This window comes from Rissa tridactyla, chromosome 17 (genome assembly GCF_028500815.1).
Source record: "Rissa tridactyla isolate bRisTri1 chromosome 17, bRisTri1.patW.cur.20221130, whole genome shotgun sequence".
Taxonomy (NCBI): domain Eukaryota; kingdom Metazoa; phylum Chordata; class Aves; order Charadriiformes; family Laridae; genus Rissa; species Rissa tridactyla.
The window spans coordinates 4,285,972-4,406,422 of record NC_071482.1 but is presented as its reverse complement, the minus strand read 5'-3'; the positions used below and the strand labels follow the sequence as shown (position 1 = coordinate 4,406,422).

At 42.5% G+C, this 120,451-nt stretch overlaps 2 protein-coding genes and 3 non-coding genes across 5 annotated transcripts; all 5 read left to right on the top strand.

Annotated features, from left to right (window-relative positions):
* Positions 1 to 55,811: 55,811 nt before the first annotated feature.
* Positions 55,812 to 100,210, top strand: CLMP (CXADR like membrane protein). Its single transcript, XM_054222875.1, has 7 exons — positions 55,812 to 56,195; positions 90,828 to 90,985; positions 91,680 to 91,881; positions 92,724 to 92,888; positions 93,264 to 93,386; positions 94,992 to 95,133; positions 96,552 to 100,210. Exons 1-7 carry the CDS (start codon positions 56,051 to 56,053, stop codon positions 96,844 to 96,846), a joined length of 1,230 nt encoding a protein of 409 aa, XP_054078850.1. The 5' UTR covers positions 55,812 to 56,050; the 3' UTR covers positions 96,847 to 100,210.
* A 3,659-nt stretch (positions 100,211 to 103,869) lies between these two features.
* On the top strand, positions 103,870 to 112,640 carry HSPA8 (heat shock protein family A (Hsp70) member 8). The gene is made up of 9 exons (XM_054222874.1): positions 103,870 to 104,026; positions 104,816 to 105,025; positions 105,528 to 105,733; positions 105,830 to 105,982; positions 106,082 to 106,637; positions 106,959 to 107,161; positions 107,492 to 107,690; positions 108,008 to 108,240; positions 108,660 to 112,640. Exons 2-9 carry the CDS (start codon positions 104,821 to 104,823, stop codon positions 108,843 to 108,845), a joined length of 1,941 nt encoding a protein of 646 aa, XP_054078849.1. The 5' UTR covers positions 103,870 to 104,026; positions 104,816 to 104,820; the 3' UTR covers positions 108,846 to 112,640.
* Positions 106,798 to 106,888, top strand: LOC128918759 (small nucleolar RNA SNORD14). Its single transcript, XR_008469702.1, has one exon. It is a non-coding gene; the product is annotated as a small nucleolar RNA SNORD14 (small nucleolar RNA).
* LOC128918758 (small nucleolar RNA SNORD14) lies at positions 107,310 to 107,406 on the top strand. The gene has a single exon (XR_008469701.1). It is a non-coding gene; the product is annotated as a small nucleolar RNA SNORD14 (small nucleolar RNA).
* On the top strand, positions 108,310 to 108,406 carry LOC128918756 (small nucleolar RNA SNORD14). Its single transcript, XR_008469699.1, has one exon. It is a non-coding gene; the product is annotated as a small nucleolar RNA SNORD14 (small nucleolar RNA).
* Positions 112,641 to 120,451: the final 7,811 nt, after the last annotated feature.

The window sequence follows — 120,451 nt, the reverse complement described above, 5'->3', positions numbered from 1 at the left end:
ACGGAGAGATTTCGGTAAATTTTCATCCTGCTTGTCTGCAAGTACCACCAGATTAGCATCTTTTGAAGAAGATGGTATTTATTCTGAGGTGATGTTAGGAATGGAGACTCTGGAACAGGCACCATCTAATACAAGAAGCCTTCTGGAAAATCCCATTTTCTTCACTAGACAGAAGACTAAACCATAGCAACCCATATTACTGTTGGATGGTGGTCTAGTCACTGAGGCCAAGAGTTAACTGACCTAAACTAAGTCTGATGCAGTTACACTGAGCTCCCCCTACAGTAGTCCCAGGTAAACATACGCTGTTATCTCATGGTGAAATAAGCATTTAAACAGATCAGAAGCCTAGAGCAAATGAGTCAAATCTGATCCTTAATCAGCACATGCTAGTCCATGATAACGTCAGCCAAAATATTTAATACTATTTATTTGAAACCATCTAAGCAGCTGCTTATCTGCATCTCCATTTCCTAGCTGCAAACCAGGAACATTATCTCAGCCACTACCCGATTTATTCATTAAGCATTGAGGAGGGTAAAGCATAGGAGCAAACATTCAAACAAATATGGTAGTGTCTCAAGTTCTTACAGAAAAAAACACACACAGCTTTTCCAGGATCTGGCTGCTTTGTCACTGATTTGAGAAGATATTTTGTGCAGTTATAGAAGGTACAGTTAGATATACAGAGTCATAGTCTCCTTTTACTCAAGTTTTTTCCATTGTATATTTCTCTTCCCCATTCTCTCTCAGACTATATTTACCTGAAGAGAACTTTGTATTCAAACACTGTTTTGGAAATTCACATTAATCCATTCAGCTGCAGTTTACAACCCTGAACTTGTGAAATATTGTGAAAGCACACACAATCACCGTTCATCACCAGACAGGCTACACACAGCCCTGACAGAAGCTACTTCTAGTTTTCATTAAGCTAATGTGAGGCAAGACTTTTCTCTAATAAGACCGGAATTCCAAGGCAAACACAACATCCTGCCCTGCCCCCAGCTTTCCAAACCCTACTATTTCATGCATTTGCAACCCTACACCACAACTCTCTTGCTTCTTCCTGCCCTGCTTGATTTCACATTCCCCCCCATTGCTTGCCAAAACCTTACTCACAGAAGGTTTTCCTTATAAAATTCCCCTCTCTTGAAGGCTCAGGAATAGTCTTACTTGTCTACTTTTTAGCAATTCCAGTTTTCTAAACCATCTCTCTGGCCCTTATAACAGGTCTGCTATTTACGCTATTTACAGCTGGAAAATTCCGCTTTCTCCACTGCAGAACATTAACTCAAACCCATGGGAGAAAAGGCATCACGAACTCAAAAGGCAAATTCACTGCAGAGCCATCAAATCTTCAAGCATTATATGAATTGGGTCTCTTTGGAGTTAGCAGGACTCATTGAAAGGGTTTAAAGCCTAGGTTTGACGGGGGATGGGGATGTAACCAGAGTGACTAAAGAGGTGCCTGGGAGCAGCATGCCAGTGCTGGTGGATAAAAGCACTAGCAAGGTCTTGCAGCCAGTTGTTGCAGTGGAGGTGGGAGATGATGACCCATGTGCTAGCGAAGACATGAGGAGCAACTACAGAAATGTCTGAGAGCAGACAGGTGGGAATAAGGGCTTGTCCCCCCAATAAAGTGACATGGCAATTAGCCCAGCTGAAGTGCATCTGCACAAATGCACACAGCATGGGCAACAAACAGGAAGAGTCAGAGGCCATTGTACAGCAGGGAAATTACGATATAGTTGCCATCACAGAAACATGGTGAGAAGACACACACAACTGGAGTGCAGTGATCGACAGCTACCAATTCTTCAGAAGGGACAGGCAAGGAAGGAGAGGTGGTGGGGTGGCCCTTTATGTCAGGGGCAGTTTTGAATGCCAAGAACTTAACAATGTATATGACAACACTGTTGAGCATTTACAGATAAGAATCAAGGGGAAGGCCAATAAGCTGGACATCGTGGTGGGAGTTTGTTATAGACACCCCCCCCAACCAGGATGTAGAGGCCGATGAAATATTCTATAAGCAGCCGGCAGAGGTCTCACAATCGCTTGCCCATGTTCTTTTGAGGGACTTCAACTTCCCAGATGTCTGCTGGAAATATAACACAGCAGAGAGGGAACAGTCCCGGAGGTTCCTGGAGCATGTGGAAGACAACTTCCCAACACAGCCTGTGAGGGAGCCAACTAGATAAAGTGCCCTGTTGCACCTGCTGCTTGTTAACAGAGAAGGTCTTGTAGGGGATGTAAAGATTGGAGGCCATCTTGGGCTGAGGGATCATGAAAGGAGAGAATTTTTGATTCTTGATGAAGCAAGGCAGGGAGCCAGCAGAACTCCCACCTTAGATTTCCAAAGGGCAAACTCTGGCCTGCTTAGGAGCACGGTTGAGAGTGTCCCTCGGGGGACGGTCCTGAAGGGCAAAGGTGCCCAGGAAGGCTGGTCTTATTTCAAGGAGGAACTCTTAAAAGCTCAGGAGAAGGGCATCCCCAAGTCCCAAAAAACAAGCAGACAGGGAAGATGACCAGCCTAGCTAAATAGAGAGCTTTGGCTGGACCTCAGGAAAAAAGAAAAAGAAAGTTTATGATCTTTGGAAAAGGGGATTGGCTACTTATGAAAAATACCAAGATGTAGCAAAGCTCTGCTACTGCTTCTGCAAAAATTAGAAGGGCCAAAGTTCAAGCAGAACTCATCTCAGCCACGGCGGTTAAAGATAACAAAAAGAGGTTCTTTCTGTATATCAATAGAAAAAGGAAGACTAGGGAAAAGTAGGCCCACTAACAAAGGAGATGGGTGCCCTAGCAGTGGAAGACACTGAGAAGGCAGAGCTACTGAATGCCTTCTTTGCTTCAGTCTTCACTGTTAAAGCTGTCCCTCATGAATCCCACGCCCTGGAGCTAAGAGGGAAGGTCTGGAGAGAGGAAGAGTTTTCCCCAGTAGAGGAAGATCAGGTTAGAGACCACTCAGCCAAACTGGATATCCATAAGTCCACAGGCCCTGACAAGATGCACCTGTGAGTGCTGAGAGAGCTGGCAGATGTTATTGCTTGGCCACTCTCCATCACCTTTGAAAGGTCACAGAGAACAGGAGAGGTGCCTGAGGACTGCACGAAGGCCAATATCACTCCAGCCTTCAAAAAAGGCAGGAAGCAGGACCCAGCGAACTACAGACCGGTTAGTCTCACCTCCATCCCTGGGAAGGTAATGGAGCAACTCGCTCTAGATGTCATATCCAAGCATATTCAAGAGCAGGAAGTTATCGGAAGCGGTCAACAAGGATTTACCAAGGGTAAATCATGCTTGACCAATCTCATAGCCTTCTATGATGTTATAACTGGTTGGCTAGATGAGGGCAGAGCAGCAGATGTCATCTACCTTGACTTCAGCAAGGCTTTTGACACTGTCTCTCATAACATCCTCCTTCGGAAACTGAGGAAGCATGGACTAGACGAGGGGATCAGCGAGGTGGATCGAGAACTTGCTGTGTGGCAGGACTCAGAGGGTTGTGATTAACAGAGCAGGGTAGAGTTGGAGGCCTGTAACCAGTGGTGTCCCCCAGGGGTCGATACTTGGACCGGTATCGTTTAACATATTCATCAGTGACCTGGACGAGGGGATAGAGGGTATGCTCAGCAAGTTCACTGATGATACCAAACTGGGTGAGTGGCTGACACCCCAGAGGGCCATGCTGCCATCCAGCATGACCTAGACAGGCTGGAGAGCCGGGCAGAGAAGAACCTCATAAGGTTCAACAAGGACAAGCGGAGGGTCCTGCACCTGGGGAGGAAGAATGTCAGGCACCAGGACAGGTTAGGGGTGGACCTGCTGGAAAGCAGCTCTGAAGAAAAGGATCTGGGGGTCTTGGTAGACAGTAAATTATCCATGAGCCAGCAATGCGCCCTTGTTGCCAAGAAGGCCAATGGAATTTCAGGCCACACAGGGAATAGCGCAGCCAGCAGGTCGAGGGAAGTCGTTCTCCCCCTCTACTCTGCACTGGTGAGGCCACAACCGGAATACCGTGTCCAGTTCTGGGCTCCCCAGTTCAAGAGAGACAGGGAACTACTGGATAGAGTCCAGCATATAGCAACAACGACAACTGAGGGATTGGAGCATCTCCCTTATGAAGAAAGGCTGAGAGCTGGGACTCTTTAGCCTGGAGAAGAGAAGGCTGAGGGGAGACCTTATTAATGTTTACAAGTATCTAAAGGGTGGGTTTAAGGAGGATGGAGCCAGACTCTTTTCAGTCATTCCCAGTAACAGGACAAGGGGTAACAGACATAAGCTGGAACATAGGAAGTTCCAATCAAATATGAGGGAAAAAAAAAAAACCACTTTACGGTGAGGGTGACAGAGCACTGGAAGAGGCTGCCCAAGGAGGTTGTGGAGTCCCCTCCTCTGGAGACTCAAGACCCGCCTGGATGCAGTCCTGAGTAATGTGCTATAGGCAATCCTGCTTTAGCAAGGGAGCTGGACTAGATGATCTCTAGAGGTCCCTTCCAACTCTGAAAAATTCTGTGAAATTGGTTTTCACCATATGTTTATGAAGAGAATAAAGCTGAGCTTTGGGCAAAAGGCTAGCATTATTACAGCAAGAACTAGACTTAGTTTACAGTTTGAAGTCATGAATTTCTGGAGCCTTTGGTTTCATTCAGACAAACAATTTTAATAAGTTTGTGAAATGAACAGGAACAAGTACCTAAGTCAAGAGAATCAATTTTAAGTAAACACCTTCCAAATAAAACCATGTTGTGTACAGCTTCAATAGAAACCTGTATTCCTCTAATAACCACTCTTTCACATCTCAAAGCACAAACAAGTCTTGCTTATCTTGGACTGACAATCATATGGATACACGCATTGTATAAAGAGGCATAAGAGATATCAGTCTTGTACAGCCTGAAGCTGAAAAACATTCTCAGTTTCTGGGCTATTGTGCATCACTCCTTGCCACAACTAACAGTTGTGAGCTCCTTCCAAATTCATCTCAGAGTTGTTTTTTCCCAGCACAAGCAGTTCTTCTCTAAAGTCTAAGTCAGAAACACCATGCAATTTACTAATTCATTTACCTAACAGTTTTCTTTCCAGCAAGACACTAAGGGCCATCAAAATATTAGAACTGACATTGTACACCTAGACCAACTGCATACACATAGTCATTAAAATTAATAACAGGTTGACTAATATTTGAAGTAACCAGTTCCACCCAGCATCATTACTAAGGTATGTGCCATACAAAGATTTCTGGGGGGAAGGACTCCTACTTTGAACCAATTCATTCTGTTGAATAGATGCTTATCTGCAACCTGCTGATAGTTGCACTAGGGAATGACAAAAGGAAGGAGGACTAATAGGAACCATACTGTCTAGCATACTAGTTTGAAAGCATTTCAAAAGATAGTTTGGTTATATAAAGGTATGCACTTTAGTTGTGCTGTGTGGAACACAGAGGAGTCATGTATCCAGAAACAAGCTGACAAGCATGGAAGATAAGAGCTTCTGCCTCACACAAACACATCTGTGGTGGGGAAGAGTAGGACAGCAGAAGAGCCAGGAAGAAAGTGAGGGTATGGCATAAAAAGCCTGCCTGAAAATTGAACTTCATAGTCTGTAGCATCTTGACTGCAGAATTATATGCCATTATCGCCATAAAGACAACAGTTTGGAACTACAAGTAGTGGGACACTGTCCACAGGTTTGCAGTAACTTAATCAAAATTCAAACCAAAAAAGCAGCCATCCTTCAGGGGTGCACTTCTAACAGATTTTCTACTACCACTGAACAGAATTCCCTTGACAGACTACTCGAGTGTTTATTTGTTCTATTCTTACACAATCTTCTGCAAATTGCCTACATTATGTTCTCTCCCCAAATCACTTTGTTACTTCCATTTCTGTCTGATACAATGCATTAACTTGCATCTTTTGTAGCTCAGCATATAGAAGCTAAGCTCTCCCCCTTTTAGTGGGAGCCTTTTGCTTTTTTTAATGGGATCACTCCTTACTCCAAAACACTCAAGTAGGTCTAAGAGTTCCTGACTTCATTTCCTCTTCAGATAAGAGTTCCAGTAAAGCGGAATGATCAGCTGAATTAAACCCCTAAAAAAAAAAAATACTATCTCAGGAATTCTGCTTACGATCCAAGGGTGCTAAAGAAAGGAATCACACACAGTAACGATTAGCAAGTTATTCAGAGCTTTGCTAGAAAACACACAGATGGCACACAGTCAAATGCTACACATAACATCTTATGACATTTTGGAAGCAGCACATTTGGATTTGAATACACCAAGTTGTTACTCAGAGCAGCTTATTTGCCACCACCAAAACTCTACCCCATTTATTTTCATATTTAAACACATATGCAGCACATAACTTTGAGCATACTCATAGTAAAACTATTAACATGGATTTGCTATGTTGCTGTGATTAGTTTTCTTCTCCCTCTTGAGTCTGGAGGGAGCCAGAAGCCAATGGAAAAAGAAAAGCAATATGTAAACCCATGAAAAGGATACCTAAAGGAACAGACTCCCCCCGCCCCCCTTCAGAAACTTTTCTTACTCTCAGCTTATGGAAGTCGTTGTTGAAGCAACCTTTAGATGCCTCTGCCAACTTGCCAAAGTTCTTACTAAAACAAGTCCAAGAATCTTGTACTTTATCCACCATAGAGGTTAAAGATGAGATGCTCTTTGCCATTCTCATGCTTCCCAACCCATGTAGCAGATGAAGCAGCCCAATTCCCAATTTTAAGACATATTCCAATTCTCTCAGGCAGTTTTGCAGTCAACTAAACTACTTCATCAGAATCCTGCTCCATCGCACTGATACACCATAATGTAACATTCACGAGTACTGTTACACAAGATGCTAAAATATGCTTATTAAGTGAAAGCCATTTCACAGGTTTTATAAATAGCAGAGGTTTTTTAAAAGTGAGGAAGCAGAGCTGGTAGTCTTATGGCTGCCACAGCAGCAAGGAATAGGACACAGAAATATGAATTTGTGAATTTTCTCAAGCAATCCTGTTGCAGAAAAGAAAATCCAGAAGAACCTGCTCTAAACCCGTGGTGCAGAATCATCCAGCCAGTCACCAGTGTCCATCTTCAGAAAGGCATAACCCAGGAGATGTTGACTCCCAGATTTCTGCTATAAATCCGAGACTACACTGAGCTAACCTCAGCCCTCTTTTCAGGGTTATGCCAGAGATCAGAGAGACTCAGTTACTCCTATACTCCCAATGGTCCCTTTAATCTTAAATTACATACTCTTATATAAAATTTAATCACATTGCAAAGAGGGCAAGAGAAAATGCTCTCTTGCAGACAGGGCTTACAGGTTTTGGCCTCAAGCAATCTTATCTCAATTTCTGTTCACCCTTCAGGATGAAAGGATGTCTCCAGAGGGTGAAGAACACTAGTAAGCAGATCATTTCAGCCATAATTACACTTGACATTTAAATTGTAGCCCAGAATAGTTTCATTTAGGCCTTCACTGAGTTAAAGGAGGAAAAAAAATCAACAAATATTACAGAAGAACAACAGGCTGACATCAGAGCAGCAATAAACTCAGATTCCTACACTTTGTGACAGTTTCATGAATGAGGGGGGAAGAGAGCTACCAAAAAAAAAAAGCCTAAAACCCCTGCTTGCAGAACTCAATGGGCTCCTAAAAACAAGCACATTCAAGCAGCCGCTGCAGGATCTCATAGTAGCAAGTGAATAAAAACTAAGCTGCATTTAGAAATAAACAGAGCAACAGTCACTGTGCCCCATTTGGGTTACAAGCTGTTTTCAAGGGCCTGGATTTTGAGCCACAGTACTTAATAACATCAACTTTAGCAAAAAGGTCTTTACAACACGTTTGAAACATCCGAAAGATTTCTTTTGTTGCTGAAGTAGTGCTGAGATTCACAGCCACCCTAAGCTCCTCTGTTCCATATTGTTTAAACAGAGTACTCAGTGTTTAACTGGAGAAATCTCAAACCATGTCCCTTTTCACACCCAAATTTAAGAAGCTTTGTTTGGTATTGACATTTCAACAAGTCAATGAAAACAAACATACAGCTGGCCTGATCTGCTTACTCCATCCATAAGATTGCAAGGGCTTGCAAAGGGAGCACAAACATCCCTCATCTCTCTAAGGCCTTATTAGCTCCAGGCAGCACTTGCTGCAGATGGAGGTAAGAGTATTTCCAGATCTGAAATGCCCATATAGCACTGCACAGACGGCTGAAGAGCAGCCAAAAAACACAAGTACCAAGTGACCTTCTAGCAGGGCAGAGGCTGAAACATTCCTAGTCCAGGGGAGCAGACTGCCTCGCAGAAGTTTAAAGTTAAAACGTTAGGGACACTGTCCCATTTTGCTCTCTTCCAGCTTTGCTGAGTGACAGAGATACAGTTGCCTTTGTACCCCAAGGCCTCATTAAAATAAAATTAGGAGCTTTTTAGACTACAAAGGTAGCCCAGAGCCTCTGTACACACTAATCACATTTTTTTTTCCCCTTTCTCTCCTTTGTGACACGAGGGGGAAGTAGTAAGTCTTTTGACAGTCAGACTGCTCCAATACAAAATAATTAGATTTTCCCCATCTCCATCTAGCCTAGATTCCCAAAGCTTACTCTGGCAAGGAAGAGCAGATGTTCAGTTCAGATGAGATTAAAGACTAATGTTAGACACTGGTTTCTCTATCCTGTAAAAGAAAGGATGGAGATTAAAATGAAAGCAAAGGAAAAATATCTCACAGATTTGGTAACTGAATCTACAGTTTAAAAATAGTTACAGGAAACTGACCAACTTTGCCACCGAGTGGAAAAATGTGGCAGAACCAAGTAATTTGGCCACAAAAATTCCATTAGCCTGAGGAACTTGAGTTTCCAGTCTACTGATTTCATCTTGCCAACCACTTATAAGACTTCAAAACCAAAGTGAGAAATACTGCTTATTACATACCCCAGAACCAGGAAAAGCTAAATATTAGAATGGAGAAGAAAACTGGTAGAAGAAAAAAAAATCAGGAAGAGGAGAAATTGATACATTAGGCTAGAATAAAAAAATTGATATGTGTACATCTTGGCTAGATGACAGCTGCAGTGACTCATATGATAAAACATCACACAGCCAACAGTTGTTTAAAGAGGTCTCCAGAGTGTGAAGCAAGGAATAACTGGATAACACTGAATCAAGACAATCACGTGGATGTTTCTTTCAATCACAACACAGTTAGTTGACCTTGAGGATGAAAAAGTAGGTGAGGAGTGAGGCACAAATAGAGATGAAGGGCATTTTGCAAAACTTGTATCCAAGATACAGTTTGAGATTTCCAGCCTGGTGATCAGAAAAAGATTATTTTGTAACCATTTCCCAGCACAAAGGGTGGAACCGATTACAGGAAGAAGCCATCTTTCTCATGCCTTTCATTAGGCCTGGACTAGTCACAACCATGGAAAACACAGCAAACAATCACATCAGCATAATGAACAAGCCACTGATTTTTCTCCATTCTGCAGACCATTTTTCCAGGTGTCCTGTTTCAAGAGCATTTTCTAGCACAGTGTCTCTAAACCCTAAGCATGACCACTGACCTGGCATCGTCAGGAAACCAACTCTTAAAACCTTCTCTACAGCAAGACTGCTGGTAAACCTGCCTGGGTTGGCCAGGGATTTTCACCATGCTATTCTCACCAAGCTATTCATTTTTTAGTCTCTACTAATCCAATTAACCTCTTGTTCTTTAGTGAGGAAGTTAGGCCCTTCCAGTATTTATGCTCTAAAGACTCAAGATGGTGTTACAGCAAGTCCAAGTTGTGTTCCCACTTTACTGAAATTTCAGAATTCACAATAAGGCTGACTTTTGTGAGCAAATCACAGCAAGTTCAGGAAAACCACCTATAGGCATTTTTAAGAACCCTACAAGGGACATAGCCCAATAAAGTCCACAAACAGAAGTGCACATACTGCAAAGAAAACATAGCTCTGGACACCTTAATGTGAAGACTAAAAAGAGTTACAAGTCATTTACAAGCAACAGCAACAAAGTCATATCAACAAAAGGAGAATCCCCAAATTGTTTTCATAACCTGACATTTAAACATGACTGACATTACACAAACGACTTTCTCTACACCAATTTCCTCATTTGTGAAAGGGGGAAAGCATAAAAAGCATTGAGGCCCTAAGATATAAGAAGAGCCAGGGCAAAGCATCATCACGAAAAGGCAATAGCTAATCCAGGCCAAGTCTAACAGAACAGCCCTCTCTCCCTGGAATTTAAGGTTGCAAGACTAAAACCAGTAGCACAAGACAGGTTTGCATTTAGTAGGCAAATACAGACCAAACAGATTCAAAGTGTGAGAACAGGTGTGGTGTGCTTGACTTCACCTGTCCTTTCTTTGAAGGGACAGAAACTAAAATTGAGCAAAAGAAGGGAAGAGGCCACAGAAAGGCATGAGTAAGGTGATAAAAACAGGTTTGGCTAGTTTCTCATTCTGTTTGACATAAATCCATTACTTAAGTCTCTCAGCACAGGAGGAGGAAACCTGTATGACACTTGCCTTCCTTGGATGAACGTGTGAGTATTTCTTATTCCTTCTGAGTTGTATTCAAAAGAAAAAATTTCAGAGCAACCTAGGACTCGAGCCCGATGGTTTCTGTGCTTGCAGTAGTTATTTACTGGGCACGGAGCTCCTATTTTTATTGTCACAGACACCCTGTGCATCTCATCATACCAAGTCTACAGCGCCAGGTCTTTGCCTGCTTAATCTCCACCAAAAACACACTAGTATCCTTTCCAGTCTCCCAGACACCACTCCAAAGCCAAAATCCCTGAAGCACGTCTTCATCACACGTAGCCTAGACACTGTGGGTTGTATCACAAAATGCTACCTAGATGCAACTTTACCAGGCTCGCACCATACAAAATGTCATGCAAGCTTGGGGTGTAAGGCACTAGTACTCAACACACACATCCACGTATATACTTACTAGTACCACACAAGTAATAACATAGATTGTGTTCTTTGATACACACACAACAGTAACAGACTTGATCAAGCTGTTTTGATAGCCAGACAACATAAACCCAACAGTGCATCCACGGATACCGTTAAGAGCAGTCCTCAGTTTGTAAGCCTTGAAACCCAAATCCTCTTTTAGAACTTGAAAACACTTGACCAACCAATCTGCCTCTGTATATTACAACATAGTAATGCCTGTATCCTGATCAGCAACTTGAAGACTTAAAAATTAATTCAGATTGGGAAGGTGAATTTAAAACAGAGGATCACCATGTCTAACTCCACAGAAACTTTTTTTTTACATTCAGGATAAAATCATGTCTTGTTCCATGTGTGACTAGACCCTTTTGCAAAGCCAGTTCTCTATTTTCTTGAAGGCAGTGGGATGTTTTAAGGAAATCTACTATATTACAAACATAACAGTAGTTAGTGGGGTTTCAAACAGGAACTGTTTTCAGTACACAATACATGTCCCTACATTTTAAAAAGCTTATGACAAATACACACATTTTTGCACACGATGTTTTGAGACACTTTTGAAGGCTATCTTCACAGCCCTTTGTCATGCTTGATGCTGTTATGCGGGCTGGTTTATATCTAATCCCTTTTTGGATTAAGCCACCTTTTTGCAAGGTCATTTATTTAAACTTGCACTCTCACTGGCAATAGTTAGTTGTACTGTGGCAGTTTCTAGCAACTGCAATCCAAGGTCACAGTTGGGTGCCTTGCATATAAGTAATTGCAGGTATATAAATGACTGTTCCAAGGAACTTAACACAGAATAAGTATACTTAGCCTATCTCCCTTTTTTTCTAGTACTTAGAAATACTCTGCCAGCAAATACTGCAAGCTGAAAGATCATGAATCATTTCAGTAAAAAAAGAACATTAACCCAACAGTGCTCTCTCCTGGGACCCAGGCCTCAGCCAACTAGTAAGTCATCAGCTGAACTCTGCAGTTTCACCTCATTCACAGCAGTGCACCAGAGCTGCTCCTTGATTAACCTTTTATTTCAACACAGATTATCTGTTAATGCTTGAGGTTATTTGTCCTCTTTCCCTGCCACAGAGTTAATTAAGAATCTGAGATCAACAGTTACAGGAGTAAGTTTTTCCTGTGGTATCATCAAATAGCCTAGCATATACATTGGGACCTGCAAGCATGCAGATTCTGTTCTTCCTGACCTCGCACTGCAGATTTTCCTAAGAACTACTTCAAATTAAAACCTTTATCCATTAAGAATTGGAATAGAGAGAAGATGTGGCTCTACTGCAGAGTCATCAGGCCTGTCAGCTAGGCATGGTTACTGTATACGACCTAGTTAGACATGGAAACATGTGAGAAAGCTGCCGAAATCTTATACTCAAATCAGCACTACAGCTTACACCAGCACACTCAGCCTTTAGTTTCATTTCACTGCCCAGCTGTGCTCTGTTCTACCAAAATCAAAAATCCATCCAAACAGCACAAACACTTTGGGGTTCTGAGCCACCTAGTTTGGCATTAGGCAAGCAAGGCACAGGGGAAGATGCATCTTCCTTCCTTGTATATACTCTGTTCCACATTTTACACAATTAACTTGAAAGCCAAGCCTGTCAGATCAGGTAAACTGTTCCTTTTTAGATGAGTTCCCTCCTTGCTTAAGGGGGCAGGAGGGTAGCAAGGTTCTACAGCTTGCGGGTCTCTGCCCTTTCCACTGCATCATGTGTCACAGTGATGAGTGTCACACCACAGGCAGAGACAACAGCTTGTTCTTTTATATCAGCTTCTCTTAGGAGACATTAGGGCTAAAGACGGTCATCATTATCTCCAAATAGCATTTCCAATCCCTCTTCCTTCCAATGTAGTATGCGTAAGACACAAGTAGCACTATATGTTCCAGTTGTCTCACAAGAAAGATGGTGGAAAAACACAGTGGAACTGTTCAGAATTTGGGTATATGTCATAGAAAAGCCTAACACCACAAAAGGTGGCAGCTATAAGGCTAGAAACATAGCACGGTCATTCTCACCGATTATTCCTGCCTCATCTGTAAATGGGGCAAGATGTTCCACAGCTAGATCTGGAACACCACCATTCCCACCCCCAAATTTTTCTTTGTCATCAACAGATACAGACACATGGCTAGAGGCATGACATTTTCTGATCCTTTACAAAAGTCACTCCATTTTACACCATTTTAAAAAGGCAAGTATCATCATGCCTATAAAAGTCCAGTTCCTTGGTGTCCATCTTGTCAAACATCCAGGGGAGGAAGGGAGGGTAGAAAAAGGATGCAGAAAGATGCAGGCATGTGTGAGAAGTGCTGGAAATAGCATAAAGCCGATAACAGAAATAAAACTGCAGATCAACAGGAACTATTGGCTGATAGGCTGCAGAACAGTACAGCTGAAAAGCATGACATCTACTCTTGGTTTACATACAGGAGATACTACACAGGACACCACATTTTGACACTCTTGTAGTGGTAGAATGCCATGTTTTAATTACACAGCATACATCTTCAGTGGCTCAAGAGACCCCACAGCAACATTTGTGTAGCAACCCATAGATGTAGCAAAATACTTACAAGTACACAGCACTGCTGTGCAAGGCCAGCAAGCAACAGACAAACAGAATAATTCTCTGAAATGGAATAACACCAGAAGGCACTGCCACAAACAACAGGGCTACCATTTTGCTTCACATCGAGCTTTCAAGCCAAATCTCAGAACCAGACATGGGAATGGTATAGCAAGCAGTCTCAAAGTATGCAAAGCTAAGCAAAGGGGTCCAGGACATGTGAGGTCTTGGAGGCAGTCATTGGTATAGCTACACCACAAGCAAGAAAAGATACTGTCTCTGAAAGAAGCAAATCTAAGCAGTCTGAAGGAGAGCAGAAGAGACAAGAAACTGTAGTGCTAGTCTAGAAGCAACAATAGCTCCAGTCTATGAATTAAGATGTTCATCTTAACAGTCCATTACAACTATAGAGCATTTTTCTGTTTGTTCTGTGTTTATCATTACAGCATCCTCTAGGAAGATGCCTGCATCCTCCTTGCCAGATGCTGAGGGCCAGCACAGCTCACACTTATTCAACAGTACTTAGACCCTCACATACCACCAAAATCAAGTCCAGCATACCCATAAAAGGGCAGACCTTAAACGACCTACTTACTGTGACTCTAGAAGTCTACAATGGAGCAGGGACAAAACTCAAGCCTTCACATGTCCCATGTTAGCTCTCTAACCAACCTGTCATTACATCTTTAAATAGAAGTTTAAAATATAGATCTTACTGTTCATATGCCATGCAAGAACAGCAGGCTTGATCCTGCCTTTCATGAAGAGCTACACTGTAGACAAACCTAAGGCCTTCAGGATCTAGAACATAGTTTCACACTTGTTAATTTGTATATATGAAATGCAATGAAATTCACCATATGTAACCAGTAAGTTGCTGACTGCACACCTGATCCAGCTGAGCTTGCATATTGTTTGACTTAATCTCCTGTAAGGAAGTAACTTATTTCAGAAACTACAGGACTGAAAAAATGTCTTTAACTTCACCCTGCACCATCCTCCCCAATAAAGACTTATCAGAGCACAGAAGCACAGAGGAGTTAGTTACTGATTTCATTAACATAGAAAATTATTGCAGTATGAGAGTCTGTTCTGAGACCCTCTGTATTACAGAGTAGATAACTAATCAACTTGTGCACCATAACACTTTGCATTAAGTAGTTTGGGAGAGACATGAAGCACACAGGGCAAGTGAGCATCAACATGTAGCATTAGGAGAATATTACACAGGTCACCAGTTCACATTACTGCAGCATGCATGACAAGTGTGACAGTGGGTGAAACGGGGGTGACATCTTGCTCTGCAACACACAGAAACAATGCATATTGAAGCATTTAAGCATAATGCACTAAGAATATGCTAAGCACAGGCATGCCAGACAAACACCTCTTGCCAAAGGCAGGGTGTTATCATCAGCAATTTTTTTTTTTTTTTTTAAATCAAACAACAACACATGCCACAAAAGTTCAAGAAAATACAATTGTATTCCTTAGGCCAAGGAAGTCTATGCTTTGTTCCCCCTCTTCTACAGTGCCTTTTACTATTGCTGTTTCACATTACTGCTCTTTCCCAAATCAATTTAAGGTTCTTCCTTAACCAAGAGCCCAGAACTCCAGCACCTCATCCTTTAGGGTATAAGTCAAATTGGGTTCAAAAGAAAAGCTTGGCTTTAAAAATCTGTTTGCAAAAATACCCCAATGAGTGTGAATAGTCATGGTTACATTAAATATTTATAAGTCATTCATGTAATTAAAGAGCAACAGATGCTTTAGAAATAGTAAACAGTAGTTCTATGTAGAATTGAGCAAGTTCTCAAACTCACTGCATAAACTGACTTCCAATATAGGCATACTACAGTCCAATTACAAGCATAGTATTTCCCAGTCAGCTATAAATTCTTTGTCTTTTATAAATAGAACCTTCATAGAAAGTTTAGCCAAACATACAATAATATTATCCTGTCAGGTTTTGCACTCCACTTGCTTCATTTTCTTCCTGGAGATGACAGTCTCCTTCAAGATTCAGGATTTTTTTGAGACACAAGGTAATCAGAACCACACATTTTCTGCCCATTGGCAGCATGCACAGCCGTTCCATAATTATCTCTTCACTCTAAAAATCACTTGCTATTTAAACATGCTACATATTCCAGCTTGTTCTGATCATCAAGGTCAAAATACTCTCCTGCTTAACTGAATAAGCAGAATCCTTTTTCCTTTATGAAATTTAAATTAAATACACTTTAAGCCAACAGTAATGCATGATGTTTCATTTCAAAGAGTGTGCAGGTGTGTGACAAAGCCTGTACATTCCTAAAAAGTTTAACATTTTTAACCTCTCTTCAAGGTGGGTCTCCCCACCACCGCCACATACACATATTTTTATGCCATTGCACAGGCCTCTCATTTCCTCAGCCCAATGATTTACAACACCATCTCTCCCAAGACTTCACTAGCACTCAGTTTCATAGCTGGTACACAGGCTAGGTCCAATGACAGATGCAATTAACTTGCTGCCCCAGGGAAACAGTGCTAATGACTAACAAAGGGATTCTCCCTTTTCCATAGCAAGGGCAATCTCAAAAGTGTAGAAACTCCATCAGACATTTCTTCAGCCTGTGTGGATTATTCAAAGGTAGCAAGGGAATGTTAAATACAAAATATTGCTGTAGTGAAGTGATGCACATTCTTACCTGCTGATGAGTAAATAAAAGCCAGATACTTCTGCTCTGTTACCTATGTGTATCTATATGTATCTAATAGATACTCCAGCCACAGGCATTTGATTTTTGCACACATCCTCCAAGGAACCTCAACAGCATGCCTCCTTGGCACACAGAGGACCCTCAAGAGCATCATTAGGTCATGCTCTAATTGTGCTCCCTCCTAACATTCTTATGTCTAGGAGTCCTTGATCAGCCAGCAGTGTGCCCAGGTGGCCAAGAGGGCCAATGGCATCCTGGATTGTATCAGGAATAGCATGGCCAGCAGGGGTAGGGAAGTCATTGTGCCTCTGTACTCGGCACTGGTGAGGCCTCACCTCGAGTACTGTGTTCAGTTTTGGGCCCCTCACTACAGGAAAGACATTGAAGTGCTGGAGCGTGTCCAGAGGAGAGCCACCAAGCTGGTGAGGGGTCTGGAGAACAAGTCCTATGAGGAGAGGCTGAGGGAGCTGGGCATGTTTAGTTTGGAGAAGAGGAGGCTGAGGGGAGACCTCATTGCCTTCTACAACTACCTGAAAGGAAACTGTAGAGAGGCAGGGGTTGGCCTCTTCTCCCAAGGGAATAACAAGAGGACCAGAGGAAATGGTATGAAGCTGCAGCAAGGGAGATTTAGATTAGATATTAGGAAGAATTACTTTACTGAAAGAGTGGTCAGGCACTGGAACAGCCTGCCCAGGGAGGTGGTGGAGTCACCATCCCTGGAAGTGTTTAAGAAACATGTAGACATGGCTCTTCAGGGCATGCTCTAGTGCCCAAGATCATTGTTTGTGGTGGGGTGTTATGTGTGGGGTTGTGGAGTTTAGTAGGTGGGTGGGTTTTTTTTTTGTGGTTGGACTCGATCTCAGAGGTCCCTTCCAACCACTAAGATTCTGTGATCTCTGACTTCCTAGCAAGGAATTGACAAATTGCCAGATAAAATTATTAACATCTACATTCACAAAAGAAAACTGATGCTATAAAGTATTGAAACACCATGTTCTTTCCAGGACAGGCCAAAGATTGAAGTATTCGCTTTCCCACTTCCATGCTTAGGGAGGAGAAAGGCAACAGGAGCTTCAAACCTTAAACTTTTGGTTTTCCAAGACCTGAGCTCCAGTCTTGTCATTAGTATTCACTGAACACAGTTTGCAAATGGGAAGAAACAGGAAGCATTCAGAGGTGATTTAATCCAGATAAAGCAAGATCCAAATTACGGTCATTCTTTAATGCATGAAAATCCATATAATCCTGTAATAAATCTTTTACTTAAGATTTACCCAATTGTTTCAGGCTTCTTATATGGGAAAGGTCACAAGAAGCCAGTGGTAACAGCACCTGATCTCTCCCTATTGACCTTAAATTTCTTTTTCCTCCTATTTGCTTAAGCATGTTTTCATGAAATAAGCACACAGGCACAATGGGTTGTATATCACACAGTGCAACATTTGGTTATTAGATAAATGAAAGACAAGCAGAATAGCTCTGGTCACGAATCACAGTACTCCCTCATTCCCATTTACATGCTTGCAATTGCTATAAGCAACAGGACACCAAGTCACTGTGGAAAAGACTAAACAAAAAACAGAGGGAATGCTTCCTAGACCTTAAATCAAGCTTTCACTTGCCTTTTTCTTTCAGAGTTTGACATTTCTATCAGAATTCTAGTGGCTTATGAAGTTTGCCATCTCTGCATTCACTCTATACATGCAAACATGCAGGGCTAATATTTTATAAGTGTTCTTGGTCAAACATACAGAGAATCACAATCAGCTAACAACCAAGATTAAGAGTGTCATCTTTTATTTAAGGCCTAATGCCTGCTTCTGAGAAGGCTCACTAGTAATAAGATTAGGTGGGTATGTTTTATAAGCCAAGTGTATTCACAGAATAATCAATGTGTGGTCAAAATCCTTGTCCAGCTCAGTCCAGACTCCAGCCAAGGATTTTTTGTCAACTATTTGTTTACTGCACTAAGTAATGCCTCCTGTCACACATATAGGTGTATATGTATGAATTATATAAGATATTCAGGAGCCTTAAGTTCATTCTAAGAGCACATAGATAACTACCTATGAAAAGTGTGGTCACATTAATATTAATTTGTTGCAATAGCTTTTCTGACAACCCAAATGAGAAGGCTAGACTAACCTGCTGCATGCAGTAGCCTGCTAACTCACATTTAGCATGCTATTTCCAAGGCAATCACTTAAACATGGCAAGCTAGGAATACACTCCTTAAAACAAACAACTAAGAGGAAAAACCCACAAAACTAAGATACAAGAACAGAGCCAAAAGCTTGTTTTTGAAATTGACACAATATATGCACATGCATTTTGCAATATCCAGGAGGTCCACAAAGTATTATGTTATTAATTAGACAGTTATTTGAACATACCATCCTTCCTGTATGAAGAGACACATGCTTTCTATTCTTACATGGTGTGTAGTATATTATTACTGTTACTCTCAAAGACATTTCCATTTTGTGAAATGAAACAAATGTGAAGAAACAGAATTTCTTATCCCTCCAAAAATACAAGCCCATCTTTCACATCACAGCCTTTTCAACAGTCCATGTTAATAGCTTTACTATTGACTTGCAGTAACTTCAATGATTCAAATAGGGAACATAGCTGGTAAGACAATGCAAGTCCCCTCAGACACCTCCAGCGGGGACAGTATGACAGTGTCCCCAAAGACCTGTACTTTTTATTCCATGCTAAGAGACCAGCACTGTCATGTATCTGCCTGGCTTCCCACAGACCACGAAAACCCACTGCCTATGGTACTGCCACTGACTCCCGGCTAGAATGGGAACAAGAGTAAGGCTGTCTTACCTTGCTCTGCTCGGAGGGGCACTCATTCATCAGCCAGCGCCTCACAGCAGCATGCCCGCGTCAGACACCACCATACAAAGACGGGAAGATCCCATTCCGGAGAGGCGGGATGCAGGGTTGGGAGGCGGGGATCCTTCAGTGCAAGCCGGACACCAGCTCAGGAGATGCAGGGTCAATCTGACAGACGGCAAACCGAACAGAGAGCTGCTCGACTCCTCTCCTACCATAGCACATCTCTCACTGCCTGCACAGGAGCTGTGCGCCTTGTTAACCCTCTTCTGGCTGTAGGGCAGGAAGCAGGAGCTCTTTTCTTAAGAGATCTTCCTTTCCCTGTGCTTTCCAATCCATCCTCAGAAACACATCTGGAGAAACCCCTCTTCCACATCGCAAAGGATTTTGCAATGTAATCTAAAAGAGATATTTAAAGCAATGACAAGAGGCTGACAAGCCAACAAAAACCCATAAGAAAAAGGAGCTGCAGATGCAGAAAGTACAAACAAAACCCATTATCAGCAGAACAGGGGTCTGCTACAGAAAGAGGGTGCCTAGACTAAAGTGAATCCCACATTGTTAACAAACACACAGCACTGGAGGTGGAAACAAAGTGGCTTGACTCTTACAGTGGAGTGGTCTGAATATTTATACTTCCTCCATTTACAGAAAGATTTAGAGAGTGTCAGAGGTTTTGCACATCTGTCCCCACCATCCACAGCAAGAACACAGTTCTTGGTGAATAAGTATTTGTTCCCAGAATCAGAGAGGTTAGGGCACTAGGATTATATATACCTGACAAAAATGACATACAGAAGACAGATACTGAGCTAGAGCAGGTTAATGGGTAATGAAGTTTGTTTTAGCATTAAACCACTTCTGAGCACACCACTCCCCTCTACCAAAACAAGCTCACAGCTTTGATGTGATGCTCTTTTCTGATCATGATCACTTTGCTTTTGCACATTGTCTTAATTCAGTAACCACTGACCAAATTTTCCTTCCTTAAAAGCACGCCCTCAGGATTTGGACACCAAGTTCTCATAGCCTGAGACTCAGATATCTGGGCCTACTTTTAAACACAGTTCAGTACAGCACCTAAGAATTCCAGTTCTGACAGAAACACTAGATTCCATTTTCCAGTTGACAAGTCTCAGGCAACAGACTGACTTGTACAACACATGTCAGAGAATGCTGGAAGACTGTTTTTCAGTAAGTTGACATACCCACCTTAATCACAGAAAAAAATGAAATATAAAAGAAGCAAATTTCCTCAAAGACATTTACTCAGAACCAAACATGTACCACAAATGGACCATGGTCAGAGGAATGAAGTGCAGCTTCAAGCATATGGTATAGACTGCAGATTACCAAAACACTCCACAAAACAAAACCTAACCAACTCCAACACCCTTTTCCCACCCCCCTCTAAGACACACTAATTCAGGGCTTCTTCTGTACTGTTAATTCTCAAAGGAAACCTCAGCCTTCCTATCATAGTTTTAAGTCGGACATTGGCAAACTTCAGTATTTGTTCTTTAATACCCATGAGGGCATGTGACTGGGTGCAATCACCTTTTCCGATGATGTGAACAGACTGTAGTCAAAGAGCAAGTAGTCTTCTAGAGAACAACCTTATCTAGCATAAACGAATATTGCAGCAGACAGACAAAACTGCAGTCAGGGACTAAAGGTTTGTCTACACTGCAGTAGCCAGGTTACCTTGGATAGCAGATGCCACCTGAACAGAGACAGAGCAGCAGGGTGCATGAGTCTACTCAGCATGACCTATACTGTGCTGCTAGAGTACTCGGCTCATGCACACAGTAGCATGCATAGAGCAAGTAAAATGAAAAACTGACATCTCCCAATTCCTTCAAGTGACAAAGACAGTCTTTCTCAAATTCCCAATATGAAAGTCCCCCTTCATAGAGGGTACAACTCATGTATTGTTCTAATCTGATACAGTATAGCAGCGTTATACATGCTAAAATGCACCACTGCTCTGATTACCACTCAGTTGTAGCAACATTTTATACAAGGTAGCAGTTAACAAGCAACACAGCCACCTCCCAACCACTTCAAGTTAACTGCTTTTCTCTAAATGTTAAGCAGGAATATTTCCTCAAAGAACTTTTACCTGCAAATTTGACCTCTCTTGGGAGCACGGCCAACATTTAAGCCCATCACAGCATAAAGTACTAGTAGTCCACAAAATATAGCTTCATCCCTTGATATTTTACTGTTTGTTTTGCCTATGCTCATTGATATATAAGCAAGCACAGAACCAAAGCCACTGCTCTTCAGCTAACTGGGGATACCCAAGGAAAGCACTCCTAACCATGCTCTGTGGGCTGACAGAACAAGTAAAACAAGCAATGGTCTGTCTGCAAGAGACCATCCAGACATACTGCAAAATTCACACCACAATCACAGTCTTGGGATAGTCTACTTAGACTTGAAAAAAAAATAATTCTCTGCCCAGAAGCCAAAATTTCAGGGGTACAGCTATTTTTCACCTACAACCCTTACTCAAAGAAGTTTGTTATGTTAAGGTTATCTCCATCTCTCTTATTTTGAGTACTCATCTATAAAAAGCAAAGCTGACCCTTTCCTGAAGCCTACTCCTTCATGCATTACCTGATGGCTCAGAAAAGCATCCTTGAAGACAGAGCTGTCAAAGCACAGCTTAAAATAGTCTTAAAATGACAAAGTTACACAGGGATTTCCATAGGAGCTGAGATGGTGACTTTTAAAGGTAAAAAAAAATACAGTGATAGCACCAAAAAGCATGCTTCCTGTGCTTACAGTAATTATGCAATTGGACATCAGGTTTCCACCTGCCTATTTTCAGATCTAAATCTGTTCTCCTGGGAAGAGGAAAAAATTGTGCCCCAATAGCCAGCTCTATCATTTTACCTCCCACAGGCTCTAATCTCTTTTCTGCAAACAGGGAGTCAACACAAAGCTAACCCAGTGCTTCTGAGAACGGAATTTGACCTCAAAGACTTATGTGGATACTGATAAACTGCAAAAGAACAGTAGTTTTACAAACAAGAAATAAGATATTTAAAGTAGCCCACCTAGGCATGGGATTAAGTCTAACTGCACAACAGGTTCTGACCTATTCTTCCCAAGTATGAAGTCTTCTGCTAAGACTTAACTCAAGGGTAATAGCAGCATTTCACTTTTGCCAACCATTCAGTTTCTGACAAAAATCAGTCAAGTGCTGCTTTATCACTACACAGTGGGTGTTTTTTCCTGAGCTGGCACACACAGTACCTCTCTCTCCTAAAGAAGTAAACCACAGAACTAGACTTAGGATTTATGTAATCTGCTCTGCTTTCCAAATGTTACAGTAGTTTCAAGGCAGAAGTACACCATCCCATAAAGAGAAAAGACGACTATCAGATGGGATTAGAATTTAGGACCAAAACCTTATCTGCACTAGAGAACTCTTTCAGTTACCCTACCACTTTGCTTTTTGCAGACATCATTAGTTTAGGACCACATGTTCATTTCTGTCCTGAACCAGGTAGAGAAAGCAGCTGGAAGCTCAGCACTGCAAGTACATCTCCTAAATCATTCAGAACACCAATTGGCTCCATCCAGCTAGGAACTGCTGCAACTAGCTTTTACTTTTTCAGCTGCCAATTAGAGAGAAAAGCCAAAAGAGACCTCATTCTTCATTTGCAAGTCCTTAGGGGACACCCTGAAGGAAACTGAAATTTGGCCCTTCTATTCCAACAGAAAATAGAGCAGTGGAATTTATTCCCCCCTCCCACCACCCATAAATCTGAATGTAAACACCCATGAACTGGAGCAGGGAGAAAGGAATGCAGACTAAAAGACAGGAAATTCACAAAGAAATTGAGCAGCTTCTGGTGTTGCATAAGGCAGCTGGAGCTTGGGATCCAAGTGACTTCATATTATTTGAGAGGTCACTAGACATCTATTCAGTCCCCTTGAGCATTCTGCATGATAGTTCCCCACCGTAGATTGATAGAATATGTAATCCAGAGTTCAGGGGAGTCTAACATGAAATGACACAACCAAAGATGGATTCACTTTCTCTTGGGGAAAAAAAATAGCACCCTCAGATACCTCTCAGAAAATATTCAGCAAAAAACTCATTGTTTGCTAGCCCACATTATGTAAGTTTAACTATTCAAACACCCTCACCCAAAAAAACCCAATTGGTCAGCTGATCACAAGATTGAATTTACAATTTGTCAGCTAATAAATACTGTACTGACATAAAAGGAGTTCCTTCAGGAAATGTGTTCTTTTTCTGAGATACAGTGCTTCTATCACAGAAGCAGGTCCTAGATTTTGACCTAATTTCCTTCCATGTTTTTTCCATAACCAAATCTAGTTTCAAGAAAAGGCATCGATTAAGATAAAAGCCACCTTAATACCTGTAAGTGCTGAGGCAGAGAAATTGAAGCACATCTGGACTACACAGAACCTGAAAATACAAATATTAAGTTACTCTCTGAAGCACTTCTATGACTAGTTCTTTGGCTATGTGCCATTTACACCAGAACTAAACATTCCTAAAGCCAGAGAGGTCAGGTCAGATTTGAAAAATACTTGTAACATGTATTTTTCTCTGATTGGATACTCTCAGTGGAAATGCTTAACTGTAGGTGTGGAACTTCTTCAGTGAACCATCACATCCTACTCAACTGTTTACTTCAGACTACACACTTAAAATAACTAAAAGGCACATATGAGTAATTGGATGCAAAAAGGTATAGTCTCAAAAGCCCTAGCACCCTAACAACAGGGGTGGGCAAAACAGACCCAGCAGCAAAGAATGTGATAGCTTTGAGCTTCCTTTTCTCAGGAAATAAACCTATTATCTAAGTCTTGCATGCTGTAAAACAACTCCCTATCTTCTATTTGGCAGACTTCTCACAGAACTACACACCTGTGAAACTTTCCAACTATCAGTTCCTGTTGCAATCCATAACAATTCAATAAGGAAAAGAAACAAAGATATTACAACAATCAAGTCCTTAACAGGCTGACATGGCCCTTCTTGAAATTTAGACAGCTAACTTACCTGCTTTCAGCCTCTGATACAATTTGTGAACAGTGAAAAATCTGAAATCGCACTCTGAAATTTCATTTAGATATGGCAATTCCGTAGATTTAGGTATGCCTACAAGTACCCTCAGCTCATTAGAGTTATCAAACCAAATCTCTTCCATCAACATGCCTCTGAAAAGATTCTTTCTAGTTACATTAATATTATTACTTAGATTTTTACATGAATTCAGGCATTACCTCATACACTCTTGAGGACCTTTTTCACTCTCTCCCCTTTCCTGAGATACTAGGCTATGCTAGACTTGAACATCAAGCACACTGTAATATGGCTAGTCTTGCAACACCTACAGCAATAAAAAGACTTGCAACTAATACATCTCAGGAAAAAAGGCCCCATCTGCCAGAACCTTAAGCCTTCTGGAACTATCCAAGCAGATGACAAAAGCCTATCCTCTAACACCACCACTTTCAAACACATATCAGAACTTTGGCAGGTTTAGAACTGCAATTCCAACCTTGCAACTTCAAGTTTTCCTTTTTGTAAAAAGGCAAATCTGCATGAAGTTCTGCATAAATAAAAGCCTTACACAAGTTCAGATACAAACTTGGTGCTCAAACTCAGAGCAAAAAGTTTGTTCCACCTTCTAGAAGCTCACTGTGCACTGAGGGGAGCATATAAATACCAGCTGTTAACCTTAGGGCAGAGTTAGGAGCTGTGCCCTCTTGGGCTAGAATCCAAGTCATTTGCCAGAGTAATGGCCACAATTAGAGACTTGTTTTAAAGGCCAGAAGCAAGTCATGACATCTTCACTACGCTCCTTTCCCCTCCCATCCCAGTGGTCATTGCCATCAAGGCCAAGACAAGCATAAAGCTGATAGATTACATTAGAGACAGACAGGAGCAGTAGACAATAAATACCAGAGATATAAAAGTTCATGAGGAAAACTGGGGCCTCAAGGCTTCTTTCAAGGACAGGCTGTTTAATAATAGATGCAAGATTAATACAGCTCTCAACGACCAGGGCAGGCCTTCAGGGAAAAAGATAATACTTGAGCCTGTTTTATTAGAGTCATTTAGCATACTCACAATGTTTGCTCCGTACCAAAACCACTGCACAAACAGATGCATTGTCCAAGTTTAGCTCTTCAATTTCCCCATCTTTCTAGCATTTCCACACACAAAACATACCTCAAGAAGATCTTTAAAGCAAAAAGAACAACAAAGCCCATCACCAGTATACCAAGGGCATCATTCCTGCTAAACAGTAAAACAGTTCCTCTTTAAAATAATCTAATGAAAAAGCTTCCAATGTGATACCAGAAAAGAAATTGCACTGAGCATATGAGAAGCACATGTGCCTTCAAAGCTCAAACCTTCCAAGTCTTTCCTGAATATAACTACAATAAACATTCTCCAGCCTGACCTTGCAAGCACAGAATACTATTGACTGTTGCAGAGATGCCAAACCCCGTGCCACCACACTTAAATTCATTACACCTTAAACTCCAAGACATGCTTCAGCAACAAGAACTATCAGCTGCCTGGAGCTTTAGCAGGACCATTCCAAAAGCCAGGCTTTTGATACCTATGCAAGCCAAAGCATTTTAACCCTACACAGGGATGTACTAAACTTTCATTTCAAACAGTGAAGTTGAAAGAATGCAGCAATAAAGTCACAGCTGCTCCTACTTCAAGTCACTAAAAGAGCTGATTATATTATTTTTCAACTCCTGGGGCCTCTGGCATGGGGTCTGTTTAAGCACGCCTACTCCAGATAGAGATTCAAAAATGTAACTTAAATTTTTGCACCTAAAAATAGCTAGAGAGCAAAAGGCTCTTTGGATTTGACGACTTTGGCATCTATATTTACTGCCCAAATTACAAACCAAGAACACCAACTAAGGTATTACAACTGAGATTCTGACAGAGTCACCCCAAGACTGATTACTTCAGCACATTTGGGATGTGCAGTGTTATAACAATGGTTCATCACTTTCATATTCCCTCTACTATATTGTTTCAGTAAAACACTTCGTAAACCTGCAAATATGTGCAGAGCATGTGATAAAGAAAAAACCTTTCTTTCAAAACTAATCCATCCATCCTTCTTTCATGAGAACCTGTTTAAGCCTCATACTGCAAGTACTTTCCCCAGAAGGACCCTGCAGCTGTGAAGCACATTCAAGTTCCAGAGATCAACACAGAAACCCAGTTATTACTATTAAATGCATTAATAATCATAAGCTTAGGAAAGGAGAAGAATAATGTAACAAACTAATACAATTCAAGATCTGGAATGAAATATTTGGCTCAAAGATTATAACATTTGTAACCAGAACACTTAAACTCAGATTTACAGCATCTGCTCTAGGTTTTGTATCAGCAACTAGACAATTTCCAGAAACCTAAGCAAAAAAAAAAAAGAGCCCACCTGAAACGTGGCAACAGGTTTGAGACAAAAACTCCCCTTAAACACTACTAAAACCAACTCTTAATCATAAGGCATAATCACAAGCAAGTCCTTTCTCTCAGTCTCTCCTCCCCATACAGAGACTCATGACCATTTATATCACCAAGCCTGAGGTGAAGGGAAGAACACACACACAGATCAGACACTCCAACAATCCCCATTTTTCAAGGGCATAACCCTTCTCACAATCCTGCAAGGTACTATTTCACACTCCTACTTTTTTGTAGAGAAAAAAGCCGGCCACCAATAACATACACTATTTATAGCAACAGAGACTACTGGGAGGTCACCAGAACACTAAGGAAGCAAGGACTGTACCAATAATAGGTTGTTTGCTGGTCAGAACCTAGAACTGGGAACTTGCACTCAGGCTTCCTGACCCCCAAAAGCAAGGATCCTGAAGTCTCCTTTATTACCTCATTTTATTTTATCTTTTTTAATCACACTGAAGCCACAGCAGACAGTCCTCCAACACCCACCACAGTCTGGGGGACTTTAACCCCCAGACGGTATCGCACACGCTCCTTGGTCCCAGCACACATGACGAATTAAGATATTAAAAAAAATAATTACCTGTTCGTAAGGTATTGCATTCCGCATAACCACCCCTGAAAGCTGAGGAGACGCGAGACCAGCAGGCACGAGGCGACCGTCAGCGGCCGTTGCACGAGACTCCTCCCTCTCGCGAGACCCCGAGGGTCACCTGACACGGGCAGAACCTTCCAGAAGCGGTGCGCGCCTGCTTCCCCGCGCCCAGGCCCCCCATTCCCGTCCTGGGGGGCCGCTGTCCCGGAGGGCTGCCGACACACCCCTGCCCTTCCCGCCTGTGTCCTATAAAGAGATATAAAGTGAGCTGGTTCCCGGAGGGGCGCTGCCGCGAGAAGAGAGGGGGCACCGGGCCGCAGGACCCTCACAGAGCCTTCATTACCTCAGCTGAGCAAGGCTGCACAGGTGAGTCCTCTCAGCTCATCACGGGGAGCAGAGGCCCCACAGCTGTGCCCTGGCTCCCTGCTGAGGCCAGGGGGAGGAAAGGCTTCAGAAACAGCTCCCCCCCCTCAGCCTTTTGTGTCCCACAGCCAGATTTTTCCTCCGGCAGTGACACTGCCTCACAAACAGGTCAGGGGAGCAGACCATTACAGTCCAGCAATGCTCTGCTTCAGGATTTCTGGCAGGCCATGTTCTTGACAGGCTGGGCAGCTGCAACCCTTGCCTTGCTATCTAGAGGAAACCCTACTGACTGTTCATATGAGGAGCATTTTGTGGGCTTTTCAAGTGCATTTTGCAAGTGCATTCATTGCAACCACTAATGCCTTTGTTCAGGAACTCTGATGGTATTTTTCAGTAGCTAAGTTTCTTTTGTTTGAATTCCCCATTGCTCTAGGTTACTATTTATCAAAGGAAGAACCTTCTTGGTTTTTTGAGGGTTTTTTGCTGCCACATTGACTTTGTAGATACTAAACTAACTTCAAGTGAGTACCAACCTAGCCTGTCCAAGATACAAGTGAGGAAAAAGCCTTGCTTTATACCAGTTTCCCTCAATGTCTGCAGTTCCACAAGTGCCTTTCCAAGGACCTCAGAGTACACAGTGTTTCAGAGCACCTGCAGAGAAGACTGGCAGCCTTGCAAGATTAGCAAACACAAGTATTCATATAGACCTGTTTCTTATTTAAGAGCTGCTATTGCCACTGGAAAGGGTCTACAGAGGAATCATTTTTAGGGAAAGGTTAATGTAAGCTAGATGTAAATTAAGTGACTTGCTGTGTGCCACCTGGGGAGCCTTGTCAGAGTCAGAAATAGAGTTCAGCTGAATTCCTAATACCTTCCTTTAACTGCTTGATCATGTTGCCATGAGCTTTTAACTTCTTGCAATTAATCTAAGAGCTATGTCCAGCCAGGGACTAGAATAGAGCTAATATGCCACTGTTCCTTTTTCTTTCCCTTTTCCTGCTTAAAAAAAAAAGTTCCTTCTCTGACTTCCTTCCACTGACACAGAGAGAATTAAGAATAACCCAGCAAACAGAAGGCTGGATAAATAGAGGTGATTCTAGTCATGGAACCCAAACCCTCACCAAGCACCTGCCAATTATCAGGGTTTCAAGGTGCAGGCAATAAACTGTCTCATGTTTGGTATGCAAATGAACTCAAGTAGAACAACATGCAATATATATGCATTTTATCCTAGCAGGAGGCTACCCTGTCATACCTTTTGTCTCCCCATGTTGTTGTGGTGACAATACAAGCTTTCTAAATATTCCAGAAAAATCAACAGTAAAATGCAGCCTGTTTCCATTTGGTAAGGGCAATTTCTTCTTTCACAGCTATATGCAGATTCAGAATGCCCCCATGTGAAGCAACAACCAGTCCCATTGATGTTTCTCAGTAGTATTGGTTAAGTTTAGGCAAGCTGAAACACAGGATGACACGTTCCTTTCTGACTCATTTTCTTATGGCTTAGCTTTTCCGTTCTTCTCTGGTAAGGGGCCCTTGTGAGGGTAACACAAGTAGTATTTTACTACAGATTCTTGGGGCCTCAGTTGTAGGAACATGGCTTGCAAAAACCTAAGGAGAACACAGTTAATGAGAATTGTGGAATAAGCTTTCCTGTCTCAGTTCTACTTTGTGTAGTCTTACACAGACACAAGCTGCCTTGGCAGAAAATTTTACACCTGTTGTCAAATGAGTGAACCTATTGCTGCTGTTGCAAACAAACATCCCTCTGAGACAAACAGTATTCTTTGACTGAACTTTTAAACTTATTAACTGAAAAAAGAGTGAGAGGCATGCTAACGTTAGTTCTATGGAAAGCCAAAAAGGTCTAGGCATTTCTTAACACAATACACCAGGAAAAAATAGTAGCAAATTTGCTTCTTCTAGGCATAAAGATTATTTCAGTAACAGTCAGAGAAAACTTCATATGAAATCTGAGAATTCTACTAATCATGTGAGAGACAAGTCCTTACACACAAGAATTCATCGATAGAGGGAAAGCTCTTGCCTGTCTGAATACAAGAGCTGGGGAAGTCTGGCAGACATACAGTTCCCTCCAGTTGTTCCAGGATGATGTGCAGAATTTGAATTTTAAGCTTTCCAATAAATGACTGTTACATACAAATTCACTACTCCATTATCTAAATCATCTGAACACCTCTGATCCAAGGCTTAGATTTACTCATTGTTCACCAAATAGAAAGCATTGATATTTCTTATTTTCCTGGAGTAACATTTTAGCCTGTTGAACAAAGTAAAATATTCATGGCAATCATTCTGTGCAAGATCTATCAGCAAACAGCCTAGGGGAGGAAAAAAAATGCTGTGGCATTTGCCAGTATTTCCCTTCAGTGCAACAAATTGATTCAGCAAAAACAAAATCTAAACCAAAAAAACCATATAAGATGTGCTAGCAACTTTTTATTTACCTGCTACTTCAATTGTATTTTTAAGCTCCATTAGAAGTACTTGTCACTTAAACACTTGGGTCACATTGGTCTTTTACCAAGACCATTTTCTAAGCTAAAAGGCTCTAAAGAACACAAGTGTGGGCTGTCCATAGAGACAGAGCATCAAGACGGAGTCCCTCTCCTAAGACATCTTGCTGTAATTCACTTTTTTTAGCATGTCCTTCCTTCAGGATTTGTGCTTTGTGAGATAGAGAGATACAGAACAGCTTCTTGGCTGAAAACAGGTTGGATAGCAATAAGGATAAAAATGTGCCTTCTAGAATTGAGAAGTAGATGTCTTCAGCCAGTCTCCAGTATGTAGAAGGAAGACTAGTAGGAGGATTGTGAGCCTTGAGGGGTCAGAACACGTGGCAGGCAAGGCCAACAGCACATTACTTTGACTACTGAGAGGTTATGGCAGTAGCAGATCTGCCAGACTAGAACAATGAAAATTATTTCCAGTACTATGGCAAATTATAGCCCTTCATGTGAAGATTTCATGCCAAACCATTTTTTCATAGCTACAGGGTTTGTGTCAAATATAGAAGGATGAATTGTTTTCGCTGGTGTTATCCAGACTTGTGTTCGTGCTGCAGTCTTTCCCTACTAGGCTTTATTATACAACCATATCCACTGCATTCCCAGAGGCTAAATTTCCCATTTTATATAAGGCAGTGGCAGATGCATTCTCCAACCTGAGTGGGGGAAGAACTGCTGTCACACCATGTGAAGTGAGAACATGCATTACCTTGACAGTTTTCTGTCATAGGCTTCAGCCCTTCTAGCCTCCTTTAGTAAATCTATGTCCAACCTAAGTTTATTTAGATGGACTGGAAAAAAGCATGAGCTTTGCTACATACGCCACAACATTGCACTGTACAAGACGGGGAGGCAAGAGAGAGGCATTGCATACAAATTGACCTCCACCAGGACATAGACTTACCACACAGGAGGTGATTTGTGTTATTTCCCAGGAAGACACACAGAATTTCCCATCCTGAACTGTCAGGTGTCATAGCCACACTGCATTCAGAAGCTGCCACCCAGAGGTGGCTGTCACAGGGCTTAAGTTTCAAGACGATTCTACAAAGTATTTTGGATGACAAGGTCAGTATAAATCCACGTTTATCATCCCTTCGCCTACAAATCCCTCCTCCATTTTCAGCTCACCTGACTATGTCAGGCCTCACTCACTGTGACCTCCACTTTGGTCAAGAAAAGCTGCTCTATAAAGGATGTATCTTCACTCAAACATCACTCCACATCTAGTGGGTGCTCTAATTCATCTCAGTTGTGCTCAAGTCTATGGTTTTCCAGCCTGAAGAGTGGTTTGTCATGTATCCTGGTCTGCAGAAATTCGTGTGCTTTTTGATGCTAACATTACAAACCACCTAGTTTCAGAGCAAGCCTTTGACTTCCTTATTTCTATTAAGAATATATGCTGCCCTCCATGTTCAATAAACATTTTCAAAGTGCAGCTTAAATTGCTAACCACTTGAAAGGCAGGCTGATTGCTACTGAGAATGCTGATTACTACAAATCATGTGCTCTCTAGGGATGCCAGCAGGACACCCCTGATGACTGAGAAGTCAGATTTCAGGACTGAATACCAGAAGCTAGTAGAACAGAAAAGGGAATATTAAAGAACAGAGGCAGCATACCACTTAACACACGAGCTTGATGCTATAAATACAAGCTTGCACCATTGTGAAGGCATGCATGCGTTCCTGCATGAAATATATGTTTAACATCTTAACTCACACTACCTAGACTATCTTCATAAATGAATACCGCTGCTCAACTAATGTGTTAAAGCCCTTTACAAGTTTTGGCTTTACTTGACAAAGCTGTGGTTTTTGTGCGACTACTTTCATCCATGCATACAGGAAAAGAGACCAGCACTGTATGCTTAGTTTCTTCAGTAAGGAGTATTACAGCACACCTTGGTTTTTAAGAAGGCTGACCACCCTTCCCACAGGTCCTTGGGGAAGATTTAAAAGCTCTAATGGGAAGCATAATTTTACTCCCTTGTAAAGGGGCAGAAACTTTCCCTTTTGAGGAAAAAAAAGCGCATTGTTCAAGAAGAGGAACTCCAGCATTGCCCCACACACACACACACTTCTGTGTGTGTCAGCCTGGAGAAGCTGCTCAGATGTCAACCACAAAATTCCAGTGAACAGGATGCGGTAGGGCCTAGCCTTTTTGCAGCACACCAGCAATTGCTAGAGTTATTTTCAGCATTCTGTAAATGACTTAATTTGCATGCAGCATACTCTGTAGGGCAGGAGCTGTATTTTGTTTAGTGTTTATAGAACAGATAGCAAAACAGACTCCTTGTCCATGCTTAAGAACCCTTAAGAACCCTTACATGGTACATAGGAGTAGATTTTTCTACCCTACTGTTGAACTATCTCTGGGGGAGAAGAGTCTGTGGTAATTAATACACCACCTGAAGAGAGTTAGAAGTGAGGTCTTTCAAGGTATTTTAAGTGACAAGAGTCAATCAGACACCATTTTCAACCATTTACCCTTGAAAGATCTTTCTTGGGGTCAAATGGAAAATTGTAATGATAGCACCCATCAGACAAGGCTTCTGTTCACATCTATTTCAGTGATGCAAAGCCTTTTGCCAGCTACCACTTTTATGAAGCTGACATTCTGGCACTTATGGTGGTGAGGAAAGCAGATTAGCAAACTCAAACACTACCATCTTATATAAAACCCCTGCCAGTGCTTCTTTAACAGTGTCACACTGCTTCCCTTAACACCCTGTACCATCAGCGTTCTCTCTCTGACATCCCTCATTTTAGACATCCCTGCTCTAATTAAGTTCTCGACTGTGTTTCTGTCATACAGGAGAATGCACAGTCCTTGTGTGCCCTCTTTGGCCTTATTATGTAGTCTAGAGCACAAAAACCATGCTGCTTGAATCCTCCTCATGTTAAGCCATTCAGAAGACATATTTGCATACATTCACTTGCATGAAATTCCTTTTCCATAGTAAAATGTCCTTTCCCCACCAGCAACGCACAACACATCCAGACTAGCTCTTAATTAGCATTGCCTAATAAGCATCTTCCAGCTTGAATTTGCTTTCCTTTTATGCTAAATAGCAGCCTTCCCAGCCAGCCTTGTACAAAGGACTTTCACCCAAAAAGCAAATGATTGCCTGAAATCTTGTTAACTGCGCAAGTCCTGGGTCCTCATTTTGCCTGTAGGGGATTTTGCCAGCATGCAGTAACAGATAAAAGCATACACAGGTATTTGCAAAGTACATTGCTAGGACATTGCCGCAACATCTGTGAACAGCTGAAGCAGCCATCTGTTTCCTATGTTCCTGTTAGTGCCCACCAAAATACCCATATATATGAAAAAGACATTCTATGAGTAGACATACCTGCAGACCATCCTGGTTTTGCCAGTGTACGTGACCCAGTAATTTGCTTCAGAGCACAAACCCTGACATTTGGCACCAAAATAACGTTGTTTCCTGGAGCATGTATCATGCAATGAAGAGCATATTTTACATATATATCAGTCCTATTAAGTTTTAAGTAGCAGTGGAAAGCAGCCACCTGAAACACTGTAGAACTGTACGAGCGATGAGGCAATATTTCCTTTTGATGGAATAACTAAGAGGACAAGATACTCTCTCTGCTTTGAAATAAAGCCAAAAATAACTTCAGACGGAAGTACCACATGCTATTTAATACCAATAAGCATATGCTGTCAGGACATGACTCTCTCACACCACAAATGCATCTCATGTAGTAAGCTTTCCAAATAATGTGGAAGAAACCCAGCATAAAAAATCTCTCCTCAGACTTCATGGATTTTATTTAAAACTCTATTCAAATGTTAACCTAGGCAAGCCTTGCGTAACTTCCATTGCTAGATAAAAATCATGACCTAGAAAAAATTTACAGTGGAAAGCAGCAAAAGAGTGTGATTGCAATTGAAGTACAAGGGAAAAAGATAAAAACGCTAGGGAAAGACATTAAGTTTCTTTGGAGGCCTGGAAAGAAACATATTTAAGCTTTAATGTGGTATGACATGAGTAGACTTAATGAACTGTTGTTAGATCGTGATCCAGTCTGCTGCATCCTCTTCCTTAAATTCCTAGCAGGGATGAAACACTAGGCTCTGGTCAAAACTGCATCAGTTTTTTTCAAGCTGTTAAGTGCAATGGGTTTACTGGGGCAATGTCTTTTATCTCTCCTTGTCCTGTGTAGCAATTTGTTTATCTTCTGGATCAGCTCGTGCAAAGAAATAAGCTTCAACTATTGCTCTTTCCTCCTTACCCCAACTAACCCTTGCCTTGCAACCATTTCCAGACTTGTTGCTTACCAGGCTGTGTTTAGCCCATGCAGCAGTAGCAGAAAATGGAAAGGTTCAGCAAGGGCTCCATCTACTGGGACACGGGGCAGGCCTCAGGCTTTGGTGGCATTTCATCCCAGTGCAGAGACAAAGAACTAGCAGGCAGTTTTGGTGCCTCCAAAAGTTACAGCATCGATGCATACATTCAGTATGTTCAAACATACATACCCGGGTAAGACAAAAACTAGATGTCCTGTACTTATTCAGGCTCTGAAGTCTATTAGAACTCATTTTTCATCTTTTTATCTACTGGACTGAAATGATCTACTCTTCCCAGAGCATTTGTGATTGAAAGCCAAGAACAACGGAAAGACATTTCACAATGCAGTCAAGTGTAGATGCCAATCCCTACTGAGAAGGGCTACATTTGAACAGAGGCTCCAGCTCTAAGCTAGAGCTAACACCTCCCAGCCAGCTAGCCTCCTCCATTTTCTTTTACTTCATAGCTTTGCATTCCCTTAGCATTTGTAGTTTCTATCCCAAGTATGTTTTCTGATGGGCCCAAATCCTTGTCAGGCACTGCTTATTCTGTGTATCAGGATAATCATTGCTAGCATGTAAAAACTGTTGGCAGTCTCCCCCAGGAATGTTTGTTATGAAATGGAAACAGAAGGGATGTTTCTGGTTTGCAGGCAACCCACAAGCTTATTTCACACACACTTGTTCCTTGTGACACAGAAATCTAGTATTTCAACAGCAGCATGAACTAAGAAGCAGGCATTTCTATTTTTTTCCTCCCAACCATCTACATTTAAACGGATTCATTGTGAGATTCTACAAGCATTTCCGTTTCAGAACCAGGTTGCTCTGCAGTGAAACAATGGAAAAAAATACAGAATTTTAACAAAAATAGCAAAATAGTGGTATGTGCACACCAGTTTTTCAGGCCACAAACTCTTTTGGTTATCTGTTAGAGCAAAAATATGCACAAAGAAATTTACAGATTACTACTGACATTTTGCAGAAGAGCCACATAGGTTCAGCTTGCAAAAACTGTATAAATGTGTCACATACCCAGCACACAAGAGGTTCATCCCTATTGAGGCACAAATGAATTCCCAACAAACAAAACATGCCATAGAGATGGAGAGATACGTTGTCTATACTGTTGCCACAGTATTGAAGCTTATCGATGCTAAGGGCCTTTGGGCACATGACAAGTGTAAGAAGTTGCCATGTGTCAGCTGCTACACAGCAGCTGAGTGGCTGGAAACCTGTAGCCCACTCCAGTTCAGGACTAAGTGCGAGTGACCAGGTTAGCCATACACATGGCTCAAACCCATGTGTCTCTGCTAGCCAAAGCCTCTTTGCTAAGCCCCCTTTTTTTAATCCACTTGCCCTTGAAAATAACAGAAAGAGTACACATTGTTCCTTTCATGAACAGCAACATCCACCGGTTTTAAGCCATTGCACATACTAACTCCCAGACTCATGGCTTGAGCCCAACAGTAAAGAGTTGTACCAGCATGCAAAACAGTGTCTTGTTAAAGCTAGACTCCCAGACAGCCATTTTATGAAGTTAAGATTTTTCAAATCTTCTATTTCTGCTCAAAAATTAAGGAGATCTAGCCACAGAGGGGAGAAGAATTTTTTTTATCTCCTGCAAATGAGTAGAATAAATCCATGCATCTGCCCTGTGCACTGCTATTAACAGAATTCTTTTCTTCTGGCCATCACTGTCACAAGATATCACAGCATGTAATAACAACTATTTTCATTGATGCTGCAGGCCAAAGAGTCCAAGTGTTCTCTCTACCAGAGAGAACATCTGCCAGATGTTTTCACTAGGAAGAAGAAAGGTCTATCAACCCTTTTCACAGGATTTTATTTTTATTTTTTTTTAGGACATGAGGACAGCAAAGGAAGTCAAGAGATCTCATTCTTCAAAGGCATCTCATCCATATTGGTAAGTGGAAGGGTTACAGGACAGCCCCAGATATTAGAAATATCAAGAACTTTCAAGAAGCTACTTCTCCAGGCTTTGTCAGGTGGATGTACCACTTTTGCCACAAGAAAATTGTTGCTAGGTAAAGCTGTATAATGGTAAGGGAAATAAGTAGAACATTGACAAAGGCAAATGCCACCAGCCTTTCCAAAGCTCTGGGAACATGCTCTGGTCCCTGATTTCCAGCCTCATCCAGTCCTATTGGCCCCACCATTTCACAGCACCCACTGTCCTTCCTACTGACCAAGCCCACTAGGTGGCAACATTACTAAAAGAATAAGAGATAGGCAATTCATTATTTCATAATCCATTAACTAACAGTCAAATACAAAAAAACCCCAGGCTTTTACTGAAGTTGGAAACCACATTTTCATCAAACAGTGGCTTTCTAATGTCAAGTTTTCCCTTAGCCCAACACTGAGAAAGAAATAAAGTCAGAAACAGTATCTGTTCTGCTGTTTTAGAGCATCTGCTGTGAACATGCACAGCTCTGAGTGAGGCTCTCCAATGCTACTGTAACTCAAACAACATTCAACTGCCCCCTCTGAGGAACAGAATGAGACATGGAGGCTTACTTCAGTGTAATTTTGAGTTTTAACAGCTACTGTCTGGACTCAAGTTTTAATAAACCTGTGTCTGTCATGCCCTAGAGGTTTTATCCTGTTGTGCATCTCCTCTCCAGTCCTAATTTTCATAACGATAACATCAACAGAAGCACTCTCATCAGTTTCATTGGTTTTGACATATGCCTCAATATTTAATGACTAGAATAGACCACTGTCTTCCCTCTTTATGTCCTTTGTTCCATTTCAAGTTACAAGTCTGAGATTTTTCCTATTCTACCTTCAAATAATAAATATGCTCTGATTTTTTGTTAAAATGCTGTGGCCAGCAATTGCTGAGAAATGTTGCATTTCCATTTAGCTCAGTGATACATGTATACTTCTCCTTAGCAAAAAAACCCCTCATGATAGCATTTTTCCCCCCCTTTCTCACAGCAGCAGTTTAACAAATGCTCCTAAGACAATGTCAATACCCACAAACTATATACCGCAGGTATCTAATGCAGGGAAAAATTGTACCCACTACAAACCATTAGATAAGGAGCAAAGTTAGAAGCATACATTCTCAGCCTAGGCTATAGAATGAAGTAGCACATGTAGTTACGATGGAAGATCCACAGGTAGACACATCCCATGTTGCCTTGGGTTAACTCCAGAGCACGGGCTAGCCATGATCACAGAATCACAGAAACTTCAGAGTTGGAAGGGACCTCTAGAGATCATCTAGTCCAACTCCCCTGCTAGAGCAGGATTGCCTAGAGCACATTACTCAGGACTGCATCCAGGCAAGTCTTGAAAATCTCCAGAGAAGGGGACTCCACAACGTCCCTGGGCAGCCTGTTCCAGTGCTCTGTCACCCTCACTGTAAAGAAGTTTTTCCGTGTATTTGAACGGAATTTCCTATGTTCTAACTTGTGCCCATTGCCCCTCGTCCTGTCACTGGGAACAAAAAGAGCACCTTTGAATCAACTCACATCTTCAAAGGTTTCAGGTGATAAAAAGCTGAAATCAAAATTTGTTAAAATCAGTCCTTGTCTTTACCTCGCTTGCCTAGGCACAGGATACAAGCTACACCTACTTAGACAATTTCTTCATCAATACTATACTAAAGGCAGAAAACAGGAATAAAGAATGTATTCTTAATAAAAAAATTGTCTTATGCTGGATAAGTAGGAGTAAAAATTGTCTTAATTTATTTCCAACTCCATTGGATATCAATAGCCAGGCTGAACAGTTTCTAGTGTTTCCTGCAGAGCATGAAAGCTGCAACAGTCATGGGTTTCTGCTGCTAAAGATCATTCTGCCCTTCTCTAAGATCATTGTAATCAATGTGACAGGAGAATCTGAAACAAGGTGATATTTTCTACTTCACTGTGCAGAACACAAAGTAGGAATAGGTTCCATTCCCAAACTACCAGCAACCACAAGCATCTTACCAACAGAAGGAAAAAGTTTATAGACAGGTATCACACATTATGTGGTGTGTGTGTGCATACATGCATTGCAGAAGCCCTCTGCAAGATGGTGGATATGCCTTCCTGCCAGATGAATGACAAGTAACATGCCCAAAATTTATTCAGATTTTTCCCACACAAGTCAGCTTCCCATTCTTCAAACACTAAAACCACAAAACACATGAAAGGCTTCCCTCATCTCATGTCCTCACCCTGAAAGCAAGGCAGACTATCAGTACCTCCAGTGCATTATACTCATTTTTCCTCTCCCATCATTTTCCAGATTGATAGTGGCATTTCCCTGAGCTCCTGTGGAAGAGAGTTCCCAGGCAGGCCAAAACTCTGTTCCAAGAGGGGCCTACCCCATATACCCATTATGAGTTGTCTGCTCTGTAAACACTAATCGTGTAAGAAACATGAAATCATAGATTTGCAGATGGATGACCTAGGCTTTGAGAGATCAAGCCAATAGCTCCACGTAACCCACAACTTCTATAGTAGACCCATGAAATGAATACTGGTTGCACAAGTCTTAAGACTACAGCCCTTCTGCTGAGAATTACCTGTCCTTTCTCATCAAGCACCTAGACATACACTCATAGCAACAACAAGCTAATGTCAAGACATAGATACACCTGGATAAAAGCGGCTTCTAGTTTTCTTTTATACCAAACTGAGCAAACACAGGGCAGTAAAACCAAATGGGAGAAGACCTTTCCCTCTGGCCTAAGTCAAAGATGATTAACCTGTAAAGACTAGGAATTTTAATTAAAACAAGGAACAGAACCTAACTATTCTCAAGTGCTACTGGTCAGCATGGAATTTATGCCACATTAATGAGTGGCTTTCACTGTAATTTTCAAATTCACGACCTCTTCAACAACTAAGCTCTGGAAGAGGAAGCAATTTCAGGTCTTTTACCTTCCACCATAACAACCCAGTTCCTTTAGAAAATGAAGGCAGCAATGTTTGGTTACAACAGTGCATCCTCATTGCAATTGAGGATGCAATTGTTCCTCCCTCTGATCCTATAACTTACAAAAATTATCATCCAGTAACCAAGATTCCAACACAGAAGCTACAGAAAACCAGTAATGTTGATCTGTATCTGCCCAGTTAGAGGCACTAATCTTAGCACAGCATGATCTGTGAATTATTCATTAAGCAACATTTTTCTTTCCTTTTTTTGGTTAGAAATTTAAAAAACCACAGTAACTGTAACATTGTCTGTAACAACTTGCATATCTGCCTGAAACATATTTTTCCTTTTAACAGGCTTCTGTTACGTTCAGTAGAGTGTGGAACACTCTGCATTCAGACATCAAGGGACAGCTCCCAAAAAGTCCATGTAGCCATGTCAGAAGCATGCAGGCCCAAAAGACTCTGCAAGCATCATGGAATCCAATTCTTGAGGTGCACATCAAGGCTTAACTTCACATGACAACGTTGACATCACACTTTTGATCAGCAGCTGAGACATTCGAGTTAGTGTCCTGTCTTCCTTCTCTATTACATAACTGCTTCAGCCCCCTTTCTTCCCTTCAGACATCCAATCATTCCACTCTAGTGATGTCACGTCAAATCTGCTGCCAAATTATTCTAAGGAATGGATAAATAGAGGGCTGTCAATTTAGACCTTTGAATGAACATCCACTTTCAAGTTAGAGCAGTCAAGAGAACAAGCAACAAATCACTTGACCTTGATAGTGCAGAGTCTACATTTGATAGCTAGTGTCTTTGATTCTCAAAGATGAGAAATATTTGCTGCTCCATCCACATCAGCCTTTCCCTCCTTCAGTGTTCCCTCCCATCCTGTCCCACACAGTCTAAAGGGGAAACAGTTTTTCACATCACAGTAATAGGACAGACTGGAAAGTAATAAGGGCTCCTTGCAAAACAGATGAAAGGAAAAATACAAACAGACTGCTGTCCTTAACACCAAGTTGATTTCATATACATTATGGGAAATCACACCCATTTCAGACACAGATGCAGCAGTTGCTCCCCAGCCTCTTAACTATTCAGCATTCCTATTTGAACTCACTGAAGTTGCAGGTAGTGAGACAAGGTCACAGCCTACACTTCACTAGGCCTACTCACAGCCTACACTTCAGTCTTAGCAAAGCTTTCACTTAGAAATGACAAAATATGTGACAGTTAAAGGAAGGGTGGTCTGCATAAACAGAGAAGATACTATCACGTTCATTATTGCTTGCATAGGAGAAAGTTGTTTCAGCAGGATCATAGGCTAGGCCCCCACCACAGGCTACACCACCTAGTACATACTAGCAGGCACTTCTCTTGGCAACCTTTCTCTGCCTGTCCAGTCCAGCAGAGTAACTGTGGGTGGAATTCAAAGTAACACCCTTGGCTCCCACTCCCCTTCCCTTCTGAAACTCAAGCAAAACCAGATGATTAATAACTACAGTTACTCATTGAAGTGATCAAAATCCTCCTGACACATGAACAGTGGTAGTGCAGGAAGAACTAAGAGTCAAAACAGCCAACTCTGTGTGATAGAAAAGTTAGTGCCAAAAGCTAATGGAAATATCCTTTTTTCTGAAAGACCAGGGTTACTTCTGTTTAAACTCCATGCCGATGTCAGGCAAGGGTTAGAACATGGCCTCTTCCATCTGTTAGCAAACCCAGAAATACCCTTCTTCAGCTAACTATAGCAATATATAGCAAGCGTCCCCTTTTCCCAGAAAATTAATTTCTCAGCGAATTATCTGTTTTCCCTTCTCACTATGAAGAATGGGATACAGCATAGGAGAAAAGCTACATCTGCATGCTTTACAATGCCAGAACTTGCTTCCCCCCGAGTGATAGACCACCCAGCATCCCCCTGTTCAAAGGCAGCAGGGCACAACTCCTACAATTCTGTTCCAAAGAGCTTTTTACTTTATCATTTCCCAGACATGTTACTTTGTCTTCAGTTTCACAAAGACACACAATGTACTAATGAAAGATATTTACATTTTGAAAGCATTTCCATTAACTGGGTTTTCTTTTTTTTTCTTCCTTTTTGAAGGTCAGTCATAAATAATTCAGAGCTACATACTGAAAGAACATGCAAAGCTCAACTTTTGATTTACACTACAGTTAGAGGACCAATTTTCCATTAATAGAGAATCATAGGTGTGGTAATCTGTGTGCTATTACATATAGTATGTAAATCTATTTAAGCACAGGAATAATGCAGCACTAAGTACAAAAACACATAAGGTACTTCAAGGAATTCAGTCGCAGTAATGCAGGCAGAAGGCATACTTCATCCTGTAACACAAGCAGATGTTGACAGGCCATCTTATCTAAATGCATAGTCACAAGCATAACTAAGTATACAGTGACTCACATTAAAGCCTAAGACTGTTTATGCTTTCTGAAATTTCACAGAAGCAATGACATGGGACGCTAGATAAAACATTGAGCCATCTACTTGTACAAAACAGTACTGAGTCACAAATAGGCTAGATGAAAACAGTAGGTTTTATCTTTTTCCAATTTTCCGATTTCCCCAGCTCAATTGAGTTAAAATAACTTATTTTTTCAGCCATCAAACATTGGGAGGCAGTCACAGCCTCTGGCTCAAGGAATCTCCAGATCACTCCTTGTAAAAACATCAGGGCAATGTAAAGGAGAAGGTCATACTGTGCTCGCCTGCTTCTTGTACTTATCTACTAAGCTTTTACTACCAACAAGCATCACACAGAATACTGCAATTTCTGAGCTTCTGTTCTGATCAAATACAGTTGTTCTATTCTTTAGATCTTATCTTCCACCGGGCAGGGAGAATACATGACCACAACTAAGACAGGACTCAAGTAATCTTGCAGTAGTGGGATAGGATTGATACAATGATGAAAGTGCTGCTGCTTAAGAAATACCATCATCCTCACCAGGACACATGCACACAACTCTTCATCTGAAGGTTTCTGTTACCCTGTGAGCTCTCAACTAGCAGCTGTCCTCTTGGGCTGAGGCTGGATAGGTATATAATTAAAAACCTTTTATGTTTGGGCTGCTGTCAAAGTAACATGTCTCACATTGCTAGCACTGTACAACCTGTTTATGGAGACTCTTGCTAATTTCATAGCAACACATTGTGACAACTTGTTTAAAAGTTCACTAAAGACATATCACAAAAGCAACGAAAAACATTTCTCCAAGAGCAAAGGACTATTTTTTTCTTCCTCCCCCAACTCCAACTTCTCATCCTCAGGTTACCAAACTTAAAGGAAATAATTATAATCTCAAGGAACAAGAATAGTAGCATGCAAGGAACAACCAGATCAAAGGGCAAGAAGCCAAACCTCTACTCTGGTCTTTTCAGAACAGCAATACTGCCTAGAAATTCTACTACCAGAACAGCCTGTGCATGCAGTTTCTAGCCAGAGAAGGGGAGTTAAAGCTCATACAGCTAGCTGCAATGTATTTGATGAAACTCTTTTCCTGTTAAAGGGGGCAATGTCATTAAAATCCGAAGGTTTCACAGGAACATTAGAAGTGTCAATTACTTAATTCCTGTCCACCACAAGATGTGAGGGATAGAGAGGTAGAAATAAAGCTATCTGAACATCTATTTCCAGAAGTCAGTGTATTCCCTCCTCACTTTTTCCAATTTTTTTTTCACTTTAAACTATCACAGTGACTTTAAGTAGCAAAACGACAAACTGCTGTCACTAAACATTACGGTAAGAAAATTTTTAATTCAGCTTGTGGTTTGCACAGGTTATTAGCCGCTTGTTTCTGTGTAGAATTTTTTTTTTCCTGTTAACATGGCTTTTAATAATGGAATGGGAATTCTAATCCTAGGCTAAGAATACCTCATTAAGAAAACCCACCTGCATAGCCAGCTGAAATTAGAAGTTGAAGCAGAAAAGTTTATTTCATTAAGTACCTCAAATTTTAGTTTTAAACCAATATAAATTGAAAGCAAAAAAGTGTGGCTGGTTATTTGATAGCTCATTTAAAGCACACAAAGCAGATTCATCTCATTTGCAGTTAGGCAGCAAAGCTTCCCTTTTTTGTTTCCTCTCTCCCACTTTTACATTACTCTACCCCATCACCTATCTGGAAAACCTTCCCAATAAAACCAACCAGGAACAGTTTGACATTCTGTGAATGCAATACATTGCCTATATTTATTAATACAAGTCCTTCATTCAGAGGTCTAATTGAGCCAGATTATGCATTTCAGGCATTCTTCTGTTTCAGTAATCTGAAGCTGAAAGTGTCTGAAAGCAAGTTGGTTCCATCTAGTTCCTGTCCAGGTGCAAGCAAGCAAATATCTCCTAAGGTATTGTACACAGATTAATTCCTCTCTCTAAACTGCACTGGTTATTATGCAAAGCAGTTTTCTCCAAGCAATCAATACACAGTAGTATTCCTACCTGTGGAGCCCAGACATATTCTATGTTGCATGTTTCAGGCTAACATATCTCTTAAGTCAAAGATTTAATATTTGGTTTTACTTTATTCTTCTAAGAAAGCACTAAGGGAGGTGGGGAGTGAAGAGTACTCTCTCCCAGGTGGGAATTTATACACTACTTCAAAGTGGCTGTGTGAAATCTGACATTAAACATTGACCTGGTTTGAACACCAGCTTAATACAGAGGGTCTCAAGCACTACAGGCTAAGCATTGAATGTCTCCCATCACAATCTGAACTGAGCTGCATAACCTCGCAATCATAGTGGCCTAAGAGTATGAATAGCTATCACAGTGCAGACACACAGTAACTGGTTAAAGCACATTATCTTCATAACATGCCTCAAGTCCTAAGACCGCATCTTATCCAAGCCATAGTCTGCAGGGTTGATTAATTCCATGAAATTTATTGCCATGACAAAAGACTCAAGTGTTGCCCAAGACAAATCTGTGATGTATCTGTTCAAAGCAGGAAATGAGTCACCTAAATTTGGGATCTACTTTCTTGTAGCATCTGTTCCTCATCTTATGGTAGACTACCAAATAGCATGATACTGAGAATTCGCTTACATACAGGATACACATATTTTAATCTAATATACAAAAGAAGGTGCAGCTGGTAACCCAGGAGGGGTTAGCCAAAGGACCTGACCAGTGAGCAGTTTTCTCCATGTGCATTTGTATGACAAATGATGGAAAATCCTGTTCCAAGTTCAGTGTTTCTGGCAAAGGCACAATATTTTGAATGAATAAACCAGCATGTAAATTAACATCTTCAGCTGACTAGCAGTGTACAAATGAGATTTCTCCCTTACACTGCTTCTTCAGGCTGAAGAATCACGGAATCACGGAATCTTCAGAGTTGGAAGGGACCTCTAGAGATCATCTAGTCCAACTCCCCTGCTAGAGCAGGGTTGCCTAAAGCACATCCCTCAGGGCTGCATCCAGGCAGGTCTTGAAAATCTCCAGAGAAGGGGACTCCACAACCTCCCTGGGCAGCCTGTTCCAGTGCTCTGTCACCCTCACTGTAAAGAAGTTTTTCCATGTATTTGAACGGAACTTCCATTTGTACCTTGAACCTCTCTGTCCTTCCCCCTTCCCTCCACCTTTTAAAAATATTTTGTATTTTAAGTTAGTTGCAGAAATTTAGTTTGGAGCTTTTCCAGGTTGGAGCCTTCAAGTCCCTGTCAGCAGAAGCCTGTGAGTTAAGAGAAAGAAATTTGCAAAAATCTGACACCTGCCACTTTCCATTGAGCTTTGGGTGGAAAATGTCCCTGGCCTCTTCCATTTTTAATGTCAGACGCAGCCTGGCGGAAAAGATTACCTCCAGGTAAAGTCATTCAGAACAGGAGTTTGCCTGCCAAGCCCCTCCTTTTTCACCAGTCTACTGATGTACCAGAACAGCCATATGTACTTAGGCTGAGCATCACTTTTTCAGTGGCAGGGGAGGTGCACACAGTCTGCAGACCGGATTGCTGCCTCTCAGGTTGCATTTCTGAGGCTAGAACTCTAATGATATCCTGATGAGATTCTTCTCTGTAGAAAAGGAGCAGGCTGTCCCCTTTGCAATTCTTTCACAATAATAACCAGCGCATTTCAGGGCCTGGAAGAGACGCCACATTAGCTGTGTGGGAACCTCCAGTTTCCCAGATATTTAGCAGCCCTCAAATGCCCTTATTAGTTTTTAAGGGGAATATCTCAGCTAGAGAAAGTCAGTTTTGTTCCAAAACCTATAGGATTTGCATATAGGATGCATTTAAGCTCTTCTCAGCCTGGGCTACATCTGTACGAAGTGAACAGCTATATATCAGCACTTGCAGGGCATTTCTGTGCTGCAAATAGGAAAGAAACAAGCATGTAGTGTTAAGAGAGTCTATTTGAACCAGGAAACAATTGAGCATATTGAACATTTGCACGGAGGGTTGTCAGCTCTAGGTTTAAATACATTTGAAATGTATCACATCAAAACACTTCAATTCCCCTCCAGCTCCCTCTCAGAGGTCAAGATCTCTAGAGCAGCAGAAGAGGTGCTGCATGGAAGAACTGACAGACCAGCATTCCTGTTTAGTGTTTGGTAACAAAATAGTCTAAAAACTGTTACTACTTGTAAAAAACCTTGATCCTTCTGAAAAAATAGGGTTGAAGTTCTGCTAGTTACCATCCCTGACAGTATACTGAAAATCCACTAGAGCTCACTCTGCTTGCTTCCTTGCCTACATATGCTTATTGGGGAACCTGCATTCCTGATATTCCTCAAGGACCTCTCCAGCCTGAAGTAAGGGCATTTAAACCTGACAGCCAGCTATCTCAGACACTGAGGTACCCCACGGAGAGGGCTTTGGGAAGTCTTATACAGCTGCTCATCTCCCAGTGAGCTTAATGGATTCCTTTAGTGCAACAGAAAGTACTTTTTTTTATCAAATCCTCAGAAACTTGCTTCAAGTGTCATTTTGAGCTGAATATTGTAACCTGAATGTTCTAAAATAGAAGGAAATAAAAGCAAGAGAGGTGTCACTCTTTCCTCACTAATGTCATGAAATACTGATGCTCTTTATTTATTAATAGAGTGCTGTCACTCCAGCCTAACAATCTCAACATCTTCATGAATATTTCCATGCACACAGGAAGGAGATCCTTCTGCTTCTCTCCTTATTACTGGGACCATGAAAATTGCTTTCCTTAGAGATACTAGGCTATTGTAATTCAACTATCAAGGAACCTGAGCAAGCCCATCTGGTCTGTCTGCTCTCCTTAAACTAGAACTCCTTGTAATCAACAGAAATCCAGTTTCAAGTAGCCAGGAATACCTTTGAGAAAGACTACTCATTTAATAACATGATTAATTCACAGCAGAGTACATGTGTGGTAAGCCTTTTCCAAATTCTTAAACCCATGCCATCTCCCAAAAATAGTCACAATAGGTAGAACAAAGTGAAGAATAGAACAGTAACTCTGTTAAGTGAAATTTATCAGATCCACATTAAAGAAGCAGAGGGAACAAGACTCCTTCAGAACTTGATTGGTCCTGGACAGAGCCAGTCCAACACACGAATCTTAACATCTATACAAAAAATTCCAATAGGAACCAGGCAATAATACCTCAGACGAGGTGAACAAAGAAATAGATAAGATGTCAGAGTAGATGTTAAATAACAGGAGACAGGAGTCTTGCTTCACTTCGGCAAGCTAAGGCAGGCGTCAAGAGAGATAACTTCTCCTGAGGTACTGCCTCCTGTGAGGCAAGTGGCTTGTAGAGAAGGCAATTGCTCCCTAATGTACTGGCCTGAGCAGTTACCAAATTACTTCTATTAGCCATGGTCCTGATTCTTCCATGCTGCCCACTGATGCCCAAACAATTTGGCTATTGCTCAGACCACCAGCCAAGAAGATGGTACTATGAGGAAAGAGTCAAGGGATTTCCTGCATTAGCCTGCAGCATTCACTGTCGTCTTTATTTCATTGCTTGAGCTATTCTGAAGAATGGGGTGGATTTCACCCAGTCACAGCTTGATAACGGAGGTATAGCTGTAAAAGGAACTTTTAAGAATGTTGTCCCCATTGGCAACATAGGTTCCCATGGCCTGTCTGCCTTGTCTGTGTTCAAGATTTCCTGTCATTTCTCAAAAGAGTCCTTTGGGCCTTTGGGTTTAAATGGCTTTGATTGGTGCAACTGGGACTGTCGGAAAAGGTTTAGCAACTCAGCAGTAAGCCTTTCTGAGTGTCTTTTAGCCATACAGACTCAGTGTCATAGCCTCAGTGACCACACTGGCATTTTAATAGAAGCTGAAAGAACAGGTCTTGGAACCTTCACTCCTTACAGCTCACATTAAATTAGTAATATACATTAAATGATTATCTTAGATGGCATTATTTAAACATAACCTCACAGGACATTTGCCTCAAGCAAACTGCAACAGAAAAGCTGAGATATTATGTAGGTTATATATGCATGAGCGTACAAGTTTGCACATGTAAGCATGCTCAGGTAAGTTCACAAGCTTCAACATTTTTTTGAAGCATATGGACACACAGGGCACAAACCCAAACCAGTAAGACTCCATATTGAAAAGCCAGCATTTTATAATTGATACGGACTTTTTGAACAGGCAATCAGCACATGGCTATTCTTAAAAACCAGAACCATCAGTTTTCTTGGGTTAGACACCCAAAAGTCTCAGGGATTTAATGAAGTCTTAAGACAAGTCCCCCATGTTACCTACACAGAGGTTTGCCTCGCTTTATTTATTAGTGCAGCAGTACACTAAATCATGGTTTGCAGTAATAAAATTTAACAGTTACATACCACATTAAGTAGCATACTGCCATACAGTCTACAGCAGCAACTTGCACAAGTTCAACTACATTAGCAACTGGTGCAATAAAGCTGTCGTCAAAGCAATCCTGGTACATCAGCTCACATATAGAACTTAGTGACATACAGAGAAACTACCCACAGTGTAGCCTCAGACACAAGAAGACCAAGTCCTCTAAAACAAGCCAAGAAACAACATTCTATGTAGAAAGGCAAAGAAAACTACGTTCAGACTCCCCAAACCTTCTTTCTGAATAATGTAGGAATCGCTTACCTGTCCTGGAAGTTGGATTAAGTCTTAGCCCTCTCTAAGTAGAAGTGGGATATCAAGGTCAAGACACCCAAGATAAAAGCAGGCTGAGAAACTCACTGACAATACATTTTCTAGTTCTAAACAGTAGCAAGCCGGTTCAATTACAGTACTGCAGCACAGAGTTAACGCAACAGTCTGATAACACTCACATTAGAATATTTAAACACCAGGACAGCAAGTCCAGAGATGAAGCTTCATGACCTAAAGTTGGTACTCATTAAACATGGGAAGTCACCTCTAATTCAGTGACAAAATTCCTTTTGATTCAAAGGGACATTTTCAGGTTTGTCATCTCTTCAGCATCCAGACCTCAGTCCACTTTTAGCCACAAGTATCAACAAACAAAAGTTGTACAAGGGCTGCTTTTAAGTCAGGATTTAACAAAAAATAGGCCAGTCATGCCCAATAAGATAGCAAGGCAGCCATGAACAGTCATTAAATCTCGATATTGAGCAATTTCAATAGAAACGTGCATACTTCAGCATTCATATTATTGTCACAAATTCCTAAAACTGACTGTGAGGAACTATATGCTTAGCATGGCATTGACAAACAAGGAATTTTTCCTAATGGCTTTGTAAATGTTTCTTGCAACACTGAATACTTAATGAAATTACCTAGTCATTCTAGCCACTGAGGTTAGAAAATCTTACTGCTAAGAAAAAACCACACAAGTCCAACAACTGTAAAGCAAAGGAAGAAACAGATCCCATCTAACCAAACTACCTGTAACATACAGGCAACCTTCACATTGCAATGTTTAAGTGATTAAAAACAGGTTCTAAGCAGCTCAAAAAACCCTTTTTAATGTATTTATGGAGCCGTAAACTGAGGCACAACTTTACAGCTTGTTACATCCCAGGGAGTAGGCAAAAGAAGCAGAACAGAATCCAGGACCACAAGTGCTCAAATGCCACACAATCACCTCCATAGCAGTCCATCATACCATTCCAGTTAATGCTTTGTAGTGGTTATCCTTTAATAAATAGGCTCTTTACTTATTCCACATGCTTTAAGTGAACTCTTTATTAGCACAGACTAAAACAAAAGCTCCAGGGACAGAAGGCTTCTGCCTGGCCCCTGCTTGCAACAGACTGGCTGCCATTCAAAACCACATTACCCCATGTCATTTTCACTTCAGTGTTTTTTGACATTGACCTAGAAAAAAATGTTTAAGAATGAGCCCACTAGTCTCCCCTAACCATTTTAACTTCAGCTTTCCCTCCCATCCTGTGCTAGGTCATTGTAACAGAGTGTGGGGTTAGCACACCTACTAAGCAGTTGGGTGAAGTTTTAAAATTTGTTTCCTGTGTCTCTGTAAACAACCACTGCACAGGAAAACCTTTTGCCTACTTCCAAGTTGAATTAGGTAATAGTCAACCGATCAGTTTTATGCATGCCATGGTCCCCAGTGACAAGGTCCTTAGATAAGAGACAGAAGTTTCTAAGATAGAAGCTGTTTCTTTGCTGTCTCTTGTTGGGTAATATACTGAATACCACAAAATAGATCAATGACAAGGCTAGCAGGAAGAATTGAGATATCTATCAATTCAAGTGTGACAAGTTACTAAGCTATTCCTATTTCAAAGGAACAACTACATGCTGGGAAGAGGTAAGTAATTTTTAGAATTAAATCTAGGAGGAATTGCATCTCTGTTTTCCCTCATTATGAGCTTCAACAGTACAAAAGCTTGTCCAACAGAAAGCTATGCCAACACAAAAAGCACCATCAAAACTAAACTATTAATGCTCAAGTCACAAGCACTTGCCAGAGAGACACTACAGTTACCCAAGCCTCCCTAAGCTAAGGTTTAGGCAGAATAACACCTAAACAATCACACTTAATCTTTCTCCAGTATCTTTTTTTTCTATGCCTTGCTATGTTTTGCTTAGAATTGAATCAAATTAATATGCTCAAACCATTGCCCAACATATAAAAATTGTACTTAATTTGTAAATATAAAACAGGAAGGAGATCCTCTCAGAGATAATCTCTAAAAGCTAACACCCAACCACCTAGAAACAGAAATTCAGGTTATCTTGATGAACTGAAAGCTTTCCTAGTTCTCTTGGTTTCACTGTATTCTACAAACTTCTATTTACTTATTCCGCTCTGTTTATAGAAAAGTCACTTAAAAAATGAACATAATATTACCATAAGATAGATCTTGCACCTTTACATGTTTAGTGTTTACTGGTTCAAGCAGATCAATAATATCAAGGGCTTTTTGTTTCTTACTTCAAATAAAAACAAACAAAAAAGCAACCTGCCTATCAAAAGCATTTTTTAATTAAAACAAACTTCTACTAAAGTATTAAAGAAACCTTGTTTTTTACTTACCTTGCAGTGAATGCAGCGAATAGCCTCTCTTCTTTTTTCTAGCCATTGCTTTCACATACATACTGCTTCCCATCTTGCTTATTCAGCTCTTCCTCTAACATTTTGTATTGCCACCTATTACATATATAGTAAAACACACATTAAAAAAGATTAAAAAACTTTCAAACTTGGAAACCATTAAATTTGCTTCTACCATAACTTTTCCACCTAAAGGATCAGCCATCCTTCTCTCCTGCTTTTTAACTTCTGTTCTCACCCTCCCATTTAATCTCATATGCTCCACACCTGTGTTCTGACCCTCCCTGTGTAATTACATATTCTTCACACCTGTGATTCACAAATAAGTTTTACTTTCCAATTATCCAATTTCACAGCTGGGAAATTAAAGCATGGTGTTTCATTGGCACGTTTTTCAGAGGATACAGAATAAAACCTAGCATTCTTATTTGATTTGTTTGTTTCTGTTAGTAGAGGATTGAATGCTGGAGGTGAGGGAGCTGGTGGTGTTTGCTTTTGGTGTTTCTGTGTTTTATTAGATTAGTTGGTAATGTTTCCATTGAAGGAATGCTTTTCTTCTCAGGAAAGTTCTGTTAGGCCTTTGCTTAAAAATGAAAGTCTTGTGTTATGAAAATATTTAAAGTTTTTGATGAAGATGAGACTTTTTATGTTTTTACCTGATTTGACTTCTATTAGAAGTTCAATAGTATAGTGTAAGTATTTCACATTATTCTTAACTATTGCAACAACAACAAAAAAGTTAATTAAGATTAAAAATACTCTTTTTGTGTGTGAGGAACTCTTTACTTTTTTATTTCTCAAAGTATAAATGTAGAGTATGGTTACAGACTTATACTGATAATAAGACTATCCAAAAAAAGTATAAGGGTGTATTCCTATAAAACAAGTATAAAAAAACTTGGAGCAACAAGCTGTGTGCATTGAGGCACTTCAAACTAGCTAGAGCTTTAAGGAGCTCTTTTTTGGCAGGCTTTTTTTTTTGCAGAGTTATATTTACTGACACTATGAGTGCTAAGGCTTGTTGAACTGAGACTTTTTACTAATACTAAATGACTAATAGTGCTTTTATGTTCAATTATTGAAGCCTATTTGAGAGATGAGAGCTTCTTCAACAACAACTGATTTATAAGTCAATATCTGTGTCCTGTTGTAGTGTGAAGCAACCTTTCCCCTAGTGGTTTGTTGTGGAAAGAAATCTGAGTGAAGGGTTTTATTTTCTATTCTGATGTTCCTTGCTGTCTGTTTTGAGTTTTCTCATTCAGACACTGGCTTGTTTGTGTGGTTTGTCTTTCCTTTGTCAGAGTATTTTGTGTCTTTTTTTCAATTGCAAAGCTAAAAGCTGAACAGAGTATGGTTTTGCTTAAGAGAATAGAAGTGTTCATCTGGCTCTCCTGATGGAGGAACCTTGTTCTTCTTCTGGCTATATTAATAAGTTGCTTAAATCATTTAAACTCTGTGAGGTAAGTTTGTATTGGGTGTCTCAGAGAACAGACTTAATAGAGAACCAACACAAGAAGGTAGCTGCGTAGTAAAAGTCTTTTTTACTGCTGTGTAATAACAGTTCTGGAGGAAAATATAGCTTAACCTTGACACAGAAACAAATTATAGTAGGGCTTAGAGAAAGGTTACCCCCTGCATGCTTCTGCTGGTTGAGGTGCAGGAACAAGATAATGAGTGCTGGGCAGTCTCTTAGGACATGCAGATTCCTGTTTTCCTGAGAGGGATTACTTGCATAAATGCAAAAGGACTTGAAACTGAGACAGCACCAGGGAAGACTACCAAAATGCTAGTCTGTGGTTTATTAGGATTTCTATAGATGTTTGTGTACAGGTATTTAATCTGAACCTACCCTAGACTGAAAAGCCTGTCAACAGCAGTACAGGAACCCTGAAAACCTAACTCGGGTTTTAAAGGTATTTTATGAAACCTTTTTCCTTAATGCTTATGATATCAAACACCAGTTTCTGTCTTTCACTGTTCTCCCTGCTGAGAAGTGCATTATGTGTATCTCCCATGCTGTGCTAGCATGGTATAGTGACAGGTGAAAGCATTCATAAGCCTACTAGAAGAATTTGCCCCTTCTGGAAAAAATAACATACTGTAGATAGGACCTGTTCCCTCAAACACAATCAGCAGAGGTTTTGAGAGGATGTGCTTGTGTGAGTGGTGTGGATGTCCTTATATGTACTTACACCAGCCCTTACTTGCCTCTCACAGGAACTGTTACGCAAACGAGATACCCTTGCTATAATAGGTATGAACACCAGAGGGAGAATCCCCGCTGAAGGCCAAAGCATAACTTGCTCTTGAGGAGCTTCCTGAAGGGGCTGAATGCAATGTGAGTACAGGCTGTGGAATGGCTTGTCTGAGATGATAAAGAGGAGATTTTGTATGCATGGCCTCCTCTTTCATTCTCCGTATCCCCCTCCTCCTCTGTGTGCATCCCTCAACCATCCCAGCTCTGTGGATTTCAGTGGAGGCTGGGCAGCGAGTGCAGGGTGACAACACTTCTCTCTGTCTTGGTTTCTGATGCATTGATTCTATTAAAGCAAAGCGGCATTCTGGGTATTTACAGCATAGCTTGGGACATCTTCTGTCAAACTCATAATGCAGAGAGACAAGCTCAGTGCTGCTTGGCTTCTGGAGAGAGGGGGAAGGGAATAAATGCACTTTTCTCCATTGGTTGATGTCCTGCACTGAAAATCAATTATGTTCTCTCAGATCCACTCAGCTGTTTGAAAACCAGCAGCCTGTTTGGTCAAGTGTGTGGGGAAAAGTTCTAAAGGAATCAGCTGTTAGGATAGGGGTGGATGTGACAGATACAGCTGCTCTGTAGGAATTGTTTTATTCACCTAATAGTGATTGCTGTCATCAGTCTATATTAGTTGAATATGCTGTTTAACATATTTTTCTCACTGTTACAGAAAGAGCAGCTGTTTTGGAGAGGAGGAGCGAAATGCTGCTTTTGTTTCCATCTGAGGCTGGGAGGGGTAAATGAAACTTATATGAAACAGGGTGCAGAAGGATCGTTTTTATCCATGTTATTTCTCTGATGGGATCTGCCTGAATCTAGGGCCTGATTTTGTCCAGGGTAGCAGTGTTCTTGTCTTCCAGTAAATGCTTGAAAAGCTTGTACTGTAATGAAGAGCTAAGGTACTGAATTCCTATAGAGCTTCGAAGCATAGTGCCCCACAGTGTAGACTTCCTAAAGATCCTGTATTTGTTTTCATCCCTGAAGAGGGAGAGGAGCATACTATCCCTGCTTTTACAAGGGAGGTATGTAGAAACTATGTGTAGATGAGGTTACACAAGGAGCTAATGAGAGAGTTTGAAGTCTGAGATCTCAAACCACAGGCTGACAGCCTTGCCTTTGGCCTGCTCTTTCTCTTAGGTCTTAGAAATAATTTTGTTAGTGTTCCTAAGGGAAAAGATTTTTGTGCTGTCTTCCAAAGCTTTCCTTTGGCCCCGAGTTGCACAAGATGGGTAAACTTGTTTCATTTGCGATCTGCTATGTGTGATAGGCACCTCTTCATAAGTATGTATTGGCCTACCAATATCTTAAGGGGGTCTACAAGAAAGTTGGTGAGGGACTTTTTAGGATGGCGGGTAATGGTAGGACTAGAGGGAATGGATTAAAACTAGAGATGGGACAATTCAGACTGGACATTAGGAAGAACTTCTTCACCATGAGGGTGGTGAGACACTGGAACAGGTTGCTCAGAGAGGTGGTAGAAGCCCCATCCCTGGAAGTTTTTAAGGCCAGGTTGGACAGGGCTCTGAGCAACCTGGTCTAGTGGGAGGTGTCCCTGCCCAGGGCAGGGGGGTTGGAACTAGATGATCTTTTGGGTCCCTTCCAATCTTAACAATTCTATGATTCTATGTCTATTTTTTAGAAAAATAGGCAGTTGCTGCTTATGTAGGTGCACCTTAGAAGATTTAAACTAACTGGTGGGGGCCTGGTATAGCTGTGGCAACACACAGATCAGTGCAGGTTAGCCACCCAAGTGCTTACTTGGCTTCTTCAATGGTTTTACAGCTGCTGTAGGCTAGCTGGAAGTGCTTTGCTTTTCTGAAAAGCAGATGTGTCCTAGGGCATGTGGATATAAAGGTGGAGGCATGACCTGTGCATGTGTAAAGTGCAATTGATAAAACAGTTGTGTGTATGCACACATGTAAAACATCACTGTTTCCATGGCCTTGCTGTGAGCATCAAGATTTATACAAGTTTTACTAAAGAATAAAAAAGTTCCATTCTGGCTGGTTCAGCGCTGTAGATGGTCAGAGTCATCTGCCTACTCCCTGCCACATTTGATCCTTTTTACAGAAAGGCAGGTTTGTTTTTACTGCTGTAATGGCAGAAATGGAATGGAGCATCTGAGCTAGTTTTTACAACTTGCTCGCTTGCTAACTGCATGAGGGCGAAGCTGAAGATAGGCTGTAAAGGTCTCTTGGGCTGCTTTAAAATGGCTTTTGGGAGTGAATTATAAGTTGCATCCCATAAATGCAGACAACCAATTTCTGCTAGATTTAGCTTTTTCTCTCATCAGTGAAGCACAGATAAGTGCAAAATTAAATCAATTCTTAGAATTTTTTCTCTACTAGAAACTCAAAAAGAAAGCCGTGAAGCAAATGAAGAAGGTATTGCAGTAAGATTGAGCTTTAATTCTGCAATTTACTAGCTACAAAAGAGAATAAAGATAATGTATGCATGTGAGTGTGTTTTATCATTCTGAAAAGCATGTGTGCTTTTTTCCTGAGAGTCCCTCTCTAGCCCTTGAGTGACTGATCTGATTTTTTTCCATGCTGGATTTTTACTGCCTCCAAACTTAACTGTTTTGACACTAGAGAAATCCTCTTGTTTCTCCTTCAAAGGTAAATATATATATTATTGCTAAAAATTAGCTGTACCTCACCCACATGACTGGTCTTCACTATTAATCCCAGCTGATGGTAGGGAGGGGCTCTTCTGGGAGGCAGCCATGTGGTGAACATTGAGCACAGTGTTTTCCCCTGCTTCTCTCCTTTTCAGACAAGCAAAATTGTTCTATGCTGCTGTAGATGTGAACTCCTTGCTGCACTGCCTCTGTCTCTTCGTTTCCAAAACTCAAGGGCCTGAATTACTAGCTGCAGAGATCCAAAAGCTCTCACTGAATCTGGATGGAATATGGACAAGGAGATGAATAGCAGAAGGGAAGAAAGAGTGAAGTTGGTTATTTTTCTGGCACATGGATGCAATTACACTCAGTGCATTCCAGAGGCGTTCCTTTGAATCCTGTGCAGGTCTGCCTGCTGTTCCTGGGAGAAGGAAGAAAAAGGGAGGAAAAGTCCCTCTTGCTTGGAGACGGAATGTCTGCACTTTCAATCCTCTTTTTAGGTAGGTTGGCTTTTTGGTTTTTTTGTGTTTTTAATCAAACTTCCATGCGCCCTCTCTGCATGACTGAAATTCATTTCTGGTAAGTAAGAGAAGGGGATTTGTACAGAAAAACTTTTATGGAAAACTCCAATTTCAGTGTTGTTTGGGTTCTGATGCTTTTTTTGTTGCTTTATTAGCAGGTTGATAGCCAGAAATCTTTTAATATCTGGATTCATTATTTAGAAGTGGTAGTTAAACAGAATCCTTTTAGAATGTATGTTTCTTGTTTAAAGAGGGCAGCACTTTTAAGCAATGAACTAGCGAGGGGCTTAAATCTCTTTCTCAAAACAAGGTGAACAAAATGTCTTTGTTTCAAGCATAGTGTCAAATTTGTTTAACTCTGTTTTGATTTGCTTGGGCATTTAACATTCAGATTTTAAAATAAAAAGGGGTTATTGTTTGCAATTGATGCCTAAGATTAGAAACAGATGTGTTTAAGTGCAAGAGGGAGGAGTTGAGGGGGAAAGGATGGGAGAGGGGGAGATAAAGGGGGAAGGCAAGAAATGGGAAGAAAGAGGGCTGCTGGAAGAAGGGAAAGAAAAGAGGTAGATGTTGACTGTTGAATAGGAGAGGAGCGGAGAACAAGAAAGGAGACATTAAAGGAGGGTGAAGAGAGAAGGGCTGAAGAGAGCTGTTTGCTAAAGCCGTAGCCTATGGAGAAAAGAGTTTGCAGCCCTGAGGTCTTTGAGGGGGCTTGCCTACGAGACTGACTCACAAGCAGACTGGGTTTCTACATCTCCAGAGGCACTGTAATGTGATGAGTGAGCTTCTGTCTCGATTCTGCTCACCAGATAGTGCTGACAGGCAGACAGCTATGAAATCTGTTGTGCTTGGGCAAAGGCTGTGATTCCTGGGTCCTCCTGTCTCCCAGGAACCTGGGTACAGGTGTGAAAAAGTGGGTTGGTCTCTGATTCCCTGGAAAGAGTTGAGCCCTACAGGGTGGTGGACTGATGTGGCTGGGCACAGGTAGAACAGAGGTTTTGGACAGCCATAATGAAATTTTGCAGTGAACAGCCCTGTTCCTTAAGTCCTGCAGGTGTGGAACGTGGACTAGCCAGATTTCTAGATATCTGAAAGACAAAGATTATTTGTAGAACTGCTGAATAAATTGTAGAGAAGGCTTTTGCTCTAGGGATTGCTGTTAGGAAAGGTTTTATGTGGAGGAGTGTGATAGGGGCTTTGACATGCTGCAGAATCTGCAGGGGAGTGCAGGCAGCAGTTTGTCCCCCTGCACATCTGCCTTGGCCACTTGTGTCTCAATATGGTGGAGATGGTGTTAAAAGAAGACTCCAGGAGATGAGACACAAATTAGGAAGAACCAGGTGGGCTTCTGCCAGATGTGTCTGGGCTGGGTCAGCCCTGCAGAAATGGCCAGGAAAGCTGCTCTGTGGAAATTAGGAGACAGGTGTCGGTTGCTTACCTCACTGATGGAGACAAACAGAACTGCAGTCTTTGATCCACCAACCCTGTTCAACTGCTGAATATTCCTATATGTTGAAGGTTTGGAGCAAAAAGGAGTAAGGTGTTGCCAGAGAAAAGGTGCTCTTGGCTGTAATGTAATGACAATTTACCTTTGCATGACTAGTACTGCCTTTATCTATAAAACACAGTGGGCTTTATCATCATTATTCTTATGTCTTTGGCATCTAGGCATCTTCAGTATGCTGGTAACACAAAACAAAAGACAGTCCCTGCCCTCCACAGTTTATGCTGTCACCCATGGGTTGAGTTTCTCACCCTCCCTGTGGGAGTTGTCCAAGCACTGGTGAGGGGAGAGTAAGTGGCTTCCCAAAGCTTACAGCAAAATCTGGAATGTTATGTTTCCTGGTGTACCACATTAGTCATTCAACTGCCCCTTGTCTTGCCCATGCTTTACCTGCCTTCTCAACAGACAACTTGGTCTTTCTGCTCCGTGTCCAGCTTCACCAATATTAGGAGTGTGTTCTAGGAAAAAGTAAGGAAGTATTGCGATTCCCTTTCCTAGATTGTCCTGAAGACTAGGAGGCTGGGGAGTGTCATTTGTTAGCTAGAGAAAGTGTAGTTGATTTTCTTCAGTAAAAAAGTATAGAAGTGCCAATGATGGCTTGCTTTTCTTGCTGATAAAGGGAAAGCCTAGTGTGGAAAAAAGGGTTTAGAGAAGCCAAGCAAACTTGAAAGGAAGGTTGCCTAGTTTGTCTTTTTGTTATTAAACATACTAATAGCATGGCTAATATACACAGTCCTTGTCTCTTACACTGTTTGCCTCTCTGGGGCAAATGAACAGCTGTGTGAGGAGACAGAAAGTGGGAGACAATTAGTTTTAAGGAGGCTTTTAAAACAAGACAAAATGAAAGACTTAAGTGTGAGCAAGAGCATGACCATGCTTACTTCCCTAGTAAAGGCTAGGTAAATGAAGGAGGAAGGAGTGAGGAGTGGAAGGTGATGCATGCTAATGTGCGTGCCTACATGTGTGTGTTTGACATCTGATTCTCATCTCGGCCCACAGCTGGTCAAAATTGTTTCAAAATCCTTGTGTAACATGCTGCACTCTTAAAAATCAGGATGGAAATTTCCAAGGGAAATATCTGTGATTGTTCACTACTGAGTGTAAAAACTTCATAATAGAATATTGCATTTCTCAGCCAGTAAAAATCTAGCAAATGTTTTCATTTAATGTTTTACTGAATTGATTTAAATTTTCAGGTGCTGGAATTCTCCTTTTGCCTTCTTTCACCCCTTCCAACTCAATTTTGACTATTTTTAATGAGCCCTCTGTTAAAGTAAAAAGCTAATTTTCTTGTAATCAGATATGTTCACAGGGGGTGATGCCTGAATGCCTGGCTTTTGCACGGGTGTAACTTGCTTTTTTGTGTTGGTTAGTGTATGTGCTCAGGCTTTCAGAAACCAATGAGTTCAAGATTAAAAGCAGTAGATGTGCCAAACCAAATCAGTCATCCAGCTTTCTGGTGTCCTGCTATTGGCAGTGAACCTTTATGTTAGTGTTAGAGGTTGCTCACCTCAATGCATGTTTGGTCTGGCTTATGATTGTCTGACAAAGATGTGTTCAGTGTGTTAGAATCAGGATGTTATACAGGGTTGGTGTTTCTAGAGTGGGTGCAGCTGTAATGGCAAAAATACCTTTTGTACTGATGTAGCAGAGCTCTGCCCTCAAAGCTCTGAGGTCAATGACTCTCTCATAGCTCTGTCCCAGGGGTATCCAGTTGCTGCATTGAACATCAAGACTCTGATTGTCTTGCTGCACTGGGAAAAAGGTTATGGTGCAGATCCTTCCAGTGCCTGTTGGCATGAGCAATTGGTTCTGACAGTGTACGTTTGCCTAGGTATTCACCCGACTTCTAGCTTGAAAATCTGTGATGATACGGAAGCAGCTCTGCAGCATTCAGCAGTGGTAGGTCAGCCTGGGGCTGTGCTCTAGTATACTGAGTCTGGCCTTCTCTCCTGCACAGGCAACCTGCAGTGTGCCCTATCACATCTCCTTGAGATCCTTCTCCCTAAACCCTTGCAATGCTACACTCCAGTGAAGCCAAGAACCCCTGCAGTGTTATTTAAAAAAAAAAAAACCACTCCTGCTCCCAGTGATGTTACTGTGAAGTCTTATATTTTAATGGAATGCTTCTGCCTGGAACTAGTAAAAAGCAAAGGAGACTGTTCTAAGCAGCCTGAAAACTAAGCCAATGGACCTTTCTTTGCTGATTTTTTTCCAGGTATTTCCCACATTTCTCTGCAGTAACTAACAGTATATAGTACACCTGCTATTTCAGAGTTTTCTCATGGCTCCTCTGTCTTTGCCTGTTTGTTTCATGGTGTACTTAGAAGCTTGGTTTTGCCCTATGTTTTAAAAGGACTTAATAAAAACAAAGCCTTGGCTCGGGAGTGGAGTAAGAAAAGAAAAATCTGTAGCTGTGAAAAAGGGTTGTGTGTGACTCTGTGGATTTTACCTTCTCTGTGTTATTGGATTCTAAGGAATGCAGGTAACTTCTTGGTGTATTTAGCTCAAAAGACTATTCTTCCAAGGACTTCACATAATTGACAATTTATTTCTATCATGAATACTCCAAAGGCAGTCAACAAAACATCAACTGTATCGAAGATTCATCCTGTTAGAGTAGTGTGAATTCTGTTCGAGGACAGGGCAAAGAGCTCTTTAATAGAATGCTACTTTAAGAATACCTAAGCAAAAGGGAGCAAAGAAAAGCAGTGTATCCATTTGGTGCTCCAGGGGGAATTCATAGGAGCTAGACATAATTAAGTGAGTTGCTATCTGGCAGGATATCAGGGTTAACACTTCTTGTGAGACACTAAAAGTCTTCTAAAGCCAGGGATGGCTTACATCGAATATTTTCCGTCAAGACATTTGATGAGAAATGGCCTATTTTTCTCTAGTTAGTACTGCTTTGTTTTATATGAAATAGTTCGGATTTTTAGCATCTAAAAAAAATGTTTATTTGGGGGTTTATTTTTATCCTTCCTGTTTTTTTCCATTTTACCATGAGGAAGAAAAGGGGGGGAAAAAAGGTAACCTTCCAGAATAAGAAAAAGCAGCATGCCAAAGTTGAGCTGAAATTCTGAAGATTAATTCATTTGATGGGAAATAGAGCTGGGGAGGGGAGGAGGCAAATTTTCTGAATTTTCCATGGAAAACAACGGGTGTTTTGCCTTTGTGCTGATCCTGGACCTTGTCTCCTTATGTAGAATTAGTGGTCTGTTTCTGTGGAGTACTCTGGCCCACTTCAGAAGGACATTTTGTGTAAGAGCAGCACAAGCTTCCCAGAAATGTCATTGCACAGCTGGCTTGGAGATATTCTGATGTTTATCCTCTGGATCACAACAAATGCCCCTGTTTTCCTCAAGGCAAATACAGGGCTTTATAGGGAACTCAGCAGGTTTGCAATCTGGGATTTGTTTGAATTTTCAGGAACTGCCTGAGAAGAAATGTAAGCAGTCACTCTGACAAAGCCTTGTGTGTATTTGAAAAATCCTTTGTGTGTAAGTGTGCCTGCTACACCATACTAAATGATTGCACTAAGTGTATGTCTAGTACCAATGAAGTGGGTTGCTCCAAGCTGCTTTCTGTGCCTTTTCCCTTCAGAAATAGTCCCCACAGCCTTAGTCAAACTATACCTTAGATTTCTAGCTAAATCAATCCCCTGTGTTAGCCAGGGCAGTAGTCATTGCTTGTGTATCTGTAATGTATTTTATACACTTGCAGAGGAAGCTTGGCTCATGTGTACACAATATTGTGCATATCTCGCATGCACTAATGTGCTACAAAAGAGGCTACTTTGGGTGCAGTGGGAACTTGGCGGTACCCTGTCTAAAAGATGAATGTGTTTTGTTTCCCCCAAAGCTGTTTCTTCATCTGTTTTTAGAAATGGTTAGTTTACAGAAGCAGCCCAGCAAAAAGCCAAGGGTGAAGTCAGGTCACTGAGGTCTGTAAATAGATACTGAAATGACAGGATAGTGGAGGATCCAGAAATGGCTGTGCAGGAAGCACAACAATGGAAAGCGTGTGAAGTGATGGGAAGTAAAGTCAACAGAAGTGAGGAGGGTGCATTTCTTTCTTGGTCATCTGTTAGACTCTCTTCTGCCTTCAATCTGCTGCTTCAGTATTGCTGAGTGGAATAACCGCAGCCCACCTCTGCCAGACAGGGCTTCAAACCTTGTCTAAAACATGCTTTTCCCTGGGTAGAACACAGAGAAGGTGTATGCAATAGTGACTGGGTGCTCTAGCAGTGGGTTAGCAACCCAGTATAAGGCTGCTCCTTTTTCCCAGAAGTACTGAAAAAAGCAACTGGGCAATGGGTATTGACCTGCCTCAGAGAAACACCATTGCTAGGCTTTTCTCAAGCCACTTTTTTGGTATCTTGGTTTCTTCATGTGACTAATTAGGTAGCTCTAGCTTTTTGTTGCAATGAGGACTGAGCAATTGTAAGATGCATTGAAGGTGGTGAATGAAGTAGAAGAACATGAAACAAGTCTTGTCCTCATCTTCTGTTCCGTCTTTTCTAGGAAAGCATTTGGCAGTTTAAAAAGGCAAATGTTGTAACTCAGTGTTTCTCTTAATGGGCCAGACCCAGATTCATGATGTCAGAATTGCTGTCCTACAAGAATCAATATACATTACAGTATATTTTCAGCCTGTCTCTTCTGTGTAGGTGACATCCATTTTTGTGGCTGGAAAATACGAATGAAGTCTTAGTGTATGTGACTTGCTCCTGGCTGATGAGGTAGAAAGGCTGAAGTTCAGCATAGTGCCTGCAGTTTAATTGCCTATGGTAGGAAAAGGTCAGTGAAAATTTTGTTGTGCTTATAATATGCATTGGCAGAAGAGAGGCTGCTTTCCTGGAAACAGTCTTTTGAAATGGAGCGTGCACAGTTAGAGGCAACTGATGACCATGACTAGACTGCATTTGGTCTACCATAATACTGCACTGCTGCTACTGTTGTAGTGTGCTTTGTGGTTAAGTATCACACTTACATAAAAGCGTTGAGTAACTCGGTCTAGTAGGGCTGTATTGGTTAGAGAAGTATATAAAGCCCATCTAACATGAGGAAGTGAAGGCACAGGTGGGTGCAAACTGTGTAAAGGCAAGGTAGCTGTTATGTTAAGTTTAAACCCTTGCAGCTCTGACTTTAAGCAATTTTGCTTTGAATATGTCCTCAAATGTGGGTAGAAGTAGTGATGGGCAGATCACTGACAAACAACTGAATCCACCAGGTACAATTTAACAAGGTGAGATCCTTGAGCTGCCATCTGGAGGGATGACTTCTAAGCAATGGGAAGGTTTGACCTATCCTTATTTTATAATAAGATACTTGATAAAGTATTAGTGGCTTTTTAGTACCAATATGCTGAGAAACTCCACTCATGGTGTGCATGACTGCTATGTTACCAGAAGAACCCTCACAGAAAGGAAACTCTGAGCTCTGTGTTTAGTATCTGAATTACTTCTGCATATGACAGAGGAAAAATCTAGTCTTTCTAGCTATTGTATACCTGTGGAATAATCACCTGTGGTTAAGTGTCCATTGTGCTGAGCTGCTTGGCAGAGCAGAACCTGGAAGCCAGCTACATTAAATGATAGGTGGAAGTCCCCTGTCCTTTCCTGTGGCTTTTGATAAAGGGGAATATTTGTATGCTTGTCTTAAAGCATGTGCCCCAGCATTCACTCAAAATTGAACTGCTCCTTATAATCTTTTAACTAGCAGCAGTTGTATAGTAACTCTAACAATGCTGTACTCTGTCAATGGAAATGTCTTTCAAAGGCTGTTGGTGTGCTTTGCTGGAGTATCTGAAGGTTAAAAAAAAAAAGCAACAGCTCAGGCAAGCGTTAGGGAGTGGTCAATGCATGGGCTGGTAGTCTGGATGCAGTTCCCTGCTCAGTTCTAGATCTTGGCAAGTCATGTTGGTGCCTTTAGCTCTTTTCCTGCTTCCTTTTGCCTTTTACTCTTTGGTTATTGAGGCTGTAAGTTCTTTTGAGCAGAGATTGTCTTTCCCTATGTGCCTGGATGGCATTTAGTATAAATGGGGTTGGTAAGAGGCCTTTACAGAACTACAGTGTGAAAAAAAAAAAAAGAAAAAAAAATTAGTCCGTTCCCTTCCCCTCTTTGTGCCTCAGCAAAAATGTCAGAATTAGGTGGTTTTCCAGTATTTGGAATATTTGAGATGTATGCTGGCAGAGTCTCATAACTCAGCCTGCTTAGGCTATTTTTTTTCTTAAAGGGTTGATAAAATTTTAAAGGTCTTAGAAATGTTTTATATAGATATGAAACTTTATCTGTAGAGTAGGGCTGCAGAATGCCAGGAAATGATGGGGTAGTTGTGTGTGCAGTGGAAATCTTTCATATAACACAGCAAGCCTTGAATATTGAACTAAAGCAGAGTCAGGCACTTCTTTTTTGTTAAAAAAAAAAAATATTGCAGGGTTTTCAACCTTGAAGGCAAATCACTTTATGACTTCATTGTTTAAATTTAGGTTTTGTTTTGCGGGGGGGATCGTTAGACTTGAAGCAAAAGCCTTATAGCCCAGGGACTGTCACTTCTGATTACTTCCAGTGACACTTCCAATTATTTCCAATCACAATTCCAGGGACAAGAGGAAAAAGGAGCCACATTCTCCAACATCAGGGCTTTTTTTTTTTTCTGAACAAAGGACCATTTGTCAAACCTCTGCAGAAAAAAGGTACTGAGTCAGATTGGGAACTCTGCTGCGGTAGGGTAATTCCAGAGAAAAATCTTAGGAAGTGAAACTCAAGGCCAGTGTCTGGCAGGATGCTGTGAATCCTGCTGCGGATCCTGCCTTGTTGAGTAATATTAAGGAAATTGCTTCATTTTCCCCAGGCGTTAAATGGCACTAGGACTCATTTCAGTGCAGCAACATGCAGCTTCAGTGAATGTCTGCTAAATGTTCTGTGGGTCTTGTAAGACATAAGGATGCAAAAGTACTGCTTGTAGAAAGCAAACAGCTTAGTGTGCTCAAAATGGGAAATGGAAGTCTGCTGAGGGAACTTGACTGACTTGTAGGTACATGAAGTGAAGAATTTGGTGCAGTGTGTTTTAACCAGTGGTGAGCCTACAGGCTATTGTGTCCTTCGAAAAATGAAGCAAGACATGATTGCCAGTGGAAGCCGGAGCACTACCTAATTTTCAGATGTCTCCGGTAGCATTACTTCAGACTGCTGAAGTGTAAAAACAGTCTTAAAATGGTGTCACAGCTTTCAATCACACTTAGTGAAGCCTTTCATTTACTTAGTCATTCTGCACTAGGCGGTGAGTGGAGCTGGGACTGCTGAGTGTAGGGGTTATTATTAGCAACTGTTTGCTTTATTTGCTTTATAGTAATGCTTAAAAGCTGCAGCTATGATCAGGGCTCTGCAAATGCTGGGGAGACTGTTTTACATTGTACTAATAGGTGATGAGCAACAGACCTGGTCTGACATTAGGAGTCAGATATTAAGGAACTTGAGCTAATTTACAATGGGAGTCATATGCTGGACCTTAGCAGATTTCAAAAGCAGTATCAAGTGAATGCTCTAGCTTCATGCAGTGACTGAAGATGTCCCTCTGCTTTTAAAGTGGGAATGATATGTGTTGGTAATCTGGGTGATTGAAGTTCTGGTGGTTACTTATAACAGCCATAAATCCCCTGTTGTTCCTCAAGTGGTGGTTGTGTTCCTCACTTGCCTGTGTTTATTCTGGTCTGCCTGGGGTTGGATGTCACTGAGAGATGCCTGTGCCAGCTTCATCCGTTTTCCTGTAATGGAACACTAGTGTGTTTCTCTGTAGAACTCATCCTGTTGTAACATACAGACTCTGGGTATTATCTGCCACTTGAGCATAAAGCAGACCACATATGTTTTGTCAGCAAAGTTCAGAAATTCAATTCCAGATGAGCAATTTGGCATTATTTTGGTTCTGAGACCTTCAAAGAATTCCTGGTCATCAGCTCTGTTTTTGTGGCATTTTCTGTTTCGATGCTTGGAGTAGGTCGATTCCACTGCAGGCACCCGTCACAGAAGGTGACTGAGGTGGCACTTGCAGAGAGTGTGGTGCTAATTCCCTAGGAGTCTCAGCATTTCACGTAAGGAACTGTTTTACTGAATCCATTCAATCTGGATGGTTGTTGCCACAGTACAGCTTTGTCTTGTTCTAATGTGGTCTGTGCTGTGGGCAAAGCCCCTTTTCATTTGTATTGTTTCAAGCTCTTGCTTGGAGACAAAGGGAATTTTAACCAGACAAAGCATAGCTTTTGTGTTAACAAATGCTGTGATTTTTCTTTTAATTTCGTTTCCAAAGGAGAGTTTTAAGCAATTGCGAGTGCTTTCTGGTCACAGCAGCATTCAGGATCTCTATATTCCTTTTTTGGTTTGGCCGGAGACTTAGTGATTTAGTAATTCAGGTTCCATTTTTAAGTGCCTGCAGTTTTGAGTGTCTCCAAGTGTTTTAAAGGGTCAGCACTTTTGAGGATGCAAGTCTAGGGACATGTGAGCTTGCTCACACCAACTATGTGCTGTCAGACATCCTTGAAGCATTAAAAGTTTTGGGGGTGCATTTGAAAATGCTGCCTTCCACTGCTTTGTGCCTCAGCTGCTGTTCTGAAGAGTAAGTGTAAGAGCACTCACAAATGTAGCAACCTTTCCCTCATGAGCTGTAAAGTGCTTTGAAATCACTGTAGAAATGGAGCTGCAAAAGTCCAAAATGATAGTCTGTTAAGACATGTCAGGCACCAGTTTAATGGGTGAAGAGTCTTCCCATCAGTGACACTGTGTGCCAGATGGATCCCAGCTTTGTCAGAGCTCCTTCCATTTAGCCCAGGGCTGTCCCTGGAGTAAACAGAAGAGACAATTCTGCAGCTGTTAGTTAATTCAGACCCAATATGACCTGGTACAAGAAAAGTTCAAAACTCTGAGCTCCTCTGCTCTGGAGGTAACAATCCTCATTGCACAATACTTTCCCCTCTAATTATTTGAACTTGCATCTCTTTCCTATTTAGTAATGCCCTGGGCATGTTGCTTCCATTGTGGGGATGGTAGTGAATACATATCCATTAGTAAAAGGCATTGAATGCAGTGGAGGCTGTGATGGTTCTTTTTCTTTTGTCAGCAAGCATCCTTCCCCTGCTCCATATTCTCTGCTGTGGAAGCAGCAGAAGAGAGGAGGAAAGCCAAGACTGGAATGTGAATGGAACAAACTGGGCCTTATTGCACTGGATGGGACTGTTCATGGTGATATTTTCTGGGTTTTAAGTGCTCTGAGGCAGGGACTTTTTCTTTGCTTGTTTGCACTGTTCCCTACAACACTGCAGACTTGAAAGCTGCATAGCGACCCGGAATGTCTTAAACCTACTTATCTTCCAGCTTGCTGTCTAAACAGGCCAGGACCAGGTTAGTATCTATTCATTGTAATGCCAGAGCATAAATTCATGAAGCATGAAAACGGAAAAGTTGGGAACCAAAGATATTCAGACATCTGAAGAACCATTCAGATGGGATGCTGAGGGAGCTCATTTGCTATGGGCTTATGTAAATCGGGCTTGTTCTGACCAGATCGTAAAGCAGTATCTGCTAGTGAGTTTATTATACTTTGCTAATGGTCCTACTACTGAGCAGCCCTGTAGTGTGCAGATAGGATTATTGGACTTCTCAGCATATCTTGATTTTAGCACATTAAAGCCACAGAAGAAAAATTTAACAGAACTATCTTACGGGCATATCTGGGAAAGCTTTGAGATATCTTGATATACACACAGTGACAGGGATTTTCAAGTAGTCTTGCAGAAAGAACTCTGCCCCTCTTCAAAGGTAAAGTTAGAACAAAATTGAGGGCAGTGTTGAAAATTGGTAGAGTATATTGGAGGGCAGGGGGTTTGATCGTTGTTATCCTTGCATTCATTTTCATCTTTCGAGTAAAATCTCTCTTCTGGAAAGACAGCCAGGTTTGGTTTGAAGTCCTCAGGTGGTAAAAATCTCCCATCAGTTTGTCACCAAGATCATCTATCTTCTGAACAACATGAATATTTCTGGTTTCACTTAAAATGTCTCTCTTCGCTATCTTTGTCTGGGCTTCTTGTGCTTCTTTTTATTTAATGCTGGCTTGGCTAGTGAAAGAGATTTACTGTAGCATGGAGCAGACTTGTGCCACGCCTTGGGTGCTGTGCACCGTGCCTTTCTGCCAAGTGCTCAGGACTAACTTAGGGGTCTGTCTGTTAGGCCTTGAACACAGATCCTTTAGAAATCTTTCTGAAAGCATGGTACCTGGGCATTTTCAAAAATATCTTCTTAGTTAGTTTAATCAGTCCTCTCTGGTATAGACACTTAAATGTAGGAAATCATAAATACTGTTCTTCAGGTACGTTCTTACGTTGGTTTTTTTCAGCTCCCAGAACAACTCGTGTGCTAGTTTTTTAAAGGGAATCAGAATGTTGCTAAGATTTATTCTCTCCTTATTTGCCCCTTACCTTTCCTTAGAAACATCTTTAAGCAAAAAGATGGGGGGAGGAGTTGATCAGTCATGCATGTAGAAGGATTTTTTTTAACTAGCCAGTTAGACAATATTGGCATTTTGTCATTTTGTTTCTCCCTTATTAGTGGTTCTCTGAGGACTACTGAAGATGTGAACTATTCCCGCTTCCATTCTTTGTTTCCAGAAACCAATGCTCTGATAATTCACACATGCTTAGTTTTATAGAATATAATACTGGTGTATGGCACACCCTACCCCAACTCAGAAATATGTTAAGTGAACAGTAAAAAACACCCAGTTGTTTGCTATAAGTGATTTACTACTGCTGAAAGAGCTGCACTGTGCACTTTCCATATACTTTAAAACTACTGCTGAATGGAGGCTGTGCTGGGCAGAGGCACGTCCCTTATTTTGACAAAGGCTGCCTTCCCTGAGGAGAATCCTTTGAATGCAAATATTTTTTATCACTTTGCAATAGCATATAACATACGTAAGAACTTTGCCCGTTCCTGCACCCCTCCTGCCTTGTGTTCCCTACTTACAGAGCAGAGCCTCTCCCATACTATGTGGTGCAAAGCCATGTGTGCAGCATGCTTTGCTTCTGGCTAGAGCTTTCCTTTTAGTCCCTGCTCTCAGGGTTGTCCTCGCAATATTTCCTTTCCTGCAACCATGTGCATGGAAAACGTAGCCTACCCAGAAAAACAGCAACTTCAATAGCTGCTGGCGTCCTTCATGTGTATGAGACATGCTTTGAGTATGCTGAAACTTTTAACTCTTTATGTGTATCTTTTCTTGTGGTTTTTGGGTTTCGTAAGCCTTTGATGGGGTCTGGGATGTTTGCTGTAAATCTCCAGATTCTGGCAGTGTCATAGCAGTGGGGTGGAAAATCTCCCTACATTGAAAGCACCTGATGTAGTGAGTCTGGCACAGGAAGATATTTGGCCCTTGGAAGGGAAATTAATTTCCTGTTCCTGCAAGGGAGGAGCTTATTCAGGGAGGAATTGGCACTGCTTTTCCATCCTTGCTGTGGACTTAAATGCTTCTTCAATTTTATGATGATCTTGTAACAAGTAGAATGGAGAAAAGTCCACTAAAGCAAATTCTGTTTTTCTAAAGCATCTGCGTGGAGTAGATTGGAAGTGAGCTCACTCAATCTCTTCTTGGAAAGATGTCTTCTAGCACCCTTTCGCTACGGGTCTGACTGGCAGTATGATCTAATTGCCCTGGATTTAGGAGGTTTGGCATTCTTGGCTTTCATTGAATGTATCCAAGTCTCTTCATCCATTTAAGCCTTAGTGTCCCAGCCCCAGATAGTATCATTTATGTTGTGATACTGGGCCGTAAATGCTTTAGTTCATGGAGGAAGAGACACAGTGTGTGGTCTCCTTGCTACTAAAAATTGATAATCTTATCAGCAAGTGAAGAGTGCATTGATGGGGTGGAAGCTGTCAGAGAGCCTGTGACTTGCTCTCTCTGGATAAGGTCTGTAAGTAGCCGGGTTTAGACTGGGTCTGAGTTATAGGAGGAAAGGACAGTAGTTAGCTATATATTCCTGCTCTGGAGGGAACAGCCCTGCTCATTGCTTTAAATCATTTGGGGTTTTATTTTTCTGTGTCAGCACTGTCAGAGCCTATAATCCTCAACCAAAAGAGGCCATCCTGCCCTACCAAGAGGACTTAAAGTGAGGAATCCCCTTCAGCAAGGATGTGGCAAGCAGACTGAGGATGTAAAAGAAAGGAAAAATCCTGAGCCAATATGCATATAATTAGCGCCTGATTATGATGCAGAATTAAAAACAAAACATGAATTCCCTTAGTACACAGAGCTGGTGGAGCCCCACAATGGGCAGCACTTAGTGCCAACCGTGCATTATGACAGCAATTGAGCAGGTAATGATTATGCATGCTTTATAAACACCCACCATCAGTTATGTTCATACTGTGCAGACAGGGAAGACTTGATGTAGCAGATAAATGTTATTTCTGTAGACATTTTAAATAGCAGTCACTGTTCAGATATTCTCTCCATCCCCCTCCGATCCAGAAGTAGTACATAATATATGAACACTCAGAGTAGATGCCAGGGAAAATGTCCTAGGCAGCTGTGAGAGATTAAAGATACTGGAACATTAGACTTGCATCAGTCCTGAGCTGTGCTGTGAATGTTGAGACACGTTTGCCTGTGGGCAGAGGAGCTCTGTTCATTGTCTGGCTTTCAGGTCTCCTGGAAGACTGAGCAAGACACTTTTCTTGTGCTTCAGGTGGAGATGGTGACTTCCTGCAGGAAGTACAGTATGACTAATGCATGGAAAATGGCATACAAAACTTGGTAGTATCTTTATAGCAAGAGAGTCAGATTTGTAAGGAGAAGAGATGGGAAGGCAGGAATCTGTGTTTTTGCTTCCAGTTCCAGTGGTGACTCTGTCTTATTAGAATGAAAACTTTTCACTGGTGAGGTTTGTATCTGCTGTTCATTACCTTGTCTCATCTCAACTGTAATCCCAGTATGCGGTTCTAGAAGTCCTTTAGGAGCCTTGGTTTTCCCCATCTGTAAAAGGGAAATGTCTCATTATATAATGTGGTTTATGGTCTTTAGACAAAACAATGCACAGTATTGGTAAATAGTTTGATTATGGCTTTTATCAGCTTTCCCTTTCCAAAGAGGTTATAGCTGTTGTCTTTTGGCATTTGTGTTTCAGGCCACCGGGATGTAACTGTGCTCTGACAGTGCCAGTTCTTTCAGCATGGGAAGGAGAGTTTGAAATGTTCAGGAGCCATACAAGTCCTTACTTCAATTCTTTATAAATTTTGTAGGAAATACTCTCAGCCATACTTCCTAAAAGAGGAAATGCTTGAGCCCTGTCTCCTGTGTTTAGAATAAACAGAATCCAGATAACTTAATCTAAAAGGAAGATGTTCTTTTGAGGATAAACAGCCTGAATAAAACATTTCTGAGCAAACCCATGACAATGTCCCTCCCGTTGCACAATCCCCCCTGCCCCCCCCCAGCAGTTTCTATCCTGAAGGATGCCAGAAGCAGCTGCCTGATCAAGAGAATTGGCTTCACCACAAACCAGACTGTAAATCTTACTCACTGTACCCTGTTACGCTTGCTGCAGTCATGCTGGTACCTATAATCATCCCAAAAGATCCTTGAGGATCGATCGGAACCCTGCAAGTGGGCATATCTTATTTGGTTTATTCTGCATAATATCAAGAAAGACACACTGCCTGGCAAATAGATACTTCGGTTTTGTTTCTAGATGTTAATGAGGGCCAGATGTGGAGACTTGTGTGGTCTGGGGACGATGAACTGCTGTTATCTACGGTATGGAGCCATTTGATTTTTTTTTCCTTCTCCACTAGGCAAACATAATAAACTATTTTCAGTGTTACGGAACTGTTGCAGCTTTTCCATTTAAGCTTGCTGGGCTAAAGAAACACAGGAGGCAGAGGCTGAAAGGGTAAAGTCAGGCTTGTAACAGGGAAATGAGGGGTTTATATCTCCTGTCACTCCAGATATGGCAACCAAAGAGCAAATAGGCATGTTAATTGTCAGTGCAAGATTTGTGCATTGAAATTGTGTCCTGGACAGAATGCCAGCATCTAGTAACCATGTGTTACAGAATAAGAGGTATAATAAGGGTTAGAATACCTACTTAACCTGTTATCTTGTTTCCAGTTATTAGGAAAATGGTCTGAGGGAAAGCATACAGGAACAGGGTAAAAAAGAGACTGTTCCCTGGCCAGATTTTCCCCTATTTTCATAGTCAGCAAGTGGCTAATGTACTCATTTAGCCATATATCCTACTGTGGCCCATAGGTTCGTCACAGTTATTCATCCCCTTGATTCCATTCTGTGAGCTGTGACAGTTGCATCAGACTGACAGATGCTTTGGAAACTCTACAGTAACCCTAATAAGTATTTCACTTCTCCATAGATTCAGCCAGTGAGTCAGACTCCTCCTGCCTGACAGCAAACATGGAAATAAGGAGCTAGGAATTACTGGACTGGATCAGACTGACAGTTTATCTAAATGATTGTTTCATTCCAAAATGGTCCAGTTCCTCCAGGTGGAAGAAAACCCATAACTGACAGTATATGGAATCACATGCTTATATGGGAAACATATTGTTGAATATTAGGCAGTTAAGGGAAAATTATGTATTTATATACTTGAAGTAATAAATCTAATGTAACTTGTGGTTGAGTGTTTTAAATATCTAGTGTCTTCCTGAATAGAAGTTAAGCGCTTTGAGTCTATTTTCTAGTAGCTAGGTGCTCCATTTTTTAATGTGCATTCCTGAGCAAAGTGGGTCTTCTGCCTTTGCCAGTCTGTACTATCACAACAGTAGGTGCTTACCATCATATCTTCTCACCAAGGGTGAATAGCCAGTAATGATGCCAGTTTCAGAAACAGCCTAGAGAGTCTCTGCCCTGTGGGATGATATCTTTTCAGAAGGGAAAAGTGGAAGTCTTCAAAGGACTGCAAACTCAAATCTTGCTTTTGCTGTTCCCGGGTTGTGGGAAAGGACAATGTCAGGTTTTGCTAGTCCTACAGGTGTACTGTTACACTACAACCTGACTGTGACTGCAAGTCTGTCTTCTAATGGATTTTTAAGTGCATGGCAGAAGTAACGTGCACAGAGAAAAAACTGGGATGCTATTTAGCATATATACATCCTTGACCTGATATACCCAGCTTGCCATGGAAAAGAGGGAACCAATCAATGGAGGAAACTTGCCTAAGGTGTGTTTTGGTGTGAGCTTACTGATGAGTTTGTATGGGAAAACATGTTTCATGGCTGACATCAGAGTATAAATAAAAGGCATAGACACTGGCTGAGTATATAGGTCTGAACTGCTGAACTTCAGTGGGTCTGAGTTGGCTGTAACAGAGAAGACAGGCCGAATAATTTCTCAAATTGATAGAGGAGTTGGAACAAAAATAGGCTGGGGAACCTGTTGAGGAATTTGAGCTTTGGCTTTGTGGAGTTTCATGTGGCCTCAGGTGGTCTTGTGAAGAGCTGGCCTTCCAGATCTCCCTGCAGCCTTGCAGCCATCCTCTTTTCCTCTGGCTGGCTCGGGGTAGAGGAAATGTGTAAATAATTGGAACGCAGTGCTTTGTTTAGGAGCTTGTGCCTGGAGAGTCTTGCTTAGTGCGGGTCAGGGTAAAGGTCTCTGCAGTAAGCCCCTGGCACAAGGCTGCTTTTCAGCTTGTTGAAACAATGCATCCAAGCAGGGTTTAGCTCAAGGAAGGAATGTGAACTGTTTAAGACTGGGAGATGACTCTGAGCCGTGCTTGCTGTGAGGTATACACAAAGCTCTATCAGAATGTGCTGTCTGGTATCTCTTGGCACCTCTCATGTTTTACCTGATTACCTTTTATAGTAAATGTTTATTTGATGAGCACTGTGTCCAGGCAAACACAGAGACAAGGATGACATGATAGATACTTTACCCAGATCAAGAGGCAGGGTACTGTGACTGATTCCCTGAAAAGAGGGAGAGAATTAAACTCATCAAGTTATGTAAATCCCACCCTCAGTGCTGAGTGAACCCTGGATCCTAACATCAGCTGACAGCTAGGGCTAGTTGGTGCTAAGCTTCCCCCTTCCCGGATGGAGCCCAAGATCAGGGCAGCCCCTGCTGACTTTTAGATAACTGTTCTCAGAGGGCTGTGTAATCTAGAATACAAGGGCCTTTAAGAGCTGATAGCTAGAAGTTGAGCCTTCACAAATGGAGGACAGAAGCTAAGATTTCAGGAGTTATCAGGGAGTTTAATGTGCCACTGAAGCAGTCTGTCAGAGGAGCAAGCAGGGGTATTTCTTGGAAAGAGACATTAATAGAACCGCGATCTGTCAAACTGCAAATATCACATTGATGTTTTGTGGCTTCTGCTGTACTGAAAACTTGGATGATCAAAACTCATCTTTTCTGGCTTTGAAAATCTGTTGTTAAATGCTGCATTTCATTCTTAAAATTGTATTATGGGTTGAGACTTAATTTGGTAATGTTGATGGAACTATGCACTTAAAATGTCCTGTTGAACTGTTGTGGGCTTAAAATATGCTTTCTGAAGTAAAACTGCAGTAGTTCTGCAGAGCTGCATAGTGTGTTACCATTAAGTGAGGTGTCAAGTGCAAATGTGGGTAGACAAGTGTATCTCATTGAGTGGACAAGTCAGTTTTTAGACTCTAAAACACCGTGTTGGTGCCTGACTTACTCTCCAGTTTCTTTGTTTTCTGTTGTTTGCCTAAACATCTTTTTTTCTTATCCATCTATGTTTCATATTAGAGGCCTGATGTATCCTCGGTCTTACAATTTATTCTAAAGATATGTACAAGGCTTCTTTTGTTTTGAGAAACGCCATGGGATTTGAGGCTTTGTCAACCTCTCCAGCTATTTAAAAAAAATGCTTAACAAACAGAATTTCACATACCAATTTTTCCTGTTGTTTGTACCCACAAGCTTTTTTTTCAGCCTGAATCAAGTCTTTAAAAACAATTGACTTTGGCTATACAGAAGCTATTTGAATGTTGCATCAAGAGGAGGATGCTTTAATTGCTTTCCAGAGTAGCATGCACCAAGCAAGTACTGTACACATATAGGTATAGAGTATGTTCTTTCCTTGTCCCTCTTCTTGTATATGTTCTGTGCTGTTTCTTTTCCCATCTCTCTGTTGCTTCTCAGTCTCTGCCAAAGCGCATAAAAACCAGAACAATTTGAATCAAAGTACAGGCTTTTAAATTTCCAGTGCTTGAATGGCTTTGAAGTGATGTGAGGAGTTAACATCCCTGTTGCTTTGCAAAAAATCTTCAGCTGCCCAGTTTTTCCCCAGCCACTTGATAACCTAAAGATTTTAAGTCCTCTTCTGTGAGTTTCCTCATCAGTCTCCACTTGCTTGTTGTCTATTCTTTTATACACACATTTTAAGATACCCGCAGTCATGACTTTGTTCTTCTCTATGCAGCATCTAAACAAAATATATCCTTGTCTGAGGGCTTAGCCTAATGTAAATATTATCCAGCCACATGTCTAACAGACATCTTGAATTAGCCAAATTATGCAGTCAGAAAAACAGGAGTAGAAGCAAATTTTTACTAAGTGGTAATTTGGCCCTAAACATGAAAGCCTCAGATGCTCTATTTCTCAACTGCTTCAGCCTTTGAAGTAGTCAGATTCACCACATCAAGAGCCTTACAATATCAGGGAGGCACCAGGCTGCTGCTTGTGTTTGTCGCATTTATTTTTGATTGTTTATTTATTTGATCTTAAAAGTTCTTTGGGGGAATCTCTTATCAGCTCTAAAATGTGGTTGCACTAGTAAGGAAGAAGCAGTGACATTAAAAGTAATTGACATTAAAATGTTGTGACATTAAAATTAATCATGTTTGATGGATGTTAGAGGCTGAATCCACAAGGCTCCCGGGTTCATGTTTTAGCAAGTTTTGACATTCATTCTCCCCCTCAGTTCCTGCAGCAATTGTGTAACTGCCTTCCCCACCCACTGGACCCAAACCCTTGCGCAGGGAGGGGATGCTGGTTTGGAAAGGAGAAGGGGTTTTCTTGGAACTCACTGCTTAATAGCTTGGGGTGAAGTGGCTCTTCTCTTCTCTGTCCAGTGAACTAGTGTCAGATTCTCATAACCAACACAGTATTGGTAACATTGGTTTCTTAATCAGCAACATAGAGTCAAAGATGAAAGGGACCATGGGGATGGTTGCAGCAGTGCTGAGGAGTTGTTCTGGAGTTTTTGTTCCCTGTGCTATGGCAGTTCCAGGCAGAAGAAGCCTTGGAGGAAAACCTGGCTCTTCTAGTGTGAATAGGAATATTTTTTTGTTGGTGTTTTTAGTAATAATGGCAAAATATTCAGGTTTTGTAACAATTGTACAGGGTTCAGAAGGAAACACTGTGGGTTGACAGTTCTGCTGGTGTGGCATCAGCACTAAGTGTAAAAGAAACTGAGTGTTTTCCTTCAGGATCTGCAGTTTCTCAAAGAGCTAGAGGGGGTGTGGTATAACCTGACACCTGTATTTTCCAGCCAAGTTCTTTAGCAGCAGTGAGGAATATGATGTTAAGAATGGCTGATCACTATTCCCTTGCGAAGCAAAGAATCAGATGAAATTGTAGCAGTCTGCTCCTCTTCCTTTGGGTGGCTGAAGCTTACCTAGTATATGCTCCTTCCAGGCAGGGAACGAGAGGGAGAGATGCAGCATTTCTTGTTTCTAGTATAACATTTTCCAACTTCCTTTTTTAGCAATGTGAAGCTTGAAGGGGCCTCAGAAAAATGAACCGATGTATTGGGCAAGAAGCCAGCTACCTCCTTGCAGCTTGAGCTCTGTGCTGGCTTCACTTTCTGTCCTATTTGGAAACTAAAAGTAATGAGCTGACATGAGCTGATTTATTTTTTTTCTTTCCCATTGTGGTCTGTATAGGGTGCTGTTCTTTGTGAAAGTCAGCACAGTGGGCATATAGCCTTTTTCCATAGGCTTTTGGCACTGAGTTGCGTGAGACTCAATGTAACTTTAATTTTATAAGAAGCAAAAAGACTGTGCTCTTTAGCTGGAGTTAAAGCTTGGCCTGGTGATTAGGGGCACTGAGAACTCCTGCCTTCTGCAAGCAGCCAGTCAAGAGGTCTTTCCAGTATGTAGTTTGATTTAGATGGACCTTGTGGATTGTAGGTCTTACTCCCAACTCTGCCACTGATTCCTTGTCACCTTGATCAGTCTTATGTCCCTAGTTATCTGTGGACAAATTGAGCTTTCCATATCTGCTTTTTCTTTTGCAAACTGAAAACAATGATACTTAGGAGCTTCACTATAGAGCTGCAAAAAGAACACTGAAATCTTGGCATGGGAGGGTCAATGGGAGTCGTGATTTTGTCCTTTTAATTGTACAATGTGCACAAGTCACACGGTGGGGTACCAGTGGGGAAATGCAGTGTTAAGGATGTTTTTGCTTATGTATTACGAAACTAGTTAATTGACTACCATATGATGACTACCATACCAATTGACTACCATGATGAAGTCCATAAGGCTTAAAATAAGTGATAGGCCTTATTAGATATACTGGTTTTCTTTGTGCTTTTCTATGCCTCTTTGGTGATATTCAAGTCCCTGAGGAGTAATAGGTAGGCTTGAGTATCCACAATTTCTGGATGCGCAAGGTAAAGGACAAACAAGTTACAGTTGAGATTTTTTGATGTCTGGTTTGCAGAGGTGCTGAAGACCTGCAGCTGTATATGCCCTCAGTGAAGGGTATGAGGGTGAAAGCAGCTTGGGGAAGCAGAGAAAGACTAGAGTGCTCAGTTTAGACAGTGTTTTTGTCTAGTTTTCCTTCTGACTGAAAATGCCTTCTTAAAGCAGGGAGGGAGAAGCTGTGTCAGCTCCTATTAAAGAAAATAGATTTTTTTGCTAGAGAAGCCAAACCAGCAAAAACCCATGAGTATCACAGAGACTAGCCAAATATTTGGCGGCTTTTTGTGGCAATTCTGGCTCATGAACATTGGGAATTTTTGAAGACAAAATTAACCCATTGGAACACTGAATGGCAATAATATAAAAACTTGATTTTTAACTTGCAGGAAAGCATATTTTTGCAGCTTTTGCAGAGAGAGTACCTCCCTGTGAGCCTGGGTTTAGGTACATTTCCAGGATCACCAATAGGGTATGGAAACAAACGAAGCAAACTGGAGTGTTGGAGCTCCCCAGTTCTTGCTTCAGTGCCCCAAATCAGAGCATTGCTGGATAATGTAAAGTACTGTGCAAATATTAATGTTTTACCTTAGCACATTTGCTTTGCCCCTTTTTATGCCACTTTCCATGATCAGTTAGTGATTTAATTATTTCCTTGGCACTTTGAAATAAATTCCATTGTCACCCAAGTAAATATTGGGAAAAATGCAATGTTAAATAGATATGCCTTACTTAAAACTTCAGTCAGTCGAGAAGCAATGTTAAGTGATGTATCTGATCAGTTAAAACAGCTTGGTTTTTCCATTATGTGGAGAGAAAAACTAAAAAAAAAAAAGCTGGTACTGGAGTGAAACTGGAGACAGCTGTGACCTGCTCACAGATACTGTCAGCAGTAAAAAAAAAAAGGTTGAATTCATCAAATAAACTACATGCTTAGTTATCCCCACAGACCACACATGCTAGGAAAACTGGGGTTTACTGTAAATGTGGCTGACATATGGCTGCCAGACATTACAATGGACTTAATCATTGAAGAGCCCACCACCCCAGTCTAGCAGCTGTGTACACAGTTAGTGTCATGGCTGCTGAAACCAAACTGTGGCACTTAAGAACTTCTCTGTAGTGAAGGCAGTGGGAGAAGAGCACTGTACTTTTTTTCTGGATAGTCTAGAATTTGCAGTGAAGCAGGAAGGCCTAAGGTTTAGGGAGTAGGACTTGAGTCTCTCCTTGACCTGCTGTAAGACCTAAAGCTTGTCACAGAACAGTATAAATCATGAGGTATTTCTGGAGGTCTCTGGCTCAAAGGAGGGTCAGCTTACATTGGGGTGCTCAGGATTTCAGCCAGTCCAGTTTTGAATAGCTCCAAGAGCGTTGGTTCCGCAATCTGTGAGCCCCTGTTCCAGTGGCTGACTGTTCTCAAAGTGAAATTTTTTTCTAATATCTGACCAGAATTCCCCTTTTTAGAACTTGTCTATTGTCTCTCATCCACTCATTGTGCACCTCTGAGAAGCCTGGCTCTGATTTCTCTATAATTTTGTTCCCTCTGTAAGCTTTACATATGCATCCCTGAGGCATGCAGGTTTTCTTACATAAATTGAAAAGGACAGAAGTGAGGCGCCAAGAAGCTGCAGCTTGTCCAGGAAACCTTACTTCCGCATCACAGCTTGAGGTCCTTTTCTAGCTTGAGCTTTCCTACCGGGAAGCTGTATTTGCCTATATTCCTGCAGTAGCTCTGGAGTCCTTGTATCCTGTAGCTTATATCCTTTCTGCTTTGCAGCTAAAATACCTGGGGTTCTGCGGGACAACGAGGTGAATGTAAACCAGCAATGTGCCCTTGTGGTGAGGGTGGCCAACAGCATCCTGGGCTGCGTTAGGAAGAGTGGAGGTAGCAGGTCAAGGGAGGTGATCCTTCATCTCTACTCAGCACTGGTGAGATCATATGTGAAGTACTGTGCCCTGTTTTGGGCTCCCTAATGAGAGACAAATATACTGGAATGAGTCTAGCTAAGGGCCCCAAAGATGATGATGATTAAGGGACTGGAGTCTCTGCTTGGAGACGGACATCGGACTAGATTATCTCTGGAGGTCCTGTCTGACCCCCGCTATTCTCTGGTTCTAAAGCAGTTTGGTAAAACTTGAGATATCAGGTGTTTATGGTAGGTGCTACAGATGTCATTTGTTGTCCTCAACAGCAGTTCTAAAAGTGGTTCTGAAAGATGATGCATGCACATCTTGATCAAAACAAAATAAAAAAAATACAGTTGCTCACAAGATGATAATAAGGTAGTATAGTCTATTTTTTGTTCTTAAGTCAGGGCTGCTGATAGAAACACTTCTTGTTGGGGGGGAAAAAAGTTGTTGTAGGGATCTCAGTCTGAATAAGAACACAGGAAAAGATCAGTGATGATGTTAAGTTGGTCAGACCTCTTAGATAAACTGGAAAAGAGGATAGAAATTCAGAGTCCTCGTGGTGGAACTGGTCATGTGTTGCTACCCTTTCTTCCTAGGCTTACTTCTGTATACTTCACCTGACCTTTACAGTATGTTTCTTGATAAGATGCCTGACCTTTTCACATCCAATTAGCAAATTTGTTCAACTGTTGCGTGAATCTCATTTTTACCCTCTGCCCCCCTCCAGACACTCTTCCTGTTCAGCATCTCGGAAGCATTGTGCTTGCTCACCAGAGCTCGATGACGTGCTGTAGCTTTCAGACAGGGCCTTCTTGCTCTCAGAAGGCTGATACCCAGTGCCTTTATTTTTTTTTTTTAAAAAGGGCTCTGCCTCTCCAGTCTTACTTGGGGCACCCCTCACTTTAGGAAAGGGACATGTGCTAGAGGAGAACTAGATTGCTCTTTTGAGCAAAGGTCACAGGAATATTTGGCAGGCATGATGCTTGCATGTTTTCATTCAGGTTTCCCCTAGCAATGGCCCTAGGCTTTTGCAGATTTTGTTGCTTTGCAGAGCCCTTGGTATTTGCAAACATGCAAAAGAGATGTAACACACACTTCAGCTGCTGGCATTGGAGCCCTGCAGTGAGCAGAGAAGAAAAATCTGCTTCCCTATAGAAATGAGAGAGTTCAGTGTGGTTCAGCTCTGATTAGATTCTGAGCTATTTAATTCTGGAATGGTATCCCTCCCCAGTTGTCCCCAAAACAGTTTGCAGGTTTTATTTAGCTCCAGTAATACTGAAGCTTTGTTTTAGTCTTTCCACCTGCATGTTTGAAACCCAGTTTAAAATTGGATTTAAAAAGTCAGTACTTTAAGTGTGGTTCTATTCCTGAGGGAAGTAAAATGGATCTGCTTTCTGTTTTAGTCCTTATGCATTTTCCAAGCATCTTACATGGTAACTTAATTCATGCTTTGAACTTCTAAAATAAGACTAGGTATTGATAAATCTGCACTAAGACTAAAAAAGAAACAGCACAGGTTTATAAGTAAACAAGCAGACAGTTGAAAACCAATAAGCAATATGTTTTTCCATGTGTTTTTAAATGTTCCAAAACTTCCATAGAAGCAAAAATAGTAATTCTTCACTTTCTTACTTTGTTTCTTAGGTTGCAGCCTTGTTGCTGCACTTAACCAACTTGATTAATGTAACTTTATTGTTAGTTGTGTCCTTTTTAGGATTGTAAGCTGTTGTCAAGTGGAATGGATCCAGAAGTTGGAATTTGGCCTTCAGCTCATACACTGCAATCCTGTGGGTAGTGGAATCACCTTCCTCAGACTTCACTGTCTCTGGCTATTGTCAGTGTACCAGAATGCCTTAGGTTCAGTGGTGCTCCTGACAGTCACTGGGGGAGGTGGGGGGAGGAAATATATATGCAGGAATCTATTGTACTTTGGTGTTAAATAACACTTCCTTATTTCCTGTGTCTGACTTTACAGTCCTTTCCTTAACTCCAGAATCACTTTCAGCAGCTGTGTGGTGTTGCTGTCAGTTAAAATAGCAATTGTGCTCCACTTTGGAAAGCTGTCCCTCTGAAGGAAGAATGCCTTCCAAATTATGCTCTTCTTTTAAAGTCAATGCATGTTCTCACGAGTATAGTATTCAGTTTAGTCTTTGGTTTGTAAATGTTACTGAGAAGAACCTCAGGATCGTTTTGAGCTCAGGGCCTCACCAAATGCAATATCAGACTTCCTTCAGTACCATGTGAACTAATAGTCTGTAGAGGTTTAGTGAACTGTCTGTGTGATGCCAGCTTCCTAAAATGCAGTTGGTGGGTGTCTCTTCCAGCATTTACAGTTTGGTTTGCATTCCTCGGTAATCCCCACTTGCTTGATTTGTAGCTCTGATTCAGAAAGTGGGTTTTACAGAGCTCTGCCTCTGCTCATCTGAGACTTCAGTGTACGTGTCCAGATGCCATAACTCCTGGTAACAGTGGAAAAAAAATGAGAAAAAAGATGTATCTGTTCTCAGAGTCTGCTTGCAGCTGGTATGCTGTTGTGCCAAGCTCTAGGAAAGATGTAGGGAGGGAGTTGAATCATAGTGATAAGATAATTAAGAACCTCATTCTCCATTTTTCTTCCTTCTAGTTCATGCCAAAGCCAGTGCTGCAAGGATGAGGATTAAGAGAATGAGGCTTCTTTAATTTCCTAACCTCTGATGGGTTCAGTAAATACAAAGTAATTGATACTAACTACTATAGCATTGGTGAGAAGTAGTGGCTGCAGACAGCTGGGTAAACAGTATCTGTAACAACTCTTAAGCTCCTGTTGTTCCTGGTCCTGTGCTCAGACCAGAAGACTGCACCTTGTATTCATCCCAGAAGTGTTGCAGAGGTTAATGTATTTCTTTCACAAGACTTTGAGGGTGTTGGGGAGGAGCTACTGCTGCTGTTCATTTTCTGCCCTAGGGTAGGCTGTAGTTGAGGATTTGAGATTGAGTGAATATGAGAATATGAAAAGTGACAGAGTGCTAATACATTAGGCATTCATTTTGTATCATATTAGTAGTGCTTGTAGTGGATAAGTGAGATGTCATACCATGTTATGTGCAATTATGAGTATGCAGCTGAACATCTCATTGAGGTAACATGGATGTGCTGAACAGGGACTGAAGCTGGTACCTTAAAACCACATCAAACTGTTGAAAAAATCTCTGTGAGAGAAAGATGCAGAAAGGCATCAAGTTTACTTCTGATGAGTACCTTCTGAGTTTCTTGGTACCTTTTTTGGCAAGCTTAAAACATGTTGAGTTTCTATGACAAAAAGCAGAAAAGCACAATCAGTTCAGTGCTTTCCAGTTAACATCTTACGGTGATGCTAATGAAAATAAAAAGGAAAGGGAATCCTCAGTACACGAATGGTTTTATTGGGAATCTTTATCAACCTCTCAAGTCTCTTCCTCTCTCCCCGATTTTCAGAGTTACCTCAGCTGATGCAACCTACTCCTTGGATTTTGAAATCTGTGAAGAAAGATCTGATGGACAAATACTGTTTTGAAAACAGTTTTGTTGCTGTCTCTTCTGGTTTGTATACTGGATTCTGCTTGGTGTCTGCCTTGGGCAGATAACTTCATTTCTGTGTGCCTTCATTTTTATGTCTGTGACCTGACAGCAACAATAGGCTCACTGGAAGACTGAGGCCTGAGCATACTTCTCGGACAGAAGATACCCTAGAAATTATTATTGAAACCATCTTCTCACACTTTCAAGCCTCATATGAAAACAGGCAAAAGGAGTGAAATTTCTGGTGCTTAGGGGTGGAATGTTTTGTTCTCTTGCTTTCCTCAATACAAAGCTACGTAAGGTACACAAAGCAGCCCAGAGATGCTTTCAGAGAAAGGGAATATCAGCTAGGTGTAGGTGCTCCAGCCCCCAAGGAATCTGTGATATGTACTGACAAGCTCTCTGTACGGATCTAGTCCACACAGCTTGAAATCACCAGCTGCATTACTGAAAGTCTTAGCTGAGCTGTGTTACTGTAAACAGAAGACACCTGGACCATTTTACTGATAAAATTGCCTGGACTAAAGGCTAAGGAACTTCACACATTCCTTTGTATAAACACTCTGTGACCCATTAAATAGGAAGATGCAGTTCTGATGCCTTGTTTTCTGTTCTCTGGTCTCCAGGGGTGTAAACCCAGAATCTCCTACTTGCACTTCATTTTAAGATGCAATGAGAAAAAGGACAGCCACAGGACGTATATAGCTGCTGGCTGCCTCTGAAGATCCTCAGCTAAGGGAAAGCTTCAGTGTGCGTTTTCCAATATTCCAAATGCTGGAATCAAGCTTTGGATTCCGTTGTGTGTGGTGGTACTGACGGCAAATGTCCTGTTGGCATTTTCAGGGATAGATTTTTACCTCTTGATTCTAGGAATGTATAGGTAAGATCCTTAGATTGCATGTGGCCACTGGGTACTGTAGGATCCTGTTTTAATCTACTAGAGAAACCCTGAGTTTTCCGCAGGGAATACTGCATCTTTGCCATTTGTGAGACCTACACCTGTACTGGGTGAACCATCTCATTCGTCCCTCAGGGCAGTGTGAAGGCATAGTGCATTTAGACACATGTCATGTCCACTGCCTCTGTACTGGTAACAGGTATCCCACAGATCACTTCCCTGGCTCTTCCAAGACTGACCAGGGAAGGGTTGGTGGCCAACTCCTGCCCATGCTTCTGCAGCTGGTGGTATTTCGGTTGGTAGGAGCCTGTGTATCACCAGCCAGATTCTAGCTCCCTCCTGCACTCTTGCTTTAGTAGTTGCAAACCTCTAAAAATCAGAGGCTTCGCTCTGTGAAATGTTGCTTTTTCTGTTCTCTTTGGGCCTTCTTAGCTCTCTGGCAGTTTCAATTCCAAATGCTTCACGTCACCACTTGGAAACTCAGCAACATGTGGGACTCTTCCCCTTTGCTTTCTGTTTTAAGTCTCCTCAAACTTCAGCCCCAAGCACATGTGGTTCCAATTACAGAGAACCTCTGCAATGCTATGTGGATATGGATGGGGATAGGCTGACCTCTGTATTTTAACACAGCTAGCCTGTTCCTGGGGGAGCTGACTGTTAGCTCACATTTTTCTTATTTGAGATGCTTTTGCTTCACAACCAAATTCCTGAAATCAAAGGGAGGCGGAGGGGAGCAGGCTGCAGGCAGCATGCACTGGGGGCCAGGTCTTGGTCACTTGGACCACTCAAGCTCTCGGGAGAAGGCGACCTTTGGCTTTTATGTCTCTGCCAGCCAAGGAATACAGAAAGCAGATGTCCCAGAGCACAGCCTTGGCTGAGTTAATTATCCTTAGGAGACTTCGGCCGCCCCCAGTTTTTCCTCCCTTGTGCAAAGAATGCAAAATAGCAGACTGTAAGGAGACACCATTTTATATTTATTTTGGCCTAAAATGCTGTTAGGGTAACTAACTGTTAGGGCTAGTGTGGTCTGAGGGTGAGCAGGGGGTGTTGACCTTGTGGGTTCTCCTTACAGCTCTGGAATAAACCAATGTAGCTATCCACTGTCTTGGTTTATCCACAACAGAAACTGGGGAAAAGAGTCAAAGGGGAGATAAAAGCCTTTATGTGCATGTGCCTGTCATCGTTACTGAACAGTAATAGTGGGGGGAAATGTTTGGCTCATCAATAGAGCTTCATTTTAATACTTAATTGTAGAACTAGTGTCTGTAGTGTCTTTAGCACTTAGCTGATTTGAGCTTCCAAGTCACTCATGCATCTCTGAAAGTTTTAAGTCAACGTGTAAGTCTTTGGCCATAAAAGTAGTTGTCAGCCTCCTATTTAAGCAGGTAGAATTCTAAATCTACTTATTGCAAAATGCTCAGATTTTGGTCATTACCACTGTAATGACTGCAAGACAGAGCAGGGGGCAAGCTTTTGCTTTTTCTTAAAGAAGCTTAGTAAATAATTTCCTGCAAGACTGTAGCAAGATCAAACTTTTAACAGATGTGAAATGTCTTGCATTCCTGGCATGAAGGAATGGTTCAAAGTTGCCACATGGCAGGCTGTCTTGGGCTTTTTGTTTCTTAATTCTCAAACATATTATCCTTGTGTATATTTAATTTAGACAGATACTCTGTTTTCAAATACTTTCTTGAGTGGGATAAATGTTACTAGCACAAGCAGCAAGTCAAATGTGCATGATTATTCAGCTAGAGGAACACTACAAGCCTGAATAATTCTCTGGGTATTTATTCTTGTGGGTATTTATTCTCTTTGGACTAACTGAAACTGTTTAAGTAAAACATTTTTGCTAATTTGGATGTTTTGACTAAAATGAAGTACTTAAACCTGCAGGCTGAATTGCTTGCCTAGCTGAGATGAGCTATAGCGTGGGACTGTTGGATACACTGAGGTGTTTTTTTTTCTAACAGCCTACCTGGATTTTGAGAAGAATGTGTGCTACTCAGAGGACTACAGGACCAAAACTTCCTTCTCAGAAGGACCCTATTTTCAGCTAGTGGAATCACACAGAAGTGAAAATAATTCTTTTAAGAGTATCCCAAGAAGGACTCAAAATCAGACCACAAAGTTATTGGTTACACTTGAGAAAATTTGTCTGTAGGGGACTGTTCTTTCAGAAAGGATGTGATGAGCCTTGACAACAGAGGCCTTTCACTGTTCCTGTCACACTTTCATCTGGGAAACATTTTGATATTAATGAATGAAAGCAGACAGAGCACCTGTGACAGGTGAAATGGAAATCGTCCAGACAGTGTTATAAACTGTGTGTAGATACTACTGTAATTCCTTCTTTTGCTGTTGTATTGAAGAAAGTTTTCCTCAGCAGCAGATTTGAGTCACTTGCTTCCTGAGTCGCTTCACTCAAGTGATAGTACAGGATGTCTTGAGTTGCAGGAGAATTACAGGTTGCATTTCTGTTCCTCCATGGACATCAGCATCTTGGAATAGTCTGTTGCAAATGTCATCCTTGATAAAAAAAGCCAAAATAAATTATAGAAAGTGTAGCTGAAGAAACTTCATAGAAGTTCCTGGAGCAACTGAAATTTTTCCACATCCATTTTGGATATTCACATCTTAAATGAACTTGATTTGAGCCAAGTTTACAAAGCATCATTATGGATTTCTTTTATCTTGATTCTCTGAGTCTTTTTCTAGGCTGTTCCTCCTAATTCTAGCAGTTAAGTGATATAGCACAACTTATTACTTTTTTAGAAGTATAATCTATATTTAGTGTTGCTCCCTAATTCAAGCCTTATTCTGAACCTAATGAAAGATTTAAATCTGGAAGCTCTTTAGCTTTTAGCACATGAATTTGCCTACAAATAAAAATGTCAGTGAAACATTCATTTTTGCCATGATTCTGCTTGTATATTTATGTGCTTTGCAGATGTGCGTTTGATTTTGTTGATATATGTGTTTGTGTATATACATATACTTGTTATTGGATGGGCTTGAAAATAAACTGAGCTTCATAATAGCATGTATACAAAAGCATGTGTGATCATGTTAAGGATGCAGACATGAAAACACTAGTTTGGGTGGTCATAATCTGTGCTAAGGCCAAATACACAGTCCCAATTTGCTCAGCAGTTGCTGCAATGCACAGGGGATGGTTCCATCCCTCTAAACATGGTTTGAAGTGCCGACTTTTCTGCAATTCAGACCATCTTATATGTGATACGTTCAAAATCGGTAGTCCTTTAAGTATTGAAATTAGTTCTAGGAAATGCTTTAAGACTGACGTCTCTGCATGTGAAATATGTAGGATACTGTCCATGTGTTTTTTTTTTTCTTTAAAATCTGCTATGCATGCAAGGCAGAATGGCTTGTTATTGACAGGGTTAAAAATCCCTTTGTGTGCCCTGGCCCACAGTCTGTGCCCTTTCTCTGGTAAATCTGTGCTTGTGCTGTTTGGGTACTGCCTCTTTAGGTGCGCCAGCTTTGCTATTGTTTAAAATATTTGTTGCTCTGTATTTCTTGAATACTTAAAACATCAGTGAGTGATGAAAGACAATCATATTTCTCCCTTGTCTGCCGGGTGTTGGGTGAGTTATTGTCTTCTGAACAATAGAGCAAAGATTTAAACATTACAATGGTCTCCTCCCCCTGAAATGCAGAACATCGCGTTGCCTGTGGTGTGTCAGCAAGCCTGGCGCTGCACCCAAGGCTTTTTTCAGGCCCAGGGCCAATGCTTTCAAAATGTTGCAGTCACAATAAACTTTAGGGTTGATGCTCCACAGGAAAAACAAACCAACCTCCCTCTGAAAGTCATGGGACATGGGCTGAGTAAGGCCTGAGTAAAGCTGGAAGAAGCAATTCCCGGATTGCCCTTTGCAGCATAAAGGGCTGCAGGCAGGATGTGGAAAGGGAAGAGGTTTTTTGGGCAAGAACTGTGGAGCCTGCATATATGTGGTGTTACAAGACTTTTGGATCCGACTTCTGGGAAAATCATCTATTGTCTGCTGGAGCCAGCCCTTAAGGTGTCACTCTGGGTAGACTGCCCTCCTGTGGCTGCGGAGCTCTTCCAGGGGGAAAGGTATGGAGCCAGCTGGGAACCAGCAGAACAAAAATGCTTGCTGGGAGCTTTTGTAAACTGACCAGTGTATGGAGGAGTTTGCTGCTGTAAGGGTTGTCCATAAGCAGGCACTCTCTTTTAGTACTCATTTGAATTAAACTTCAACTGAGCAGAGGGGAAAAAATAAATGCTAAAAGCACCATCATCACAATCTCATTTCTTTGACCTGCTCTTGGTAGGTCTCATCTACATGAATACAAGAGAACTTCAGAGGGCGTTTATTCTTTCTTGAGTAATAAAGCACTTAAAGTAACCTACAGGTGGCTTGGATATGTTCTCTAGTTCCTTTTTCTTTCTAAGACATATATTGTAAATTCTAGCACACATCTGAAGGTAAACTTCGCTTTCATCACTGCTTGCGTACACTGAGACCCCACCAAACTACTGAAAGGCATGAGGTTTGTTCACATTAAGCTCTCTTTGGATTTTGTATGGGTAATTTCCATAACTGGCACCCTCTTTTGGGTACTTCTGTGAAGCTGTGTTTTGAGCTTCCTTCTGAGTTTGTACAGGTGACGGGAAAGAAAATAAAGTGAGGATTTCGTCTAGAACACCTGCAAAATTTAGACATCCTTGTGGGTTTGTGGGCATTATTAAAGAACTAACGGACTAAAGGGTCAAATTATTTTGGGTTTTTTTTTTTTTTTTAATAAGACAGACATCTTATGGAAAAATACGTGGTGCGTGACAGCCTGGTTATCGGTTCAACAGTGAATCAGCTCCAAATTATCTCTTGATTGTGTGTACCTTTGAAAAAACAAAAGGTGCTTTAGGAATTTGCAGTTGATGTCTCCCTGATCTTACTCCCATTTAGAAAATCAGCTTGTAGGCACTGGGCCCTTACTCAAGTCCAGAACATGTTTGTTGGGGGCAACAAGAGCAAACCAAAACATGACCTCTCTTAAAAACAGTCTGTCTGAGACAGAGGGGAAGGAAAAAGATGCTTGTTATACTCCCTCAAAAGGTGATTTATAATTCTGATCAAACTTTTAATGTAAAACTGCTTTTTAAAATGTACAATACCCTGTGAGGTGTGCGCAAAACCTCAGTGTTCCGCTGGCACAGGACTTCGAAAATGTTGCAAATGTTATGTGAATGCTCACTACTGTAGTGCTTAAATTAAACTTATTGATCAGTTATCTAGCGAGTGTCAGCGTGTTAATGAAGGCAGCCCGCAGCAATGTGGGCTGCAGGAGAAAGCAGGCGTTCATCTTAGGCAGAATGAATAATTGTATTTGGCAGATGGAGCTTTGAGACTAGTGAATCCAGTGATAAACTGGATTAATTTTCCCTTTAAAGAAAGCAGCTAATGTGCCTGAAAAGGAGCTTTCTCTCTCACTGATTCCCGCAGAGATCCTTTGCAAGACTCCACTGGTCTTAGAACACACGTCACAGATGATACCTTTTATAGAAGTGGTTGGCAATTGTTGATTGAATATCAGAAGCTCAGGAGCTGAGGGATGGTAATGTTAAAAACTCAGAGGCCGATCTCAGAATGGGAGCAGGAACATAATGAATTTTCTAAAACCGGGGTTGGTCCTGAACATACAGAACGAGCTGAGGAATGTGTCATGCTGGACATAATTTTTCCTGGCTTTTTTTTGTTTTCACTTAAAGGAAAAGTTAAAGTTCCACTGTTTAAATACAAGTATAGGAACAAATTTAGCCTATGTAACTAAAGCTTCTTAGGCTTTTGCCAGTAATCTTGCTGTGTGATCACAGGATCGTGTGTTCCATCACAGATGTGACTTCGTAGTCCTGCCAGCTCTCACAGTTTTCATCAGTTTCACGATAATTGGTCTAAGAAGCAAGATATGTCATCTCACTTCATTTCACAGGGAAAAAAAATGCTTTTAGGCTTTCTTCTTGCACAGCAAAAACTTACGAACAACCCAACTGCTATCTGAAGATTCATACACAAAAAGCAGATGGTATTTGTGTCCCAGAAATCCCCATGGAAACTTGGATGGAAATTTTTTGATTTGGTGTCACAGCAGACATAGGCAGAGGTCCCTGACCTAAATGCTTATAATATTCTGTACTTCTGATCTTTTGGGTCAGTTTTAATTGAATTTGAACTTAGCATGGTGAGTCCCTGTGTTATCAAAAGTTGGAGATGGGCAAAACCAAGAATCGACCCCGATTTTGTTCAGTTTTAGCAGGGATGCAAAGGATAGAAGGAAACTCGGAAAGAAAGTGCGAGTTTCACGGTGACTAACGCAGTGCTGGTTGAACATCATGTTTTTCTGCGGTGCACCGTCTTCTAGTCCAGGTTTTAGGGAGTTAACGCGCGTGTTTTGAGTTTTACTGGCTAAGTTTTAAAAGGCTCTGCTTCCCTCTAGTGGTTCAGCTTGGCAATTTCTTATTTTTTTAAATGATTTTTTAAATCCTTTTAAATTTTTTTTTTTTACAATGCTATTCAAAGACACTTCGCTAGCCTACTTGTACCGTGCCTTTTTTTAGGGTTAACCCTCTTGTTCCCAGGCTGGTCTCTTATTTCCAGTGCTGAAATGCACACAACAAACATTATCCAGTGTTAAGGAAGAGACTCTAAGCCTTGTTAGACTGACATAGGAATAAAGCAATAGGCTCTGAAGGTCTTCTGGGTGGAAATACTACTTACGAATTAAGGTCATAAAAGGCGAAGGCAAAACCCAGGAGGTTATCTGAAATTTTGAGCGCATTGAGGATGTGGGCGCAACTTTAGTAAAGACAGCTTTGGAGTGTGAAGCCATCTGTTGTTCATGCTTAAATATTAGTGTGAAACTAACTGCCCATGTATGTCTAGATGTCCCCTTCAATCAGCTGCAATCTGTCCAGGAAGCCAAACTGCTGGGTTTTCTTTGATGCTGTGAAGCAAATGAGGAAGAACCCAGCAAAACCTAAGCTAGCAACACTTGTCAGTGCAGAGATGCATCCTTAATCCTGACCACCGGTGTTTGTCTTTCAGCTTCCTGTTCTGTTTGGTTGTCCGAGGCTCAGACTGAATTTAAGAGAGTGGCTGAAGAAAACGTGACTTTGCCCTGTCACCACCGCCTGGGCCTCCTGGAGCAAGGGAGCCTGGATATTGAGTGGCTGCTGCACATTTCGGAAACAGTACAAAAGGCGGTAAGTTCAGCCATTATTAGTATCTGCTGAGAAAATCATCTTATTTCTATGTTGACGTCAGCAACAGCCATTGATTTAAAGAGGCTTCTGTGATGATCTTTGCAAGTTGTTCTGATGAGGTAAGCAGTGTGTAGAAAACACAGCTGATTTACATAGAGAGATTTATAACATACAAAAGTTATTCGATACACACACATGCTGTATTGGAACAGGTTGTATTACAATCGAGTTTTCTTTAAACTAACACTGTTATTTAATCAGTCATCATTGGATAAACTTCAGAATTGCCTTTCAGGTTTTCAAAAATCACCTTGGGTTTCGCAGGCCCAGTTTTTGAAACCTTGGTTTCAGGAAAAAATATAGTAGTTCAGTACTGAGAAAAATCAGGTCTTATGCAGTAACTTAAATTAGCTAGCCAAAGCTAGCCAAGATCGTTTTTATGTATTACTGCATAAGACGATGTCTATTTTGACACTAGTATAAATGCTCCAGTAAAAATCTCTAGCATAAATGCAGTTTATGTGTCAGTCTCAGACTCGAAAATCCAGGTTTAGTTTTTCCAGCCTGCCACAGGTTTTCTGTGTGACCCTTGTCAAGTCACTTAACCATGCAGAACCTTATGCTTTGATTTGTTGTTCTGTGTGAAAGTCAGTTACAACTGATGAGCTGATGAGTGACCGTCTCTACTCCTCAGGTGATCACCTACTCTGGAGGCCGTGTTTATGATGACCTGAATGAGGAACAGAAGGGGCGCGTTTCCTTCACATCCAACTTCCTTGCTGGAGATGCATCCTTACAAATCATATCCCTGCAGTCCAGTGATGCGGGGAAGTACATATGTAAGGTTAAAAATGCTGGGCAGTACGAATGGGCTCGCATCACCCTGAAGGTTGTAGGTAAGGTCATTTTATTGTTCTTCCAAAGAAAAAAAAATCACTAGACTCATTTCCTGGAGAGAGATTTATTTCAGCAGGGTATAAATACAAAGACATCTCATCATCAGGTTTCACTGTCCAATTCTGTATCTGCCTTTGCATTTTTTGGCAAAGGACAGGACACAGCAAGAGCCTAAAGAACTGTTTTGAGGTAATTATAATCACTTGCAAAATCATATGAACCATTCTTTCCAAATTATCTCTATGATCTCATCACACAAACTAGACTGATATTCTAGCTTAGCTGGCAATAACCCTTTCCAGATCTCCTGCTGAGGACTCTGGGTTCATGTCCCAGGACCCCAAACTGTTCCAAGTCAGTGGAGGTGACAAATAATCTGCCGAGGTTAGCATTTCTCTTCCCTGATTTCAGTTTATTGGTTGGCTTTTGGCATGTTATACTATCATCCTGTGGAAGAATTGCTGTGGCCTGCCAGATGCTGTGGAGAGAAGGAAGAAATGGAGAAGTAGGGGGAGGGAAAGGATGTTCTCTAAATAGCATCTAGAAGAGGAACGCAGCAATACAGCTCCACTGATGTGAGTACCCATGAGGCAAACTGCCCCAGGGTATTGTAATGTGTCATTTCTATGTCTGAGCCAGCCAGCTCCACTTTTTAGACTATGAAGTTGTACACAGTTGCAGCTAAAGTCCCCTAACAAGCATCACTGGTGTAATTCCTTAATGCATTCCAGAGAAGGCAGCTCTGGGAAGCTGCTTAAATTATGCACTTTGCCAAAGAAAGGGTTTTCCACCAAGAAAATAGTCTGCTGCATTTGCATGGCCTGTCTTCTGTTTGTCCTAGAAAAACCTTCCAAGCCCAAATGCTGGCTAGAAGGGGAGCTGTTGGAAGGAAAGGAACTGTCCTTGCAGTGCCGATCGGCTTCTGGGACTGCACCTATCTCCTACCGATGGCAGCGCATAAATGAGGAAGACAGAGCTGAACATCTCCCGCCTACATCAAGAGTCAGTAAGTCAGGTCATTTCCTCTTAGAGCTCTCAGAACACTCAAAGACAGATAACTGCCCATGAGTACATGCACATGTACAGTCACGTGCCTGCTTTTTAAACAGGGATCACTTGGTGGCAGTGATAGCAATGGTGTAACAGTACCTCTCACTGCTGCAGCTGGACGTTTTAGCGTGCTTCACCCTGAACAAGGAAGTGTATGAGGAGCTTGTTTAGTGTTTTACTGAAGGTTGACAAATGATCTTTTCTGAGGCATCATTGATTGTTCACGAAGTGATTTGATCCAGAAGTTCAATTTGTGCTTCTGTGTCTTATCCGCTGTTAAGGTTTCTTCATCTTCTTCTGATTAATCCCAATGTTGTTTTTCCTGTTTCAGACATTTCTAATCCCGGGCAAGTCCTACTGAAGAATCTTACACAGATGAGCACAGGGTTGTACCAATGCATTGCCACCAACGAGGCTGGACAAGATAGCTGTGTTGTTCAGGTGACAGTGCAGCGTAAGTATTGGCACATAACTAGTATTGGCACCGCGATAGGAGCAGCGCAGCTTCACAGCTGCCCCATGTCGACTGGTAAACTCTCTGCCACACCTTTGCCCTTTCATACACAAGTCACATGAAGTAGTTCTTATTTATTGCACTTACAGTTTGCACTGCAGTCCTCTGTATAACCTAAAGTGGTAAATACATCATTTGGGCTCTGATGTTTTGGTCTATTTTGATTTTGAGAATGACTAATGAAACACGAGGTAAAAAACCCCAGCAAGTCAGAGGTTCCAGAGTCTCCATCTTTCGAGGTACTTCTGTCTGGAGGGATTGCGTGAGATTACTCTCAAGTATAAAATCTTCGTGTGGATAGTCCATCATTCCAAATTACTTATCGCTTGTACATGAGACACTAAACTATCTAAAGGCAGCTGGAAAGGCTGATTTTGACATGAAGCGTAGAATAAAAAGCAACTTCTGACACAGTTTGGTTTTAATCCAGGTTTAATAAATTCTGCCTGAACAGAGATTAAAATCAATGTCATACCTGATTAACCCCACCAAGGGTGTGTGCATGTCTGGGTATCTGCGTCTTTGCATATACGTGCAAGGAAAAGGGCGTCGTTTAGCACCAGCATTGAGGACAAATCCAAACAATACATTTTAGCAGGTATTTATGAGCAGCTCTCAGGGGAGATCAGCAGGAGCTGGATCTGCTGTGACAAAAGGCTGCTAACAGCAAAGTCGCTTCTGTGGAGATTCCGTAGCTTTGGAATTTTTCTACCCAACCAGGCCTGAAATAACTGGAATATGGTCATGTAGCAAGGAAAACCTGTTTGCCTCAGGCATCTGAAGTAAAAGCATCCAGGAAGCTTTTATGCCAATTGAACTGAATTGGTTTCAGACCTCACTTTGGTTTGCTAAACCCTCCATAGGGACAAGCCTTAAGGAAACAACTTTCAGCCAAACCCAACGTAACCACTCTTATCACAAGAAGTTGTCATAAAGTATCAGCTAAGGCACCATATACACTAGGCAGAGTGCTCTCATTGGCTTTGTTATTTTGGATGAAAAATGCCTTGCATCTGCACAGTACGGCCTTCTTTCCTCTTTCCTCTCTACCCGCCTCAGGTCACTTTTTTCCCCAATTGAATAATTCATTCTGCAAGTGGATTGTAATAATTTCAGGGTGAGTTGAAGGGGAAAAAAAACCTCATGGGGAAATATTCATAGTTCAAACACTCTTCTGCCTGTAGGAAACTGTTTGGTGCTTTGTTTCGTGTGTGCGTTGTCCTGTCTGCCTCTACTTTCTGAGGTTCTGTGCTCTTAGGAGAGGATTTTTTCTCCTCATTCTAATTCTGACCCATAGCTGAAGGCATAGCACTTCTGATCCCACCCTTCCAGGAGTGAATACTTTACTCACTGTTAGCTCAGGTTTAGAAACAATGCCTGAAGATAAACTGGTTCAACTTCTGTGTGGAGACACGCCTAAGTAAGTAGACTAATACGTTCTGTTCTGATTTATACATGGTGCTATAAGTTGTAGCGTGGACTAGAATCTGACCATACAACCCTAGTGGAGTTTACTGACTAACACATTTGTTTTCTGGACAACAGATGCACAAAATATCGGCATGATCGCTGGAGCGGTTTGTGGCGTGGTGGTGGGACTTTCCCTCCTTTTTCTGGTGGTGAGGCTGACAATAAGGAGGAAAGAAAAGAAGAGATACGAGGAAGAGGAGGCACCAAATGAAATCCGGTAACGCCTTTTGTTTAATCCTCCACCTCTTACCCTCCCTTCTTTCAGTTTCACACATCTTTTCACTACAGTTTTAAGTAACCTAGGTATAAGTGTCTTAAAAAGTTGTTCTAAAAAGCTTTTAAAGTCTCCCTGAAAGAACACTGACAAGTTTATTGAGTCTGAGAATCATCTTTGTGAACACTTTCCATAAAATTAGATAGATCAAAGTGCCTTTTTTCCCCCCAGACAAATTAGCATACAACTCAGGTATGCTCTGAGGCTGGCAATTTCAGCATTTTTAAAGCAAAGCATAATCCTCTCCAGTACTAAATTCAACCCACTTGTCCACTGTGGTTCTGAGAGGTTTGGGGTTTGGGTTTTTTTGGGTTTTTTTTTGTTTGTTTTTCAATTGCAATTTCTGTTGGGAATGCTACGAGGCAGAGAGGTTCCCACAGTCTTTCTTGAGTCTTTTAAACAACTGCGCTTCTGGATTTAGCTCAGGGTGAGAAATCCCCTGAGCTGCTGTGTGCAGAGTTGAGAAGCCTCGCCCTGAGCGGGTGTACGGAGAATGCTGACGCATGTTCTTTGAACTCATCTGTTACATGCGTGTGAGGTCTGCCACTTGACTCCCCTAAGCAGAGATTGGTCTCTAGCCAATCAAGCCTAAACTTCTCAGGAAGGAAAGCACTGGAAAAACCTATTTCCAGGAATGAGTTTTAGCTGCTCCTGCCCTTGAAGAAACCCCTTGCCTTGTTCCATCCTTTTAGTTCTATTTGTAAAAGACTGCCTGCCCTCATATGACATCTCTGTACCCTTAGGCATCTCTGTAATCCATTCAGCAGCTGATTACTGTGCCTAGTGGTCAGGTTGCCAGCATGAAGGTAGCCTCTGCTGATTTCTTCCTTCCCTTTACTTTCAAATCTTGCACACCTCTTTATTTTTAGTCTGAGCTTCAGCCTCCTGTATCACTTTTTCACACAAGACTGTTACCTCTTCTCTTTCTGTGGGTCCAGTTCTTGCACTTTCACTACCCACGTTTGTTTTTTTAACTGGAAGAACTGGTCTCAGCTAGTCCCGTTCAGGTGATTTATCATTATGACTAAGGATTATAGAGCAGACAGTTCTATCTGAACTGTTTGTACTGACACTTGGCATTCGTTCCACAGACCTCAAAGAGGCAGTCGTGTGCAGCATGTATTCTAAATCCAATCCATTTGAGCAATAGCTCCGCAGAGCAATAAGGAGTTCAGTCCACAAAGTTACTTCGCACTGAATTCAGAAAACTCTGTACCTTGCTCAAGCTGCTGGGCAGATCTGCCCTGGTGATTTGCAGCTTCAATAAGCAACTGCTTATTGCAGCAGCAATTCAGTCTGGTAAAACATATAAGCGTTTCTCTTCTTGTGGTGTTTGAGCCCTGTCATCTGTTTGATTGCAGAGAAGATGCAGAGGCACCCAAGGCGCATCTTGTCAAGCCCAGTTCCTCTTCCTCTGGTTCCAGGAGCTCGCGTTCGGGTTCCTCCTCAACCAGGTCGACAGCCAACAGTGCCTCTCGCAGCCAACGGACTTTGTCAACGGAAGCTACTCCCCACCTAACTGCTCCCCAGTACAGCCAGAGGGAGATGGAGGGAAAAGAAATTGAGCCAAAGAAAGTTGACTACAATAATCTGATGAAAATGGGAGCGACGCTGGTCATGGTGCCTGCCCAAAGCCGAGCGTTCCAGACCGTGTGACTGCTCACCAGCCGTCTGGAGACTTCTGCTGTCCAGGAACACTTCACATACCACCAGTCACATAGGAATTGTTAGATTAGTTATATTACTGGTCAGCTTAATTTTAATCACTTGTGATTTTTCACACCACAAGAAGCCCTCCCACTCAACTCTTTCTTACATCTTCCAGCACTGAGGTTCTGATACAGAATTATATTTTTTTTAAGAAAGATACATTTGAGGGAAAAGGGAGCCTTCTTTTTAAATTATCTTTTTTTGGAAATGGAACACTGAGCATTTTAAAATGGCAACAACTGAGTGCTGTACAAATGAAATGAAGCCAAACCTCAGGATTTTTTAAAAGGGATCAACAGAGACATAAAGACACGTAATATTCCAGAGAGGTTTTGTAGGGAGGGAGAAGTCTCTTGTACTGGTTTCGGAGAACTTTCTCAAAGATGCATTGTCTTATCTGAAAATTTTGAGGCAGACTCTCTGCTGAGGGTAGTCTGGTGTTCAACCTCAAAGGGAACTGACAGACACTTTTTCTGCATTCAGTCTTCTAGTGAAATACTTTTGCAGGCTGTAACTAAAGTGGAAATGGAGAGGGTCTCTCAAAAAGGCCAAGAGATGCAGTATTAAGGCATGTGTCTGAACTAATCTCTCTACTAAAGAGAAAGGACCCTCCATGGCACGGAAACAGAGGTGCTTTAATTGCCGGAATAAACGTAATGATACACCCAGAGTGATACAGCCAGGAGCCTCACTCTGCTTTTACGGTCAGCACTGCAAAGCCACAGTAACTCCACTGGAGTGGTACCTGTGGCAAATGAGCCTTAGCCTGGTGAGAACTGGGCACTGAATCCAAAATGAAGGCAGTACCTCAAAAAGTGAGGGCCACTAATCTACCAAAAAGCCTGGACAAAGCATTTGGAAGATATCTTTGCTATCGCCAGGTTGTGAATTCACCAGTTTTGGGGTAAGCTATGCTGTAGAAACCTTATGGAGAGTTCTTCTCAAGACTGAACAAACAGCATTCTTGAGCTGACCTTCAGGCATCCAGGTAAGACTGAAGGATAGAGTGACAGAGCATGTAGTGAGGAAAATCCACCAGGGGCAGGTAAACAAGCACAATGCTGCTTCCATTAGGAAATATTTGTGTGTGGTGTCCCATTTCTACACCAAATGCTGTGCCATGTGGTATTGTTGAGGCTTAAACCTTAGCACAACCCTGAAAAAATTGCAGGAATCATAGAAAATATTTTCTGTGATTAAATTAGCCAGAATAAACATTTCCAAGGAATAGAAAGTCTTAAATGTCAAGTTGAAGGCTAATAGGAAACGATGGGAGATAGGGACAGGTTTCCTCTGGAGGCAGATCTGTCATTTATATTTTCCTGTGAAGGACACTGACCACTGCTGCACAGAAGACACTGAGCTTGTAGGTTCTAGATTCCTGTATTCCTGGACTAATGATTTTCTATTTAAAAAACAAGGGGTTTTTCCATTTGAGGGAAGGAAGGTTTTCTCCCAATTTATGGAATGAGTCTACAGGAGATGGATCAGCACAGAAAACCCACAACTGTATTAATTCTTTCACTCCAGGGACTGTCATTAACCTCCTTTTCTGACCGACACACAGAATTTTAGCTTCTTTGCTTGAGATCTTAGACGTTCTGACCAAAGCCAAGGCCTGCCTGGGCTACTTCCTTATGGGAAATAGTTTTCAAACTTGCCCTATACTATGTGAGAACTAATTTTCCTAGGAGCAGTCACCTATTTACATCACATGTATCAAAATTTCACTTGCTCTGTGTACCCCAGAGTCAACTTAGCTGCCCTTGGCAGGACAAAGCACTGATCTGTTGTGCAGGGAAAGCAGTGTCGAGTCACAGATTTAAACAGAGGAAACATTGGCTATTGGGTGTTTGATAAGCTTCTGCTTTCGTGACAGCTACTGGTGTTGGATACTGTGTCATTTTACCTAGACGGTTTCCCTGGCTACTCCAGAGGCACATTCCTGGATCAGCTGTGTTTTGGTGGATTTGGTAGGGGCTGCCACTGCTCGGAAGCAGCAGCTCTAAGTGTCTGTGATTGCTCCGCAGTTGCTCTTTTCCTGGACCCTGAAGGCTTTACGCACTCCAGAGCTGGGAAGGTCCCAAAGACCATGAGCAGGACCGGTAGAGTAGTTTGTGGCTTCTTCTGTGGTTGCTTATTGTGCTTAATGTTACCTGTGTTGCATCTGAGCATACTTATTCTATGCATATAAAAACAGGAATGCTTTTCTCAGTAAAGAATACATGCCTGAGCAGCCAGAAGCTTGTTACCACAAAATAAGGGTAACAGTTCAAACAGTTGAGCTGGCTACAGTCTGAGTACCAAATGCTGTAGGTTAGCTTTGAGTTACAGGCCAGACTTTCAATTAGCAAAGAGGAAGATGCTCTCTCTACAGCCTAGAAGCCACTTACTGCTGGCTAGGAGAATTTGCCCAGCCAGCTCCTGGCAGTCTCTTTCCTGGAGGCCTTCGGGAAGAGGCTGCAGGACGGATCAGCTGGGGCAGCCCCTCTCCTGGTCTCCAACTCTCCTGGAGCAGAGAAGTCACTCCTTGTCACATGAGCTATCTGTCTGATTGCATGGGATGAAAGGTTTATGGACCCTGGGGAAGAGAAGTCAGTCGGAAGCAATTGCTGAAGCCCGGTGTGTGTAATCATTCCTGTTCTAGCCCTCTCGGAAAGCAGGCAATATGCATGCCCGCTGTCCGGACACGTGCAGACTGCCCTGTATACAAACCATGTCAGAAAAAGCATTGTGGCCCTCGCCTGCCATGGAACAAAGATGCAATGATGTGTGGCCCTGGTTAGAAAATGTGGGCACCACGCTGATTTAAAATCACAAAGTCTGACACACTGCGGTGCTTTTCAGACCACACATCAGTGATCTCACAGGTGAACACAAAGTCAATTTTGCACTTCAGTTGCTAGCATGAAGCCCAAACGGAGATGTTCATTACTCAAAGGAAATACAAGAGATCATTTCAAAGGTGTTTTATTTTCAAAGGGACATTTTCTGAGCTCCAGATGATACTATCAGGAGTTGTACAAGGGAAGCAAATGAACCATAAGCCAAACTCTATTTTGTAAAATAGTGTACTTAAAGCATTTACTGTCATATACCAGTTATTACTAGTGTGATTAAATGCATACGATGTTATGTAGCTTTCTTATGTTTCTCAGCAGCTAAACTAAGCTTACATCTCTTCTACCTGCTATAATTGGTGTACTTGTACTGTGTCTGAACAACTCAGAGGAAAGCAAATATTTATTATTGATTCCTTTGAATCAATGATTTCTTAATTTTTTTTTGTTGGTTGTTTTATAAATAAATGTGCTGCAGCTGAAGCGCTACAGCTCAACTAAACTTGCACTAATGCTCCATCTTCTGTGGTATGATGTGTTACATGGTTGTCAAGCTAAATCCAAGGGAAAAAAGTCAAAAATACATTTTAAGCTAACAAGGGCTATGTGCATATTTGGGGAAACTGTTTGGGGTTTTTTTTCAGTATAAATTATGTGACATGGTATGAAATATACGAAACCTTGGCTGTGTTGAAGTAAATGGTGCTTAGACTCCCATGCAGCAATTTCACCTGAGATATTTTGGCTGAGGATGTAGATGCTTCAACCTAATATGATAAATAGTGCCAGCACAGACACAGCACAGATACAAACCTCTGGTGACACTGCCCTCCCTCTCCTGCATCCACGACCTGGCTTCTGAACCACCTGCTGTGTTTCAGTTCATCTTCTGAACTACTGGGCGTGAGACGACGATGAAACCTTGAACAACTAAGAGCCATGTTCAGACAGTTTAGATCCTCTCTGCAGATGAACATTTCAAACTAGCTAACAGGAATCTCCAGTCAGGGAGATGTAGGTGCAATTTAGGGTAACTAAACATTAACTGTGGTTGATTTATCCTGCAGTGCTTCAGCCTTCTTTCCCCGAGGGTGTTTTGCAGGGAGGTCTCCCAACATCAGCAATCTTCTTTACTGAAATCTGGGAGTAAAAATTGCAAGATAATTACACAGTATTTAAAACAAAACACGATGACAACACAGTGGTCTCATAGGTGTGTCCTTCTGTCTATCCCTGATTCATGAGGAAATGCCATTACTGGCTCCCTCCTGAGTTTATGACATCCAAAATCATGATTAGGTGATACACATTTTGAGAGGGGTTGTGCAATTGCATACTTTTGTACAGTATCAGGAATCTTGGGTTATTTTTAACCTGGATCAGTTTGTACCGACACACTGAAGGGGGAGAACATGGTGGGAAAGGAAAGGGATGGCCTTGGAAATGCATGATTTTCAAACTTCAACCAGGGCGTGCAGCTGCGAGTGTCGTATAAATAACAAATGCTGCTGTTGTGAATAGGGAGTGCTTCTTTGATAATCTCCACTCTCTTCACAATTCTTTTTTAAATGCTTGAAGGAGCAGCAGTGCTTGATCTCTGATGTACTAAATTGGCTTCAAAAAGTAATGTTGGAATTCATCATTTGAAAAAACTCCGCACAGAATACTTGTCCAGCCTGCTGAGCCTTCATTTTTCTGATATACAGTAAATGAGCTAGTTTTGTCCAATATGTTAACAGCCTTCAATTTCTAATGAAATGAGTCATTTGCCAAACTGCCCTCCTCCCTGCACTGACTCACTGTTGCTTTAGGCTGCCTTCAGTCTGCTGTGCGAAGTACGGTTGCACATCTAAATGTCACTGGTTAATTTCAAGGTGCAGGCAGTGCTATTCTTAGCTCCTACTGAAATTCTGCCCATGATTTACAAAAAACAGAACCAAACAAAAAAAAAAAAAAAAGCAAAGGCAATCCCTTGCTAACGGCACGGCTCCTGTGAGAGTTGGTATGTGATGTGTTCCGTGCGAGTTAGCGCTGCATGCCCGAGAAGCATCTCCTGTGCAGCCTGGGAGTCGAGAGCTCCAGCAGCCTGTACTCTGGACAGGGTGGAGTGTGCTTTGCATGCCCTACCTGGTCAGATATGGGGTGATGGTCGGTACTGACCGCCCTTATCTTTAAAGGCAAAGGAGAGTGACAGCTTGCGCTCAACAATATGGAGCCCCTTTCCTTTTCCTGCTGCCCCTCCTGTCTCTATCCTTGTACACCCAAGTTCCAACTGCAAACTACACCTTCTGTCATCACTCAAAGGTCCCAGTTCAGGTTCCAGCCCTGTGCATGGCAGAGTGAGAACTGGAGCCACAAACTTGATTGGCACAAGTGCTGTCCCGTGGGTCAGCACATCCACAGCATCTGCCACAGGAGCCTGGTGGCAGGTGGCAGTGAGAATCTGCACAACAGTGGTCTGATAATGGGTTACCAGCTGTCAGCTCATCTGGGGTAACTGCTCCCTAGCAGAGCTCACTCAAAATTGCTTGAAAGAGAGAGACATTAACACCTTATCTGTCTGAGGGTGCAGGCATGCACACAGCAAGGTACCACAGAGGACAGCCATTTGATTGGAGTAAGGCTGAAAAGAGAGATTTGTTAGTGGCCCCCTCCCAATATTGGGCTTTTAAGCAGCTACCAGGAGTGGGTTTGTCGAAGGCCAAGCCTGTGGGCAGCAGTAAGAGATGCTTTTTCATGCAGTTCTTGCTCCCAGCTATAGAAGTTTTTTGCCCTTTTCCCACTACGTGGTGTCACAGGGGCTGGATAGGATACAGGTTTTGTGTAGCCATCCTCCTAGCAACTCCCTGTGACTTTTCCAGTCCGTGTTTTGTGCCATGTAAACATTTGATGCAGTTCACAGCACTCCTGCTAGAGCCTGACCTGACGTGATTTCTGACCTCTGATCAGCTTTCAGCCTAAGGCGCTGAGACCAGCTGAACATTTGCGGGCGTCCATCTGTCCGCTTGATCCCCAGGGACGCCGAACAGCCACCGTTTTCCACCGTTCAGAGCCTGCCATTTCCCTTCCAGTGAAGGAAGCCACGCTGAGAGCAGGCAGCGAGCAGCGCTGACGCGTGGGTGTCACCTTGTCCCTTAGCTTGGTGCATTGGCACCGATTGTGGACGAGAAAAACTTAAGATGGATGAAAAAGCAGGACTGGAGATGCTGCGGAGGCCGGATTCTGCTCTGTGGAGAAGCCGATGTCACCCTGAAACACTGCAGACAACATGGTTTCCTCTGCTTGGACAAGAATGAGGTGTGGGGAGACATCAGAGAACACTGCCTTTTGCCTTGTTAAATAGAGCACGAAGGATTAGAGCTGCTGGTATAATTATCGTACCGAGGGAGATTTACCCAAGCAAAAACGCTGTAGGAAGCCCTCAGGAAGCGTTAGGCAACGAGTTACGAGCATCAATATGTGAAATGCCGTCACTCCACTCAGGGCAGAGGGCGATCTCCCAGGGCTGTGCCCCAGGGCAGACCCCCTGCACCTCCAGCTTTCCCACCGGCAAGCCAAACACTCTGTTTCTGGATGGATTTGATCCCCCTGCCGTTAATTCTGCTGTCAATCGCGTTTAATCGGACATCGTTCCTCTGAGGCGGGCCCCGCATGGCGCCGCCATTTTGTGCCCCCTCGCCGCCATTTTGTGCCCCCCCGCCCAGCAGCTCCCTTCCCGCAGCCCCCCCCTATGCAAAACAACCCGTCAGCCCCGCGATCTGATTGGTCGTTCCCGCCCCGAGGCGCCTTCCCCCCTGGCGCGCGAAATATGCAAACGAGCCTCCGGTCGGCACGTTGCGATTGGCTGCCACTCGCTCTTTTTCTGTCCCCGCCCCCTCCTTCAGCCTACGCTCGCCGGTGTCGTCACCCGCATGCGGCCGCTGGAGGGCTCTCATTGGCTGCTGCGCCCGCGAAGCTCCGCCCCCTGTCCGTTGCGGCGCGGGAGGTGGTTGGGGCGGGGGAGCGGGGAAAGCGCATGAAGGTTCGAGAATACCGGCCGGCCGGCGGGCACGCCCCCTTCCTGGGTGCGTCACGGCGGGTGTGGGTTCCGGCAGACGGCCATTGGCGGGCAGGGCGGCGGCCCCCGCGAGCGGATTGGCTGGAGCGGAGAGAAGGGGCGGGTCCTTCTGGAAGGTTCTGAGGGGGTATATATAGGTGGCGGGGCGGGCGCCCAACAGTCTCATTGAGCAGTAGCTTCCGTCGGTTTGCTTCTCTTGTGCGCGTCCGGGCCTGTCTGCGCCGCTCAGGTAACGGGGCCTGACAGCCTGGGGGAGGGCGAGTAGGGGGGAGGGCGCGAGGGAGGGAGCCGCACTCCGGTGTGGGCTGTTGTAGTGGGGGGATCGGGCTGCAGTGTGGTTGGAGGCCGCTCTGTCTCTGCGGCGGTGGGTTTTCGCCTTTTGATGAGGTTGATCTGGCGTTTTTTTCTCCTAAATACCACGCAACGGTGGTTTTTCCGATTTCCTTATCCTCCTGAAACGCCTGGGGGGTAGGGGGAAGGGGAGGAGGGATAGAGGAGACTTAGCGTCCATGTTATCTCCCGCCGGGAGCGCCCGCGGCTGTCTGGGAGATGTGGGAGGTGGAGCGGCGTATGTGGGGCGGCCGAGCATGCTGGGGTTTGTAGTTTACAGAGACGGGAGGGTGGTGGGGTGCGAAGGAGGAAAGGATCGGGCTCGTGGGCCACCGCCGCGTGGTGGCCGGGGGCCCCGAGAGCTCGGGGGGGCTGTGGGTGGTGCGGGGCGGGTTGGGTGTCAGCGGGGCTGGGGCTGTGCCAGGCTCGGCGCATGCTATGGCCGGGACTCCGTTTCCCAGCACCCAAGATGTCTGCCGGCGGTCACATGACCCGGGCGGGGCATGCCGGGAAATGGAGTCCCGCGCCACGTGGTGGAGGGCCACGTGGTCAGACGCCACGTGACAGCGCTTTGAAAAACTTTTAACGTCTGCGGTAGAGCCGTTGCTGGTGTAACACGGGATAACGGAGCAATGGAACCCTTCAGTTTGAGTCCAGTTTTACATTTTAACGAATTTTTTGCCCTCAGACAAGATGTCGAAGGGACCAGCTGTCGGGATCGATCTTGGAACCACCTATTCCTGCGTTGGCGTGTTCCAGCATGGGAAGGTGGAAATCATCGCCAACGACCAGGGCAACCGCACCACGCCGAGCTACGTTGCCTTCACGGATACAGAGAGGTTGATCGGCGATGCTGCAAAGAACCAAGTTGCAATGAATCCAACCAATACAGTTTTTGGTAAGGCTGCAAGATTTGCATACTTAATGCACAGAAGGTTAGCACGGTGATAATATTTTACTGACTTAGAACAGAGTTAAGACTTTCTACTGGAAATGAAAACTCCTAACTTGATTTCAGTCTGAATAATACACCTACATTACTAATAATAAGGCTTCAATTATATAGTGGGAAAGTATGTGCCTTACAGTTAAAAACTTGCTGTGCTGCAGGTTGTTTTTAGTGGTTAGTGTTAAGCGGCCTTGACTAAGTCTCTGGGTCTAGTTCCCTGATGGCAGTGTGGTTTGTGGTACAGCAGCTGTGGTGGCTGTGAGGTGATAGTAACAACCTTGTGTGTGTGCAAGAGGTGAAACTTCACAGTGCCTGCAGCTGAGCCTTGAGAAAGGCAATAAGAATTTCAAGTTAAGTACAGTGTTCTAGGGTTTTCTGCATTGTTTCTAGGAAGATCATCATATTCTCTTGTGAATGAATATACTTAACATAAGTAACTTGTTTTTTCTAGATGCAAAACGGTTGATTGGACGTAGATTTGATGATTCTGTTGTCCAGTCTGATATGAAGCACTGGCCTTTCACTGTGGTGAATGATGCTGGCAGACCAAAAGTCCAGGTGGAGTACAAAGGCGAGACAAAGAGCTTCTACCCAGAAGAAATTTCTTCCATGGTTTTAACCAAAATGAAGGAAATTGCAGAGGCCTATCTTGGGAAGGTGAGGTTTAGGACTTCAGTGGAATGTAACAAATAATTCTGTATGCATGGGTAGTTAAAATACCTAACTGACTTTTTTACTTGCCTTGTTTTGTAGACTGTTACTAATGCTGTGGTGACCGTACCAGCCTATTTCAATGACTCTCAGCGTCAGGCCACAAAAGATGCTGGAACCATTGCAGGGCTCAATGTCCTGAGAATTATCAATGAGCCGACTGCTGCTGCCATAGCCTATGGTCTGGACAAAAAGGTATGCTGCTGCCTGGCTATTGTCTCTGATGTCCAACTGCTAAACCTGCTAAACAAGCAGTAGAAAACTAATTGCATTATGAAAATTGATCTTTTCCAGGTTGGTGCTGAAAGGAATGTTCTTATCTTTGACCTTGGAGGTGGCACCTTTGATGTGTCAATTCTGACTATTGAAGATGGCATCTTTGAGGTGAAATCCACTGCAGGTGACACTCACTTGGGTGGAGAAGACTTCGACAACCGCATGGTCAACCACTTCATCGCTGAATTCAAGCGGAAGCACAAGAAAGACATCAGCGAGAACAAGAGAGCAGTTCGTCGCCTCCGCACTGCATGCGAGCGTGCAAAGCGTACTCTGTCGTCTAGCACGCAGGCCAGTATAGAAATTGATTCTCTCTATGAGGGTATTGACTTCTACACATCCATTACCAGAGCTCGATTTGAAGAGCTGAATGCTGACCTGTTCCGTGGCACCCTGGATCCTGTGGAAAAGGCCCTGCGGGATGCCAAACTTGACAAATCGCAGATCCATGACATCGTGCTGGTTGGTGGGTCGACTCGTATCCCAAAGATTCAGAAACTGCTGCAGGATTTCTTCAATGGCAAAGAGCTGAACAAGAGTATCAATCCTGATGAGGCTGTGGCTTATGGTGCAGGTAATGACAAATTCATGTCTTATGTGTGCTAAAACTGGGTGGTGGTCTTGGCAAACTCGTACTCTCTGAACTGAAGTCTCAGTGCAGTACTAGTGTAGGCCCTAGGTATTCCACCTGAGTGAATAAAGCTTTTCAAAGCAGTAAAAAACACAACTCTGACTTGCAGTGATGAATCAGATTCCAAAGCCATTCGTAGTTTCCACCAGAAGTCTACTAATGATGGCCAAATACTTCCTTGGATGTCTGAGCGAGCCATAGGGTTAACTGTAGGGTGCAGTCTGTATCTGTTGCAGAGCTCTTAATATTTTTTGTGTCTTCCAGCTGTTCAGGCCGCTATCCTCTCTGGAGACAAGTCTGAGAATGTCCAGGATCTGTTGCTGTTGGATGTGACTCCTCTGTCTCTTGGTATTGAGACTGCTGGAGGTGTCATGACAGTCCTGATCAAACGGAATACCACCATCCCCACCAAGCAGACTCAGACATTCACTACGTATTCGGACAACCAGCCTGGTGTGCTGATCCAGGTAGGCAAGCAACACTAGGCTGAACCGATAAAAGTGCTCACGCAGTCATAAGGCCCTATCAACACTTCAGCAGTTGATACTTGAAGAAAATCTTAAACCAGAGGTCTTGTGTCCTTGCCATTAGCAAGGAATGCTCGTACATACCTGGTTGCTGTGATGAAAATGATTCCAAAGCCATTCGTAGTTTCCACCAGAAGTCGAAAGACTTGTGTTGGTCCAAGTACCTTCCTTGGATGTCTGAGCGACCATGTCACTTTAGGATAATACCCCGTTATGATTTAGTAATGTATGGTTGAATTTAGGACTTAATTTGCTGGTTCTTCCTCCTAGGTATACGAAGGAGAACGTGCTATGACTAAGGACAACAACTTGCTGGGCAAGTTTGAGCTGACTGGTATCCCCCCTGCTCCCAGAGGTGTACCTCAGATTGAAGTAACCTTTGATATTGATGCCAATGGCATCCTGAATGTGTCTGCTGTGGATAAGAGCACTGGCAAGGAGAACAAGATCACGATAACAAATGACAAGGGTAAGGATCACATGTTTCTGAGGGTGCAACACTGGCTAGCTGATACAGTTAATCAGAACTTGGCTATAAGGTGTGTGCTTCTTGCTTGACAACGATGAGCCTTGGTTTTTTGGTGCGGTAATCCACAAATTTCAAAGGCAGCTCACAAAGTGGATTAAGATGAGGGCACCTGATAGTTTATGGGCCTCTCTCACTGCCTGCCTGCCCAGGCTAACTTCAGGTGCAGAGTTTGTAGTGCGTGGGAGGCTGTAGTCCGTCCTCCACTGAACATGACTGATCAGAAAACTGTTACCTAAAACACTTGCTGTGTTCTGCAGGCCGGCTGAGCAAGGAAGACATTGAGCGTATGGTTCAGGAAGCAGAGAAATACAAAGCAGAAGATGAGAAGCAGCGTGATAAGGTGTCTTCTAAGAACTCCCTTGAGTCTTACGCATTCAACATGAAAGCTACTGTTGAAGATGAGAAGCTCCAGGGCAAGATCTCTGATGAGGACAAGCAGAAAATCCTGGACAAATGCAATGAAATCATCAATTGGCTGGACAAGAATCAGGTATGTCATATTCCATGTTTGGTCAGTGTTTTACTACAAAGAAAGCTCAAGAGGACGGAGAACAACTGGTTGCTGTGATGAAAATGATTCCAAAGCCATTCGTAGTTTCCACCAGAAGTCGAAAGACTTGTGTTGGTCCAAGTACCTTCCTTGGATGTCTGAGCGACCACAGCTAGCAAGCGTATAGCTTTCAGTGCCTCCTAATTTGAGCTGGCTAGCTTGCAAGTATGATCTCTAATCTTAAATAAGGTCCTGTTGCTCCAGGAGCAATTTGAGGGAGTCGTAAATCGGTAGGCTTTTTTGATGGGAACTAGACTAAGAGCTCAAAGTTTGAGAAGACGGGCAAAAAATGCAGTAACTTACGGGCTATGTATCCTCTTAGTGAGAGCAGCAGGTACTGAGCTTTTGTCTTTTTTCAGACGGCCGAGAAGGAGGAGTTTGAGCACCAGCAGAAGGAGCTGGAGAAGGTGTGCAACCCCATAATCACCAAGCTGTACCAGAGTGCAGGAGGAATGCCTGGTGGGATGCCTGGTGGATTCCCTGGTGGTGGAGCTCCTCCGTCTGGTGGAGCTTCATCTGGACCAACCATCGAGGAGGTGGACTAAAGGCACCATGGAAATGCATTCCACTAGCAGTTAGTATTGGAGGACCCCCTGGTGGGGGTTAGATTGAAGGACCCAAACCTGTAGGCACATCTGGGTGTATTTTGCCAGATTAAAACTCCATAACTGAGCTGCTGTAAAAGTTAAAAAACAAAACATTTTTTTGGGCATTTTAAATACTTGAACATGTGCACAGGAGGGGAGATGAATACCATTGCACTTTACAGTACTGTAAACAAGTGGAAATGCAATTCCTGTCCTAATAAAAACTATTTAATGGGCATCACAATGTTTCTGTGTTCACTTCTTTGTGTACTGACAAGTATGATAAATAAAGTGAAAATAAAGGTGAATGGAGGTGATGGATACGAGCTGAGCATGATCTAAGCACAAAGCTTCAATAATTAGGCTCTGCGTTCAGCAGCTCAGAGGGAGGGTTGTAGTTAAATTGCTGCTTTTCCTGAAGCCTGAGTAAGGAACTGAAGCCTTGTCTTCTGGAGGTTAAGGCTGTGGGTGACACAGGAGCATTGCCTTCCCAGGTGGTATAGGCCATGCTTCACTTTCAGTCCCAAATTAGAGTAGCACAACTGAACGCTTAACCTGTAGGTACTGGTTAGTAATTTCCAGTCCAAAGCTGACCTTACTCGTGGCCACAAGGTCTCGGGAGAGCTGCAGTGAAACGGGGGTGGTTTTGGGGACAGGTGCCTCTTGGGCACTACAGAGCCACCACAGAAATGCCTTCCTAGTGTCCAGATACACACTGTAGTTGCGGGACATTAAATAATACTATATATATATAAAACAGCAAGCCTGCATTAAGGAAGTGTTAACTGAGGCTGAGAGGACTAGTAGCATTTGCAGAGAACTGGCAGAGCTTGTTAATAAGAGCATCTTTAAAATACGGTATAAAAATACAAAGTGGATAGTTGTCCTTTGGTCCTGGAAGGATTTGCCACTTTGAGGTTTCCCCTCATTCCTTGTGGGAAGGCAAGTTCAGGGGGGCTCTTCATTTAAATGAAGTTATTGCTGGGTGGGGAGGTGGCTTTGGGCAGCCTCTTCAGTGATAATAAGCAGTTACGTTGCTTATTAGATATAGTATTTTATTATATATTGGTATATTTATCAGTATATATATATGTTATGTACTCCCATGGCAGGGGGGTTGGAACTAGATGATTAAGGTCCCTTCCAACCCAAACCATTCTGTAATTCTATGTTACATACAGTACCAGCAATACTGCTGCCAGTGGCCTGGCACTGGAGTGGTAATTTTCATTAAGTCTTTAGACTATAAAAATCATCACGGTTAGTGCTTATTACATATAGAGGGAATGTTCAGGATAATCAGTAATTTAGGCCTTAGTGATTTTAGTAATTTTTTACCTGGGTACTTCATGATTTAAAACACTTCCCTGAGCAACTTCTTTCTTAACATTGGAAAAGAATTGAGGGATTTTTGTCTTTTTTTTCACAGCAGTGCTTAATCCAAGGGGAAAAGCGATGCTCCGGTAGCTCCACACTCCTGTTGCTGCCTCTGAAGCCTATGTTCCCCGGTTGGATGGACGGATTTAGAGGGCTGCCTCTAGCTTGGCTGCTGAAATGCTGAAATGGGAGCACCTGGGAGCCTTAAAACACTTCACTTATCAGCCCTGTTTGCGTACAGGTGATCTGGATCCTTTTCTGGGTCAGGGGGATGGTAAGGGGGAGGCTGCCTGTGCTACATCCATCCCGCAGGACATTTAGGGGAAAATAAAAAGTGTCTTGAGGCATAATCCAGAGAAGGGAGCAGCATACGAGCTGCAGGTGCCGCACCGTTAATTGTCATGTTCATTGTCTCAGCTTCCTGCCTCTAGTACCAAGCAGTACTGCTCCTGGGGAAGCCTGGCGTAGTGGAGTGGCAATTTTCAGTCCATAAAAGTCACTGGAGCTGGAAGAGACTAGAAATGATCATCTAGTCCAACTGCCTGACCATGTTATCAACCATGGCATTAAGGGCATTGTCCAAATGCCTCTTAAACAGGCTTTTTAATGGCACAGGGCATCAACCACTGCTCCAGGACACCTGTTCTGGTATCTGACCACCTGCTCGGTAAAAAGTGCTTCCCAATGTCCAGTCTGAGCCTCTCCTGGCACAGCTTTGAACCATTCCCAGGCATTCCACTCACTGGATCCCAGGGAGAGGAACTCAGCACCTCCACATCCCTTCAACGAGGTCACCCCTCAGCCTCCTTTTCTCCAAACTAGACAAACCCAGAGCCCTCGGCCGCTCCTCACAGGCCATCCATGCCCTCCAGCCCCTTCACCAGCCTGGTTGCCCTCCTCTGGAAACGTTCAAGTTCCTTCACATCCTGTCTAAGCTGTGGGGCCCGGAACTGCACACAACACTTGGGGAGAGGCCACACCAACGCTGATTACAGGATAATTGCCACTTTTGACCAGCTGGTGATGCTGTGATGATCCCCAGGACGTGTGTCCCCTCTCAGCTGTTGGGGCACACTGTGCTGGCTCCTCTTGAGCCTGCTGCCAACCAGCACCCCCGGATCCCTTTCTGCAAGGCTTCTCTCCAGCCCCTCTCCCAATTTATGCCTGGTGTTACTCCATCCTAAGTGCAGAATCCGGCACTTGGACTTGTTAAATTTCATGCCATTAATGACTGCCCAGTGCTTCAATCTGTCTAGGTCCCGCTGCAAGGCCTCTTGTCCCTTGAGAGACTCCATGGCATCATCAGTACACCTACTAAGGATGCACTCGTGTCCTGAATATAGATAATTGATAGAAATATTGAACAGAACTGGCCCAAAAATGGAGCCCTGAGGAATGTGGCTGGTGACTGATCCTCAGATGTAGCCCCGTTCACTACAGCCCCCAGAGCCCCGCTGTTCGGCTGGTTCTTCACCCAGCCCACCATGTCTCACAGCAGGACGGCTTGTCCAGAAGGACAAAATGAGGGACAGCATCAAAAGCCTTTTTAAAAATCCAGAAAAAATACATCCACCGCTTTCCCTTCATCTGCTAGGTGGGCATTGGGGTTGAACCCCATCCAACAGCTCAGCCCCACGCAGGCGGACGCTCACCCCCCTGGGTAGAATGTGAGAAAACGCGTGGATTGCAATGAAAAGACAGTTTATGAGGTAAAACAAAAGCTGCACGTGTAAGCAAAGCAAAACAAGGAATTCATTGACTACTTCACATCAGCAGGCAGCTGTGCAGCCATCTCCAGGAAAGCAGGGCCTGTAATGGTGGCTGGCAAAGACAAGGACGAGAGGTAATGGTTTTAAACTGAAAATGGTGAGATTTAGATCACGTATTAGGAAGAAATTCTTTATTCTGAGGGTGGTGAGCCCCTGGCCCAGGTTGCCCAGAGAAGCTGTGGCTGCCCCATCCCTGGAGGGGTTCAAGGTCACGTTGGACGGGGCTTGGAGCAACCTGGTCCGGTGGGAGGTGTCCCTGCCCAGGGCAGGGGGGATGGCACCAGATGATTTTTAAGGCCCTTTCCAACCCAAACCATTCTATAATTCTGTGATTCTATGAAATGTCATCATTCTGCGCGTCCATGTCCGCCCCCCAGCTTCTCCCCCAGCTTTTGTTGCAGAGCACAGCGTTGTATGGCATGGAATATCCCTTTGGTGACTTGTGGCCAGCTGTCCCGGCTGGGTCCCCCCTGTCCCAGCTCCTGGCACCCGCCCATCCTGCCCACTGGTGGGGGGGGGGTGGTGTGAGAGCAGAAAAGGCATGAACTGCTCAGCAATAATTAACACATCCCTGCGCTGTCATCACTGTTTCCACACACACCCCCCCCCCAAAAAGAAAAAAAAACCACACAAGCCACTGTGGAGAAATTTAACCCTGTCCCAGCCGAAGCCGGCACAGTGAGAGACAGCGTGGGACAGAGACGTCCCTTTGCGACCCCACGACGTCTGTGCCTGCTCATTGCAGCGTCATTTGCATTGCCAGGAGCCTATTACAATTTCATGTTAATAACTGGGGAATACCTGAAACATTAATTACACTTACTCACAAAATAGTGTGTGTGGGGGTGTGGTTAAAAAAAGACGAAGAACAAAAAAGCACCATGCCATCGTGTTAGCATTGCATTGCAGCGTTTAAATGCATTTTTCACTTGGACAATGGCACCAGATGGCAGGAGAGCAGCAGAGACCACAGAATAACGAGGAGGGTGTTTGGGTTTGGTTTTTTTTTTTTGCTTTCCCCCACTCCGGTTTTGATTTAAATCCCCCCCAAAATGTTTATGGCCTTTAATTCCACCCGTAGCCAGGATGATACTATCATTTCACATTAATAACTGGGAAATAACTGAAACATTAATTAGACTTACTCACAAACTAGTGGGGTGGGGAGGGAGTGTGTTTAAAAAAAAATAAAAAATAAAAAAAAAAGAGCACCATGCTGTCGTGTTAACATTACATTGCAGCGGTTAAAAGTGTAAATGCTCTTTTTTCTCTTGGAGAGTGGCCAGCAGATGGCAGCAGAGACCACAGAATAACAAGGAGAGGGTTCCCCCCCCCCCCCCTTGCACCCCCCTCCCCGTTTTGATTTAGGTCCCCCCAAAAAATGTTTATGGCCTTTAACTCCACCCGTGGGCAGAAGACTATTATAATTTCCTATTAATAACTGGGGAATAACCGAAACATTAATTAGACTTACCCACAAATTGGGGGGGGTGGGAGGGAGAGTGTGTATTAAAAAAAAAGGAAAAAATTAAAAAAGGGAGAAAAAGAGCACCATGCTGTTGTGTTAACATTACACTGCAGCGTTTAAATGCATTTTTTCTTTTGGAGAGTGGCCAGCAGATGGCAGCAGAGACCACAAAATAACAAGGAGGGGGTTTAATGTGGGGTTTTATTATTTCTTTTTCTTTTTTCACACACACACCCCCGTTTTGATTTAGGTCCCCTAAAAAATTGTTTATGGCCTTTAATTCCCCCCATAGCCAGGAGGCTACTATAATTTCGCATTAATAACTGGGGAATAACCAAAACATTAATTAGACTTACTCACAAACTAGTGGGGTGGGGAGGGAGCGTGTTTAAAAAAAAAAAAAAAAAGTTAAAAAAAAAAAAAGAGCACCATGCTGTCGTGTTAACATTACATTGCAGCGGTTAAAAGTGTAAATGCCTTTTTCCCCCTCTTGGAGAATGGCCAGCAGATGGCAGCAGAGACCACAGAATAACAAGGAGGCCCCCTCCCTTGCACCCCCCTCTCCGTTTTGATTTAGGTCCCCCCAAAAAATGTTTATGGCCTTTAATTCCACCCGTGGGCAGAAGACTATTATAATTTCGTATTAATAACTGGGGAATAACCGAAACATTAATTAGACTTACTCACAAAATGGGGGGGTGGGGGGAGAATGTGTATTAAAAAAAAAAAAAGGAAAAAAATTAAAAAAGAGAGAAAAAGAGCACCATGCTGTTGTGTTAATATTACACTGCAGCGTTTAAATGCATTTTTTTCTTTTGGAGAATGGCCAGCAGATGGCAGCAGAGACCACAGAATAACAAGAAGGGGGTTTAATGTGTTGTTTTTTTTTTTTTTTTTTCCTTGCACCCCTCTCTCCGTTTTGATTTAGGTCCCCTAAAAGAATGTTTATAGCCTTTAATTCCACCCATAGCCAGGAGGCTACTATAATTTCATATTAACAACTGGGGAATAATCGAAACATCACTTACTAAATAGTGTGTGGGGGTATGTGTTTAAAAAAAAAATTTTAAAAAATTTAAAAATTTAAAATAAATAAAAAAATCATTAAAAGAGCACCATGCTGTCGTGTTAACATTATATTGCAGCGTTTAAAAGTTTAAATGCTTTTTGCCTCTTGGAGAATGGCCAGCAGATGGCAGCAGAGACCACAGAATAACGAGGAGGCCTCTCTTTTTGGCTTGCCCCCCCCGGTTTTGATTTAATTCCCTAAAAAAATGTTTATAGCCTTTAATTCCACCCGTAGCAGCATTTACCATTATAAGTGTGCAATATCTTTATTGCTGTAGGGGAGGTTAAATGAAAATAGGTTTTGGAAAGTGGTATTTTAGGGTATTTTAGAAAGCAGCACTGTTTTCACAGGAGGGCATTTCTGGGGTTTATTGGAGCTGTGATTCAGGATTTTCAGGTTTGTGACGCTGAGGGACGAGGTTTCTCAGTGAAAAATCATGAAAAAGTGCAGACACAGGCTGAGGGTCAGGCCATGGGGGTGCAAAAGAGAGCCGGGGAGAGAAGGGGCTGCTGTGGGGGTCTGCAGTCACACCAGCACTTGCACGAGGGCATAGTGAACTTTTAGGGAAGTAAATGAATGAAAACAGTGTCAAAATTGTGAGTTTCTACATTTATGACAACAAAGAAGCCTGAAGAGTTGTGTGCAAAACAGGGGAACTGTTTTTAGGTTAATGTTTGGTTAATTTGAGAAGCTCTTGAGTTCAAGTTATTTCCTTTTCTTTTCTTTAAAAACTTTAATTCATTTTTTCATTTATTTTATTTTTTAAAAGATTTAAATTCAATATTTTTTCTTTTTCTGTTACAAGTGTTTCTTAATTAGGCACAGATTGGGTAACAGGTTGGAATGTCCCCAGCCGCACCTGCTGAGGCTGATGCCAAGGGCAGGCACCTGTGTTGCTGCCCCGTTTGCTGGGTGCCGGTCATGCTGCTGCCCCGGGAGCACGAACAGAGGCCAAGAAACAAACACCGGTAACGTCTATACAATTTTATTTTTGTGGGTTTTTTGAGGATCTTGTGTTCATTCGAAGTGGCAGGCTTTTCAGCTTCATTTTCTTTACCGGTGAGCGAGATCTGTGTCTGTGGGGGCAAAGAGAAGCAGCGAGGCTGCATCTGACAGTGACAGCAGAGCTCTGGGGGCAAACTCACCATTCAGGTTCCCAGTTTTCCTAACTAGTGAATTTTGCAGCTAAGCAGCTATTGCGAAGGCTTTGATCTTGGGCCACTCAGCTCCCGTGCCTTCTGCTACAACTATTTCTTTTTTTTGTAATATCTGGCCCCTGCTCTAAGGGCTATGATAGAGCTGGCTGTGGGAATCCCCTCCTTTGGTTACTGCCTTAACAGAAAGAGCAAAGTTAATTCATAGTTTATTTGGGGGTTTTAGGAGCTACCGGGGTTTTGTCTCCCTGGAAAGCCTCATTCAGGCTGCCTCTCCCGAAGCTGTTAGTTATTAGTCCGGTAACAGCAATACTGTACAGGAAAGACCATTCGTTTTGAATCCAGTATTGTGGCTTCTCTTTGGAGCCTTAGTGGCGAGCAGAGGACTTTTTCCAAGTCTCTCCACTGGGTATGGAAATGCTGGGGGACTTGTTCTCCTGCATGGTTTCATACTGAAGCGCAGGGGGGTCTGAAATGCTGATGTCCAGGGCAGCCTCTCCCTGCGGCTACTCTGAAATGCTGTAAAGACTTAGAATAGTCAGTGGAGTAAAGTCCAGCTAAAGTGAGATATATCAGTGACCGGTGCTGCCTGTCTTAGAGGAAAGGATGAAAAATGTTTCAGTAAATAGGCTTAAGGAAGGGTTTTTACTTGGTATTTCTCTAGAAGAGGCTGAATTTTGTTCTGCTGAGGAGGAGCCCTTGACTCCCTGCAGGTAATACCAACAGGCTGCATAGCCTGTTCACAAGGCAGGAATTAGCTTACGGGTTTGTTTTACAAGCTCAGAAGTCTGCGTGGACGCTGCTGACTACTTTTTGTGTGCCTTCACCAAGGTGAATTAAATCTTTTTTCCTTTTCAAAGTGTTCTGGTGTCTGCTTTCGGAGATAAAGAGTGCTGTGGTTGTTTTGTAGAACTGGCAAGGAATATGTTACTGGTTCGCCCCTGTAAGACCTCCTGCTTTGGGGTATTACAAAATTTCTCTTTGTATGTGTGTGAAAGAGAGACAGAGGGCATTTATTTTTTGATAAAACTAGGATAGAGGTACGTATCCTAAGTTTGGGCTTGAAGGAGTCAGTAACTGGAGTCAGTGACCCAGCTGGGGAAGAGCTTCGTCCTTGCTGGCTGGGGTAGAGCCAGGCTGACCTTCCAAGCAGCCCTCTCGGTCCTGTTCAAGCACCGAATTCAGCTTCTTGGAAAACCACAGCCTAAGGGTTACACAGGGAGTCCGGGAGCAGACGCAAGAAAAAAGCTCTAGGTTCCTTGTACAGCTTTATTGTAAAACTTGAAGCACTGCTGGTGAGGGAGGGAAATCTGTGTTTGCTCTGGGAGTTACACTCAGTTTATTTCATACACATACCGCAAAATGCAAAGAAAAGGAGCTTTGAGGAAACTTTCACAGTTTCTTGAAGAAGAAAGCAGGATTGAAAGACAGTTTTTTGGGGTTAAACACTCATGTTTTCCAAGTAAATGCAGGTTTACAATCTGCAGTAGCCTTAAGGTTAATTAACCAAGCTGTGCTTGACTTTTTCGCCTTGGAGAAGAGGGAACTCCCTAACCCCCAACAACTGCAAAGGTGCTGTTAACTCTTTCAAATAATTCTTGGGAACCCACATTAAAAAAGACAGTAATAAAAATAATTGCTAGGAAAAGTGAGAGATGGGTGTTTGGTGGTGGGTGGCAAGAGCTGGTTGTAAGGAAAGGGCATGAATCAAAGCTGTGATGTGAAATGGCCATTATAGAAGGGCTTGCTGTAAAGGCAAAATGCAGCTCAACCAGGAGACCACGCAGCCTGCTCGCTGCTGAGCCTCAGTACTTGTCTCCTCTCCCTGGTCAAGTGCCTGTTTTTTCATCACGCGATTGACTCCGTGGCTGTTTTGTTCAGGCTGAAAGACAGGAGCGCTTGCTGGAGGAGGTAGTCAATGCAGAGGTCCTGGGGCCTTGAAAAAGCAAGGATTAATTGGGTTTGCTGCCTTTGAGCTGTGCACCCAAGTTAGCATTAAATAAAGGCTTTCACTAGCAGATAGGCAGCCATGGCTGCCTTCGGGGTGCCTGGCCGGGCAGCGGCGTCTGGGCTGTATCGGTCGGGCAACCGTCTGGGCTGTATCGTGCTGGCCCTCCAGCTCCTGCAATGTGAGGGGCTGCATAGCCCAAGCTCCCCATGTCTGAGCTCTGAGCAGCTCATGGAGTCCCCCAATTCCTGCCCTGGTTGTGCTTTCCGGGAGTCAGCCCGGAGCCCTGTGGTGGGGCGGGATGCTCTGCCGCTGCCTGCCCCCCTCATCCTCCCATGGGTTGATGCCACAGGTTGTATTATCCTCTAGAGCTAGTGAGGAGGCAGAGGGATGCACAGACATACGTGTTATGGGCTGGTTTATGTGCTTCAGCAGAAAGTAAAGCAAACCTCTGGCCATATCCGTCTGTGTTTCATGTATTTGGGGGGGTTACTTAACATTTAAAAGCAGCAACAGAGCACCTAAGCCTCATGTCTGGGGAGCAAGGTACATTCACCCAATTTGCGGTCTCTGCCCCGTCACTGGGTTTGTTAATAGCACCACCTTTAGTTAGCAGACGAATGGGTACTCGGCAGCCCTCTGCTCAGCCCTCCTTCTCCCCTCGTGCTTTTTCTGCCCTTCGTCCACTATCCCACATCATCATCCCTTTTCTGTCAATTTCCCAACAATGCCTAATTCTATTATTCGGAATGATTTCCCACCGGGCGGTAGTTTATTTCTGTCATCAAATCTCTGATGAAATCTTTAGACATGAAATATTTAGCCGGATACCAACAAATCGCACATAGTGTTAACGTGTCACAAGCTGCCTGCAGACAGCATTAGGCTGTAATTTGAAAGCGAGTGAAGTGATAATGCCATGCGCACTGCTTTTGTGAGCATGCATTAATGCATCTTTTGCCAGGGCCGGTCATTGACAGCAAATCGACTCCCACTAATAGTATGCGGGAGGGTGGCAAAATTGGGGATGATGCAGAAAATAAAGCATATTGACCAGCCAACTGCAGCGCCTCAGTAGCCTTTAATCTATTATTGCCCTTGATGGGGATGTTTTAATGCAACTTTACTGTCAATCGCATTTATAGTCGCACACTCTGCCTGCTGGGGAGCACTGTGAAAATGGCAGAACTCGGATCATGCTGTTGCTTAGAGCTCATAGTTATTGATTGTGGTCGGGCTCAGGAGTCTGGGTTATAATTATTTCATTAAACCATTTAATGGTTATCAAATATGAACCCTTCTACCATTCCATTTAGGAAATGCAGCGAGCTTTAAGTTTTATTGCTAATCCATCTTGATCTTATTTTTCTTAAATTGTCCGATGCTCCCAAGTAGTCGCTGTTCCCCTGCCAAGGCTCTCTGCGTATCGATCCCGGGAGAGCTGCTCTCAGGGACGCCAGCCTCTCATGTGGAACAGGGAGATGGGATTATACGTGAATAAGCCTGCGTTGACAGACCATCCCAAATAATAACTGGATGCCCTGGTCCCCTCTCTGACCGGTTTTTGACACGGTGGAGCCATCCCAGTTTATTGATAGAGAAGTTCTACACTGCCAGCCCTGTCTGGGGGGAGAAGACACTCGATCTCTTCTCTTATGGAAGATAATTTGTGCCTCAGTTTCCCTGTGCCTCAGTTTCGCATTTGACCAATGGAGTTACTTGCTTATTTTTCACTCATTTTGGGTTTAGGGATGAAAAAGGCCAATTATTACTACCCATATCCTCCCCTTATTCAGAGATAGGCTGTTCACGCCTGTAAAGGAGGGAGGAAATTCCCCTTCCAAAGTGTTCTTCATTTTTTTATGAGAATGAAAACAATTATGTTGTTTTTCTCATATAATCAGAGTATGGCTGCATCCTGCTTGGTCCCAAATGTTTGAGGCAGCCTTAAACGCACAGCAGGCAAAACACAGTCTGTCGCTGCATCTCTGACACTGAGCGTTTCCCTGTCTTCCCTGGGTGTGTTATCCTCCACGAGGCAACTTAGAGCACTGTGTACTGGTGTAACAGGACTGGGGGGGGCATTGGAAAAACAAGGTGATTTTGGGGAGCTGCTCTTGGCTCCTGAACCCCTAGAGGTGTGAGAGCTGTTCCTGGCACTGCCAGGGACACTCTCTGCGGCCTTTGGGGTTGTTTTTTCTATTAAAGTAGCCCAAATCCTCTGAATTCCTCTTCATTTCACTTTTCCTCCTTGTGAGTGGCAGATTAAGTCAGGGCTTAATTCCTGTAACTGGAGAGGCCCACAGGAACCAGAGGCACTGTAGAGATTCCAGGGACTCTCATCGGCTGCACCGGGGCACGCTTCTGCCCTTTCTCACAACCCAGCGCTTTTCAAACGTCGCACAGACCTCACGATTAAAGTGTGGAAAAACTGGGTGAACCCAGGTCTAGGGGGAAAGGGAGGCTTTGAGGAAGTATCTCGGTGTGCATTTGTATTCCGGATCCATTGAAAGCCTGTATTCGTTGGCACCTTTTCATTAAAACCCTGGATGCTCTGGAAAAGCTATATCTTAATTTGAACAAACTGATTCCTTTTTTCTGTGGGCAGGCGATAGAGTTTCTGCAGAGTCCTTTATCAGTATTCTGTGCTGCCTTCTAGCAGCTGCTCATTTTATGTTGCCTCAACCTATGCTGACCTCATTTTCTATCACAGAGCAGTGAAGGATTTGGTAAAAATTAGTTATATTAGTAGCTCCCGATACAGCCAGTTTATTTGTGA

Coding starts and splice junctions, on each gene's coding strand:
- HSPA8 (XM_054222874.1), top strand. CDS start 104,821: ATGTCGAAGGGACCAGCTGTCGGGATCGATCTTGGAACCACCTATTCC. Junction 107,162..107,491: donor AGCCTGGTGTGCTGATCCAG/GTAGGCAAGCAA, acceptor TCTTCCTCCTAG/GTATACGAAGGAGAACGTGC. Junction 108,241..108,659: donor ATTGGCTGGACAAGAATCAG/GTATGTCATATT, acceptor GTCTTTTTTCAG/ACGGCCGAGAAGGAGGAGTT.
- CLMP (XM_054222875.1), top strand. CDS start 56,051: ATGCAATTACACTCAGTGCATTCCAGAGGCGTTCCTTTGAATCCTGTG. Junction 90,986..91,679: donor CGGAAACAGTACAAAAGGCG/GTAAGTTCAGCC, acceptor TCTACTCCTCAG/GTGATCACCTACTCTGGAGG. Junction 92,889..93,263: donor CCCGCCTACATCAAGAGTCA/GTAAGTCAGGTC, acceptor TTCCTGTTTCAG/ACATTTCTAATCCCGGGCAA.